We start from the raw sequence: 144,179 nt of genomic DNA on the forward strand, positions 1-144,179 counted from the left end.
GAAATTAGGTGTTTGAGGATGACAACCCCCCAACAGTCCTCAGGGCAAGGGTTGTAAGTTATGCCCTGGGAGCATATTAGGTTTTTATAGAAAGCGTTGTCGTAGAAATTTCAAAAAGGGCTCATTTGATTGGAAATTGAAATGGCTAGTGCCCTTTTTAATAGTCGAAAGTGATTGGAAGGCAACTAACACCCCTTCCACGGCCACCATTTATCCAAACACATCCAATCAAAATTTTGAGATAGCCATTTTGTTAAAAATAGTTGAAACGTCTGGAAATTATATATTTGAGGATGACACTCCCCCAACAGCCCTCAGGGTAAGGGTTGTAAGTTATGCCCTGGGGGCATATAAGGTTTTTATTGAAAGCTTTGTTGTCGAAACTTGAAAAAGGGCTCATTCGATTGGAAATTCTAAGGGCTGGTGCTCTTTTTAATAGTCGAAAGTGATTTGAGGGCAACTAACCCCCCTCTCACGCCCACTTTTTCCCCAAACACATCCAATCAAAGTTTTAGATAGCAATTTTGTTCAACGTAGTTAAAAGTCTTAGAAATTTGGTCTTTGAGGATGATAACCTCTTCAGAGCTCTCAGAGCAAGGGTTGGAAGTTATGCTCTCGGGGAATATCAGGTTTTTCTTATAGAAAGCGTTGTCGTAGAAACTTCAAAAAGGGCTCATTCGACTGGAAATTAGAAGGGCTTGTGCCCTTTTTAATAGTCAAAAGTGATTGGAGGATAACTAACCCCCATCTCAAACCCACCATTTCATCAAACATATCCAATCAAAATAATGAGATAACCATTTTGTTCGACTTAGTTACAAATTCCGGAAATTGAGTTTTTGAGGATGAAACTACCCCCACAGCCCTCAGGTCAAGGGTTGTTAGTTACGCCTTGGGGGGCATATAAGGTTTTATTATAGAAAGCGTTGTCGCAGAAAATTGAAAAAGGAATCATTCGATTGGAATTTGAAACGGCTAGTACCCTTTTGAATAGTCGAAAGTGATTGGAGGGCAAGTAACCTCCCTCTCACGCCCATAGTTTCCCCAAACAAATTTAATCAAAATTTTGAGACAACCATTTTGTTCAACGTAGTTGAGAAGTTCGGAAATTATGTTTTTGAGGATGACAACCCCCTTACAGCCCTCAGGGCAAGGGTTGTAAGTTATGCCCTGGGGTATATAAGATTTTTATAGGAAGCGTTGCCATAGAAACTTCAAAAAGAGCTCATTCGATTGGAAATTGAAAGGGCTAGTGCCTTTTTAAATAGTAAAAAGTAATTGGAGGGCAACTAACCCTCCCTCACGCCCACCTTTTCTCAAAACACATCCAATTAAAATTTTGAGATAGCAATTTTCTCCGACGTAGTTGAAAGTTCTGGAAATTACGTCTTTGAGGATGACATCCCCCCTCCCCCCAGCCCACATGGACAGGGTTGGAAGTTGTGCCCTTGGGGCATATAAGGTTTTTATTAAAAACACTGTCATAGAAGATTCCAAATGGCTCATTTAATTGGAAAGAGAGAGGACTAGTGCCTTTTTTAGTAGTTAAAAGTGATGGGAGAGCAACTAACGCCTCTCTCACGCCCACCATTTCCTCAAATGCATCCAATCAAAATTTTGAGATAGCCGTTTTGTTTAACGTAGTTGAACGTTCTGGAAATTAGGTCTCATTCGATTGGAACATAAATGTTTATAATATATAAATGTTTCTACTTTTATAACTTTAATAAATCAAATAATATTAACATTTTGATTACTAAATATCTGTATATGTATATAAAACTGACAATGCACATTCATTTGTATTTTTTTCATTAAAGTGCAAATTATGTTCTGACCTTGGGAAGGCGTAGGGGTTTTGAGCACAATTTATGTTAATTTATGCTCGTTTTGAGTTTGACTCGGTTATTCATTGTAATTTCTGCTCGTTTTGGGTTTCATTTATTTATCGATGCTGATTTTTGGCAGTTTCACGCTTGGTAGATTATTTGATTTTATTTTTGCTCATTTTTCGGTTTAATGGAGTTCTTTACTTTTCTTTGAAAAACTTACTTTGTGGAGATTTTTTTTTTAATATTAATGTCGTAAAAGGTATCATGAATTAGTTGGGTCATTAGCCGTAACAACGATAGCTAATTATATTTGATGAATCTTGAATAACGGACAAATTGCTAAATCTGTAGTCAAAATTAGTACATCTTCAAAAAGCCAGGCTTTCATTCTGTCCAAAACTTGACACCCTAGTGAGACCTATAAAGAGCTTATAGAGTAAAGAATGAAAAAGTGTGTTTATATAATTTACATGTATATATGCCTGTTTATTCAAAGCTTAATAGTGAACAAATGGCAGCACTTATAGTCATAGTTGGTATATCTATGAGAAACCATGCTTTATTCTATCTAAAAATTGACACCCATAGAAAACTATAAAGTAACTGAAGAGAAAAGCGACAAATGTTCTTACTTGAAAGTGTTTGGTAAATTTTCATGTTTATTTACAAAGACAACTTAAAATTTCACTATAACGCTGATTCAAATTTAGGACGTTTTGTGAAGTTTCTAAAACCCACTATGCATGCGCATATGCTTCGAATTGCGCAATTGCATTGGAGAAAAATAGCGACGCTGAGAGGTGACGTAAAAGTGACGGGTGGACAACGTTCACCACCATGAAGATTAAATTTACTGAATGAATTTTTGGAGACAGAAATTGCAATTATATCTAAAGTTTTAAATAGTTGTATTTATGGGGGGCTGAAACCCCCCCCCCCCCGGAATTTTACCGAATGATAAAACGTACCAAACATACAAAGAAACAAATTTTTGATTTTATTTTTAAATAAATTTGTAAATCTCCCCCCCCCCCCAAAAAAAAAATCATGGATATGGCCTTGCTGCTCAGTCAAGTTATAGGTATAGATTTAGTGGTTAGTCTCTCCAGAAGAAAACAATAAAGTTTTGAAAACTTCTTTAAGAAATTCTAAAATACTAACTTACAGAATTCCTAAAAGTGCATATATATATATATATATATATATATATATATATATATATATATATATATATATATATATATATATATATATATATATATATATATATATATATATATATATATATATATATATATATATATATATATATATATATATATATATATATATATATATATATATATATATATATATATATATATATATATATATATATATATATATATTATCTCTTTAAATGAACAATAACTGTGTATATATTCCCAAAAGACAAGCTCCCTTTTTTTCTTTTTTTTTTTAGCAACATTAACACCTGGTGAAGTACCTGGTAACTTTGACCAGCGATTCTTTGCATTTCAAAAACCAGCTGATTACAATGTAATCTGGCTAGATGATGAAACTGCAATGGAGTATGATTGTACAACAAGCACGCTTGGTGTGGTGAACTACTGTGTGCATCTCATGTCCAGAACCCAATCTATACCACAGGAAAAGCTTGATCTAATGATTGCCTTTGCAGGTAAGGTCAATAACTGATTTATCTTCATGTTATTATCTTCATATTCCTGTTGTGTCAAAGAAAAACTTCAGAGTCTCTGTTGGAAATTGACAATATTGATCAAGACAAAACGCGAAAACTTCCCGGCTAATCGTAAATTTTCATTAGATATATGCAGAAACATTATAGAAAGCACTTTTATCTGTTTTTATGAATACATGAAAGGGTTAAAACCAACAAACCAAGCCCCGCTAGCTCGTATGACAGAGCGTTGGGAAACACGACTCCAGATTTCTTGATGTGAGGGGAGCAAGGCCATTTTTCCCTGATCCTTAGAGAAGAGTAGACTATATGCTACGTTCTTTTTCATCTATTTTATGCTTGTCATCCAACAGACTGCTTGTAACAAAAAATCCCTTGGAAGCTGATATAATGCAAACAGATTTCGTTATTCCAGTATTACGTCTATTCAGCTCTGAATAGCAAAATAGTCCAAAGAATTAACTAAATCTTTAAGGTAATCTGTTACTGAACAGATAATCTTACTGAAGTACTGTTAAATTGAGTTTTTTCAAACGCTAATTTTTAGTCTAAGTCTTTGTCCTTGCGAGAATTTAAGTAAACTGCTTGCCTGTTCGTTTAAATAAAATACTGCTTGTTTAAATAAAATACTACTGCTACTGTTACTTACAACTAATTGTACGACCAAGCCACCTGAGGCCTTAACACGCTCCTCCTCTATTCCAGTCTATTCAAAGCCTCACTCTTTACACCCTCCCAAGAAGTTCCAATTTTCCTTAAATCCTTCTTTACGACCTCCTCCTGCCCCATTCAGGGAAAACCTGCTTTTCGTTTGGCCCTAGATGGCTGCCCGAAAAGGACAATCTTTGGCAGTCTGTCATCCCTCATCCAGAGAATGTGAGAACGTTAGTGATCATCCAAAGAACGTTAGTGAGATGGGTACCCAATATCCGTAGACAAATCCTCCTGAAAAAATCTAACAAATTCTCCTCTGTCTTTCGGAGTATCCAATTTTTGCTCGATTTTAGGTTTTTTTTTTTTATTAACCATGCCTGATTTATGAAATTGGGTTGACAGAATTCACAAAATGCTTCAGAATAAATTTTTATGATACAAACAATATAAAACGACGGGAGAAAATTTTATAAAAACATTCCTAAACCTTGCACTTTAGGAATGAAATAGCAACATGGTGCCATATTGTACCTCCCGGCAGTAATTTACAATTATTGCTATGCCACTCTATGAAGACATTTCTTTGAGCAATCAAACACAACCTTGTGTCACATTTTGTCGTGACGTGGGCGTTGATGCACCCTCGGCAGTGAATCTGCTTTACTTACCAGGTAGCGGCTCCAGTCCTCAGATCTAACACCAACAACAGGTGGAAAATTTAATCTTTGATTCTTAGAATCTAAACGAACTTTTATTTTTTTTCTTCGAAGCGTCGCTACCATTTTGGTTGTTTTTATTTCTTGGTTTTGGATTTTATTGTTTTTATTTTTGATCTTTTAGTTTCCTTTTTGCCTTTTCGTCTTTCTTCGTGAAACGCCAGTTATTATTATATTTTTTTTTGCTATATAATAGATAGCAACATTAATATTTGATTATTATTTGGGACAGCTAAATTGTAATTATAAGAAAATGTATTTACCATTTGCCAGCTTTAAGGGGCCTCCCCCAGGCCACTCAGCGCGTCCCCAGGTGGCGATAGGGGAACGCCCTACAGATATGTAGGGTACCTCTATAGGAGGCACGATCCAAGGGGGGACCTTGTCTCTGGGGGCCCATAATAGAAATTGGGGCACCCTCGCTCGTTGCCATAAATACAGGTGGAGGAGGAAGAAGGCCCCTCAAATGTACACTCAACAAGGCCCACCGGCGTGTCCACACGTCCCATGAGTTACAAACATTCTCCCAGTAATGGGTTAAATTGCATGTTGACGCAGAACACCATCGCGGGAGGATCCTCTATAGGAGAACAACTGCAGCAGGGCGTAAGAACCAGGTCTATGGACAACGGCCTCTGAAAAGGACTGCCTCGACCCTTACGGGGTACCTGCAAGACTGAGGACCTTGCGGGCAACTCTAGTCCCACTCGAGGAGTGGCGCTCCTCGAGGAAATCATAGCCTAGTAAACGACACAGCATTCGCACGGGATTCTGATTAATGTTCGGTGTAGACTTGAGAAGATATGTGATCCCCGTCCTGCACTGGTATCCGGAATAATTGCTTTTTCTGAGGCCAAAATAATTTTAATGTTTTAAAGAACATGAAAACTGGAACTTAGAATGTTACGACGTTAAAAAATGACTATCGTATCGACATTTTGACTGACGAATTCAGACGATTCGAACTGCATTTATTAGGAGTTTTAGTAACTCATATCCCAGGGGTAGGAAACATGAAATTAGGTGATATAGAACTTGCTAACTTAGGTAGGAAGGATGGGGTACATAGACAGGGAGTAGGGCTCATGATGAATAAAGAAGCTGCTAAGTCTTGTTTAGGCTGGGAAGGTATTAATAATAGAATACTAATGGCTTATTTTATGACTAAAAAGTTCAGGGCATCACTTATAGTAGTATATGCCCCATTAGAACCAAGTGACGGAGATACTAGTGACTCAGATGAATTTTACTTACAATTACAGGAGCAAATAAACAGGGTCCCAGGTAGAAATATGATGTTTTTACTAGGAGATTTTAACACCCAGGCCAGTAGAAATAGGGATAGATGACAGTGGCGGATCCAGGGGGCGAGGGGGCGTCCCCCTAGCGCCGTCTAAAGTAGGCTAATTTAGTTAATTAACGCAAGTGTGCGTTAATTAAACTTGATCCTAACGGAAGTTTATCGGATCAACCTATTTTGCGCCCCCCCCCCCCAAAAAAAAAATCCTGGATCCGCCCCTGATAGATGGTATCCTAGCCCAGGTAAATTTGGTGTAGGAAAAGAAAACAGTAATGGCTACAGATTTTTGCAATTTCGTGGGTAAAGCAATCTAGTTATAACCAACACGGTGTTTGGTCATAAAATGTCCAATAAGTTAACATGATATTCACGTGATGGTAAGACAGCTAACCTTATTGATTATGTTATAGTAAACCCAAGACTGGCAGGATCAAGACAAGATACTAGGGTATATGTCAGTGCTATTATTGATGTTAAAAGTAAAGATTACCATCTAGCAGTGTCTAGGGTTAATTTAAAGCTGAAATTTCAGAGGGGTAACTACCTCCCGGGGAGTTATGATGTTGGTAGACTCCAGGATGAGAATTTGAGAGAAGCTTTCCAGTAGCAGTTGAATACTAAACTTAAGAGTTTAAAATTTGCAATGTGGAAGATGGTTGGAATAATTTTAGAAAAATAATTTGTGAAGTTGCTGATTGTGTCTTAGGGAAGAAATTTAGGACTGCAGCTAGGAATATTAGTGAATAAGCTTTATGTTTAATAGAGAGGAGAAGGGGCTTGTACAAGAATTATCTGAGTGATAGATCATATGAAAACAAAAGGAATTTAAAGGAAGTGGAAAAAGCATTAACATATGAACTAAGGATGTGTGAAATGGAAGCCATCGATAAAACTGCTGATGATCTGGAGGATGCAGCTAGGAGGACATGTTAAATTTTGTACTGACATGTTAATAAATTGAGAGGGAGTAGTCAATCCGGACATGTCCCAGTTAAAGATAGGAGCAGGGCCACAATTACGATAAGGAAAGAGTAAAAAAGAGATGGGCAGAACATTTTGAGAATCTACTAAACCGAGATAGAGATGCAGGAAAAGATGTAGAGGAAAATTAAAAAGTTTGTGATACCTTGGATGTGAAGGAAGATTTGTTGAGTTACGAAGAATTAGCGAAAGTACCAAAAGGATTAAAAAATAATAAGGCTCCAGCTGCTGATAGTGTGGAAAATGAGCTTCATAAAGATGGGGGCTCTGAGGTTAGAAATAAGTTACTGAAGATTATAAATATGATTTTTGAAAAAGGGGAAGTGCCTAATGATTTTAAGAAAACCTTAATTAAACCACTGTATAAGAAAGGTGATAAGACTGAATGTGGTAATTATCGAGGCACTAGTCTAGTCTCTATAGGTAGCAAATTACTTAGTAGCATGATACTGTTTAGACTTAGAGATGCTGTAGACAAAGTTTTAAGAGAAGGACAGTGCAGTTTTAGGAAAGATAGAGGATGTGTTGACCAAATTTTCCCTTCTAGGTTAATAATTGAGAAGTGCTTGAGTTGTCAAACACCTTTGGTCCTCAGTTTTATGGATTATGAGGAAGCGTTCGATTCTGTTGACAGAAGAGCTTTAGCAAGGTCTTATCCTACTAGACAAATACATTAAAGTGGTAGTGCTATGTACGAGAATGACACTGCTGCGGTTAAGGTGGGAAATTAGGTTAGCAGCTGGTTTTGTATTAAATCAGGAATTAAGGAGGGTTGTGTCCTATCCCCCCTTATATGGATCATTTTGATGTATTTTGTCTTAAGGAGCACAGGAAAGGCAATGGGAGACCACGGAATCTAATGGGGAGGAAAAACTCTCCTGAACTTAGATTCTGCGAATGATTTAAGCATCCTAGATGAAAGTGTGAGCAAAATGAATGAACTTTTAGAGGATTTGAGAGTTCAGGGTGCTAGAATAGGTTTGAAAACTAGTGTTAAGAAGACCAAGTCACTAAGGCTAGGAATAAGTAAAGATGAAAAAGTGACGTTGGGTAACGAAAAGATTGATCAGGTGAACAGCTTTACTTATCTTGGTAGTATTATTAGTAAAGACGGTGGGAGCAGTGAAGATGTTAAAAGTAGAATAGCCAAGGCTCAAGACAAGGTTTATGAAAAAAGGGAATCTTCAAAAGTTTGTGGAGGAGGTTAGTGTTATCGATTGAACCCCTGTGTTTTCTGAAGAAGAATCCCCAACGAGAACACTTGATAATCTAATGTCTGTTATTCTGCCCATTTATGATAGTGCGTGTCCTACTAAGGCAATGAAAGTGAAGAAACAGGAACCCCGTAAGCCATGGATAACGATTGAAATACTGGAAGAAAGAAAGCTAAGGATTGAGCTTTCTTGGTGTTTTTTTTTCACAATTAAAAAAAGTTTATAAGAATAGGAAGATAAGTCTGCAAACCAAGATTAGAATATTAGAAGCTGCAGAGATGACAGTGGTCAAATATGGCTCTGACGCATTGGCACTCCGAAAAGCGGATGAAGATTTGCTAGATGTTTTCCAGAGAAATTGCCTACGGATTGTTCAGGGTACCCGACTGACTGACCGTATTTCAAACAGTAGGCTGTACGAAAAGTGTGGTTCGACCCCGCTTTCTAGGGCTATAATAAAAGAAAGGTTGAGATGGCTAGGGCACGTTGTGCGGATGAAGGATGACATACTACCGAAGATTGTCCTTTTTGGCCAACCGTCTATGGCTAAACAGAAAGCAGGTCGTCCTCATCTGGCGTGGGAGGACGTCATAAAGAAATATTTAAAGGAAATTGGAATTTCCTGAGAGGGTGTAAAAAGGAAGGCTTTGAACAGATTGGGATGGAGAAGAAGCGTGCGTCGCTGTGTTGGCCTCAGGCGGCTTGGTGCTGCGGTGAGTTGTCAGTAGTAGTAGTAGTCCCTACCATATTTTTCAATTCGAACACCAAAGGTCAGCCCGCTAGACAAGGTAAACTTGAACTGGAGCCAAAAGAGCATCAATAATAACAATAATTAACAAAAAAAGAAAAGTGAAGGCCATTTTAAACTTAAGCTCAGCAGATACAAATACCTGTTAAAATTCAAACTCAAAACGACCAGAAATTACTATTAAAGAATAAATGAAACCCAAAAAAAAAAGAGATTAAATAAACAATCACAGCAAAAAACATACAACAATTAATAATATAAATGAATAAATATATATTAAGGCGAGTGATGCTTAGATTGAATATGAAAATCAAGCTTCAAACAATCATAGAAAAAAACATACAACAAGTAATACTATAAATGAATAAATAGATCTTAAAGCGAGTAATGCCTAGATTGAATATAAAAATCAAGCTTAAAACCTCCTTCTCTCACTGTAAAAGTCTAAAACCTACTGCGTCATTGGCGCTTTACTGAAAACCAATTTTATGACAAATATTCTCTTTTGTACTTAATATTGAAAATAAACTTTAAAATTATAGTAACATTTTAAACTGATGAGCTTTCAGCAATTAATATAATTATACATCAAATATTCAGTTTAATTTATTAGCTCTTTTCAAGTTGTTCAAGACGAATATAATTTCACTACAAACAAGTGTTTGGATACTGCCTCCTTTCCTAACTGTAAATAAAAACCAAAAGCCTACTGCGTCATTGGTCCTTAACTGAAAAAGAATTATATTACAAATATTTTCTTTTCCAGTTATTAGAGCATTGAAAATAAAAATCAAATTATAGTGAAATAAGTTCTTGAACTGATGGATCTTTCAACAATTAATATCATTATACATCAAATATTCAGTTTGATGTTGTTTATACTTTCCAAGACTGTTCAAGACGCATATAGTTTTCAGTAAAGCGCCAATGACGCTGCAGGTTTTAGACTTTTACAGTGAGAGAAGGAGGTGATACCCAAATTCTTGTTTGTGGTGATTTTTCTTCGTTTCAAGCTTCATTTGCACATTCAATTTAAGTTTCATTCGATATAAGATTTATTTATTAATTTACATTTAAATCTATTGTATGATTATTTGCCTAGTTTATTTGTCCCAATTCTGTTCGTCTTAAGTTTTATTAATAATTCAATATGAAAATTTTTTTTTTCTTTGTAAGATGGATTTTCATCTGCAGTCAAATAATTACTTGGTTTAAAATCTATCAATTCATTTATATTATTAATTGTTGTATATTTTTGCTGTGATTATTTATTCAATTTCTGTTCGTTTTGGGTTTCATTTATTCTTTAATAGTAATCTCTGGTCGTTTTGAGTTTGAATTTTAACAGGTATTTGTATCTGCTGAGCTTAAGTTTACAATGACCTTTATTTTTCTTTGGAAAACTTACTTTTCCGGAAGTTTTTTTTTAATTAATTTTTTTCGTTTTTGATTGCAAAAAGCTTTTAAAAACCCCCTATTTCAAAATAAAACTTAAAAAAAAAATCAAATTTTCATCAAAGTATCAAAACTGGTATCAAAGTAACAATATCAAAGTGCAAAAATGGGTTTGTGTCAACCTCGGAGCTTTTATTATCTGATGTTTGAACTATTTTTAACAAAATGGCTATATCAAAATTTTTATCAGATGGGTTTGGCGAAAAAGGGCATGGCGGGGGGGGGGCTAATTAAACTTCGGTCTGTTTTGACTCTTTAAAAGTGAACTAGAACTTTCTTTTTTCAAACAAATGAGCCCTTTCTGAAGTTTATACGAGCATCCCTTCTATAAGAACCATATGTATCCCCAGGGTATAAGTTACAACGCCTGTCCCTGGGAACTGAGGGGATGTGTGGACCCCGGAGTTTTAATATCTGACGGCCGAAGTATTTTCAATAAAATTTCACCTCAAATTTTTATCGGATGGGTTTATCCATCCGATAAACCCAAAGGCGTGGAAGGCGGGGGGGGGGGGCTAGTTGCCCTCCGATATTTTTTCACTCTAAGAAAATGAACTGCAACTTTTAATTTCTTTAAGTATCCCTTTCATAAGTACCACAAACGGTCCCAGGGCACAGCTTACAATGCCTGCCACCCGGGCCCGGGAGGGGGGGGGGTGTCGACACCGGAGTTTTAGTTATCTGACCTTAGAACTATTTTTAAGAAAATGGCTCGATGGGTTTGAGGAAAATAGGGCGGGGAGAGGGGGGCTAGTTCCCTTCCGATCTCTTTTGACTCTTAAAAAGTGAACGAGAACTTTCAATTTCCAATCATACGAACGCTCTCCGAAGCTTAGACGAGCATACCTTCCGTAAGAACCATATATGTCCCAGAGCAATACTTACAACGCCTGCCCCGGGCCCTGGGGGGGGGGTGTCGACACAGGAGTTTTTCTTATCTGACCTTTGAACTATTTTTAACGAAATGGCCAAACGTAAAGGAGTTTTTGTTATATGATCTTTGAATTATTTTTAACAAAATGGCTACCTCAAATTGTTACCAGATGTATTTGGGGAAAAAGGGATGAGGGGGGGGGGGCGAGTTGCCCTCCGATCACTTTTGACCCTTAAAAAGGACACCAGAACTCTCAATTTTCAATCGAATGAGGCCCCTTTGAAGTTTATACGACGACCCCTTCTATATGAAGTGCCTCTGGGAAAAATAAATAAATGGAGTGTTGGGGGAGGCTAGCTGCCCTCCAATCACTTTTGACACTTAAAAAGTGAATTACAACTTTCAATGAGCCCTCTATGAAGTTTATACGAACATCCCTTCCATAACCACATATGCCCCCAGAGAATAACTTAAAACACCTACCCCTGGCCCCTGGGGGCTGTGTCGACACCGGAGGTTTTGTTATCTGAACTTTGAACTATTTTTAACAAAATGTTTATCTCAAAAATTTTAATTGATGCATTTACGGCGTGGAGGGGGGGGGGGCTAGTTGCCCTCCGATCTCTTTTGACTCTTAAAAAGTGAACAAGAACTTTCAATTTCCAATCAAATGAGCCCTCTCCAAAGTTTATACGAGCATCCCTTCCACAAGAACTATATACGCCCCTAGAGCATTACTCATAATGCCTGCCTACGGGCCCTGGGGGGTTGCGTCGACACAGAAACTTTTCTTATCTGACCTTTGAACTATTTTTAATCAAATGGCTATTATAAAAACACAATCGGATGGGTTTGGGGAAATAAGGGTGTGTGTGTGGTGGAGGGGGCTAGTTGCCCTCGGATATCTTTCGACTCTTGAAAATTGAATTAGAACTTTCAATTCCAATCCAATGAGCCCTCTCTGAAGTTTATACGAGAATCCCTTTCATAAGAACCATATACGCCCCCAAAACAACACTTACAACGCCTATCCCCCGGACACTGGGGGTAGTTTTTGTTATCTAATTTTTGTACAATTTCCAAAAATCTGTCTATCTCAAAATTTGTAGCGGATGGGTTTGGGGACAAAAGGGCGTGAGGGGGGGGGGGGGGGCCAGTTGCCCTTAACTCTCTTGACTCTCAAAAAGTGAACTAGAATTTTCAATTTCCAATAATTGATCCCTCTATAAAGGAGCCCTCTTAATGAAGTTTATACGAGCGTCCCTTTCACAAGAACCATACATGCCATTAGGGTATAACTTAGAACGCCTTCTCCTGGGCCCTGGGGGGTTTTCTTAGCCGACCTTTAAACTATTTTTAAAAAAATTTCTATCTCAAAATTTTCATCAGATGGGTTTGGAAAAAGTAGGCGTGGGGGAGGGCTAGCTGCCCTCGGATCTCTTTTGACTATTAAAAGTGAGCTCGAACTTTCAATTTCCAATCAAATGAGCGCTCTCTTAAGTTTATACGAGCATCCCTTTCATAAGAGCCATGTATGCCCCAGGGCATAACTTACAACGTCTGCCCCCGGGCCCTGGGGGGTTGTGATGACACCTGAGTTTTTATTATCTGACCTTTGAGAAATTTTTAACTTAATGGCTATCTCAAAATTTTTATTGGATGCATTTGGGAGAAAGAGGGCGTGGGGGCTAATAGCCCTCCAATCTCTTTTGACTCTAAATAACTGAACTTAGAACTTTCAATTTCAAATCAAATGAACCCTCTCTGAAGTTTTTATGAGCATCACATCAATAAGAACCATATTCCCCCAGGGTGCAACATACGACGCCTGCTCTCGGGCCCTGGGGGAGGGGGCTGTGTCGACCCCGGAGTTTTCGTTATATGGTCTTTGAACTATTTGAAAAAAAGGTTATCTCAAAGTTCTTATCGGATGGGTTTGAGGAAAAAGGGACGTGGGGGAGGCTAGGTGCCCTCCAATCTCTTTTGACTCTTAAAAAGTTAACTAGAACTTTCAATTTCCAATCAAATGAGCCCTCTTTGAAGCTAATACAAGCATCCCTTCCATAAGACCCATATATGCCCCCAGGGCATAACCTACAACGCCTTCCCCCAGGCCCTTGGGGGTTGTGTCGACACCAGAGTTTTTGATATATGATCTTTGAACTATTTTTAACAAAATAGTTATCTCAAAATTTTTATCGGATGCATTTGGGAGAAAATGGTTTGGGGGGGGGGGGAGCTAGTTACCCTCCGATATCTTTTGACACTGAAAAAGTGAACTAGAACTTTCAATTTCCACTCAAATGAGCCCTCTCTGAAGTTTATACAAGCAATCCTTTCACAAGAACCATATATGCCCTTAGAGTATAACTTATAACCCTTGCCCTCAAGACTCTGGGGTGTGTGTCCTGCTCAAACATATAATTTCCAGAATTTTCAACTAAGTTGAACGAAATGGCTATATTAAAATTTCGATTGGATGTGTTTGGGGATATGGTGGGCGTGGAAGGGATGTTAGTTGCCTTCCAATCACTTTCAAATATTAACAAGGGCACTAGCCATTTCAATATCCAATTGAGCAAGCTCCTTTTTAGGTTTCTATAAATACAAAGTCTAAACAAGCAGTACATGCTTATAGACCTGAATTTGGAAACATTCTCTGAGTGCTGTGGGGGGTTGACACCATCTAAGACTTAGATTACAGAACTTTCAGATACGTTTAATAAAATGGCTATCTAAAAGTTTCGATTGGATGTATTTGGGGAAAAGGTGGGCGTGAGAGGGGGGTAAGTTGCCCTCCAATCACTTTCGACTATAAAAAAGGGCACTAGCCCTTTCAATTTCCAATCGAATGAGTCCTTTTTGAAGTTTCTGTGACAAAGCTTTCTATAAAAACCTTATATGCCCCCAGGGTATAACTTACGACCCTTGCCCTGAGGGCTGTGGGGGAGTGTCCTCCTCAAAAAAATAATTTCTATCTGGAAATCAACTACGCTGACCACAATGGCTATCTCAAAATTTTGATTGGATGTGTTTGGGGAACTGGTGGGCGTGGAAGGGGTGTTAGTTGCCTTCCAATCACTTTTGATCCTTAAAAAGAGCACTAGAACTCTCGATTTCCAATCGAAAGAGCCCCTTTGAAGTTTCTACGACAACCCCTTCCATATGAAGTGCCTCCTTTTTGAGTCCTTTTTGAAGTTTTTACGACAACGCTTCCTATAAAAGTTTTACATGCCCCCAGGGGATAAATTGCAACCCGTACGCTTAGGGCTACGGGGGAGTGTCCTCCTCAAAAACATAACTTCTATCTTAAACTCAACTACACTGAACAAAATGGCTATCTAAAAATTTTGATTGGATGTGTTCAAGGAACTGGTGGGTATGGAAGGGGTGTTAGTTGCCTTCCAATCACTTTTGACCCTTAAAAAGGGCACTAGACCTCTCGATTTCCTATCGAATGAGCCCCTTTGAAGTCTCTACGACGACCCCTTCCATATGAAGTGCCTCTGAGAAAAAAATATAATAAATAATAATAAAACATTGGAGCCATATGGCCACACTCACTAGTGTAGTGGGCTTTCTGAACGCTAAGATACACAGTATAGAAGTACTTCCACATATACTCTAGTAAGTCCATGACAGAGCATGGACTCAATTGCTGTTTCACACACCAGTTTTATTGCTATGCAGTTGAACTGTTTCCATCCGCCAGTCGTATGACACTTGATCACGGTGCTTCCTGTTTTTCAAGGTAAATCCTTTCAGTTTCTTAGTATCCACTGTTAGCAGTGCATGAATAGTCTCATTTTTCAACGGCTGAGCGACAACCAAACGAGAAAACTAGTTGAAGTAAAATACATTTTTTATTTCTGATATTTTGGCATATGATCAGCAAGCCATGACACAAAATCAGAAAATATTCTAAGACTAGAGCTTTCGATAGTACCCATGCCTATATAAACTTTGAAGTTACCCATGCTCCGGCTCGCAAGACTCCCCATAACACTACTTCTGTGGCTTGTTTGGATTTTATTGTTTTAGTGGAATTCTAGCTTTTGTGAGAAAACGCGTTCGTCAATACACTGATTACACTTCTAAAGGATCTTCACTAGTCAAATTCCACACGGTTTATCATGATACTGGCATTTTGTTGGAGGCTGCCTAGGAACCTCTTCAATTCCTCCAATTGGCTAAAACAATTCTAGACGATTTTGAGAAATCAGCCTTATCTTCCATATCTCAACTTTTATACGTTTAGAAAGAAAGAAATAAAGGGAAGAGAGAAACAAAAGACATACAGGGAAAGAGAAAGACTTAACAAAAAGACTTAACACGAAGGTTTGCAAAAGGTAGACTTATACTTCGTATACTTCGGTATAGACTAATACACGCAGGAAATAGCTGCTTAATTTTTGTACTTCTGCCGAATGGTGCCACATGGAGCCAAGATTGTGAAAAAATACCAAAAGCTGGTCATTGCGTAACGGATGAAGAAATACGTATCATGAGACTCCTTAGATTATTCTCAATGCGTTTGTTTAGAAACCAGACTGAAATGCCTCTCCTTTTTGCTACAATTAGGGGCTGCGCCACCGTCGCTCACAGAAGAGTGATTTGGTAAGGAGGAAGTGAAACTTGAGACTAGTAAACCAACATTAAATTGCAAATACGTTTCAGATAAAAACATGAGTTAATAAGAGGCCTTTGTGCTCCCCTTGGATGCCACCAAACACCCGGTAAGCTCTTAAAACAAAATATTATAGTTTTAAGCTCTTTATCGAACTCCCAAACTATATTTTCGTACATTACTTATACTATCAAAACGAAAATGAAAAGTGTTCGTCGTATCCCCGAATAAGCTTCAAATTCAAGTGAAAATATTTTTTAACTAGGCAGTTTGTGGTCAAAACTCGTTGTGTAATCTTCGCTTATTAAGAGCACTGGGAAGTGAAGCATTCCAAAGGAAGATCTTAGTCAACTGGTTAACGATTTGTGGCCATGAGTGCTTTTATGGTACCCAGTTTATGCTTCCAAGCCTATCCTCTCTGGAAATAAAACAAAAAGTGCTATTTTTGGAGCCAAATTCGACAAAACGATGGCGTTGTCAAGACAATTTATGCTAAGCATGTAGAGTAGGTTTTAGCTTTCAAATGAACTATTAGACAGCTTTCTATGATGTTTCGGTGTCCTGCTATTGTTGGAGAAATAAAACGAATAAAAAGACACACATCAACGTTCTAAGCTCTTTTTCAAAAATTTCGAAAAATCGTTTTCGTGTCATATTTAAATGGATTTTTCTCATTATGTAGTTTTTAAAACACGTTTTTAGTTTTCACTTACTAAGCAGAGGAGAAGGGGAATATAAAAGACGAGGAGTTGTGGGTTTTGACAATGGAAACTATAATGGTACAATATTTACATTTCCCACCCTTTCAACTCATAAAATAGTGCATGAGATCACGCGAAATTGCCAATAAAAATAAATCAGGATAACTTAGGAGAAAGACAACTTCGCAAATTTTTTTTCAGTGAATCTTTCTTAATTGAACTTATAGTGTCAAGCAACTAAAACAGAAAGAAATAGTATGAAAAATTGCCATTTTTGTAATCAGTTTTTAATTTATGCGTCGAGTTTGTTTAGGAAAGAGCACTAAAAGAAAAATAAGGACGATTAAAAAAAAATTTGCATAGATTAGGATAACTTAGGAGAAAATGAAGCAGACCAAATCCACCATTAGAAGACATGCGACAACAGGCATCACAACGAACCACAAATGAAAACACACAATGAAACACACAAAGAATCACAATGAAAATGATGCACGAAGAAATCTGTAGCTAGAAGACAAGAAACAGCGAGAATCACATTGAATCGCAAACGAAAAGGATGCAATACAAAATCTGCGGTTACAAGACATGCGACAACGAGCATCAATATTTGTGAATATATGTATATATTGTTCCTCAAAAAACTGATCGACAATTTTTTCTGAAAATTGGCACACTAACAGTTTTTGGTTTGAAATGATAATCAAGATTTTGATTATCTTTGGAAAATGCTGTTTGATTATCTTTTGGAAGATTAACTTTAATTTTGGAAAAAAAATTATATGAATGACGTCACATCTGTATGCATTCTTTTCATTCTGTTTGCTTTGTTAGTAGGCTAAACAGCATTGGCGCTGCCAAAGTAAAGAGCGAAATGGACACAACGTATCGTGATCTTAAAATAATAGTGAGATTTTTCTGGGGAAGCAGGGAGGGGGGGGGGGAGACGCCCCGCCCCTGTGTGAATCGTGTTGTTTTACATTGAAATGCCGAAAATATTCTAAGGCTCTAATGAAAATTGTATTTATTCCAAGTCTAAAACAATAACAACTAATTTGAAATGGCTCTTTCCAGAAATACTTGATTTGAGTCATTTAAGATTAAAATCAATGATATTAGCAAGGAGGGAGTAACTGAAAACCAAAATCAGAAGACAGAAGGAAAACACACACAGAACGGAAAGATGCATCTAAGGTGCAGAAATTTCCAACATCCAAATCATTTTAACACTTTTCACGAAATACCTTTTCGTGTTCCACCCCCTTCCTCACCCAAGAAATTGTCTGTTGGAAATTATTTTCACGAAATAAAATCTACTTTAAGGGAAAGATTTGGTCCAACAACCAATGTAATTCAATAAAGTAGGCAAAAGGTCATTTGACCAAACACTTCTTATTTTTACAATAATTCAAATGCCCTCTGTGAGTTTCGACAATCACTAAGTCCACATTAATAAATGCAAAAGAGATTAAAAAAACAACTAATTTTGAACTAATTTTTCTTCCAGAAAGCCTCGACTTAAATCCTGAGGAAATAGAGTACAAGCCTACTGTGCAAGAAGGATGTTGGAATTGACTTGCGACATTAGTTTGAATTTCTGACTTTACATAATTATATTTTTTTTTCAACAATATGAGTCAACAAAGAAAATTGTCTATTTTAAAGAACTAATTGGTTTATTTAAGTAAAATGAAAAGTACCCGACGTTTAGGGAATCTTTAACATAAAGTATGTTAGCTACTGCAGTTGAGCCGAACACTCTTATTAGAAATCCAACATAGTCTGAAAATTAAGGAGATACTTCGAATTTGTAGGAATGTATACATTCAATTACCTATGAACGTTACTAATTGCGGTCAAACTGGATCGATAATTTAAAACGAAAAGGAAAATTAGTTCTCGTGAATTGTAAATACGTTTGAATTGGAGCCCCTGTGAATAAGTACTGACACCTTATTCAGTGTTCAGTGGCTGAAATGATTCTGTTTTTTTTTTTTTTTTTTTTTTTTTTTTTTTTGTTTTTTTTTATATCTGCTGATGACAGCCATTAAATATACGAAATTTTTTTTTAGTTCTACGTTAAGTTTTGTTTTCTCGACAATTTCAGGGATATAAAATTATATCCCGTTTCAGGGATATAAAAAAAAGGAGGCCCGGCTGTTTCCACATCATAATAGGTTGCATAAAGTTGGTCGTCTGGAAATAAAATATAATCTCTGAAAGGAAAAATTTTGAGTAATTGCAATTCGAATTTATAAGTTGCATGGAAAATAACTTCAACTTCCATGTTTAGGAATAGACACGGGAATATCTAGCATTTCAAACGATACTTTTTCTTTGCAGGAAGTGAATGTTTCTTTTGGACAACGGAGATTAGTATAACAAAAAGGAATAATCAAACATAATTCAGAGGCTTTTAAAGCTAAAACAAAAAAATCGAAACTTTACAGATGAATTTCATTTAAAAGAGCTACAAAAATGAAAGAAAGTTACCATCAAACATTGCTAAATTATCGCCTACATTAGCTGTAAGATTATTAATAATAAGGTCTTTAAATACGTCCAGTTCGAGTTCAAAACTGAAGTATGCTATCTACAGAGCTATTGTTAAAAGAAAACTGTTTGGATATCAAGGGCATTGCCCCAGCGCTGCCTGAGTAAAAAGCCCCCTAGGTAAATGAAACGACACAATGTGTTCTGAGGTTATCAAAATAACGTATCTGCAATATCCTGGGTACGGCTAATATGTATCAAGCTAAAACGTTGAAGGGGAGTTAAGGGGAGGGACAGCGCCAGTGAACGCTGAACTATAACTGAGGGAAAGGGTAGAGGTAAATAAAAAAAGACTATGTGGATCCAAATTGTCAAAATACATTTTCACCGGTATCTCAGGAACAGGTCGTGGGGTGGAATTTAAACTTTCGGGTTTAAAATTTCAGAGAAATTGTAGAGTTGACCAATTGATATAGAACTGTCATAAAGTTAATTAAAGATCTTCCTACTTTCTGGAACCATACTGCTGAACTGTGTCATACTCAACCCTAAACATACGTGCAGTAGATATAGAAAGCACAATTACTACAGACAGCAATATGATAAAATTTTTAAAGTAAGCCAAAGAGCCTGTCGGGTGACAGTTGGATAAAAAAAAAGAAAAAAAAGTAGCGTATACTCTATTGTGGGAACCTTAGAAAAAAGTTTGCCTACTTCCCCCAAAGCAAAATTCCAAGTCCCCCCCCCAAAAAAAAATCATGAAATTTTCATCTCGATTCCCTTACAATAGGATAATATAAAACAGGGCATAAATAGCAAATTAAGTATAAATTCGTCACTTTAAACAAAAGCTATTGATCATGTTTAATATCTTTACAATGTATGAAGATTCCCGTTTTTTTTTCAGGCATAGAAACACGTATATTAACTTTAATTATCGAAAACAAACTAATTGTGTGTAAAGGTTCTCAGGAGAAATAAAATAGTGCTTTAGATATTAGCATCATGTAATTCTTTTAGAATAGGAATTGACTAAGACACGTTGCATTCGGACCTTGGACTTTAGTTGAGTGTAGTTGAAGTACAACTTCAAGCGTTGAACTACCGCACTCACAGATATTCTACTCTCTTTGTCCAGAAGCCTAGTTGACTTTTCGGCACTTCTGTCACTGAGGTAAGTCAGCATGTAACCGCACAAGGATGCCGGAAATTCTGCATATGGATTTTAGAATATATCACAAAGGTGCTTTTAGGGTACTTTTAAAAGTAGTCTATTTCAGTTACCCAAAATCTTTGCCTGACAGTCAACGATTGTATTACTGACAAAAAAGCCAGCTTTCAACAAACGGACCTTGTCAGAACAACAGTTGGTTTGACTATAGTTCATTCAAATATAGTCAAGTACCGTAGTTCAAAGTCCGAACGCTCTCTACATTAAATATAAGATGCCAAAGGTTATGCGACATTGTATGGTTGCACAAAATTATAAGCAGAGGGGTCAGTGCGCATTTTGAGGGAGAGATAAAGTAGCTGAGGCCTCGGAAATGGCGTTTCTCGGTCAAAATTGTCTGACTTTCGTGACAGGTCCTTCAGATCAATATGAAGAAAGGGTAGACTATGCCAACACATTTCAGTTCGTTTCAAGAAATATGTTTGGATTAGGTGTGGAACATAAATGCTGAGGGATGACAGCGTTGTCATCTTATTACAGGAATATTTTAAGAAAGAAACTCAAAGATTATAGTCGCATACTCACCTGCAGAGAGGGTGGAAGGATTCGGGGGCACTTTTCCCAGAAAATATTTTTCTGAAAAGTCCCCTAAAACTAAGAAATTAGTGCATGAACTTTTTTTTAGAGATAGCCTTTGAAATCGTCTTTGAAACATATTTATGCGAAAGTTAAACTTTGCCATGAAGAGTTAAAGGGGGAAACCCCTTCATTACGCTCAGGGTAACAAAAGAAATGTTCAGGGCGTGTTCAGCTAAAAGAAGAAAAAAAAAAAAAAAAAAGTTTCAAAAATGAAAGTGAAGAGCAACATCAAAATCTAACAAGAACAGAAATTATAAGAGTCAAATCATAGATATTGATCATCACATCTTGAATATGGCATGCTAAATTTCAGCATAACGGCATTGGTGGAAATGCAGCCTCCCTCACATATAGGACTATTTCTGCTTGTTTGAATCTTAAGCGTCGGTGTTCCTTTAACTTAAAAAAAAAAAAAAAAAAAAAAAATCCCGAGAAAGACGACCTAATGGGTGTTTGTTTGTTAGTTTTTTTTCGCCAAGGGTAACCATATCGAACCCATTGTCGCAGAGTATTAGGGAAGAACTCAAACGGAAGATGTAAACTCAAGCTTTCTCTGTGTACAAGTAGATAATAGCCACAAAAGAGTTTCAATTTCGGCAATTTTGTGCCACACAACTATAATTTTCGTCTGGATAGGGTCAAAATACTTTCGGGCTAAAATTCTGAGACTGTGAGTCGACTAGACCTAGTCAAAAGCTATTTAAAATGCCTCCGGGCTTCAAAGCCAATAATTCCAGACGGAGCACATTATTCCCAAACATAGCATATAGGCAGTCAATACAAAATAAACTGTTATGATAGACAATTATGCTTATATTTCATCTTATTTAGTTGATTCGTTTGAGGACTCTTTGATTTATTATAAATACTGCAGAGTCTATACCCATGATTAGGGAAGGAGGTCAGATGATCTTTCTGTTAACGGTAAATGGGAGAGGGGAGATGAGGAACGAAAAGTACCGTTTCAGACCCCATTTTTTTTTTTTTTTTATGTTCGAGAAAGGCCTTTCATATTCACATGAATCAGGAGAAGCGATTTAATCCTAAATGCCCCTTCATTTGGAGGAGTGTATTTGGGCGAAGCGTGAAATATAGAGGCTGAGGAGATGGCAGATCCGTTCTTATTCTGGTGTAGTATCTTTGGCGTAAATGAAAAGAGTTCTAGAATAAAAAACCCTATTTCTTCCCCTTCCTCACTAGTTGAGATCGAGGAGATCAACAGTCTTAAAGTTCTGAAAACTTCTTGAAAATACCAGATACGAATATCCGAATTAATATCCACAAGCTTAAATTTAGTTAAACCCATCCTCTTTCAAGCATTCCGACATAGCTAGAAACTGAAAACCAGTTACAATATTATCTTCTATAACGAACGGTTGAAGTTGTGATCAATCACTTCAAACCCTTCATCCTCCGGTTTTGTATTTCTGGTGGCTCGAGAAAGATAGATAATAATGAGTTTAACTTTAACAGTAAAATAATTAAAGACAGAACAGAAATCTCGTCGATTTCCAGTCAATTTTTATAAAAGAGAAATAGTCCCAGCATGATGATAGAGATGTCAATCCCTTTTATAGTTCTAATGACTTGGTCGCCGGCAAATTTGACGGTAGTTAAAAAAAAGTTTGACTTTTGAAGAACTGGTACTTGCAAACGTGATAAAAAGTTTTTTGTTGGCTCTGATCTTATTCTCAAGGATGCGAACAACAAACCCTGAAGACCCTTGGTGTCTTTTCTTAAATATTTTTAAATATTGTTATTGCCGTTGTCCCATTGATAAATTTATCCGTTTGTTTCAATATTCTCTAAATAGTTCAAGATCAAAGAGGGATAATGAATTTAATCACATTTTGTTTTATTGTTTTATAGAAATAACAATTTTGTTGCAAAAAAAAACAGTAATTTTCTTACGTTTTTTTTTTATCAATTGAAATTCTCTCGAGACCTTTCTCTTTTTTTAGAGAAAGGCAGAGTATATGAGACAGTTTCCTGTAAAAAGAACAAGGTATTTCCTCCTTCAAAAAAGAAATCACCAATTCTCAAGAATCAGCCCCCCCCCCTTTCTCCTTAAAACTACCCTAATAAAAAAAAGGTATCCATTAACTCCAAAAATAGTACGTCTTTTTGATAATTCCAAATTCTCTCAACCCTTTATAAATAATACTCCCCCCCCATACGAGTACCCCTGAGACACACCTATATAAGCATTCAAGTCTCTACTTAGGAAATACACACACACACACACAGACGACACACACATAGAGACGACAAAAACACAGAGACGACACACACACAGAGACAGTCTCTACTTAGAAAATACAACCTCTAAAACTTCTAAGCCATCCTCCAAAAACCTTCCACATCTAGAATAAGGCGCAGATGTGGAAGTATTCGCCAATGTAATTTCTTAATTTTGAGCTTGATAATATAAAAGTATTATTAGCCTTTCTCAACTTGATACCCAACTGAAGCCCATTTTCATTCCCCTTATCTTCTATATTTAAACCAGTAAGTTGAGTTCTTGTAGGTAAGACCCGCAAATAATCATCTTGGAAAAAAGAGGGGGTGGGATTTTTATAAGTCCACAGCCGTTTGCCCCTCTGGCAATCGATGTTTATTTCTTATAAGAATTTACTGAATTACAGTGAATTTTTTATAAGGTTCAAATTTTGCCACATTCCAAAAGTTTATTGTCGGTGGTTGCTTTCACTTTTTCCCTGACAGACACAAATCTGAGGACAAATAAGGAAACCAAAATTTGTGGATAAGTTGAATTGCGGCTTCGATTTTGTATCAGGGCCCCTGATACTGGCATTTTCTTATTACTGACAAAAATGAACTAAAACTTTACAACAGGTTAAACATTTGGCCTGTCATAACTGTGACCTAGAGGTGATAAGGTCTCCTTCATTCTGCTTTATTTCAGGAAAGCAATTATCATTTTGTTTGTACTTGCAAGCTTATTGGAACGATATTTATTTGGTATCTATATTTAGTATTTTTATTTCATCATATCTAAAATAGACATATTTTTCACGGAAATTCTGTTTTTTTTTCTCATCGTAACTAACAAAAACCAGACCCTTTTTTCTTTTTTTATTTAGATTCAACATAATCAAACAGATAAAGTAAGCTCAAAGAAACAAAAAGGAGATATTTGTTTGCCTTAAAGCAGACTAGCGCAACAACAGCAACAAAAAGAATGTAGCAAAGGAGTTTATTTTTAGCGAAAGGACACAGCTACTTCATCCAAATACAAAAATAATAACAGCATCATACATAACAAAATAGAAAATTTCAATTTTTTTTAATATATCATAGCCAAAACCCCTCGAAAAAACATATCTCGAATACTATGCTTTAAAATTTTAATAGTTTAAAAATATATTGCAATAAAAAGACTAGATATACTTTACTGGAATTAAGATACACAGCGTTATAATCATCAGTTAGAATTCACAACTGAGTTCCGTAATTCTTTTCACTAGTTCATCATTCATGCAATCACGCCTCCACCTGTTAGAATTTTTCAAGAGAGCAAATGTAGCGCAAAATATAAAAATTACATCAATGTACCAAAATATACCAATTCGGTAAGTTAAAGGTGAGGACGTGACATGAGTCAAAGCTTCATTTTCCATGCTGAATCGGATTAACTTACTCAAACCTCATAATGTGAAATAATTTAGAAAATATAGAATATACATCCTTTGACATATTAACGTTATGAATTAAAACAAATTGTATCTTAACTGTCAAAAATGGGCTTATCAACCTGGCGATTATATTAAATTGCGAATCTTGATTGTAATCATCGTAACTTTTATCCAACACTATTCTTCCCATAATCGAGCTACATTTTCTTCGGATAATTTCTGAATAAAAAACGGGGAAAATATTGGTTTCACTTTTTTATACAAGTCCTTTTGGAGAAATAATAAATCAAGTTTTCCAAAAAAAACTGACAATTTTAGAATAAAAAGTTGTTCAGGAATGTTTATACCTTCGTTTTTTTTTTGGTTTTTTAGTAAAAAATACATTTCCATTTTTAATAATTTCCAGGATATAAGTCATAAAATTTAGTGTAAAGATTTGAATTTCGGACGAACTATAGTTTCTGTAGTCCGTAACTATTACAGTAAGTCTCATTTCTCTAGCATAAACTGATTAAAAATAAAAGAAAAACATATTTCTAAAAACAGTTCAGAAAATCGCTCGGTCATCACTTTGATTTTCCACGGTTTCTTGCTAGGCTGTGTTATTTCTTTGGCCAATGGGCAGCAAATAGTCACTGCAAGTTCTTGCGAACTTTCACTTATGAATCTGTTTTTACTATCCCAGTGAGCTTCCAAGCAGTGCGTCATTGGAATTCATTAGATTTGCTATAAAAATTAAGCGAATGGGATTTAAACAAATCACCCAGGTTAAAAAACAAAAAGAAATAAACTTCGTGACAACTCAAAGAAAACAGCTTTTTAATTCTCAGCCCTTTGAAAAGAAACAAATTCGGGTTTGTGGAGTTATCATATCTAAAGTTTGAAAAGGCAAATAGTGGTGTTGCTTTTCGTTTGACAACTAGTGATGAGTAAGATAACCGGTGTAACGAACCGGTGTAAGATAACCGGTGCAACTGGTGCAATAACCAGTTTCACTATGACTTAAATCCGATTTCTTAGTTACTTTACAACAAAACTTGCCCCTTAAACAGTCCAATAATTTATACTAATATCACATAGATTGGATTTTATTACCACGAAGGATCATATCCTAACCAATTGTAAGAAGGAGCAAGATATGCCCTGACTCCATTATAATAGAAGGTGACTATCCCTTTGTAAGCTGTGCGAGGAACTCCAATCTGAAATAAAGAATGATTCTAGTTTATAAGGAGCTTAATTAAAATGCATCTAGTTCAAGATCTTAGTAAAAAAAAAAAAAGATAAAATAAAAATCAACAATAGCCTCGAAACCCAGATATCTTTATCATAAGAATGACCGAATGATCCATACTTCGAACTCTTCGTGTTTTTCAGTAGAACGGGTTAATCTATAGTTGGATGAAAAAAAAAGAAAAAAAAGAGATAAATATATTCTTAAAATGGAAACCTAACATTTACTGTCAAAATATGGAGTTGTCCGATGAAATTTATTACAATCCGACAAACAGTGACATCGATTTGAAGGAGGAGGGGTAGAGTACCTGTGCCATCCCCCCCCAGACTTGTTGTTTCCTAAGCTGTGATAAATCCCTTTTTTGGGGTATTTTCATGTTTAAAAAAAATGCTAGTCTTAGGTATTTTCATTGATAAAACTGAAAAGAAGGATAAACTTGCCCCCCCCCCCCACCTAGATATTAATAAACCCTTTTCGCCCCCACCTAACTTTTCCGTGAATTGACCTCAATATGTACAAGTGTAGTCTTTTATTTTGTAATAGAATGCTTAATAATCTAAATCTTCTTTTTTACGATGAATGGTTAATAGAAAGTTTTTGGTATTAATAAGGAGCTTAAATCTTGTGGTAGAGCCAGGAGACGTTAAATGTTAAGTCGTAGTTCTGAAGAAAAAAGAAAAAGTGTATATCCAAAAGACGGAGGCATTGGGGTGCCACCTCTCATAAAAATCATTTAGCAACCTATTTGCTAATCAGTTTGGAAACCCAAATACAAACATACTCAGTATATAAAACATTAAGCTTTTTATTGGACACCAGGAACCTCTTACTATTAATAATGACCCCTAGCCCCATACCCATTTCATTCTTGTATAATTTTTTGAGAAGCCCATTCCTAAATCCTCCAGGCTCAGTAGATTAAGGATATACGTTACATGCCGTTCACCCAAAAATCTTCCTTGGTCCTTTTTGAGCTCCATGTTAGGGTGAACCAATTTTGTTTTTCAACTTCTGTTTTGTCCTTTATGGTAAAACAAAAACTGTGAAGTCCTTAATAAAGACTTAGCGATATAGATTTCAAGCGGGTTGGGAAACAAGTTTTTCGCCCTTTTTTTCGAGAGACTCGTGCCCACAACCTAAAGTTTTGCGGCACATTAGGGTCTCCTAGTCCCATAGACTTACAGATACAAGTTTCAGCTAATCAGAAACAGAAAGTTGCTTGACATACTTTAAGATGCTTTAAGGCCCTCCACCTCCCCAAAAAAAATTTCTGTTGGACCAGGTAACTATTATTAAAAGTTTAAAACTGATTGGGCAACAATTGTTTTAATGGAGGGTCAGTTGCCCCAACCTAGAAATGTGCTTCTGCATAAAGGTCCCCTTGTTCTAGAAACATATTGATTTAGTTTTCACGCCCTTGGGAAAAAGTCGTTTTGGTCCTTTTTTGAGCCGTGTTCCGGGCGAAACAATTATTGTTTGCATATTGAGATTCACTTGGCTAGGATTTCTTAATGTAAAATACTATTTTTTTTCTTGCATTTTCGCGTAGAAATGCAAATAGTTCAACGCTAGTTCCCAAATTACATTATTAACACTGCTAAACATTTCTCTAAGCGATAAATCGTGTTTTTGAAGATAAAATATCGGTACTGATTATAGAAAAATTACGAGACGACTTTCAAGCTAAGTGTATATCAACATAAAATTAAACGGACAAACAAGTAAAAGAGAATATTCATAATATTATTATATTTACACAAAAGCGAACAAGAGCCGTGACAAAAAGAACAAAGAAAACAAAACAACAGTCGCAAGCACTTATTAGCAAACGCATAAATATGATCCATCCTCAACCCACAAAAAAAGAGCTCTTTGGTTCCGTCCTAGTCGCAGAGATTTCCCCAGCTTTAAAATCTCCTTAGATCCTTCATTCTAATTATTTTTATTACTAGGAATTTCCCCAAAGATTATCTCCTTGATTATACCAATTCTTTACTTTAAACGGGAAGGGTGTGTGAAAGCCTAGGATGGCTGACCCTTATCTTCCATTGCAGTTCCTGCCTGAAGAACCAAGAAAAGAAGATCAGCACCATCTCTTTGAACAATAAAATCTGGTGCTGCATCCTTTATCTTTCGTATTCTTTACCCTCGCCCAAAAAATATGAAAAGTTTTCCCAATACCCATCCCTTCCCCAAACAGGTCAAAAGTAAGAACCAATTTGCCGCCTAGCCTGGTCCATATGCTTCCTTCTTACCTTGCGTGGTAGCCCCTAACCCCTTATGCTTACATAATAGCCCAAATCCTCTCCCACCACTCCTGTCTAAAAATATACCTCTTCCCCATGCCTCTTTGACCTCTTTAAACTTTAACCTTAATTTAGTGAGAACCATGCCTTTTTATTACACCATATCATGTCCACAACTACACCGTCGTTCCATAGCTCACTCAAATCACTGTCGTCCAGTATTCTCTTTATTCTATCTGACGACGAACCATTCTTATTCTCAGGCAAGGTATCTAAACACACTGCTTTCGCAAGATGAAACTTTGGCATCCCTAGTTCTCCCCGAAACATACTCATAAGTATGAGTCCTCCACTTCTCAATAACATCAACTTAATACAGCCCTGAATTACCAAATTACTGACAAATGTTCATCAGGAAGTGAAACTTAAATAAATGTAACGAAATATATATATATATATATATATAAATATATAAATATATATATATATATATATATATATATATATATATATATATATATATATATATATATATATATATATATATATATATATATATATATATATATATATATATATATATATATATATATATATATATATATATATATATATATATATAATATATATATATATATATATATATATATATATATATATATATATATATATATATATAAAATATGGTTTGACTATGCTCAGTGAAATCGAAAGTCATCTTAAAGTTAAGAAAAGCCACCTAAAAGCAGGAAATAGGTAAAAAAAGAATCGAGTGGCGTAGCTATATTTTCATATTTTACGCAGAAACTCCTGCATTATCAACGATCTGCAACCCGATCTATAGCCTCACGGCGTAAAAAATTGCTCTATTTTCGGAAAAGCCTCAACATCATTCGTTGTGCACATTTTTCGTCACGACCAACAATGTACAGTTCTGCATTTTTTTTTTTTTTTTTTTGTTCATCAGTACGTCGATGAAGGAAAAATGCTCTAATTTAATTGACCGTTGAGTCTGAAGTAGTAAGGTCAATAACCAAATAAGATGTCCAAAATTGGCTACCTTGGGCATAAATGCAAGTGAACTATTAATTGACCCAATATTCTCATGAAAATTGTTTGAATAATGATGTAATTAAGCAAGCCTACTTTGTTTTCGATAAGAGTTACTCCCCAGCAAATCCTAAGTTATGAATCAAATTTCCTCAAAAATTTTTCATCAAATTTGGCACAGAGACAACTCAAAATTCCATTAAGTTAATAAGCCAAGCTAAATTAAACACATTAGCAAAATTATCACTAAATAAATTAAGAAATAAACTCACCTTAAAATCTGTCATTAATCCAAATAATCTGCCAATCCTAATAAAGTCAGCTTTTGAGCGATAAAGCAGACGAAGAGATGTTTTATTATTTGAATATTTATTGGAGCGTAAATTTTCTGGTGCAACAGCTGGTGCACTGTCAACTTTATCTTGGAAATCCCTGTCATAGGTCTCCTAGAATTAATTTAGTAATTAAGTTTAAGGTTAAACTCCCTAAATCCATTGTAATGTTAATTTTCCTATGCTATGAAAAGAGATCTAGCTCTCTGACCCGGCATGTCAGCAAAACAAATTTTTGCACAAGGGATCTTTGAAGAAGGATCTAAAATTTGGCCGTTTTGTTTGTTCTGATTTAATTCCCAGGAAATAGAAAAAAAATCTAAAGTGAAACTTGGTAGCTTCTTTTGAAAAAGGTCTGGAGCGTAAAAAAAAGGACAATTTGAAAAAATTAATAGTACCATAAATTAAAAAAATATTTTGAAATTGATTTGCTTATTTGAAAATTCTATTTTTTTTAATTTTATTACTGAAAGAGTCTTTTTACGTTTTCACAATTTAGATTCTTGTATTACGGGTATAAAATCGACGAAGGCGAAATTAATTTCAAATTGTAGCTCTTTTTTTATTTAGTATATTCCAAGCTTTTCAGCATTTTAATCTAAGTCGTGAGTTTTTTATCTATTTATAAAACAGAATTAATTTTTAATTTATTTCTCCTGTTCTACATAACCCCACTATACACCCCCTGGATGGAAACATACCCAAGTAGAGAGGCCTCATGAGCTACGAGGGGGACTCCTAATATGGGCATAGAGTCCCTAGGGGAGATGGATTTTTGAGAAATTGATTGCGTAATCAATTGGGAATTTGGAACACCTGTACTGTCAGTCATTAATCAAATTGTTTCCGGGCAAAGTTTAATAATGTCTGACAGGTGCGACCTCAATTCCCCCTTTCGTGAATCAATAATTCCCCTTAGAAACAACAAATTAATTCCCCTTTCTTGACAGATCAATCAACCAATGACATCATCTGTCAGACATTAAAAATTTTCGCCTAGAGATGATTCTCCAGGAATAGATCCAAGTCATTAATGTCTTTGCCGAGGAAACAATTCTACTGGTCGAACTCCAAAAGATATTAATAAACATTGCCATGGAAACAATTCTCCAAGAAACATCTTAGCGATGAAGTGATTAGCACGCGAAAGGGTATCGTAGTAATTTCAAATGTGAAAGCACAGAGATGTCAAAAACAAAAGGAACTCACCGAAATTATGTTTAGGGGTTATTTGGGTGAAACCGTTTTAGACATTTTAGGGAATTATTTCGGCGAAACAGTTAGAGACATTTTAAAAGATGATTTTAGAAGAGAATTTGAGGGTGAAACTCTGTGGTCGTTATAATACACAAGTTGTATTTGAACAGTGTCGTGAGGTCCTCTACCCCGACCCAAAGGGCACCGATCCCCATACCCCAACCCCGAAGGAAGACCCCAGGCCCCCAAAGGTTCCCCAGTTTCCTACTAATTTCAAATGTGAGGTTAGGTTAGGTTATGTTATGTTATGTAATGTTATGTTATGTAATGTTATGTTATGTTAGGTTATGTTATGTTAAGCTATGTTATGTTATGTTATACTATGTTATGTTATGCTATGTTAGGTTATGTTCTTTTCAAAGGGCATTTCAGAGCAAGTTCACTTTCAGTAGTGTTTGCTTATGGTTTACCTTATCAAAGTTATAATCTTTTGAGCTTTCAAACTTCATTTTGTATTTATGTTATTCAAATTCAAGAGTTGGCATATTTCAGTAGTTTTTGGTAGTGGTGTACCTTGTCACAACTACACTCTCTTTACTGTTCCATTGTTCATTTGAATTTATATTGTTGAAATGCAAGAGTTGGAATATTTCAGTAGTGGTTTGTCGTGGTTTACCATGTCACAGTTACATTCTCATGATTTTTCAAAGTTCATTTTGAATTTCTTTCATTGAAATGCAAGAGTTATAATATTTCAGTAGTGTTTGGTTGTGGTTTACCTTGTCACAGATACATTCTCTTCATTTTTCAAAGTTCAATTTGGATTTCTTACATTGAAATGCAAGAGTTGGAATATTTCAGTAGTGTTTTCGAATGATTTACATTACCAAACTTACATTCTCTTGATTTTTCAAAGATCATTTTGGATTTCTTTCGTTGAAATGCAAGAGTTGGAATATTTCAGTAGTGTTTTGATGTGGTTTACATTGTCATAGTTACATGCTCTTGATTTTTAAAAGTTCATTTTGAATTTCATTCATTGAAATGCAAGATTGGGACTATTTTAGTAGTGTTTTGTTGTAGTTTACCGTTTCACAGTCACAATTTTTGGATTTTTACAATTTCATTTTGAATTTCATTCGTTTAAAAACAAGAGTTATAATAGTTAACTAGTGTTTTGTCGTTGTTTACCTTGTCACAGTTACATTCTTTTGATGTTTCAAAGTTCATTTTGAATTTCTTTCATTGAAATGCAAGAGTTGGATTATTTCAGTAGTGTTTTGTCGTGGTTTACTATGTCAGAGTTACATTCTATTGATTTTTCAAAGTTCATTTTCGATTTCCTTCGTATAAATGCAAGAGTTGGAGTATTTAAGTAGTTGTTTATCTTGGTTTACCTTGTCACAGTTACATTCTCTTGATTTTTCAAAGTTCATTTTGAATTTCTTTTGTTGAAAATCAAGAGTTGGAATATTTCAGGTGTGTTTTGATGTGGTTTACCTTGTCGCAGTTACATTTTCATGATTTTTCAAACTTCATTTTGAATTTCTTCCATTGAAATGCAAGAGTTGGAATACTTTAGTAGTGTTTTGTCTTGGTTTACCTTGTCACAGTTACATTCTCTTGATTTTTCAAAGTTCATTTTGAGTTTCTTTCATTGAAATGCAAGAGCTGGATTATTTCAGTAGTGTTTTGTCATGGTTTACCTTGTCAAAGTTACATTCTCTTGATTTTTCAAAGTTCATTTTGAATTTCTTTTGTTGAAATGCAAGAGTTGGAATATTTCAGTAGTGTTTTGATGTGTTTTACAGTGTCACAGTTACATTCTCTTGATTTTTCAAAGTTCATTTGAATTTCTTTCATTGAAATGCAAGAGTTGGAATATTTCAGTAATGTTTCGTCGTGGTTTATCCTGTCACAGTTACATTCTCTTGATTTTTCAAAGTTCATTTTGGATTTCTTTCGTTGAAATGCAAGAGTTGGAATATTTCAGTTGCGTTTTGTCGTGGTTTACCTTGTCACAGTTCGATTCTCTTGATTTTTCAAAGTTCATTTTGAATTTCTTTCATTGAAATGCAAGAGTGTGATTATTTCAGTGGTGTTTTGTCGTGGTTTACCATGTCACAGTTACATTCCCTTGATTTTTCAAAGTTCTATTTCGATTTCATTCGTTGAAATGCACGAGTTGGAATATTTCAGTAGTGTTTTGTCATGGTTTACCTTATCACAGTTACATTCTCTTAATTTTTCAAAATTCATTTTGAATTTCTATCGTTGAAATGCAAGAGATGGAATATTTCAGCAGTGTTTTACTGTGGTTTACCTTATCACCGTTACATTCTCTTAATTTTTCAAAGTTCATTTGAATTTCTTTTATTAAAAAATGCAAGAGGTGGAATATTTCTGTAGTCTTTTGTCATGGTTTACCTTGTCAGAGTTACATTTTCTTGTTTTTTTCAAAGTTCATTTTGAATTTCTTTCGTTGAAATGCAAGTATTGGATTATTTCAGCAGTGTTTTGTTTTGGTTTACAGTGTCACATTTACATTTTCTTGATTTTTCAAAGTTCATTTCGGTTTTCGTTCATTGAAATGCAAGAGTTGGAATATTTCAGCAGTGTTTTGTAGTGGTTTACCTTGTCACAGTTGCATTCACTTAATTTTTCAAAGTTCATCTTGAATTTCTTTCGTTGAAATGCAAGAGTTGGAATATTTCAGTAGTGTTTTGTCGTGGTTTACCATGTCACAGTTACATTCTCTTGATTTTTGAAAGTTCATTTCGAATTTCTTTCTTGAAATGCAAGAGTGGGATTATTTCAGTAGTGTTTTGGTGTGGTTTACCATGTCACAGTTACATTCCATTGATTTTTCAAAGTTCATTTTGGATTTCTTTCATTGAAATGCAAGAGTTGGAATATTTTAGTAGTGTTTTGGTGTGGTTAACCTTGTCACAGTTACATTCTCTTGATTTTCCAAAGTTCATTTTGAATTTCCTTTATTAAAATGTAAGAGTTGGAATACTTCAGGAGTGTGTTGTCGTGGTTTGCAAGGTCACACTTACATTCTCTTGATTTTCAAAGTTAAATTTGTATATCTTTAATTTAGATGCAAGAGTTGTACTATTTAAGTAGAGTTTTGTAGTGGTCTAACATGTCACAGTTACATTTTCTTTATATTTCATATTATATTTTGGTTTTATTTCATTGAAATGAAAGAGTTGGTATATTTCAGTAGTGTTTTGTCGTGGTTTACCTTATCACAGTTACATTCTCTTGATTTTTCAAAGTTCATTTTGGATTTATCTCGTTGAAATGCCAGAGTTGAATTATTTCAGTAGTGTTTTGTCGTGGTTTACCTTGTCACAGTTACATTCTATTGATTTTTCAAAGTTCATTTTGGATTTCATTCGTTAAAATGCAAGAGTTGGAATATTTCAGTAGTGTTTTGTCATGGTTTACCTTGTCACAGTTACATTCTCTTAATTTTTCAAAGTTCATTTTGAATTTCTTTCGTTGAAAAGCAAGAGTTGGAATATTTCAGTAGTGTTTTGTCGTGGTTCACCTTGTCAAAGTTATATTCTCTTGATTTTTCAAAGTTCATTTTGAATTTCTTTCGTTGAAATGCAAGAGTTGGAATATTTCAGTAATGTTTTGTTGTGGTTTACCTTGTCGCAGTTACATTTTCTTGATTTTTAAAAGTTCATTTGAATTTCTTTCATTGAAATGCAAGAGTTGGAATATTTCAATAGTGTTTTGTTGTGGTTTACCTTGTTACAGTTGCCTTCTCTTGATTTTTCAAAGTTCATGTTGAATTTCTTTACTTGACATGAAAGAGTTTGATTATTTAAGTAGTGATTTGACGTGAGTAACAGTGTAAAACTTTCAATTTATTGATTTTTCAAAGTTCATTCTGAATTTCTTTTGTTGACATTCAAGAGTTGGATTATTACAGTAGTGTTTGGTTGTTCCTTTGGATTTGGAAGTTCCTTTGGAAGTTCCTTTTGGATTTCTTTCATTGAAATGCAAGAGTTGGAATATTTCACTAGTGTTTTCTCGTGGTTTACCTTACCACACTTACATTCTCTTGATTTTTCAAAGATCATTTTGGATTTCTTTCGTTGAAATGCAAGAGTTGGAATATTTCAGTAGTGTTTTACCGTGGTTTACTTTGTCAAAGTTACATTTTCTTAACTTTTCAAAGTTTATTTTCAATTTCTTTCGTTGAAATGCAAGATTTGGAATATTTCAGTAGTGTTTTGTCGTAGTTAACTTTGTCACAGTCATATTCTCTTGATTTTTTCAAAGTTCATTTTGGAATTCTTTCGTTGAAATATGTTTTGTTGGGCTTTACCTTGGCGCAGTTACATTTTCTAGTTTTTTGTTAGGTTAGGTTAGGCTAGATCGAGTTCGGCTAGGTTAGGTTAGGTTAGGTTAGGTTAGCCTACATACGCGCGCGTACGTAGGCTAACCTAACCTAACCTTACCTAACCTAACTTGATCTAGCCTAACCTAACCTAACAAAAATCAAGAAAATGTAACTGTGTCAAGGTAAAGCACAAAAAAACATTTCAACGAAAGAAATCCACAATGAACTTTGAAAAATCAAGAGAATGTAACTGTGACAAAGTAAACCACGACAAAACACTACTGAACTATTCCAACTCTTGCATTTCAACGAAAGAAATCCTAAATAAACTTTGAAAAATTAAGAGAATGTAACTTTGACAAAGTAAACCACGGTAAAACACTACTGAAATATTCCAACTTTTGCATTTCAACGAAAGAAATTCATAATGATCTTTGAAAAATCAAGATAATGTAAGTATGGCAAGTTAAACCACGGGAAAACAATAGTGAAATAATTCAACTCTTGCATTTCAAAAAAAGAAATACAAAATAAACATTGAAAAATCAAGAAAATGTAACTGTGAGCAGGTAAACCGCAAAAAAACATTACTGAAATATTCCACTCTTGCATTTCAACGATAGAAATTCAAAATGCAATTTGAAACATCAAGAAGATGTAACTGTTGCAAGGTAAACCACGACAAATCACTACTGAAATAATCCAACTCTTGCATTTCAATGAAAGAAATTCGAAATGAACTTTGAAAAATCAAGAGAATGTAACTGTGACAAGGTAAACCACAACAAAACACTATTGAAATATTCCAACTCTTGCATTTCAATGAAAGAAATTCAAATGAACTTTGAAAAATCAAGAAAATGTAACTGCGACAAGGTAAACCACAACCAAACACTACTGAAATATTCCAACTCTTGCATTTCAACGAAATAAATTCAAAATTAACTTTGAAAAATCAAGAGAATGTAACTTTGACAAGGTAAACCACGACAAAACACTATTGAAAAATTCCAACTCTTGCTTTTCAACTAAATAAATTCAAAATGAACTTTGAAAAATTAAGATAATGTAACTGTGACAAGGTAAACCATGACAAAACACTACTGAAATATTCCAACTCTTGCATTTCAACGAATGAAATCCAAAATGAACTTTGAAAAATCAATAGAATGTAACTGTGACAAGGTAAACCACGACAAAACACTACTGAAATAATTCAACTCTGGCATATCAACGAGAGAAATCCAAAATGAACTTTGAAAAATCAAGAGAATGTAACTGTGACAAGGTAAACCCCGACAAAACACTACTGAAATATTCCAACTCTTGCATTTCAATGAAAGAAATCCAAAATGAACTTTGAAAAATCAAGAAAATGTAAGTGTGACATGGTAGACCACAACAAAACACTACTGAAATATTCCAACTCGTGAATTACAATGAAATAAATCCTAAATGAACTTTGAAAATCAAGAGAATGTAAGTGTGACAAGGTAAACCACGACAAAACACTACTGAAATATTCCAACTCTTGCATTTCAACGAAGAAAATTCAAAAATGAACTTTGAAAAATCAAGAGAATGTAAGTGTGACAAGGTAAACCACAACAAAACACTACTAAATTATTCCAACTCTTGCATTTCAATGAAAGAAATCCAAAATGAACTTTGAAAAATCAATGGAATGTAACTGTGACATGGTAAACCACACCAAAACACTACTGAAATAATTCCACTCTTGCATTTCAATGAAAGAAATTCGAAATGAACTTTGAAAAATTAAGAGAATGTAACTGTGACAAGGTAAACCACGACAAAACACTACTGAAATATTCCAACTCTTGCATTTCAATGAAAGAAAACCGAAATGAACTTTGAAAAATCAAGAAAATGTAACTGTGACAAGGTAAACCACAACAAAACATTACTGAAATAATCCAACTCTTGCATTTCAACGAAAGAAATTCAAAATGAACTCTGAAAAATCAAGAAAATGTAACTCTGACAAGGTAAACCACGACAAAACGCTACTGAAATATTCCAAATCTTGCATTCCAATAAAATAAATTCAAATGAACTTTGAAAAATTAAGAGAATGTAACGGTGACAAGGTAAACCACATCAAAACGCTACTGAAATATTCCAGCTCTTGCATTTCAACGATATAAATTCAAAATGAATTTTGAAAAATTAAGAGAATGTAACTGTGACAAGGTAAACCATGACAAAACACTACTGAAATATTCCAACTCGTGCATTTCAACGAATGAAATCGAAAATGAACTTTGAAAAATCAAGGGAATGTAACTGTGACATGTTAAACCACGAAAAAACACAACTGAAATAATCCCACTCTTGCATTTCAATGAAAGAAATTCAAAATGAACTTTGAAAAATCAAGAAAATGTAACTGTGACAAGGTAAACCACGACAAAACGCTACTGAAATATTCCAACTCTTGCATTTCAACGAAAGAAATCCAAAATGAACTTTGAAAAATCAAGAGAATGTAACTGTGATAAGGTAAACCACAACAAAACACTACTGAAATATTCCAGCTCTTGCATTTAAATGAAAGAAATTCAAATGAACTTTGAAAAATCAAGAGAATGTAACTGTGACATTGTAAACCACATCAAAACCCTACTTAAATATTCCAACTCTTGCATTTCAATCACAGAAATTCAAAATGGACTTTGAAAAATTAAGAGAATGTAACTTTGACAAGGTAAACCATGACAAAACACTACTGAAATAATCCAAGTCTTGGATTTCAATGAAAGAAACTCAAAATGAACTTTGAAAAATCAAGAGAATGTAACTGTGACAAGGTAAACCAAGACGAAACACTACTAAAGTATTCCAACTCTTGCATTTCAATGGAAGAAATTCAAAATGAAGTTTGAAAAATCATGAAAATGTAACTGTGACAAGGTAAACCACATCCAAACACTACTGAAATATTCCAACTCTTGCTTTTCAACAAAAGAAATTCAAAATGAACTTTGAAAAATCAAGAGAGTTTAACTGTGACAAGGTAAATCAAGACAAACCACTACTTAAATACTCCAACTCTTGTTTTTCAACGAAAGAAATCGAAAATGAACTTTGAAAAATCAATAGAATGTAACTGCGACATGGTAAACCACAACAAAACACTACTGAAATATTCCAAATCTTGCATTTCCACGAAAGAAATTCAAAATAAACTTTCAAAAATCAAGACAGTGTAATTGTGACGAGGTAAACCACGACAAAACACTACAGAAATAATCCAACTCTTGCATTTCAACGAAAGAAATTCAAAATGAAATTTGAAAAATCAAGAGAATTTAACCGTGACACTGTAAACCACATCAAAACACTACTGAAATAATCCCACTCTTGCATTTCAACGAAAGAAATCCAAAATGATCTTTGAAAAATCAAGAGAATGTAAGTGTGGTAAGGTAAACCACGAGAAAACACTACTGAAATATTCCAACTCTTGCATTTCAATGAAAGAAATCCAAAATGAACTTTGAAATCTCAAGAGAATGTAACTGTGACAAGGTAAACCACAACCAAACACTACTGAAATATTCCAACTCTTGCATTTCAACGAAAGAAATTTAAAATGAACTTTGAAATATCATGAAAATGTAACTGTGACAAGGTAAACCACGACAAAACACTACTGAAAGAATCCAACTCTTGCATTTCAATAAAAGAAATTTAAAATGAACTTTGAAAAATCAAGAGAATTTAAATGTGACAAGGTAAACCACGACAAAACACTACTGAAATATTCCAACTCTTGCATTTCAATGAAAGAAATTCAAAATGAACTTTGAAAAATCAAGAAAATGTAACTGTGACAAGGTAAACCACAACAAAACACTACTGAAAGTGAACTTACTCTGAAATACCCTTTGAAAAGAACATAGCATAACATAACATAGCATAACATAACATAACCTAGCCTAACCTGACCTAGCTTAACATAACCAAGCCAAGACTAAGCTTACCAAAACTAACCAAGACATTAATAACCTAACAATCAATTAAATAGACTAAACTAACATAACCTAACCTCATATTTGAAATTAGTAGGAAACTGGGGAACATTTTGGGGCCAGGGGCCTTCCTTTGGGGTTGGGGTTTGGGGAACGGTGCCCTTTGGGTCGGGGTATAGGACCTCACGACACTGTTCAAATACAACTTGTGTATTATAACGACCACAGAGTTTCACCCTCAAATTCTCTTCTAAAATCATCTTTTAAAATCATCTTTTAAAATGTCTCTAACTGTTTCGCCGAAATAATTCCCTAAAATGTCTAAAACAGTTTCACCCAAATAACCCCTAAACGTAATTTCAGTGAGTTCCTTTTGTTTTTGACATCTCTGTGCTTTCACATTTGAAATTACTACGAAACCCTTTCGCGTGCTAATCACTTCATCGCTAAGATGTTTCTTGGAGAATTGTTTCCATGGCAATGTTTATTAATATCTTTTGGAGTTCGACCAGTAGAATTGTTTCAGAGGCAAGTACATTAATGACTTGGATCTATTCCTGGAGAATCGTTTCTAGGCGAAAATTTTTAAGGTCTGACAGATGATGTCATTGGTTGATTGATCTGTCAAGAAAGGGGAATTAATTTGTTGTTTCTAAGGGGAATTATTGATTCGCGAAAGGGGGAATTGAGGTCGCACCTGTCAGACATTATTAAACTTTGCCCGGAAACATTTTGATTAATGACTGACAGCACAGGTGTTCCAAATTCTCAATCGATTACGCAATCAATTTCTCAGAAATCCATCTCCCCTAGGGACTCTATGCCCATATTAGGAGTCCCCCTCATAGCTCATGAGGCCTTTCTACTTACCCAAGGCTAAGACGGGTCAGAAACATTTTTAATTCGAGTTTGACTGTTGAGAGAATCGCATGAGAATGACTAGGAGAAAAAAGATCAACAAAGGATGGCTTAATCTCAAACATGTGTTGTAAGTACATACATTATACGGAATTTATTGTATAAATTATGTTGTATAAAATACATAATTTATTTTATACACTAAATATGCTCTGGGAGCATATTTCCAAGGTGTAGTTTTCACTATTTTGCTAATAAAGCATTCTATTTTCATCATGTTTTTTTTCATTAGGTTAAATAGGTTTGGTTAGGTTAAAATAGGTTTGTTTAGGTTATGTTTAGGTTTAGGTTTGTTTAGGTTACTTCTCGAGTGTGTTTTATATAATAGACAAGTACTAAAAATGGTGTTATTTGTCTTACTTTTTCCTTGCGAACTCAATTTTACATGTTGAGGTGTTTTGGAGACATTTTCCGGAGAAATTTTCACCTGGGTTGGAACTGTCTGGAATGTTTTTCCATTGGAGGGGGGAATATCCGTGAGAAAAATTCTTCATGGTGAAATTATCCATGGAAGCATTTTTCAACTGGAAAGGAAGGATTCTTTTTTGGTTAGATTAAGAATTTTGTATAGTATTTGATCATTATCAGCCTTAGACCTCATAATCTGGGAGGGGGGGGGGGGGCAAGGTATGCCACAGGACTATACAAATATAAAATACAAGCGCTGCCCCCTCCCTGCCCCGACCTATAACCGCCAATGTATTGGATTAAGCTAATGAGGGTACCCATTAATTAAATTAAAAAAAAAAAAATCTTAGGGGAGAAGATAGGAGTAAGGAGTACTCATTTTGCGATGAGCAGCCTGTAATGGAAGGAACTAACCAAAACCTGATCCAAGATTAAATTAGGCTTATATGGGTGGTATGTAACGTGTAGTGTATGGGCAGCAATGTATATAAATAACAAAACGACACAATCATTCTCCTTAACATAATCATACTTGAACTGTCGAAGAGGGAAAACTATAACAGTAGAGTGTGGGGGTGGGATATTGGACCTGAAAAACACAGCGACTCGACCCAATAGTAATCGAAGCTCTAAAAAGCAGAATTTTTATAACAATAGACCCATAAAAAAGTCAATTTTTATGCTTATTCCATATATATAATACTCGTTAAGTTTAATATTATTTGTTTTTCAACTTTTTCCTCAATCTTTTTTTGGTTTTTATCCTAAGGGTCAAGTGCCATTTTTATTGAGGACTCACCTACCAGGTGACAGGAGGACCAGCAGTTCAGTCTGCCTCTGGACAAGAGTGAAGTATATTTACAATTCAGCTGGCCTAGATAAAGAAAATGAATACTTTCATTTCTTTTCAAGAGGAAAATGGTTATCTTCTAGTTTTTTTTCTTATTTTGGCCTCTGGTAGGTTTTTTTTTGGAAGTGGTTGCAAATGTGCTCTACTTTACTACTATGTTATGTAAGAGACTTTTTTTTATTTTTTTAATCGGAATTCCTCTTAAGAGTACCTGATCCCAGTCACAAAAATAACAAATGATGTATGGTGTTATCCCTGAAATAATCAAATAAAATTTGACAAGAACGCAATTGACAACCCTGATTTGAAACAACAGGAGCCAACTAGATTCACTCAAGAACTCAGTTAATTTTTCAGCTCCCCTTTCCCTCTTTTACACATAAATGATTATTGATAATTACATTATTCTAAATAAATTTTGCGCGCCAAAAAGTTTAGCTAGAGTGGTACTCCTTTAAATATGGTTTTCGGAAAAACATAGCATAATTAATTTCTTTTAAAATTGCTTGTTCTCTCACTGCCTGCTTCGATTACTAACTTCCTTTTCGTATTTCAGGTCCTACCTTCCAAGGGAAACTTCTATTGCTAATGAGTCTACAGATGATACGAGGGATTCAGTATCAGATGCAGGACCAGAAGAAAATTCTCGAGGGTGTTGATTTAGGGAACATTCCGAATCTCAGCTGCATAGTGAACCTTCCATTTTTCGTCCAAGAGCTCGCAGAATGTTTACGGCACAAATTTCAATGTAGAGAAGAAAGCCCCGATATCCGCATCGTTCGTGTATATAATGTTGGCTTAAAAATCACACTAGTGACAGAATGTACTGCCTGTAAGTGGAAAAAACTAGTGAAAAATGAACCTGAACCACCCGTGATAAAGATCAAAGATTATTTAACATCTTTTTCCAAAGAAAATCCGAAAGAATCAATTGAATGTTAAACAAATGTGCATGGAGACCTCAATTTGAGGGCTACTTGGGGTGTCATGGGCTCAAGGGGAGGCCACGCAACATTTTGTGAGTTTCTAAGTGTACTAGGTGTGCAAGGCATGTCACAAAATTTATTTTTGAAAACTCAACTTTCTGTAAGGAAAGTATGGATGGATACTTTGACAGATGTTTTACTGGAGAATGGAAAAGAATCCCTACACCGTGCAATTCACAAAGATCGATATGTCGATGATACATACTAGACCAAAGTGGTTTGTGATGGTGGGTGGAACAAATGGAGTAAGGGACATGATTATTCAGCTAAGGGTTGTGTGGCTTTAATCATTGACACTTACACAAAAAAATTGCTGTACGTGGGCATAAAAAATAAATATTGCTATGTTTGTTTTCGGGCAAAAAAAGAGGTAAAAACTCCTTTACAACATGTGTGTCTTATGAATTATGATGGCCCGACAAAGAGTATAGAGATGAATATTCTTACTGAAGGTCTTATAGCGAGCGATGAAATGCATGGACTACAGTACCGTCGTTTTATTTAATACTGAGACTCGAGTTTTTAATACAAAATGAAAAAGAACATCTCAAAAGGTCCTCTAATTGAAAAAGAAGAGTGTGCAAACCATGTTGTGAAAAACTACACTTTGCATCTATATAATCTAGTGAAAATGAAGAAAGATGCACATGTAAAATTCTTTAAAAGAGAGATTATTCAAAGACTTACAAAATACCTTCGTGGGAAAATAAAAAAAAATGTAAGAGGAGTATACAGCCGATAATTTTAAAAGTTTGCTCCACAAAGGCCCCGATCATGTCTTTGGAAATCATATAAAGTGCAATGATACTTGCCCCCAAAAAAGTCAACTACCCAATAGCTTTATAGAGGATCGTTGGTACAACTTGCCAGCACAGGTTCTCCAGGATGTGAGAGATGGGGTTGAGAACATGTGCAAGAAAGCAGATTTCCTCCTTACCTAACAACGAACCTTGCCGAAAATTACATGTCAGTAGCTGCCAAGTTTTGCGGAGGCAAGCAAATTAGCCTAGTAGGTCAAAGCGAGGGTCATATCATGCCCGAATTGGTGGTGCAAGCTTGTCCTACGCACTTGGTCCAAAGTGGCATGCTTATACATGGAAAAAAACATTTAATCACAGTCCAACAAATATAATGAAGAAATTCTGTAGTAAAACCGCAAACCACCGAGCTAAATCCAAGCGAAATCTGATACGGTACTATAGTAATAATGGAGGTAGATTCCAGGCCAAAAGAAAATGCAATCAACAACTCTCTCTGAGTAACTCTGACTATTGACCAAGCTGCAATAGGCCTGATGTGAAAGAAGAGGAGCTAAAAATAGCTATGGTTACATTTGAGGAGTCCTATCTTAAGAGTAGTGACACCGCTTTGAAGGAACTTTACGAGAGAACCAAAGGCCCATCTTCCAATGAAAACTGGATATATGAAAGAAGTAATAGAATAACCAGCACGTACTTTCACAGAATAGCTACACACAAACAATCAACTAAAACTGCGCCAATTGTGAAAGAGATTAGAAGTGGAGGTTGTGGTTACTGCTCAACTGCTATGCTGAAAGGTAGTCGGTTAGAACCTGTTGCTTTAAGAGCATATGAAGAAAACATTGGCGCGGAAATTACGAGGGTGAGGATATTGGTCTTTTGGTTCACTCGACACACCAGTTGATGGAATGATGGAAACGTGAAAAAAAAAGAAAAAACAGACACTGTGCTGGATGTTAATAGAGTCCAAGCAGCCAGGCAGTCAGCTACTTCTTCCAGGAGACTATCTTCTGAGGGGGAGAGGATCCGATTCAGAAAAACTCCGATAAATCTGATGAACTTCGGAAGTTTATTCGCTTTTTTTTTAAGACTAAAAGTGGCATACTAGAGATTTCTGGTAGATTCAAACACTAGCATTTGGGTCACCTATTTTTCTTGTTAATGAATGTTTTACAATTCAAACCTTTGATTTCACTTCTTTGTATTCGAAGTTTCGATTTCAACTTTTTGTAGCATTTTGAAATTCTAAATTTTTTACACACTCAATCAACTCATAATTCTCGATAATACTTTTCTATTTGGAGTTAGAAAAGAACTGAATGTGGCCGTTCAGACCGTTCTTATTAAAGCATATAACAAACAGCAGAGCACACAGAAAGAAACATTCACCTATCTCGCATTTTCACGGAATGTCCAGGATACTTTTTTTTCAAGATGTCATTGCATCGAGCCAGCGGTCATTGAATCTTAGGGGGGGGGGGGGCATCGAATGAAAATTTGATTTCTAACACACTCCTTGAATAAAGAAAGAATTACCCCACAGCAAGGAGCCGTTTTGAATGTTTTGTGCTGCAAAACTAACATTTTTCCTATAACAAGGTCAAAATGGTATCAAGCGAAAATTCTGAGATACCACAATCAGTCTAAAACAATCAAAAATCATTGTACATAAACTCACAGTTCTGAGGACATTCTGCCGTGGAGAAAAGCATTTTATGTCCGGATAAAAATAAGCATTATTACAGCCAACAATTCGAAAGCTTCAACTAGAAAAAACACTTTATTTGAAACTATATTCATTCATGTATATTGCATACCAGCTTGTAAGGAGACGGAAGTCGGTAGATCATTCTGCAGGGGAGTTTGGGGGGGGGAGAGGCCTAAAAAAGGGATTATAAGACCGAAATTTTCAATTTTCCATAAGAAACCCTTCAGAGCAATAAGGAGACGGAAATGGACCATTTACTCGCCTATTGTCCCTTCATGTGAAAGGATATACCCCATTTAAATTAAGGACTAAGTATCAAAGCTGAGGAGGTTGCACCTCTGCTCTTATTGTAAAGATTTTAAGCTCAAAATGGAAAATTATATTAATGTGCTAAACTGAATAGAATACACAAGGTAGGGGACATCACCCAAAGACCCAAAGGTCTAAAAGTTGAAAAAGGACAACCTAAAAGTTCACTTTTTGTCTGTTTGTTCAGCGATGACCGCATGATCAGAATAGTCATAAAACAAGTGCAGAATGTCAATTCAAATGGAGTATAGACTGTTTAAGCAAAAGGTCTCAATAAGCAACTATTTTCGACAATTTTGTACCATGAAGCAACAATTTTGGTTCAATAATGTCCTAAATGTCTTAAAATTATGAGTTATTGATTCGGTTTAAGGCATTAAGAGGCTTCATAAGGTTCAACCAGTTTCCAAGGACATACTCTCACATGATGCTATCTTCCGTTTATACAATAATGTATGGTATAGTCTATAACTTCCCAACTGCAAACAAGTTAAAAGCAAACAGAAATTAAATTAAACAAAAAAAAGTTTCATCATTTGAAAGTAAAGAGCGAAGTTAAAATTTAATTCTAACAGAAATCAGCATTAATGGGAGGAGGCCACCACCCTCAGCCTCCCCTTCTCTCCACAATTTACTCTGAAGTTTAGCAGGCGTATAACTGAAAGCACATTATAATGTAACAAATGTAGTCGGTGAATAACTGTTAAAATGCTTTCAAATAGTTGTAAAAAAAAGTTAAACCTTGACTGTATAAGCGAACACATCTAAAGCAGCACATTCATTCTATAAAATTGTGAGAAAAACAAAATAAAGTGAAGTGTAGACAGCGGGGAAATTGAGGCAGCACTCCCTATCCATATGTAGGGTAATTTCTATGGTTTGTTTTAATTTTTAGCAGCGTTTTTACTTTCATGCAACAAAATTCGGTTTATTTTTCAACATGAAAACGCATTGTACTCGGAAAATACCTTAACTACAGACTGTCGAAATGATATATTGATCAATGAGCCTCGATCTTTTGTTATACATACAGGCAAAATAAAAAGACGCAGCTAGGACACACCTTAAATTTTATTTTAATCAAAATAAAATAAAAATGTAAAAGCTACATGAAAACAAAAAAAAATAGTTTAAAGATACTGCTTTCTGAAAAACAAATTATGAAAAGATTTCGATGCTAGATTTGAGATTCGGGAAAGAAGAAAGAAATAAAGAGAGGAAAAGAGGCCTTAAGATAGATAAGACACTTATTTTGGAAAATTTCTATCACAAATTCACAAACCCCGAAGGGCCGAATTCGAATTGAGTCATAAAAAAAAACAAGAAAAAAAAATCACAAAAAAACTGGCTAACACTGCCAAAGCAACAACAACAGAATGAAAAATTATTCCTTAGTCAAAGTAATAAAATGCAGTGTCAGATTAAGTCAAAAAGGCAAAAAACTGATAAAGCCAAAAAATAACTAGATAATATACACATTTAACATTTTTTTAAAGGGGCATATAAAAAAAGGGAGAACAAAACAAGCGAACAAAATACAAAACTTGGGCAACAACAGTAAGAAATAATTAAAATGGGAAAACTATCGAGATGTTTTGTTGATTTTTTCCGTAATGAAGGGGACAATTGTTTTTTTTATATCTGGAGGTAAAGCAGCGAATGCGGGACAAGATAGGAATGGGTTCAGAAACAACCAGAGGTTGTCATAATCTGGTTGGGGAGTGTCTATTGGGGGCAAAATATTTTCTGTGCGAGGGTTTGCTATTGCATTGTTTGGGCAAAACCGAGAAACGATGAAACCCTCCCGCGCTCAAGTGTTTCCAAACTGGCTTTTTTTTTAGAAGAAAAGAGTATGGAGCCTTAGCTTCTTTAAAAGTTATTCACAGGGCTCTTTTCGGAATGGATTCAACTTTTTCTGATCCTTCGCGGGAGATGCCATGGTGCCAAACCGGACAAGCATATTCAAGACACGGGCGGACAAAGGAAGAATAAATTATAGGCAGCGTGCTAGCGCTGTCTAAGTAAAGAACGATGTGGGCACAATGTGTTTTTTTTTTGTTTTTTTTTCTCCATACCCGGGCACTTCGTATCGAAGGAGATGTCGTAGAAACTTCGAAAAGGGCTCATTCAATTGGAAATTGGAATGGCTAGTGCTCTTTTTAATAGTCGAAAGTGATTCGAGGGCAACTATCCCCCCCCCCAGCCCATCATTCCCAAAAACACATCCAATCAAAATTTTGAGATAGCCATTTTGTTCAGCGTAGTTGATTTCCAGATAGAAAATATTTTTTTTGGAGGACACTCCCCCACAATCCTCGGGGCAAGGGTTTTAAGTTATGCCCTGGGGGCATATAAGGTTTTTATAGAAAGCGTTGTCGTAGAAACTTCAAAACAGGCTCATTCGATTGGAAATTCAAAGGGCTAGTACCCTTTCTAAAAGTCGAAAGTGATTGGTGGGCAAATAGCCCCCCCCCACGCCCATTATTCTCCCAAACACATCCAATCAAAATTTTTAGAAGTTGATTTCCAGATAGAAAATATCTTTTTGAGGAGGACACTCCCCCAAAACCCTCAGGGAAAGAGTTTTAAGTTATGCCCTGGGGGCATATGAGGTTTTTATAGAAGGCGTTGTCGTAGAAAATTCAAAAAAGGCTCATTTGAATGGAAATTCAAAGGGCTAGTGCCCGTTTTAACAGTCGAAAGTCATTGGAGGGCAACTAACCCCCCCCCCCCCCCGCACCCATCATTCCCCCAAACACATTCAATCAAAATTTTGAGATAGCCATTTTGTCCAGCGTGGTTGATTTCCACATAGAAAATATATTTTTGAGGAGGACACTTCCCTACAACCCTCGGGGCAAGGGTTTTAAGTTATGCCCTGGGGGTATATAAGGTTTTTATAGAAGGCGTTGTCGTAGAAACTTCAAGAAAGGATCATTTGATTTAAAATTCAAAGGGCTAGTACCCTTTTCTAACAGTCGAAAGTGATTAGAGGGCAACTAGCCCCCCCCCCCCGCGCCCATCATTCCCCCAAACACATCCAATCAAAATTCTGAGATTGCCATTTTGTTCAGCGTACTTGATTTCCACATAGAAAATATGTTATCGAGGAGGACACTCCCCCACAACCCTCGGGGCAAGGGTTTTCAGTTATACCCTGGGGGAATATAAGGTTTTTATAGAAGGCGTTGTCGTAGAAACTTCAAAACAGGCTCATTCGATTGGAAATTCAAAGTGCTAGTACCCTTTTTAATAGTCGAAAGTGATTGGAGGGTAACTAGACCCCCCCCCCCACGCTCATCATTCCCCCAAACACATCCACTCAAAATTTTTAGATAGCAATTTCGTTCAGCGCAGTTGATTTCCAGATAGAAAATATGTTTTCGATGAGGACAGTCCCCCACAACCCTCGGGCCAGGGGTTTTGTGTTATTCCCTGGGGGTATATTAGGTTTTTATAGAAGGCTTTGTTGTAGAAACTTTAAAACAGGCTCATTCGATTGGAAATTCAAACCGCTAGTACCCTTTTTAATAGTCGAAAGTGATTGGAGGGCAACTAGACCCCTCCCCCACGCCCATCATTCCCCCAAACACATCCAATCAAAATTTTGAGATAGCCATTTTGTTCAGCGTAGTTGATTTTCAGATAGAAAATTTGTTTTTGAGCTGGACACTCCCCCACAACCCTCAGGGCAAGGGTTCTAAGTTATAGCCTGGGGGTATATAAGGTTTTATATGAGGCTTTGTCGCAAAAACTTCAAAACAGGGACACTCGATTGGAAATTCAAAAGGCTAATACCCTTTTTAAATGTCGAAAGTGATTTGAGTGCAACTAGCCCCCCCCCCCTCACGCCCTTCATTCCCCCAAACACATCTAATCAAACATCCAATCAAAATAATAGTCGAAAGTGATTGGAGGGCAACTAGCCCCCTCCCCCACGCCCATCATTCCCCCAAACACATCCAATCAAAATTTTGAGATAGCCATTTTGTTCAGCGTAGCTGATTCCCAGATAGACAATATCTTTTTGAGGAGGACACTCCCCCAAATCCCTCCGGGCAAGGGTTTTAAGTTATGCCCTGGGGGTATATAAGGCTTTTAAAGAAGGCGTTGTCGTAGAAACTTCAAAAAAAACTCATCCTACTGGAAATTCAAAGGGCTCGTTCCCTTTTTAATAATCGAAAGTGACTGGAGGGCAACTAGCCCCCCCAACACCCAGCTTTCCTCCAAACACATCCAATAAAAAGTTTGAAAAAGCCATTTTGTCCAGGGTAGTTGATTTCCAGATAGAAAACATATTTTTAAGGAGGACACGCACCCACAACCCTCAGGGCAAGGATTATAAGTCATGCCCTGGGGGCATATGAGGTTTTTATTGAAATCTTTGTCGTAGAAACTTGAAAAAGCGCTCATTCGATTTAAATTCAAAGGACTAATACCCTTTTTAATAGTCAAAAGTGATTTGAGGGCAACTAACCCCCCTCTCTCGCCGTCCTTTTCCCAAAACGCATCCAATCAAAATTTTTAGATAGCCATTTTATTCTACGTAGTTAAAAGTTTTGGAAATTAGGTCTTTAAGGATGACAACGCCTCCCCCAACAACCCTCAGGGCAGGGGTTGTAAGTTATGCTCTGGGGGCATATAAAGTTTTTATTGAAAGCGTTGTTATAGAAACTTCAAAGGGGCTCATTCAATTGGAAATTGAAACGGCTAGTGCCTTTTTTAATAGTTGAAAGTGATTGGATAGTGACTAATGCCCCTCTCAAGCCCACCAAATTTTCCTAAACACATCCAATAAAAATTTTGCAATATCAATTTTGTTCAACGTAGTTGAACGTTATGGAAATTAGGTCTTTAAGGATGATAAACCCCTCAGAGCCCTCAGGGCAAGGGTTGTAAGTTATGTCCTGGGGGCCTATAAGGTTTATATAGAAAGTTGTTGTACACGATTTATAGAATAGATTTTAGTCTTCCTCAAATCCAATTTTTATATGTTTAAAAAGTAAATGTTGACTTAAGATTAAATTAAAATGCACTGTGATAATGCTAATTCCCAATAAGACATCTCAGCAGTATCCCAAGAACGACTGAGGGTATTATGTTCAAACGTTCGGGGATACTTCTGCTCTTAAAATTTAACCAAATCCAAATAGCGTAAGTGTATCCAAGCTATCAAAGAAACTAAACAGATTTTTTTTGCGAATGGTATCAGGTTTTCCATTTCAGGTCAACTAGAGGAGTTATGAAACTAAATTAAACAGTACTATTTGTGTCCAGATTTTTCAAAGGGTGTATGCTGTTAAAAATTGCTGAAAATTTTTCTCCGGCATACAAATAGCAGGCCAAACTATAAAGTCTTAAAAAACGAAAAGATTTAAAGTATTATTTTCTTTTTCCCTGAAAAGACTATGTCAATATAAAACGAACAGAAATTAATTCAAAAAACTTTTTCCACAAAATAAGTTTTTCAAAGAAAAGTAAAGAACTCCATTAAACAAAAAATGAGCAAAACTAAAATCAAATAATCTACCAAGCGTGAAACTACCACAAATCAGCATTGATAAATAAATGAAACCCAAAACGAACAGAAATTACAATAATTAACCAAGTCAAACTCAAAACGAGCAGTAATTAACATAAGTTGGGCGCAAAACCCCTATGCCTTCCCAAGGCCAGAACAAAATTTCCACTTTACTGAAAAAATACAAATGAAAGTGCATTGTCAGTTTAATATACGTATACTGATATTTAGTAATCAAAATGTTAATATTATTTGATTTATTAAAGTTATAAAAGTAAAAACATTTATATTTTTTCAGTAAAGTGTAAAGTGTCAGTAAGTTTTTCAGTAGGCCATCCATAAATTTCCATCTGTGAGGAAATTCCTTAGCAAAGCGGTTAATCATAAGTTAAACAAGAAGGGGACCTAGGAGAGTACTTTAGGGTACTCCATTATGTACAGGGAGGGGACTGGAATAATAAATCTTGCATATTTACCCTTGCATAACATATATGTATATTATACATCAGATCGAGTGTGTTGGCCTATTTTTTTCTGTCGGTCAATACAGCGCAATACTTCGTGTAGTTTATTTTAAAAAAAGAGGAAATAAAAGAAAAGAAAAACATGATAATGAAAGAATACTACCTTCAACAAGTAAGAGAGATCTAAGGAGCCGAACGCAACAACTTTTTCGTTTAACTTGATATGCTTCAAATGATTCTCGAAAAAGAGACCGCTAAAAAAAAAAATTAAAAAAATTATGCGACACTTATACACTCAAGATCTACAAGATGAAAAAAATCCGCAAAATAAGGACTGTTCTCTACTGTTATTTGATAACCTCAAATCAAAAACTAAGAATTTTTTCCGTTAAGGCACATTCACAATAAGATTTTACTACTACCGAAATTTAGCTAACGCTAGTCTGAACTAATCAGACAGATTTTTCCTAGAATTTTCTGATTGGCTGGAAAGTTTTATCAAAAATTTTGATAGATCAAGTTAGCGTTAGCTAATTCTCGGCATTAGTAACATCTTGTTGTGAATGGACCTTTATAGTTTCTACACAGTTTCTACTTAGAACTTTGTCTTCTATTTGTTTTTTTTTTCAAGAAAAATTCATCGTAAGTTTATACAAAATAGATCCTTGTACTGAGCAAAGAAATAAACAAAACAAAAAATAGTCTTTATTAAACATGATTTTATTCTGTTGCTGAAGTTGTATTTATTAAATATTCATCTACTATATTTATTGCTCATTCTAACCTTTTTTTTCCTTTCTTCTTCTTCAAGCATCTGTCTCGATAAAAAGTAAATCAGAAGATCTAACGAGGTATTTAAAAAGTGATATAAAATTCTAACTACTGCTGAAACGAAATTTTCGGTCACAAATGAGCTATAGGGGGTATGAATCATTGTAAATCTCGATGATCGAGATATTAAATGACATCAAATGATGTCTACTTTACGTAAACAAAGATGTAAGCCTATAAAACTCCTATTTAAAACAGATATACCAGCAAATTCATTGCTTGGTTTAGGGTTTGACCCCTGTGAGCCACCAAGCACCACATTTTGCAAAAATTTGATATAAAAAAAAGTATGGAATCATTTGCTAAAGTGGGATACCGCAAACTATCAATATTATCTATTTCCTTTTGGCGCAATCTTGCAGAATACTCTGCTATACTTTGATCTGAACTGACAGCGAAGCACCTAAGGACCCTGTGGTACGGAGATTTGGATTAGGCGACAAAGAAGGTTAAAACTATGAATGATATATCAACCGAATCAAAACAAACTAAATTATTCCAAATATAGTAAAACTGAGGCAGAAAATTGGGATAGAAAATGGTATAAAATTGATATTGGGCCGTTAAATGGAATTATAATTCAGCCAAAGTCCACAAAAACACGTTTGAACTACTGACCAAAGTAAAAGACAAAGGAGGGAAGGATAGAGATTGCGAAGGTATAGCCAGTGCTAGCTCTATGGGCCATCTTTTGAAAAAGCCAATATTTTCGGCCGATGGATTTTGAAAAGTCTTGACACATGGTTAATAACCTATCATAGGCAGCGCAATAGCGCTGCCTAAGTAAAGAACGATGTTGGCACAATGTATTATTTATTTTATTTTTTTTGTTTCCATTCCCGGGCACTTAGAAATTGGAGTGGCTAGTGCCCTTTTTGATAGTCGAAAGTGATTGGAGGGTGACTAGAACACCCCCCCCCCCCCAAGGCCCATCATTCCCCCAAACACATCCAATCAAAATCTTGAGACAGCCATTTTGTTCAGCGTAGTTGATTTCCAGATAGAAATTACGTTTTTGAGAAGGAAACTCCCCCACAACCCTCGGAGCAAGGGTTTTAAGTTATGCCCTGAGGGCATATAAGAACGTTGTTGGCACAACATATTATTTATTATTTTTTTCCTTTAGAGCAGGGCACTTCGTATCGAAGAAATGTTGTAGAAACTTCGAAAAGGGCTCATTCAATTGGAAATTGAAGTGGCTTGTGCCCTTTCTAATAGTCGAAAGTGATTGGAAGGCAGCTAACGCCCCTTCCAGGCCCACCATTTCCCGAAACCCATCCAACAAAAATTTTGAGATAGCCATTTTGTTCAGCGTAGTTGAATTCCACATAGAAATTATGTTTTTGAGGAGGACACTCCCCCAAAGCCTTCAGGGCAAGGGCATATAAAGTTTTTATAGGTCGTCGAAACTTCAAAAAAGGCTCATTCGATTGGAAAATCAAAGGGCTAGTGCCCTATTTAATAGTCGAAAGTGATTGGAGGGCAACTAACCCCCCTCTCACGCAGACCTTTTCCCAGAACACATCCAATCAAAATTTTGAGCTAGCCTGTTTATTCAACGTAGTTTTAAGTTATGTAAATTAGGTTTTTTAGTAGGACAACCCCCTCACAGTCCTCAGTGCAAAGGCTGTAAGTTATGCCCTCGGGGCATATAATTTTTTTATATAACATGTCGTCAGAGAAACTTCAAAAAGGGTTCATTCGATTAGAAATTGAAATGGCTATTGACCTTTTTAATAGTCGAGAGTAATTGTAAGGCAACTAACACCCCTTTGAAGCCAACCACTTCCCCAAACACATACAATCAAAATTTTGAGATAGCCATTTTGTTCCACGCAGTTTAAAGTTCAGGAAATTATACCTTTGAGCATGACACTCTCCCCACAGTCTTCAGTGCAAGGGTTACAAGTTATGCCCTGGGGGCATATAAGTTTTCATAGAAATCTTTGTCGTAGAAACTTGAAAAAGGGCTCATTCGATTGGAAATTCAAAGGTCTGGTGCCCTTCTTAATAGTCGAAAGTGATTTGAGGGCAACTAACCTCTCTCGCCCATCTTTTCCCAAAACACATCCAATCAAAATTTTAAAGATAGCCATTTTTTTCAGCGTTGTTGATTTCCGGATGGAAATTATGTTTTCGAGGAGGACACTCCCCCATAGCCCTCAGGGCAAGGGTTGTAAGTTATGCCCTGGGGGCATATAAGGTTTTTATAGAACGCGTTGTCGTAGAAACTTCAAAAAGGGCTCATTCGATTGGAAATTGAAATGGCTAGTGCCCTTTTTAATAGTCGAAAGTGATTGGAAGGCAACTAACACCCCTTCCACGCCCACCATTTCCACAAACATATCCAATCAAAATTCTGAGATAGCCATTTTGTTCCACGCAGTTTAAAGTTCAGGAAATTATACCTTTGAGTAGGACACTCCCCCCACAGTCTTCAGGGCAAGGTTTATTATGCCCTGGGGGCATATAAGGTTTTTATTGAAATCTTTGTCCTAGAAACTTGAAAAAGGGCTCATTCGATAGGAAATTCAAAGGGCTAGTGCCCTTTTTCACAGTCGAAAGTGATTTGAGGGCAACTAACCCCCCTCTCACGCCCACCTTTTCCCCAAACACATCCAATCAAAAATTTTAGATGGCCATTTTATTCAACGTACTTGAAAGTTTTGGAAATTAGGTCTTTAAGGATGACAACCAATCCCCCCCCCCAACAACCTTCAGGGCAAGGGTTGTAAGTTATGCCCTGAGAGCATGTAAAGTTTTTATAGAAAGCGATGTTGTAAAAACATCAAAAACGGTTCATTCAATTGAAAATTGAAAGGACTAGTACCCTGTTAATAGTCAGGAGGGATGGAAGAGTAGCTAACCCCCCTCCCACGCTCACTATTTCCCCAAATATATCCAATCAAAATTGTTAGGTATCCATGTTGTCCACCATCGTTGAAAATTCTGGAAGTTGGGCCTTTTAGAATGATAACCCCATTAGTGCCCTCAGTGCAAGTAGAGTAAGTTATGCCCTGGGGTCATATCAGGTTTATATACAAAGTGGCTGCAAAAATCTTTAAAAAGGCTTTTTTGGTAATTAAAATGGCCCTTCTTAATAGTTTAAATCAAGGAGAATGTAATTGACCCCCCTCTTAGACCCAACTTATCCTCAAGCATATCCAATCAAAATTTTTAGATAGCCATTTTGTTCAACGTAGTTAAAGTTTTGGAAATTAGGTCTTTAAGGATGACAACCCCTCCTCCCCCGCAGCCCTCAGGGCAAGTTGTAAGTTATGCCCTGGGGGCGTATAAGGTTTTTATTGAAAGCGTTGTCGTAGAAACTTCAAAAGGGCTCATTCAGTTGGAAATTGAAAGGGCTAGTGCTTTTTTTAATAGCTGAAAGTGATTGGAGAGCGACTAACGCGCCTCTCACGCCCCCCATTTTCCCACACATGCAATCAAAAATTCGAGTATCAATTTTGGTCAACGTAGTTAAAAGTTCTTGAAATTAGGTCTTTTAGGATGATAACCCCCTCAGAGTCCTCAGTGCAAGGGTTGTAAGTTAAGCCCTGGGGGCATATAAAGTTTGTATAGAAAGTTGTTGTAGAAATTTCAAAAAGGGCTCATTTGATTGGAAATTGAAATTGCCCTTTTTAATAGTCGGAAGTGGGTAGAGAGTAATTAACCCCCTCTCACGCCCACCATTTCCCAAGAAACATTCAATCAAAGTTTAAAGATAGCCATTTTGTTCAACGTAGTTGAAAGTTCTGGAAGTTATGTATTTAAGGACGACAAACTCCCCAGAGCCCTAGGGGCAAAGGTTCTAAGTTATGCCCTTGGGGCATATAGGCCTAAGGTTTTTATAGATAAAGTTGTCGTAAAACTTCAAAAGAGGCTTATTCAATTGGAAATTGAGAGGGCTAGTGCCCTTTTTAATAGTCGAAAGTGATTGGAGGGTAACTAACCCCCACGCCCACCATTCCTCCAAACACATCCAATCAAAATTTTCAGATAGCCATTTTGTTCAACGTAGTAGAAAGAACTGAAAATTAGGTCTTTGAGAATGACACCCCCGCAGCCCTCATGGTAAAAGTTTTAATCTATACTCTGGTGGCATATAATATTTTTATGGAAAGGGTTGTAGTAGAAAATTCATAGAGACTCCTTTGACTAGAAACTGAAAGGCTTACTGCAATATTTAATAGTTGACAATGATTGGAGAGTAACTACCGCCCCTCTCAAAAGGGGCGATTGAATGAGCCACCATTTCCCCAAACACATCCAATCAAAATTTTGAGATAACCATTTTGTTTAACGTAGTTGAAAGTTCTGGAAATTCGGTCGTAGAGGATGACAACCACCCTAGAAGCCCTTAGGTTTAGGGTTGTAATTTATGCCCTGGGGGCATATAAGGTGTTTATAGAAAGCGTTGTCGTTTCAAAAAGGGCCCATTCGATTGGAAATCGAAAGACCAGTGCCCTTTTTAATTGTCGAAAGTGAATGGAAGGCTTGACATTTTTATAGTAAAGATCGATCTGGGTACAATGTATTATTTTTTTATTGTTTGTTTAGACCAGGGCACTTCGTATTGAAGGAGTTGTCGTAGGAACTTCGAAAAGGGCTCATTCGATTGAAAATAGAAAGGGCTAATGCCCTTTTTAATAGTTGAAAGTGATTGGAGGGCAACTAGTCCCCCTACCCACCCCACCCTCCAAATTGCCCCATATGTTTAAAAACTAAAAGTTGGCATAATATTAAATAAAAAAGCACTGTGTTAATGCTAATTCCCGATAAGGCATCTCAGTAGTATCCCAAGAACGACTGGGGGTAATATGTTCAAACTTTCGGGGCTACTTCTGCTCTTAAAATTTAACCAATTCAAAATAGCGCAAGTGTATCCAAGCTATCAAAGAAAATAAGCAGATTTTTTTGTGAATGGTATCAAGTTTTCCATTTCAGGTCAACTAAAGGAGGTATGAAACTAAATTAAACACTACTATTTGTGTCCAGATTTTTAAAAGGGTGTATGTTATTAAGAGCTGCTTAAAATTTTTCTCTAGCATACAAATAGCAGGCCAATCTATAAAGTCTTAAATGAAAAGATTTAAAGCATTATTTGCTTTTTCCCTGAAAAGACTATGTCAATATAAAACGAACAGAAATTAATTAAAAAAACTTTTTCCACAAAATAAGTTTTTCAAAAAAAAAACTAAAGAACTCCATTAAACAAAAAATGCTAAAAAAGTAAAAACATTTATATTTTTTTTTAGTAAAGTGCAAATTTTGTTCTGGCCATACAATTAGTTCAGCCAATGTTATTATTGTTTGCACCATCCTATCTTTATTGTTCCTTGATGTGGGGTCCACAGACAAACGCACATGTACGTTTACATACAAAGGTGTGTATATGTTTATGCACAATGCCTAAACTTATCAGCCTACATTAAATTGAAGGTTTGGAGCAAATTTATAACTAAAATTCGTGAAAAGATACAATATTAAGAAAAACTTTATCTATTTTTGATACTCAACATGCAATAGTAAGTAAAAAAAAAAAATCCTTATGATTACAGCTCCACTCTTGACCCCCCCCCCTTCTGCTCCCTACCTAAGGTAGCCTTCAAAAAGATAAGATTTGTCGGTCTTCATGCTCATACTGTAACATATTTTTCGGTTATTTGGCTTCTTCTGGTGTTAATTTTTCGGTTATTTACTTTCTACGGTTTTGGTATTCTAGTTCTTAACTCCGCCTGAAATCTTCTCCAGAAACAACTATTAAAGTGCTTCGTGGTGTTAGGCAGGGAGGTGTTTTATCACCAACCCTGTTAAAAATTTGTATTTCTACTGTTCTGGAGAAGATCTCAGGCACTTATTTTTCTGGTTCTACTGATGTTTCTTACATTGCCTATGCTGATGACATTCTGTTGATTAGTTATGCTAAGTCTGCTCTTTCTGCGATGGTTTCCTTAGTTTCTCAGTCTTTCCTAGATATTGGTCTATCCCTGAATCTTGACAAGTGTGAATTCTTATCTTATAATCTGTCTTCGTCTACTCCTCTGGTATGTAATGAATTTTCTGTATTTTCTGTCTCTTCCTTTCGGTGGCTTGGTATTACTGTCTCTAATTCTCTAGCTCTCTTTCGTAAACAGATTGTTGCTGATTCAGTAAGAAAAATTCAGTTCAGTTATTCAAAAATTGTAGCAAACCGTGGAAAACATAACAGAAGAGTTCTTGGGCGCTTATTCTCGACTTTTTCTGATCATTCTGTGCTTTATTTTTCGGGTGTTCATTCTGTTCTTAAGCTAAAGGATTTAAAAAAGATTAAAGTTACTTATTTCAAATTTTGCAAATTTCTTCTTTCTCTGCCACCTTGGACTAGAAATCGGTATATAGTTAAAAAATTCTATGTTACGGATGTAACTCAAACGCTCGGTGACCTACACAAAATGCTTTTTGGACATGCATTTTGTAAATTTGGCCCTGACCACGGTCTTTTACCGTTCTTTTCATAGTTTAATTTAATTGCTAGTGTTTGTTGAGTTTTTTTTTTTTTCTCTTTTTTATTATTATGTACTCCGCTTGTACTACTTTTTGTTAGTTGTGGGTAATAAATGATTGATTGATTGATTGATTTACAACTTGCTAGTTTCTATTTCCTTTTTCTTTTCTCTCTCTCTCTCGTTTTTTCCTATCTTTTCCCCTTCATTTCTTTCTTTCTTTATCTCTCTGTCTTTTCCAATTCTTTTCCCATCTTTGTCTCTCTCTATCTGTTTATTTTGGTTGCAGTTGTTTTGTTTATTGTTAACTGTATGAGTTTTTTAAAGAATACAAGCTCTCCTTCCGTCCCTCGCGCTTTAGCTGTCTCTTTTTCGCACACTCTTTATCTTATAGGTATTTTAACCCGAATAGACTATTTGACGTTCAGGACGCGCGGTAATTCCCTCCAAAACCTATCATTTATGTAGGTGAATAAAAATGCTTTCATACTTACTTACTAACACCTATTTTTCCGAATGTTTTTGTTCTGGACACTTCTGGCCTTATACAAGCACGTTCTTTACGTTGATTTGGTAGTCTCATCCAGTCATCCCAGAAACTGGAAACAAAAGAATGTGAGGGAATACAAAGTCTGCCTCAATCAAAGTCTATATTAGAAAAAAATACATCTTTGAACAATAATGAGGGCTACAAGGCTGTTGAACAACAATCTGTTGAACAACAAGTAGCGTTCTACGCATTCGGTTTATTGTTGTTTTTTTTTACATATTTCTATGAGAAGCCTGAAATACAAGGGTATTTATACTATACATGCGCAAACCTGGTTAAAAATGACAAAGCCCATTTTGAAGGTTGCCAAAAGGTCAAAACTAATTTTTCTCCTTAGTTTAGGACCATGTAACAAATTTTAAACAGCTAACAAATCAACTATCTTGGCAGCTCGGAATATGCACAAAGTACCTAATACCATTCCTATGTCGAAACTTCTACGCCAAAAATTGGCGTGACATACACCAACTAAAACGGGAAACGTTTCACTGAAAACATTTTTTCGGTTTATTTTTTTCTTCTTATATACACGTTGAAAATATTTCTCTTTAAAACTATTTCAAAATGTGTGCTTTATTCACTTTGAATTTACCATCTTCAATGAAGGATTTACAAATGAAACTTATACAAGAAAAATGTACTTAATTTCCCCTTTTGAAAGATAGTTTCTTATACAAAATATTTCTAATTGATAACACCGAAGTTAACAATACGTACCTCGTTTATACAGAAATTCTAACAGTGTTAAGTTCTACATAGTTACACGCTGACTATTAGCAGAGGAGGGGAACTTTTTGTGAGGGGAAGGGACTAAGAAAAACATTTAAAGCCCAAGGCAGTAGTTTCCGTTTAAACCTTCCTAATTTGCCTTCAGATCAGATTTTAGGGTGGGGGAATTTAGCCTTAAGCCTAACTTCATTTGAAAGAATCTATTTGGACCAATCTTGCAACATGACAGCTCCCAGTGAGTGATAACTCTCCTATTATTGCGAAAATAGCAGGTTTCAATGGAAAATGGTAGTCTTTAAACATTACAAAAAAATTTGTGATATAAAGTTGAATTCCTACGACAGCCTCCATAAAAGGACGATAGCCTCCATAAAGTTAAGGAAAACTTATTTTTGTTGCGTAAAGTAAATGCAACTGAATGACTCTCAAAATATTGTTATAAAAACTAATAAATTAGCATGAAGAGCAGGATATTGGGGGGGGGGGCTACGGCATCCCTCTGGTGTTTCAGATAACTCCGAATATGATAACAGAAAATGAACAGAAACTAAATCAAAAAGTAAGATTTCCCAAACGAAAGAAAGAAGTGCCAATAAAAATTAAATACAATATATGAAAGTATGATGCGGCGATTTGGCGATTCAAAGGGTCTAATGCAAATTTTTAAACTAGACTTAAATTGCACTAATCTCCGGGAGGGGAAGCACTAAAGGAGCCATGGGCCAATCTTATGTCTCAAATAATGAAGATTTAAAATCCTTGCACGATTCCAATTATAACCATGTATACCATGTCTTTCCAAAAAGTTGGCTAGGTAAGGGATTAAAACATAAAAGATGAGTCACTGGCACACTTTGTGCCTCAAACCAAATAGATAAGATATCTATATGGTTTTTAAACATGTGTTTTCCAACACATGTTGACTGCACACTAGAATTAGCCATAAATCCACTTCCCGAAATATCTCGTCGTTCAATTTGTTCTGAAAAACCGCTAAAAACGCTGCTATAAACTTTACGAACGGGAGTTGGTTCCGCAATTTACTAAATCTCTTGGGTTTGAGATACAAAAAAATGATCTAACACCTTCATTATATCTTCTTCGCTGGCTCCTTTATTTTCTCCATGTCTTCATTTGGGATCCTCGAAATCCTCTTGAGACACAACAGTCGTGCTTCTCATGAAAAATGCGATATCTATCGGCTTTGAAAACGGTTAACTCAAAAACTCAATGGTTACAGACCATCACAAATTGATTGGCTGTCTCAGAGTGGATTTTTGGCAGAAACTGATATATTGTAGTAAAAAATGGTAGAATCAATTTGGCCATAATTGATACATCTGAGGCAACGCCACAGCATTGCCTGCAGTAGAGGTCATAAGGCTTCAATTTATTTATTATTATTAATGAAAAAAAAAAAAATCCCAAAAAGAAGTTTTTTACAGAAAAGTAAAGGCCATATTAAACTTAAAATCAGCAGAAAAAAAGATCTATAATACTTCAAACTCAAAACGACCAGAAATAACTATGAAAAAATAAATGAAACCCAAAATGAACCGAAATTAAATAAACATTCATAGCAAACAAACATACAACGGGTACCATATAAATGAATAAATAAATCTTCAAAGAGCAAAACTTAAATTGAATGTGCAAATCAAGCTTAAAACGAACACTTTTGTTTACTATTAAAGAATAAATAAAGAACCAAGAAATTGGCGCTTTACTGACGAATTATATTACAAACATATTCTTTTGTACTTATTACAACATCAAAACTTTTTGACTTAAAACTTTTGCTTAGCAGGGTCGCCACCGTAGAAGGAACTGGTTGACAGCACTCTCAGTCGTCTCCCAGCAGCTCTGTCCAGGGCTAGGGATGAGGCCTCATGTGAGTCGAGGTTGCGGTTGAAGAGGCGGTGATTTATAACATCAGAACATCTGGTGCGCAGCCTCCCTCGAGGACGTTTCCAGTCAATCGAGGGCTTGAAGTCTGATATGAGCCTTTCAGGGGGAGGTGGTGGGAGGTGGAGTACGTGGTTGTACAATCTGAGAGAACGAGCCTCTACGGAGGTGGAGAGGATCGCTAACCTGAAGGTCCACAGGATCTCAGTATTGTGGATCTTGTCATACCATTTGAAGCCTTCAACTCGACGCAGGTGTCTATTTTGGATGGCATCAATCGTTCTTAGCTGTGTCTGGGTTATTGGCCATGTCTCAGAAGAGTACAGCATGATGCTTGAGACTGTGGCGTTATAGATGCGTACTTTAGTAAGGCCACTAATTCTTGGTTTGTGGAAGACGGATCCTAAAAGCCATCCGAACACAGAGTTCTTCTTGGCTGATATAGCTGAGATTTCGGTACTAAGTGCGCCATTTGTTGATGTAACTCATCCAAGATACGTGAACAGCCTTATCAAGTCAACCGCATGGCCGTTTATGGCAACGGTTAAGGGTGATGTCGATGCGGCCTTTTCTATGGGCATGATCTTCGTTTTCTTCCAGTTGATTTGCAGCCCAACTCCGGAGGCAGTGGAGGAGAGCGTCTCGAGTGCAGACTTAAGTTGGTCGAGAATTTCACTAAGGACGGCTACATCGTCGGCAAAGTCAACATCAGACAAAGTCCTCCCGCCGTAACTTATACCAAAAGGGTGAACACGGTGTGTCTCGTTCAAAATGCGGTCAATGACGTAGATAAATAGCTCAGGTGCAGCAGCGCAACCTTGCCGTACACCTTTTTGATCGGGAAGGAAGAAAAAAGCTTCCCGTTATCAAGGACGGCAATTTCTGTGTTGCTGTAGAGTTCTTTAAAGAGGCTGACTATCTTTGTTGGTAGGCCCGCAGCTTTCAAGATTAGCAAAGGGACTGCCTGTCAACAGTGTCAAAGGCAGAACGAAAGTAAATGAAATCTAAGTAAGCTTTCATGTTGAATTCCAGTTTCGTTTCAACGATCTATCTGACCGTATGAATCTGTTCAGCTGTCAGTATTCCTGGCATGAATCAGGCTTGTTGGGGATGGCAAAATGCATGTAAGAAATTTGTTGCATATTTCCGCTGGAGTATTGCAAGGAGCTTTCCAGGAACAGAGAGTAGGAGGATACCAGGGTAGTTGCTGCAATTCGTCTTGCTGCCCTTGAGCTTAAACAATGGCACGATGATTCCTTTTTTCAATCTGACGGTATAACTTCAGTGCGCCAGATTACGCTGAACACCATCTCCAGCCAAAGTATCAATGCAGGGCCGCCCGTAGTAAGTAGCTCTGGAGCGATGCCAGCTGCTTTACTGTTTTTCAGTTTCCTCACTGCCGTTTTAATCCTCTCCGGAGAAAATTTGGCGTCGTTGTAGGCTGGAGTAGCTTCTGCAGCTGCGGCAACACGCCCTGGGGCACTGCAGTTCGGTGGATCTGAATTTAGCAGCCTATTAAAGAGTTTTCCCCTGAGACCCACACATTAAGACTGATCGTATATAATTTCTCCATTTGCTGCTTTCAGGCTTGTGGACGTCATGGCATGGTGGCCAGTCAGCTTGCGCAGGATCTTGAACGTTGCGCCTATGTCGTTCTTTTAGGCAGCTTGCTCAAGCTCAGCGGCCTTACCCGCAATGAAGTCTTTCTTGTCCTTGTGAATCAAGGAGTTGAGTTGTTTGTTGAGCTGTGTGTAGAGTGTCACATCTCCTCGTAATCTCGCTCGCCGTCTATGCTCAATTATTTCAAACGTCTGGTTGCTAATCCAATCTTTCTTCTTTCGCGGCTTCGAGCCGACAACTTCGGTAGCTGCTCTGAGAACATTGTCTTAAAAAGTGGTCCATGCTGACTCGCTATCTGAACACAGCTGGAGAGCCTCGAAGCGGTTAGAAACTTCAACCATATACCGCTCAAGAACCGAGGGATCTTGCTTCAGTCCAGAGGTGTCTATCTTCTAGGTGGATGAGGAGTTACTCTTATTGGCCCTCATCCGGAGTTTTATCCTTGCAGAGACGAGACGATGGTCGGCGTTGCCGAGCTCGGCACCTCTGTATGACCGGCAGTTCTGGGCAGACGAAAGCCAGCGTCGTCAAACAATGATATAGTCAAGCATCTTTTTGTCCTGCCATTAGTGCTGTACTATGTGTGCTTCGCAATGTCTTTTCTCACAAGCAGGGTATATGTGACTGATAGAGCATGGGTGATGCAGCAAATAAGCAGCCGCTCACCATTATCAAACAGTTCGTGGTAACAAACTGTAAGTAAGGAGCGACACGGCTCAATGGTAACCAAAACTCTAAAAAACGGAACTTTGATACCAATAGATACATCAAAAGAATCAAATTTTAGCAAATATATAAGTTTCATCAAGTTTAATCTTACCCAACAAAAGTTACGCGCCTGAGAATATTTGACTGATTTTCGAAAAAGGGGGAAAGACCCCCTAGTTATAGAACCTAAATGCAAATCACACCATCAGATGCAGCGTATCAGAAAACCCTACTGTAGAGGTTTCAAGCTCCTATTTGCAAAAATGTGGAATTTTCCATTTTTTGCCAGAAGAAAGATCACAGATGCGTTTTTATTTGTTTTTTGTTTGTTTTTTTTCTTTTCCCCAGGGGTAATCGTATTGACCCAGTGGTCCTAGAATATCGTAGAAGGGCTCATTGGAACGGAAATTAAAAGTTCTAGTGCCCTTTTTAAGTGACTAAAAAAAAATGGAGGGCAACTAAGCCCCCTCCCACGCTCATTTTTTTCTCAAAGTCACCCAATTGAAATTTTGAGATAGCCATTTTGTTAAGCATAGTCGAAAATCTAATAAATATGTCTTTTAGGATGACTTAATCCCCCAAAGTTCCCAGGGGAAGGGCTGCAATTTATGAACATTGCCAATTGTTTACAAATAGTTTTGGTTATTGGGACGTATACAGACCTTTTCAGGAAGGATTTTTTTCGGGGGGGGGGGGATGGAGGAGCGGGCTACTCGGGAGAATCTTTCCGTGGAGGATGTTTCTTTGGGGTAAGGGACATTTCTATGAAGGGGGCACCGGATTTCCAAGCATTATTTAAAAAACGATCAGAAATTAAATATAAAAAAAACAAGCTTTTTCAACTGAAAGTAAGAAGCAACATTAGAACTTAAAACGAACAGAAATTATTACGTATATGAAGGGGTTCTTCCCCAAGTCAATACCTCGCTCTTTACGTTACAGTTTTTTTTAGTACTTTCAAAAGAGCTATCTATTCTAATTAAACGGCCTTTGTGATTCAGGGGTTTGTGAATTAATTTTTTTTAACTTTTAACGTAAAAGCGTGGTATTGATTAAGGGGAGAACCCCCTCATATACGTAATAACATATACGTAATAAAAAAAAAAAACAATAAAAAAAAACAAGCGATACGGCTCAATAGTAATCGAATCTTTTAAAAATGGAATTTTGTTGTCAATAAATGTGTCAAAAGAATGGGCTTATAATGCTGATTCTAAATATATAAAGTTTTATTAAGTTTAGTATTAATCATCAAAGGCTACGAGCCTGAGAAAATTTACCTGATTTTTCAAAAGGGGGGGAAACATCCCCTACATGTGAAAGAATTTTAATGAAAATCACACCGTCAGATTCAGCGTATCAGAAAACCCTATTACATAGGTTTCAAGCTCATATCTGCAAAAATCTGCAACTTTGTATTTTGGGCCAGAAGAAAAATATACGAGTATAAAAGTTCGTTACGTAAGTTAATTTGTAAATTACGTCAGAACCAAATTTACAGACAGCCATTTAGCAAAATAAAAGTAAAATTTTTAAGCAAATTTTGTTTACTTATTCAATGACGGTGAGTCAAAGTAAAAGCTGCATGAACTAAAAAACGATCAGAAATTAAATGAAAAAAAACAAGTTTTTTAAACTAAAAGTAAGGACCTATATTAAAACTTATAACGAACAGAAAATATTCCGTATATGAAAGGGGTTGTCCCCTCCTCAACGCCTCGCTCTTTACGCTAAAGTTTTTTATTGTTTAAAAAAAAAAGTTGTGAAGATAGAGTCAAACTTAAGCGTAAAGACCGAGGCGTTGAGGAGGGGACAGCCCCTTTCATATACGGAATAATTTCTGTTCGTTTTAAGTTTTAATGTCGCTCCTTACTTTCAGTTTAAAAAACTTGTTTTTTTTAATTTAATCATTCAGAGCGTCAACTGTCACAGGTCCAACAGCAGCATCGTACAGACCAGAGCTGTTAGCCACACCAGTGTTAAAATTTCCTAGGACTAGGAGGTAGTCGTGTGGAGGGCTTCCTGTGCTTGCCGTCTATTCTCGCTCTCATTAGATGTGGTGAGATAGACGTAAATTATAATAGGGCTTTCCGATCGAAATTATTGAGAATAAACAACAAAAGTACGAAGAACAATAGGGAAATCTTTTTGCAAGACAGTGAAGATAATTTGAATGAATATTTCGGCCCTGTGTCAAAGGGCCGTCCTCAGCAAGACAAAAATATATAAATGAAAAAAGACTCACAACAATATGTGACCAATAAAACCAAAAATTAAAAAAATTTTCAAAGCAGTCCCAGCATCCTTACTTCAGCGAAGTCCAACCAGTAGTCCTGGTTGAACATGGGGCACTGCTTTGAAAAAAAAAAAAAATTTATTTTTTACGCCTCGCTCTTTACGCTAAACTTTTTTATTGTTTAAAAAAAATAGAGTTGTGAGAAGATCAGACTTTAGCGTAAAGAGCGAGGCGTTGAGGAGGGGACAGCCCCTTTCATATACGGAATAATTTCGGTTATTTTTAAGTTTTAACGTCGTTCCTTACTTTCAGTTAAAAAAACTTGTTTTTTTATTTAATTTTTGAACGTTTTTGAATTAATGCAGGTTTTGGTTTTGGCTCACCGTACATGAATAATTAAAACAAAATTTGCTTATCAATTTTACTTTTATTTGGTTAAATGGCTTTCTCGAAACTTGTTTAATTTTATTTACCAACGTTTTTATTAGTAATAAATATACGTAACTTACATAGCGAACGTAAGTTATAAAAATATATATATAAATATATATATTCATGTATTTTTAATACTTACATTATGGGGATCGCCCCCTAGTCAATACCTTGCTATTTAAGCTAAATTTCGAATTTTGTTCCAATTCTTTAAAAGTGACCCCTTGTTCACAAAGGCCGTTAATTAGAATAAATAACTCTTTTGAAAGTCTAAAAAATCTTTGGCTTAAAGGGCGAGGTATTGACTAGGGCGTGAACCCCATCATATACGTAATATTTTCTGTTCGCTTTAAGTTTTGATGTTGCTCCTTACTTTCAGTAGAAAAACTAGTTTTTTCTTTTTTTATTTAATTTCTGATTTTTTTTTTAATAATGCTGGGAAAAAGGCACCCCCTTCATAGCAATGTCCCTTCCCCCATGAAAACTTCCTTCATGGAAAAATCCTCCCATATAACCCCCGACCCACCCACCCTTCCACCTACCAGAAAAAATCCCCCCTGAAAACGTCTATATACTTACCAATAACCAATAAGGTGGGCGTGAGAGCGGGGTTAGTTGCCCTCAAATCACTTTCGACTAGAAAAAAGGGCACTAGCCCTTTGAATTTCCAATCGAATGAGCCCTTTTTCAAGTTTCTACGACAAAGATTTCAATAAAAACCTTATATGCCCCCCAGGGCATAACTTATAACCCTTGCCCTGAAGAACTGTGGGGGGAGTGTCCTGCTCAAAGCTATAATTTCCTGAACTTTGAACGTCGTGGGACAAATTAGCTATCTCAAAATTTTTATTGGATGTGTTTTAGGAAATGTTGGGCGTGGAAGGGGTGTTAGTTGCCTTCCAACCACTTTCGACAATTAAAAAGGGCACTAGCCATTTCCATTTCCAATCGAATGAGCCCTTTTTGTAGTTTCTACGACAACGCGTGCTATAAAAACCTTATATGCCCCCAGGGTATAACTTACAACCCTTGCTCCGAGGGTTATGGGGGAGTGTCCTCCTCAAAAACATATTCTCTATCTGGAAATCAACTACGCTGAACAAAATGGCTGTCTCAAAATTTTGATTGATGTGTTGGGGGGAATGATAGGCGTGGGGGGGGGGGGGTTGCCCCCCAATCATTTTCGACTATTAAAAAGGGCACTAGCCCTTTGAATTTCCAATCGAATGAGCCTTTTTTAAAGTTTCTATGACAACGATTTCTATAAAAACCTTATATGCCCCCAGGGCATAACTTACAACCTTTGCCCCGAGGGTTATGGGGGGGTGTCCCCCTCAAACACATATTTTCTATCTGGAAATCAACTATACTGAATAAAATGGCTACCTCAAAATTTTTATTGGATGTGTTTGGGGGAATGATTGGCGTGAGGGGGGGGGCTAGTTGCCCCCCAATCAGTTTCGACTATTAAAAAGGGCACTATCCCTTTGAATTTCCAATCGAATGAGCCTTTTTTTTAAGTTTCTACGACAACGCCTTCTATAAAAACCTTATTTACCCCCAGGGACTTACAACCCTTGCCCTGAAGGCTGTGGGGGAGTGTCCTTTTCAAAAACATAATTTCTATCTGGAAATCAACTGCGCTGAACAAAATAGCTATCTCAAAATTTTGATTGGTTGTGTTCTGGGAAACGGTAGGCTTGTAAGGGGGCAAAAACGCTTTACATACGCTTTCGATTATGAAAAAGTGCACACGCCACTCCGATTTTCGATAGAATAAGCCCTTTTCCAAGTTCTTAGAACAAGTTTTTTAATTTTAAATGCCCTGCTCTAAAGAGAAAAACAAAATAATGATACATTTTGCCAACTTCGTTGTTATATGCCCTGAGGGCATAACTTAAAACCCTTGCCCCCAAGGGTTGTGGGGTACTTTCCTCCTCAAAAACATATTATCTATCTGGAAATCGACTACGCTGAGAAAAAAGGCTATCTAAAAATTTTGATTGAGTGTATTTGGGGCAATGATGGGCGTGGGGGGGGGGGCTAGTTACCCGACCAACAAAGTCTAATTTTAAGAATGGCACTAGCCACTCCAATTTCCAATCGAATGAGCCATTTTCGAAGTTTCTACAACTCCTTCGATACGAAGTGCCCGGGTATGGGAAAAAAAAAATACATTGTGCCCACATCGTTCTTTACTTAGGCAGCGCTATCACGCTGCCTATGAAAACAGCTATCTAATGCTTCTATAGTGCAACAGTTGAAGCAGCAGCTTGCGTAAGGCAGTGGGGCCTTTGAGTCCATGCCTCCCATGATAATGTTAATATTTATACGATATACTTCACCAATTTTATATTCTGTGTTATTCACGTATCTTTAAAATCTTTCAAATTTGATCAAACCCCCCCCCCCCAAAAAAAAAAAACATTATACGTAAGTGACTGCGTTGCCGGTAAATATGCAAACATTTGAAAATACAGATCAGATCGAAAATACATATGAATATTTAAATAGACCGATTTTCACAAAGCAGGAAAATTATTTCACCTACGGTTGAAAAAAATATAAAGACTACAAAAGTTCTAGGGTGATATAAATCGAATAAGACACAAGCCGAAGCTTCCAGTCACTTACGAACTAGGCCATTTGCTATCAAGTTCATTCCATATGGTTCGTGTCATCATCCATCCTAAACCAGGGAAAAAATCACTTCTATAGAGTGCATCTGGGTTCCTTTCATCAATCAATCCAGGCTTGCCGTTGTCATTCCATGCAGAAACACACCACAGTGTAGGGTCTTTGGCCAATATTTGATAAGTAGATGAAAAATAACTAAAGAAATCTCGAGATACTTCAAGGTCGTCTAAAACATAGAAATATGCTGTTTATGATACATCGAATTATGAAAAATAATTTTCAATTCTACTAATTAACAATGAAGATAGGAATGTTACGTTTTCCAATAGCCATCATTATTAAATGCATATTCTAGAAAAACGATTATTAAAGAAGAATAGCATGTTACAATATAAAAATATAGGATGTCTACGCCAAGATGACCTAGTTTGAGTTGCACAGCCACTACGCGGCTTCCAGGTAAGGTAAACGAATCAAATCATTACCCTTGCACGTAACCATCAAGATACGACGGTTATAACAGAGTGGAGATAGTTATTGTGTTTTGGCATTTGTTTGTCCTCATCAAACGGGTTCTTAAAAAATAACTAATTACGAAAGCGACACGGTGAAACCTATTTCTAGACGTACTTTTATCAAAATATAACAAAAAAAAAACAACGAGATATCTTGATCTTCCACTGAGTGCTGAAGACGGAAAGACAGGAGTAAAGACTCATTCTTTGAAACTTTCCTAACTCTGCAATTTAAAACAATAAAATCACTTAAAGAAACTTGTAATGGTGAAACAGCTCTTCTTTCGTTGTTTAATAGACATCAAGGGTCATCAACACTACAGGCAAATAATGGATTGTAATTCACAAATGGGGAACGAAAGAGAAACCATTTTTTTTTTTCTTGCTTTAGAAATTGTAATTTCCAACTACCCGTAATGACAGCTCGTCTGCTGAGAGCGGTTCTACCGAATAGAACAGTTTTGTCGAAACTGAGTTACAAACGCTATCTTGGGTAAAAAAAAATTCTCTTTCGAATGGTCTAATTGACATTGCAGTAAGGCGCCCCTATCTACCTATATTTTGCAATTCTACTTTGCCGAATCGCATATTCTTTAAAGCGGTTTTGCCGAATCACATACGCTTTGTCCGTTTTGCCGGAAGTTACTGATTTGCTGAACGCAGCCTTGGAGAAGAAAAAGCGGATCTTTCTTATCTTGGTGATCAAGATATTAGTCATGAGGCCCCAGAGATTGACAATTCCACAGAAGGAAATGAGTGTACAGAAATACAAAATAATGCATCCGAAAAAGGCAGAAACCAAGGCAGAATAATAAGGAAAAGTTGGTGAAAAATCGGATAAACAGTGCAGTAAACTCTGGGAATTTTTATGTGAACCCTGTTACCAAAAAAAGGAACATGGAAAGAAGAAGGAAGTGAAACCCTTTAATTGCCCTCATTCGTGTCCTTTCAGATGTATTGAGCATCTCTCAGAGACTGAGCGTCAAACTGCGTTTAAGAGCTTTCGGACATTGTCAAAAGATTGCAAAGGATGCACTATTCGAAAACAGCAAAAGCTTTACCTAAAAAAGGAACAAATAAAGAGAGGCTCGGCGGAAGCATATATTCGACTATTACCTGTCAGTTCATAATAAAACTGCGGAGGTCTGCAAAGTATTTTTTTGCTACCCTAGACATCAATTATAAGCGGATACATTATGGCCATAAGGTTTCAAGTGGCGGAGTACCTCCTGTTAGTGTTCCAAAGAATCCTATGAATAAAAGTATCTCCAAAACGAACAAAAAGTTTCTTAACTCTTCACTCAATATAAGAAAATGCATTCATTTTATGAAATTAAGTGTGTGGAAGTGGAAGTTGGCAAGCTCTCATGGAAAACATATACAGAAAAATTTTCAATTGTAAATTTAATCTTGCATTTCATGTCCCTAAAACTGACAGATGTGATGTTTGTGAAGAAAAAGAGGTGGCTGCAAAAATGGCACTGGATTATCTGAGGAGGTCAAAAGCTCTCTTGCAAAACATTTGAAAAGAAAACTAGAAAGCAAAGAAGAAAGAGATAAAGACAGGGCTTCGGATGATCCCATATTGTGTTTTGATCTAGAAAACGTTTTTTTTTGCCAAAAAGGGATTTCTCCTCCTTTTTTTACTAGAGGATGATCACTTGCTTTAACTTAACTGCTATTCTTACCTTTCGCAGACAGACAGGAGAGCTAATCAAAAAAAGTTTACTGTCGTTTGTGGTCAGAATGTCTTGCTGGTAGAAGTGGAAATGATATTTCCAGTGGTCTTTGTGCTATCCTTGATAAGGATTTTACTAGCTATCGTTCCATACGAAAGTTGGTTACATGGTCAGATTTATGTGTGCCTCAAAATTGCAATCAAACAATGAGCTACACGATGCAAGACATCCGGAGGAAGCATTCGCACGTCCAGAGTATAACAATGAAGTATTCTGAGCCTGGTCACAATCCAAAATTCAGTCACAATCCACTGAGAGGTATTCGAAGCACAAGGGAGTCTATTCGCTACTAGACTAGACAAAAAAGCTTTTGATTTTTTAGCCCCATGATCCGTTTGTTATTATTCAAATGACCAAGCAGAAGTTTTTTTATTACGCCAAAACGTCAAAGTTCTATAAGTATAACAGTGCCATTTTCAGACGTGAAGTTACTACAGATTAAGCAAAGACTAAGCAAAAGGGTTTTCTATAAAACTTCGTTTACGGAAACTACTCCTTCTGTAGCGCTGAGTGCACCAGAGGCTAGTCCTAAGAGGCCATTGCCCAATGTGTCAGCAGGGAGTGGTGTGGAAAGATTGTTGCCTCCTGTACCTTCTAGCACAGTGGTTCAGTTGTCAATAGCCAAAATAAAAGACGCAGAATCGCTTTACCGTTTCATGCCAAAAGTAGATGTAGTATATGAAAAAATCTTATCAGAACTTGTAACAGAGCTGAGGTACCTGTTACTTCAGCTGAAATAACAGATTGTCCCGAAGCAGCCACTGCCTCCGAAGGTTAAAACTTGAAATTCCAAGAAGCTTCTCGCTAAGTGAGACCTCCCGCTGATCTTTTGCTACATTTTATTGTAAAACTCCAAGTTAATTGTCGAAATTAAATTTGTCTATCAGATGGAATACGTTTTGCCGAAATTCGTATTTCTAATTCACGCTGAGCTAAATCCGTTTTGCCATATCTTACCTATGATCCTGAATTTTCAGGCGGTTTTGCCGAAGCTGATATTCATTCCGTTTTATTTCAACAATATGTAAATAAGCCCAACAATATGTGCAATGTTTCTTCTTGATTTTAAAACAAAAATCAGCGCTCAAGCTAGAGCCGATTCTGAGATACAAAGCCAAAATTTTCAAGCTCGTTTTTCCTTGAATTTGGGAAAAACAGATTTGGCAAAACCGCTTTCAGCAGACGAGCTGTAATCGATGGAACTATTTTTGTTCATCACTTTTCATAAATAGTTTTGACTTTTTCAAATCTAATAAGAATTATTAGCAAGGGTTATCAGACTCATTAGAATCACCTCGTTTTTTTCACTTCTTTACCGTCAGCGATTATACTAAAGCATTTGTGAAACTTTACGGATTTTTCGTTCATAGCCAAGTTTTTTATGTCCCAGAATAGCCTTAAATAAAAATAGGAAAGATGAAACATCACAAAACAAAGACATTGCAAAATCCTACAATAAAGTATACAAAATAAAAGTCATCCAATACTATCAGACATTGGCTTCATAACATTTTGCAACATTTTAATTAGTTGATCGTAAGTTATTTCATTAACTTTACTTTTTCAAATAAGCTGTGACCAAAGGAAGTGTTGAGGTTTTCACATTTTCAATTCATAAGCACAACACCAAATTTCCCAAGAATTTCAACTTAAAAAAAAACCATGTATCTTCAAATTCCTGACTGACTAAAAATTGTCAAAATTTGTTTTCTGAAATATTGAAAAGTTGGATCTCAAAATTTGGGGTAAACAAGTGAAAATGATGATGTACGAAATAATTGTATCCCAAGGCAGAAACTTCATGGTTTTTTTCTCACTCACAGTCCCAAGTAGTAGCGGTCACGACTACTCGCAATCGCAAGTAGTCACAGACGCATGCACATGTAGTTGCAGTATCATTGACAAAAGCTCGTAGTTGTATTCAGAGGCGACCCTATAGCGTTGCCTATAGTAAAGGCCATACGACTCCAATGTTTTATTATTATTTTTTCTTTTTTTTCCAGAGGCACTTCATATGGAAGGGGTCGTGGTACAAATTTCAAAGGAGGCTCATTCGATTGGAAATCGAGAGTTCTAGTGCCCTTTTTAATATTCGAAAGTGATTGGAGGGCAACTCGCCCCCCCCCCCACCCCATCATTCCCCCAAACACATCCAAAAAAAATTTTGGAATAGCCATTTTGTTCAGCGTAGTCGATTTCCACATTGAAAATATAATTTGTTGAGGACACTCCCCCACAACCCTCAGGGCAAGGGTTTTAAGTTATGCCCTGGGGGCATATAAAGTTTTTTATAGAAGGTGTTGTCGTAGAACCTTCAGAACAGGCTCATTCGATTGGAAATTCAAAGGACTACTGTCCTTTTTAATAGACGAAAGTGATTGGAGGGCAACTAGCCCCCCCCCTCCCACACCCATCATTCCCCCCAAAACATCCAATCAAAGTTTTGAGATAGCCATTTTGTTCAGCATTGTTGATTTTCAGATAGAAAATAAATTTTTGAGGAGGAAAATCCCCCACAACCCTCAGGGCCAGGGTTTTAAGTTATGCCCTGGGGGAATATAAGGTTTTTATAGAAAGCGTTGTCTTAGAAACGTCAAAAAAGGCTCATTAGATTGGAAATTCAAAGGGATAGTGCCCTTTTTAAAAGTCTAAAGTGAGTGGAGGGCAACTAGCCCCCCCCCACGCCCATCATTTATCTAGACACATCCAATCAAAATTTATAGATAGCCATTTTGTTCAGCGTAGTTGCTTTCCAGATAGAAAATATGTTTTTGAGGAGGACACTCCCACACAACCCTCAGGGCAAGGGTTTTAAGTTATGCCCTGGGGGCATATAAGGTTTTTATAGAAGGAGTTGTCATACAAACTTAAAAAAAAGGCTCACTCGATAGGAAATTCAAAGGGCTACTGCCCTTTTTAATAGTCGAAAGTTATTGGATGGCAACTAACCCCCCTCTCAGGCCCACCTTTTCCCCAAACACATCCAATCAAAATTCTGAGATAGCCATTTTATTAAACGTAGTTTTAAGTTCTGGCAATTAGGTCTTTGAGGATGACAACTCCCCCACAGCCCTCAGGGCAAGGGTTGTAAGTTTTGCCCTTGGGGCATATAAGGTTTTGTATTGACAACGTCAACTTCAGAAAGGGCTCATTCGATTGGAAATCTAAATGGCTAGTTCCCTTTTTAATAGTCGAAACTGATTCTAAGGCAACTGACACCCCTTTCACGCCAACCATTTCCCCAAACACATCGAATCACAATTTTGATACAGCCATTTTGTTCAACATAGTTGAAAGTTCTGGAAATTATATGTTCGAGCAGAACACCCCCCCCCCCCAAGTCTTCAGGGGCTAGGGTTATAAGTTATGCCCTGGGAGCATAAATGTTTCTTATGGAAGGAATGCTCGTATAAACTTCGGAGAGGGCTCATTTGATTGGAAATTGTAAGTTCTAGTTCACTTTTGAGCGTCAAAAGATATTGAAGGGTAACCAGCTTGCCCCCCCCCCCCAACCCTTTTTTCCAAATGCATCCAATAAAAATTTTAAGATAGCTAATTTGTTAAAAATAGGTCGAAGATCATATAACAAAAATTCCAATGTCAACACAACCCACCAGGGCCCGGGGGCAGAAGTTGTAAGTTATGCCCTGGGGGCTTATATGGGTCTTGTGGAAGGGATGCTCGTATTAACTTCAAAGAGGGATCATTTGATTGGAATTGAAAGTTCTAGTTCATTTTTTAAGAGTAAAAAAAGATTGGAGGGCACCTAGCCCCCCCCCCCTCCACACCCTTTTTTCTTCAAACCCATCTGATAAGAACTTTGAGATAGCTTTTTTTTAAAATAGTTCAAAGACCATATAATGAAAACACAGGGGTCGACACATCCCTCCAGGGCCCGAGGGCAGGTGTTGTAAGTTATGCCCTGGGGCAATATATGGTTCTGATTGAAGGGATACTCGTAAAAAATTCAGAGATGGCTAATTTGATTGTAAATTGAAAGTTCTAGTTCAGTTTTTTAGAGTCAAAAGAGATTGGAGGGCAACTAGCCCCCCCTCACGCCTCTTTTTCCCCAAATGCATCCAATAAAAGTTTGAGATAGCCATTATGTTAAAAAATACTCAAAAGTCAGATAACAAAAACTCAGGTGTCGTCACAGCCCCCCAGGGCCCGGGGGCAGGTGTTGTAAGTTATGCACTGGGGCATATATGGTTCTTATGAAAGAGATGCTTGTATAAACTTCAGAGAGAGCCCATTTGATTTGAAATTGAAAGTTCGAGCTCACTTTTAATAGTAAAAAGAGATCCGAGGGCAACTAGCCCCCCCCCCCCCCGCGAGCCTTCTTTTTCCAAAGCCATCTGATGAAAATTTTGATATAAACATTTTGTTAAAAATAGTTCAAAGGTCGGACGAGAAAAAATCCGGTGTCAATACAACCCCCCAGGGCCCAAGGGAAGGTGTTTTAAGTTATGCCCTAAGGGCATGTATGGTTCTTATGAAAGGGATGCTCATATAAATTTCATAGAGGACTCATTCGATTGGAAATTGAAAGTTCTAGTTCAGTTTTTAAGAGTCAAGAGAGTTAAGGGCAACTAGCCCCAGACCCGTCTCCCTTTTTCCCCTAACCCATCCGCTACAAATTTTGAGATAGCCAGTTTTTGGAAATTGTTCAAAAACTAGATAACAAAAACTCCCCCCAGGGCCCGGGTATAGGCGTTGTAAGTATTGTCCTGGGGTTCATATGGTTCTTATGAAAGGGATGCTCGTATAAACTTCAGAGAGGGCTCATTTTATTGGAAATTGAAAGTTCAAATATCCGAGGGCAACTAACACCCCCTCCCACACACACACCCTTTTTTCCCCAAGCCCATCCAAACTTTTTTTTATAATAGCCATTTCATTAAAAATAGTTCAAAGGTCAGATAAGAAAAATTACTGTGTCGACACTCCCCCCCCCCCCAGGCCCGGAGGCAGGCGTTATGAGTAATGCTCTAGGGGCATATACAGTTCTTATGGAAGGGATGCTCGTATAAACTTCGGAGAGGGCAAATTTGATCGTAAATTGAAAGTTCTTGTTCAATTTTTAAGAGTCAAAAGAGACCGGGGGCAACTAGCCCCCCCCCCCTCCATGCCCTAAATGTATCAGATAAAAATTTTGAGGTAGCCATTTTGTTAAAAAAAAAAAGTTCAAAGGTCAGATAACGAAAACTCCGGGGTCGACATATGCTGTACAAACGTAACATTTGAAATACAATTCGCTTTACACCTAATCAATTATTGGTTAGAATAATTGTACATACTAGTTAATCATAACTTATACCTGGGGGGCATATATAGCTGTTTTGAAAGGAATTCTCGTATAAACTTCAGAGAGGGCTCATTTAATTGGAAATTGGAAGTTCTAGTTCAGTTTTTAAGAGCAAAAGGGATCGAACGGCAACTAGCCCCTCCCTCACGCCATTTTCCCCCCAAATACATCAGATAAAAATTTTGAGGTAGCCATTTTGTAAAAAAAAAAATCAAGCATCAGGTAACAAAACTCCGGGGTCGACACAGGTTGTACAAACGTAATATGTGTAATATAATTCGTTTCATAACTAATTAATCATTTGAAAAAAATTAGTTATGAAATGAAGAGCATTGACCTATGGCAATCTGTTCAGAAAATATTGAAAAAGTAGTCAATGAAAAACATTCACGCCAAACCTTATTTCGTTTCAGACGGATGGATAAACCCATCCGATAAAAATTTGAGGTGACCATTTTGTTAAAAATAGTTCGACCACCAGATATTAAAACTCCAGGATCGACACAACCCCCAGGGCTCAGAGACAGGCGTTGTAAGTTATACCCTGGGGATATATATGGTTCTTATAGAAGGGATACTCGTATAAACTTCAGAGAGGGCTCATTTGATTGAAAATAGAAAGTTCTAGTTCACTTTTAAAGAGTCAAAAGAGACCGAAGTTTAATTAGTCCCCACACGCCCTTTTTCCCCAAACCCATCCGATAAAAATTTTGAGATAGCAATTTTGTTAAAAATAGTTCAAACATCAGATAAAGTATTTTCAAAAGCTTGAAATTTTTTGCAATCAAAAATGAACAAAAATTAATTAAAAAAAAAATTCGAAAAATAAGTTTTTCAAAGAATAGTAAAGGCCTTTTTAAACTTAAGCTCAACAGATACAAATACCTTTTAAAATTCAAACTCAAAACGACCAAAAATTACTATTAAAGAATAAATGAAACCCAAAACGAACAGAAATTAAACAAACAATCATAGCATAAACATACAACAAGTAATAATATAAATGAACAAATAGATCTTAAAGCGAGTAATGCTTAGATTAAATATGAAAATCAAGCTTAAAACGAAAAAAAAATCCTATTGAAGTATATATAAAACCTAAAACGAACAGAAATTAAATAAATTATTAATAAATAAAATAGATAAACAGCAAAGCGCCAACGACGCAGTAGGTTTTAGACTTTTACAGTGAGAGAAAGAGGTCATACCCAAAATCTTGTTTGTAGTGATTTTTGTTCGTTTCAAGCCTGATTTGAATATTCAATTTAAGTTTCACTCGTTTTAAGATTTATTTATTAATTTACATTAATATCAATTGTATGGTTGTTTGCATTGACTGTTTATTTAATTTCTGTTCGTTTTAACTTTGATTTATACTTCAATAGGAAATTTTTTTTTCGTTTTAAGCTTGATTTTCATATTCAATCTAAGCATTACTCGCTTTAAGATCTATTAATTCATCTATATTATTACTTGTTGTATATTTTTGCTATAATTGTTTATTTAATTTCTGTTCGTTTTGGGTTTCATTTATTCTTTAATAGTAATTTCTGGTCGTTTTGAGTTTGAATTTTAAAAGGTCATTTTCCTATTGAGCTGTATCTGCTGAGCTTAAGTTTAAAATGGCCTTTACTTTTCTTTGAAAAACTTATTTTCCCGAAAATTTTTTTTTTTAATTAATCATAAGAAATACCAGTCACAAGTAGTAGTAGCAGTAATAGCAGCAGCAATAGTAGTAGTACTAGTAGTTCCAATTTCTAGTGGTAACCTACTATACACATAGTGTTTTTTGGTTAGTACAACATCCCCTTCAACATGCCCAGAAAGTTTCAACTTAATATTATCAGCCTATCCCAGATATATATCAGATACATAGAAAACACTTTTGCATGCAGACAATGATCCGCGAAGCACACGTACTGATTCCCTGATTCTCTGCCTTCGGCCAGGAGTGATCTGAACGGTTGCAGACATCCAACGCTTCCTGTATTTTCCCCTAGATTTCTCGATGTACCCATTCGGAGCTGGTTTGACTCTGGCTGAGCTTACAGAGTCACACCGATGATTCCCATTCCAAAACAAAAAATAATCATTTGGTTTCACCCAAAAGATTGCTGATACACCCTTTTGATAAAGATTGCTGATGCATACATAGTATGTTTTCATTTAGTTCAACATTCTCCTCGACATTTTCTGAAAATTTCGCATTAATACCCTAAGCCTTTTTGGAGACCCAGGATGTCATCCCCGGAGGCATAGTTATTTGACCTTCAGACTATTAAAAAAAAAATTATTTTCTCAAAATTTGGTCAGATTCCTTTGGGGGGAGGGGGAGGGGCAGCTAAAAATGCGCAACACTTTGACCCTTAACGGAACAAAAAATTTCAATTTCCAATCAAATGAGCCCCCCCCCCCTTCCGAAGTTCCTAAGACCACCCCTTTTATGTGAAGTGGCCCAGGGGAAAAAATACATTGAATGCTTATGGCTCTTTACTACATGCAATGCTAGAGCCTCTGTTTTTATTTTCAATTTTCAAACCCTTTTTTTGTTTTTGTTGTTTTTTTTATTTTTTTTGCTTTATTTTCTCTCTAAAATTCTGTAAACTTTACACTCAAAAAAAAAGCGGCAGAAGTATATGGAGAGGGTATCAATAGACCGAGACACCAATATGACAAGCGATTTGAACGGGGTTTGAGTTAAATTATGCTTAAAACCTAAATACTGAAAAATATTTTCTCGGCTGTTTTTTTTTCTAAGTACACGCTACTTAGAGGTAGCTCTCCATATATTTTTATTTATGTCATTTTACAGCAATTTTAAAGATGAAGTGGCTGTAATACTTTACTCGCTAAAAAAGAAAAACAAAAAGGAAAAAAAAATATTGCGACTTCTGGTTCAAATCAGCTCAAATAGCAAAAAAGAGGGATAATGGGGCACAAACCTTCAACAATTATGACAGCCTTGTATTTTTGTTCATTAAAAATGTAGCTTAAGCCCCATTTGTAGTGACGAGAAATCTTGTAGTATCCTTTAAAATTCTTTTCTGACATTGGAACTTGAACATCACTTAAATCAGGATGCTGCAAAAATAAACTAACAGCTAATCATGAAGCATATACACTTAAAGAGATGGAACATACTAAAAACGAACAAATAAAAAAAGCCCATCTATTGATGGGGAAGTTGATCTAGGCATTGCAAAACGTCTGTTTTCATGTGAAAAACCTCTATGCAATAATAATGTTACGATAAAAAAGCGCAAGAACATAAAACAACCATTTAATGGGATAATTGGTTACAACAGCGTAGTCTTCTTACAAGACAACTGGTATTACATCTTCCTTGGCAAACCAGAGCCTGGCATTTATTCCAACAAAAGTTCAGATCCAGTTTCCGAAGAGCCCCTTCAATTGAACCATAGGTCCAATAAACGATCAGCAAGTACGACAATTAATCGGGTCACTAATTTTCAGTTTATTAATCTGCTCAATTTCATTCAAATATTTGGGTGAGTTTATCATAATTCAATGTTAGATTAAAAACTGGCACAAGAATTCAAACACAATGTGCCCATCCATTCAGTACCCTATTAAGGAGTAAATTTGATAAACTACAATCAAAACATGTAATGTCTATGATTAAGACACATTAAGAGGTATGTTTATCTTTTATCTATTTTTATTCTTCATCTATATTTATTCTTTATCTCGTGTCTTTATTCTTTATATAACAAGATATAAGTGGCATTGAGAAAATATTCTTAACCAGCCCATCCGTTTTCTTATTCCACCTTTTGAATGTTCTAAAACATCTTGAATGTTATATAAAAGCTTTTGAATATTTCTTAACCTTTCACAAATTTTAACACGCAGCGATATTATGACAATCTTACCAAATTATGGCTTAATCTTACCTATATTTTTGATTACCAGTAAAAAACACATAATAATAAAAATAAATCCGTGGTTAACAACGAAATTAAATCAGAAAGGAAATTAAACACAGGAATGGTCATGGTAACTCTCATTAACTCTTTTTTAGACTCTCTTTAGACTAGCCTATCGCGTTCAGTTTTAACTAACATTTGCGAAAGACGGCCATAGTTTTCAATCGCGTCAATTAGGTCTATTACACCTTTAAAGTAGTTTGAGAGATGCTTCAAAATACCCGAGAAACTTCAAGAAAGATATGGCAACTAACATTTAAGAGAGCTTTGAGCCATCTAATAAATATATATGTATGAAAATGATCAAATACAATTCGTAATTTTATATTTTCAAGGCTTATTGCTAGAGAAGAAAATGAAATGTCATATTTCCATAGTTCATTTACGTTTGAAGAATCAAATATTCTTCTTCAACAAACTACTGTCAGTGAAAGTTCAAATGAACAAAAGATGCACAGCATAATTAGCCTATGCTTGACAGCTGTTTTACCTTGATATGTATAATTTCATCTTTATACCGCTGTAAAACTTCGGCAGTTTCAACATGCCCACAATCTTGACTAACAATTATGGGATGCTTTTCCTTGTCTGGACGATACTTCAGCAACAAATCAATAGCTCTTTGAACAGATGGACGGTTGCAGGAAAACAACAGAACAGGCAGTACATCATCCTGTAACGTCCTTTCTCCCTTTTCTAAAAATACATCTTCACCTACCGAGTTATCTGAAATGTAGACAAAATCTGACAGAGTTAAATACAATATTAAGACCAAAATTTCAAACAATTTGTTACAATACGAAAAAATAAATATCAAAATAAAGAAATGAAAATTAAATTTCTAGGAGGCGCAATGCTCATCGTAACGTCAAAAGACGTAATAAACATTAGACACGTATTACAAAAATGAGCTATTTTACAAAAGGTCTTTATTTGACCTAATCGTTTATTTTTAATGGAATGGTATTTTTAGAACAAAAAAATGGTTTATTGACAAGAGTAACATTTTATTTTATACCAGTATTGCCGTGATATCCCCTTTTACAGTCTTTATGAAGCAAATCAGAAAAATACTGGCGCGAGACACACAATCAAACTATTTTATTTGCCTTACATATACAAGCGCAAGGAGATCTGACTTGTAGAGGCAGAGGTATCGGAAGAATTTCCATGAGCTATAGAGCCCTAAGAAGGTACATATTTGGGACAACTTTTCTCGGTGAAGGGGTCCTCCCAGATAACCTTAGTAGGGGTAGGTTTCCTCATTCTCCACCCTTCAAGTGTAAGTCTAAAATTTACCTAATATTATGGTACCAATTGCGGTGTGACTACAGAGACTTCGTTGCTTTTCTTTAATTAGCCCCTAGACTAGCCATGTTAATGACATGAGCTCACGGCAAATAGTATCAATCAAGGGCCTTGGATGAACACCATGTAGATGCAAATGCTTATATTAGTTGCTTATACACTCATCTGCATATATTAGATGGTATATTATATAATATATTAGTTTAGATTTAACTTTGCAGTCGTGAAGTTCAGAGACCGCTCAAAGAGTATAGGAAACTGATATAAGTGCAAACTGAAGCTGGTCTCGGAAACTGGAGCTGACCAAACTAAAGCTGGAATAAAGGAAAACATCAACAGCATTTAGTCTTCATTCAGTCGTTGGACAGTTAACATCTTAAATAAAAAGCACATCTCACGGATAACCTGTTTACCTGTGATAAACCTGGACAAGGAGCCTATTGTTTTTTGCATGGACTGAAAGAAGTATGTTAAGCTAATATCTGATTACACAAGTAATGAATGACCTGGAAAAAACTTTAACTGTATTTTGAAGATTGTGGTTGTGCAATCATTCTGTTAATATAGTTAATGAAGTGGGCTAGTAGTGGCCAGTGAAATGAATGAATAAATAATAACAAAATGTCACAGTAAATATAAAAATATAAAGAACTTTTGAACCGTGTGGCATATATTGATTGAAGATTGCCTTTTTTTGGAAATTTATTTTGCCGTAATCGTCCATTAGAATGGGGAGAAAGAGAAATGATCATAAAGTAAAAACTGATGGTGGTAATGAGAGTGGTGATAAATCAAATGAAAGTCTAACATCAACCCCAAAAACTCTAAGAGAGAAGAAAAAGCCCTCGCCATAAGATTCTATTCAGGATTTGAGTGGCGAATGCTTACGACAGGAATGTGAGAAAACAAATGCAGAAAATATCGTAAGAATTTTGGAGCTGTAGGAAACCTTACAATCAGACGTAAAAGAAATTAGAGAGTCCCTTCATAGTATGAAGACTGATGTGCAAAATATACAAAAAACTGTTCGTGAATTGGGAGAAAGATGCACGCGTGTGGAAGGTGATGCAAGAGAAACAAATAATCGGGTAGACAATTTGAAGTCTAAGATGTAAAATCAGGATAAACTCGTAAACGATTTATTTGCCCACGTTACATCATTAAAAAATCAGTCTCTTATGTTCCAGCATACGGAAAGAAAAAAAAAACAACATATTGTTCTGGAATGTGAGGACTGATTCATTGTTAGATGCGAAAAATACCATTAAAAGAGTGCTGAATGAGGGATGGAAATGGAAGTGAAGGATATTCCACCATTTTCAGTGATACAAGAAGCGAGTAGCTTTATAAAAATCAAAGTTAGTGATTAAAAGGACCGATGCGGGATATTGAAAAATGCAAACAAATTAAGAGGAAAGGACTTGCAGTTTGGAAAACCAGTTTTATTAGTGATGATGTTAGTAGAAAGGTGCGCCAAATTAGAAAGAAATTGGTGGTGAAAAGAAAATATTTGATGGAGAGAGGTGTTGAGTGCTGGATACCACCCGTGGTACCGCCGATTCTTTCTATTAAATCTGCAGGTAACGTTGAAAAGGTTGAATGGTTCAAAGCGTTAAAAATGTAAACAGTGGTTTTGAGCTAGTTATTTATAGTGTTTGGAAATTATTTTTTTTAGAGTATATATGAAAAGTTATTAATTATGAAGGTTATTAAATTTTGGTTTGCTTATAAATGAAGTTGTGAGCCATATTAAGCCCACTGAATTTTTATTTTGGGAGTTGATATGCGTATACATATCGACCGGTTTGTTTATTTGTTTTGTTTAATTTTTGTTACTTATGTCCGCTTTGACAGAATATATTTTGTTATTTTTTTTGTATTTATCTAGGTCTAGATATATGTTTAGTAGATAATGATTTTTTTCGCCACCGCCACCCTCTACCGTCACATACATTAACTTTTATTGATGATGGTTAGAGATATCGTTTTACCTCCTGGGAACAGCAATGTCCTGCAGCTTGAAAGTCGAAGGGTTGATTTTTCCAGCTAGTTTAATGTAAGGATAAATATAAATTTAGATATTAATGCTACTGAGATTTTCACAAATGAACCATCAAGGTATATTTTTAAAAAAGAGGCGCTACCATTGCATTGTGATAGGGGCCATTTTGGCCTTAACATTTTTCATTCGAATTGTCAGGGATTGAATTCTGCGCATAATTTTTTATCGGAATTAATAAATACTAATGTCTTTCAGGAAATCGCTTTAACTGAAACGTGGTTAAATGATAATAACTCGCAATTACTACATGTCCCTGGTTATAATTTATATGTAAGGAATCGAGAGTATTACCGACGTGGAGGCCTAGCAGCTTATATTCAGGCTGATTAAAAGGTTTCAATAAGAGAAGATCTTACAATATATAGAGAGAAAGTTTGCGAGTGTTTTGTTCTACATATTACTAGAGAGAATTTGAACTTTTGTATTGTTGTAGTATATAGACCTCCACAGAACCTGCTTCAAGACTTTATGGACCTATTTGAAGAACAATGAAACTTCCGATTAACTCTATGCCATGTTTTATTATGGAGGATTTTAATATTGACCTTATAGATCAGTCATCTGCTAGCGCTGAATTTATTAATAGAAGTTTATCTAACCGGTTTCATCCTTGTATAAATATCCCTACAAGAATTACGGGAACATCAGCTAAGCTTCTGGATAACATCCTTTCTAATGTACCCATGAGTCTTCCCAGGGTCCTTATCAACGATGTATCTGACCACTTTGGAGTTTCAGCCAGCTTTAGAACTATCACGAAGGTGGTTAAAGGCAAAAAATCAAGGATTCCAGTGATCAGTAAAAATGCGATGGTAAAACTTAAAAATGATATAGAAAAGGTGGATTGGTACGATGTTTTAGGCAAAGTTCAGGACGCTAATTAAAAGTTTGTATTATTTTATGAAAAGTTGCAGAGTTTGATAAGTCAAGCAGTCATATTGAAACCGTTTAATAGAAAGCACTCAAGTAAAAAACCTTGGATTAGTCCTGTGATCTTGAAGCAAATAAATGTAAGAGATAAATTGTTTAGAGCTCAAATAATTAATCCGACACAAGAAAATAAGCAATTATTTAAAATTTATCGAAATAGGTTGAATACAATTTTAAGAAATGAAAAAAAGAAATATTTTGAGAAAAAGTTTAAGGAGGTCGAAGGATGACCTAAGAAAACCTTGGGACTAATAAAAGAAGTGATTGGATTAAAAATAAATAGTGTACCTGATTAATTAGTTAGTGTAATGGGAAAGACTTTGAATTCTGAAAAGGACATATGCAATGAATTTCAGAGTTATTTTTCGAATATTGGTCTGAATCTAGCTATGTCAGTTGTACCTGATAGTGGTGATCCAACGTTCGGGTCTTACTGAGGGACCCGATTGATGTATCTCTTCACCTTAGACTTCTAACAGTTGATGAAATTAAAAACATTATTTATGGGTTGCGTAGTAATTCATCTGGTAGCGATCATACTACTCTAAAAACACTTAAATGTATTTTTCTTGTTATAACTGAAGTTTTATGTGGGTTAATTAATGAGTGTTTTCGTCAAGGAAAATTCCCAGACCGTTTTAAAGTTGCCCGTATAACCCCATTTCATACGAATGGTATTCAAAATGACCCAGGAAACTATAGACCGATATCTGTTTTCCCCATCATTTTCCGTGTTTTAGAGAAGTGTTTTAGTATTAGAACGATGAGTTTTTTGGAGGATCATACGTTACTGGTAGAGACACAATTTAGGTTCCGTAGAAAAAGGACAACGGAACAGGCGATGATTTGTTTCACAACTATTATTATGGAGGTATTAAATAAAGGTTTTAAAATAGGTGCTATATTTTTAGATCTGATGAAAGCTTTCGACACTGTGGATCATGAACTTCTACTTAAGAATTGTGAGGTGTATGGTTTGAGGGGTAAATTATTAAATTTTTTAAGAAGTTTTTTAAGCAATCTTTATCAGTATGTCCCACTGTATGATTCTTCTTCCGAAAGAAAGTGTAGCAAAGTAGGTGTTCTGCAAGGATCACTTCTCGGTCCTATATTGTTCTTGATATTTAATAAAGATTTACCAAATTGTCTAAATAATTTTTCCTATGGAATAAATTAAGTGAAGGTAAACTCGACTAATAAAACAGTTTCACACTTTGCTGATGACACAACAGCCATTAGCACAGCTAAGACAGCGGAGCTGCTGCAGATTTCCATGAAGTAATCAGTTAATAGAATTATAGCATGGCTGAGGGTAAATAAATTAATTATTAACATGGCTAAGTCTAACTTTGTTATTTTCTCGCGATCATCAAACTTTTACCCATGGATCGAGGAATTAGATATGCCCAATGGCGTTATAAACGGACTGCGTCTTTTAAATACCTTGGGATTGTAATAGATGAAACTTTATCTTTTAAGGAACATGTAACTTTAACTAGCAAAATTCTGGCAAGAAATCTCGGTATAATGAAGAAACTCCAACATTGTTTTCCCAAGTCTGTCCTTCACCATCTTTATTTTTCTTCAATACACCCACATATACTTTATTGTTCGAGTATTTGGCTCTCTACTTTTTCTTCTATCCTAAAACCAATAAGAGTTCTACAAAATCATGCCGTAAGAATTTTAGCCGGTATATCTCCATGTATGTCTGTTCGAGAAATTTACCCAACTTTAAAAATTTTGCCGGCTGCAGGCCTTCGTGAATTCTATATATTGTGGTTTATTTTTGGACTGCAGCAGGATGTTCAGCCTCGTTGTTTTGGTGATTTATTGTCCATTAGGTCTACTGTTCATTCTCATGATACAAGGGGTAGCGCGGACTTCTGTGTACCTAGAGGTATATCTTCCCGTTCATGTTTTTCTGTTTTTTATAGAGGTACACGGAAATTGAATAGTTTGAATAGTGATATTAAGACTATTGGTGACCCCAATATTTTTAGAAAAATCATTAAGGAACTGCTTTTTGCTGAATATGAGTTTGGATTGATTGATTGATTTATTTATTGTGGGGGTTTTGTTGATATGATGTTCCCAGAGGAAGTATAATATATGATATTATTTTGTGTTTATTGTTTAGTGTGATGGCATTAATGGTATCGGTGGCAAAGGGTTCTTTGTTTTAAGGATTTTGTTTTCTCTACCTCCCCCACAAACAAGCTTTGCTTTTTAGGGGAGGAAGTAATAATTTTTTGTTGATATGTTTTTTTCTCAATAAATCTTTCTTTCTTTATTTCTTTCTTTTGCCGTTACGCAATAAGGCCGTTTAGCAATTTGCAAGAATACCTAGACAGAAGCATATATTATGTCCACTCATTACGTTAAAAAATAAGCAATTTGGTCTTAAAAAACATATAAGTTCATAATATTTGCCTTATAAATATTTAGAGTGAGTCACGGAATTTTATTTGAACATCAAGTGAAGCAACTCAATTTGCTAAATTGGAAAAACATTTGCATCTAGCGATCGTTTACATCCATGATAGCGATTTTGAGCTTGGATACAACATATTCAATATTAATCCTACCAGTTCTGGTGGAAATAAAACACTATCTGTGAAATTGGCAATAAGTATTCATTTTTTTATCATTATTATTAATTAGAACTGTCATACTATAATCTTAATGACCAACTGATTTTTAATCATTTAGAACCATCCACTAAATATTAGCTGAATGGTCATAAATGGAAAGAGGCAAAGTTGATCTATGTCCGAAGAGGGAAGGGGATGTCTTAAGGTGTGTGGGTTTATAGGTGCCATCCTTTGTTAAGGAAATTCACATGAGCAGTATTTATTTACCAGGTCAATAATTTCGGAATGTCCCCTAGATAATCCCTAAATTATCTTGAGTAAGGGAAGGTGCAACATGTCTATATGTGCGAAGTTGGGGGTTTTGGAATAGGCACGGGTACGAGGGCCTCACTTCTGAAACTGTACATTAAAAAACCTTGGATGAGTCTGTTTGTGAAATTAAATAAAACAAAAACCAACACGTTTTTCAATCAACGGTCCTTGTGTTTCAGCAGTCGTTCTTAAAGAACTGGGACAAAAAATTCAAAGTTCATCACAAAGAGTGAAGGGTTGAGGAGGGGGCAGCCCCTCTCATATACACAATAATTTCTGTTCGTTTCAAATTTCAATGTTGCTCCTTACTTTCCGTTGATTTTTTTTTTTTTTATTTAATTTCTGATTGTTTTTCAAATTCTGCCCAAGCCCAAGAAAGATATGATGTGGGGTACCGGCCCCATAAACCCGCGATTTCTTGCTGACAAATCGTATATATCCATACTAGGTTGTTATCAAGGCCGTAACCAGGATTTTGTTTCAGAGGGGGGTTTTACTCAAAGATTTTTTTTTGGGGGGGGGGGGTTACCCGAAAAACCTCAAAAATACATAAAAAATTTGTTTATATCCATTTTTGTTACGTTTCAGGAGGGGCTCGAACCCCACCCCCCTACCCCCCCTCCTGAATACGGCCTTGGTTGTTATCCAGTGTTTTTTCACTGTGAAAAAACAGTGAATAAGGAAAACACTGATTAAAAAAACGTCGAACAAAAAAAAAGTGAATAAAAAAACAGTGAATGAAGCGAAAAAATACCAGTGAATAGAAAAAACAGTGAATGAAACAAAAAACAGTGAATAAGAAAAAGGTGAATAAAAAAAAACATGGGAGAGAATGATTCAAACATAAAAAAAAGGAATTCCAACTGTTTAATAAGCTTCTTCCTTGCGATACACAGCTTAATCAATCCACACTCCAACCACCAACACAAAAATCCACCGGCCCTTTTCCATAATAACTACCACAAGCAACTCACCGCAGCACCAACTAGCCTGGCACAGGTACGCACGCTCCTCCATCCCGATCTATTTAAAGCCTCCCCCTTTACATCCTCCCACGAAGTTCCCATTTCCCTTAAATGTTTCCTTACGACATCCTTCCACCCCAACCGACGAGGACTTGCTTTTCGTTTATATCTAGACGGTTGTCGAGAGCTAAATAGCTGAAGCACATAATAATATGATAATATACCTGATAATATAATAATAATATAATAATAAATATATAGTATAATAATATAACTGATACACTCCATAATAACTGATGTACAATCATGCTTGGTAATAAACCTCAATATATAAAAAAGTATAATAATAATAATAATATATTGAAAACCCGTCGTATACAATAAATGTACAATGACAGAGTATACAAAAATGCAAAAAGAGGAAACAAAAAGAAAACATACTAAAGAATAACAACAAAAGCAACAACTTCTCAAATAGTATACAAAATAGTACGAAAAGAAGAAACAGGAAGATAACATACTCAAAAATTACAACAGAAACAACAACTTCTTCTAAAATAGCAACAAGGACAACAACTTCTGAAAGGCGAAAAAAAAAAAAAAAAAAAAAAAAAAAAAAAAAAAAAAACGTGCTTTAGAATTGCTGGTTTTGTTTTTTTTCCGGCTAATAAGTGTCTCTACAGCTAGATTTGTGTCCGCTAGGTTGTAGCGCCCAATCAGAAAACATTTTTTGTCCATGGTGGCAATTTTAGTAGGTACTTGACAAAACGGAAAAACAAAGAGCGGATTTTAGACTTTTCACGGTTTGCCAAGAGTTTCCAGAAAAGGGTCACATATAATATATGTGGCAGAGTGATAGCGTTCAAAATACTTGCCAGTAGTGGACGGTTAAATCTCAGTGTGGATTTAACGATCAAGGCATAGGAGCTGGAAATTCGCCGTTCAAGATGTGAGATCAGGAGGGAGCGGTATGCTGTAATGAGGTACCTATTGGCAACCCCAAATATACTATTTTATCAACTGGTTTTACTGAGCAATCGCCTAGTGTGACATTAGTAGGAGGGTCTTTCTTCCAATTGTAAAGCAAGACTTCCGACTTTGGGAGTTAAATCTCAGACCGACTTTCTCGTAATTGGACTGCAGACATGAGAATATTTCTGAAAGGCGGTTAAGCGTCCGGCTGAGATTCAGCGTGTCATCAGTAGAGCATACTAGGGAGATATCAATGGAACTGAGAATGCATGATAAAGAACAGCTGTCTTGAGGCTCAATAATGTAGTTGTTGAAGAAATTGGGGGATAAAACTTCCCCCTGACGGGCACCTTTACGGAATGGTATCAAAGCTGACCGTGGGGCTGGCGGAAGGCCTTTATCGTGAGGGAGCTCGAGTCGCACGTGAAGGCGACAGTAAAGGCCCGAATGATATTTGAGTTCACTCCTCTTTTAGCTGAGTTTAACAACATAAGCGCATGAATCAATGAATCAAACGCTCTCTGCAGGTCTAAGCCACCGATCGCTAGGCTTTCTCCTGATTTGTGTGCATCCAGGAGTGCATATGCAAAGACATGGTGCGCTTCAGCACAACCAATACCGCGTTGGAAACCGAATTGTCTTGGTGGACTGCAACACAGTTTCTCAAACTCATCTACGAATAAAAGTTCAATTAACTTTCAAAGAGAAGTAGCAATCGTGATTGGACGGAAAGAGGAGCATTGCCTGGTAATTTTTCCTTTTTCAGGAACTGGCGTAAGATCTCCAATTGAGAAAGTGGTTGGGACAATATCCTGAATGAGGATAATCTGCATCAGGAGAGTTAGTTGACTAATGAGAGCGGGCCCACAACTTTTTGGATGGAGTGCACTAATCCCATCAATTCCGAAAAATTGTTTAGGTTTGAGGTTAGATATGGCATTGCATACAACGCCCTCTGCTAAAATATTATCACCCTGAAGACAACTATTTAAGATGTCTTCCAACTCAGCTTTGTATCATTCGTTGAGGGCTGGGTCAGGAGGCAAAAATTCTGACCCATAGTACGTGTACCATTCAGAATCAGGGATAACAGATGCGGACAAACATTCATCGCTTTTAGAGGACAGAAAACGCCAAAGGAGAAGGATTAATTTTGGCCCATGTAGATTCGATATCAATCATCTTTTTTCTGTGAGCTTTTAGCTCCTTCGCGAATTTTCTTTTTGTGAGCAGGCGGATTGAATTGACTACCCCCGAACGGGGTCGTCCACAAGCAATCCAAAGTTGAAGCCAAAATTTAAAATTAGAATGGATATCCACTAACTCTGGATTTTCACACCAGCCAGGAAGTGTAGGATGACGGGGTCTACTTAGAGGGACGGCAGCACAGCGAAGGGCATGGCCAATTTCTGCGCAATAAATATCGACTGATAGTTGTGTTTCCTCCTTTGAAAGAGCAGTTAATCTAGAGAGAAGATGGAAAGGAATACGGATCTTACTAATGACTCTGGCGGCTTCTTCTTAAAATAAAACAAGGTTAATTTTACGCCAATCACAGCGAGACCTAGGATGGGTTTTCGAAGTTGTTTGCGTTTGTGTATCTGAGCTGTGGCAAAGAATCTCAGCTGAGAACTGTATTGGTAAGTAATCATATAGCTGCAAATCAGGCACAACCTTGATAGGCGAAATCCTGAGATTTGCAGACGCAACTACGTGATCGAGATCCGATGTAGACATTGAAGTGTGTACGTGTGTAAAATTTAAATCTTTACACTTCAGATCAAACTGGTCTCCAAAAATACCAAGCAATAGCGTAGAATGTAAAGACCTAGATAAGAGCAGTTCATTAAAACCGCAATTGAAGCCACCAACTTGCATTGAATGATTAAGGATCTAATAGGGTTAATACACTGGCCGAATTCATCACTAAAAAAAGTATAAGCACGCTCCGAATACTCATCATGGTAATTTGTATGCAAATATACATTAATAAAAACACAGCCCTCAACACGAATCGCTAGAAAATTATCATTGACTTCAAATACACTAGATCTTAGAGTCGAACGAACGAAAGTGGCAATACCACCGGAGGGTCGCCCTTTTCCACTTAGCTGCTTCGCTGAAACTAAATAAACCGACACTCCGCATTGTTCAGTCTTTGTACTATTCGGGATTAGATTTTTTAGTCCTTCACAGTTTATATCCTCAGCTACATTTCGAAGCCCAGCTATGTGCAGGGGTTCTCGAACAGTAATTTTGAGATCGGGCTTGGAAGATTTTCGCTGCTGCAGCTTTCGACCTGACCACAAGCTTCCATTCGTTTGCAGACTTGTGAAGTTCGCTAATGTCATTTGCATTTTCACAGAAACTGTCTATGAAAGCTTTCCGGTCATTTGGGCCATTGAGTTCCTTGGGGGGATTTTTCAAGACAACAGAATAGGAAGGATCTTTGGGCTTAGACATTTCAGGTGCAATACGACTGCTTGTGAAAATACTGACGGCTGGAGTGGACTGGGTAGCTAAAAAACTATCAAGCTTCCGAGAGAGTTCATTTACTTTGGCAGTAACTGTTGCATTCACCACATCTCCGATGACCGGAACCGAGCAGGGGTTAAAGATGACAAATTTTGGCATGCTGACATTATTTTTTGCAGCTGCTACTAGAAGTTTGCACATTTCAATGATATTGTCTTCATCTTTAGAGTAGGTCACAAGACGATTCGTAATATTCAACTCAGTATGAAGGATTCCCTTTGCCTTTATAACATCTTCATGTGTATAGACAGCAACACACGCTTTTATGATACAGTCCAATTTTATTCCGTCTGTAAGTGCTCTCGTAACACAATTCAATAACGGATTCAAAATAATTTTTTCACTTTCAGCCATCGTAGGTCGAAGCTTAATCAAACCTCAATGTAAAGTCGCAAAACAAAGAATTACCCGTAAAGGGGGGCTTTTTTAAGTCCCCGCCACTTTCCAATAAACGCCTTCTAATTATCCAAATGAAATAATTCAATCGAAATGAAATAGTCCCAATAGTTCAATCACACAGCCTGACAGTCAACATAACCAAAAACCGGTTTTTTCAACAGATAATTCTCTCAGAAAATAAGAGGTGTTAACTGCATGAATGCTTGACCTTGACTGTATGTGTTCCTTGTGCCTTTTAGGGCAAATTTTGAGTCTTACTTCATCGGCCAAATGTAAAAAAAATTAAATAAAGAATTAAATTCTGGCAGATAAAAACTTCTGTTTTATTTATTTATATAAAAAGATTGTCTTGAAGCACATAGAAACAGATGGGAGAAATGATCGAAACACAAAAATAAAAAAATTAGGACATCCACAAAATTTGTAATATCAGTTCCTTGTGACACCTGAGATTGAACCTGGAAACCTTGAATCAGGATTCTCAGCTTCATCCGCTTAGCTGTCACAAGGTCTTTGAATGTGTGTTTTTTTTAAGAAGCTGTCCACAAACTTTTCATACAAAATTCATAATTGATACTTTTGATTTTTTTTTTTATGGAGGGTTGACGGGGCTTCGAAACAATGACTGTGGATATATAAAAGATTCCATAACTGACATATAGGTATTACTGACACGGTATTCCACCTGTTGACTATAAGCGGCCAAGCCTAATAGGCTTAGGTTCTACTTGTTCGCCACCTGTGAGTCCTAGCAAATTCAGCCCCAGATTTCGCATACGAGTCCAGTGGACATGGTTCGTCACGCGTCAACCCAAAATCAATCCAATCTTTCATCCCTTAGTTCTATGACTATCTACCTTAGTTCTGCCCTAGGAATGACGTATGGTTATTCCTAGGCTGTTTTCTGATTCTTGCTGATAAATCATACATATCAATAATAGTAGAAGAATTGTTACCGTCCGGCTTTTTCAATCCCTGCATAAAAATTTAAATGTTGAATTGTAGTTGAAATTTGGGGCAAAATTTCAACACTAAGTCAAAATTTTGATGAACAGTATTTTTGCTGAACAAGTGTTTAATAGTATTTTTAGTACAGAAGTTAGGGTGGAGAGAAAGAGGCATTACGGTCTATATGGATGGGAATTCTCCCTGACTTTTGATCTTCTACGCGACTGAAACCATCGCGATCTCTACAAAAAGGTTCTCTGAAATTTAAATGCGCTGTAAACATAAGTTTGAATATATTACTGCATTGTATGAAAAAACAATGAATGTAACATTGTATGAAAAATGAAAAATATTACCATTTAAAATCGCTGAAAAAAAAACTCCTGGTGGCACTTCCCTCCAGGAGATTTCCTGGCAAGGTTCATCATGCCCCACCTCGACTTTTCCACCTCTGGTTCGGTAGGCATCTAAATACAGTATTTTGTGCTACATAGACGAAGAATATCGCAATGGAAGGGGTACTATTACCCCCCCCCCTCCCCCTAGCCCCAATAATAAAAGCATAGACTAAAAATATTCTCGAGAATAAAGAGGGATTAGATATTAACTTCTAGCACCTCCCCTTCCCCAAAACTCATTCTATGTTTATCTGAAGGCTCAATGACTGTTAGAATAATTAGGCATTAAAATACACTCATAGATGCATCTGCCCCCCCCCCCCAACTACCTACAAAATGGCCTATCGCCCCTCCTTCACAATGGTTAATGCACACTTACACATCACTGTGTATAATTTTAGGAAATAAGAATCAAATTAGTTTAGCTAAATGAAGCTTTAGAATAAATGCCAGAAACATTTGTCCGCAACAAGAAGGGAGATATTACCCCGCAGGACCCACATTCAGGTTTAGTCAAAATCAAGGGAGATGAGAGATTAAATCCTACCCCCTACCCCCCTACCCCCTCCCCCCTCCCCTCACACACACACACACCATTTTCTGCATTTACATGAAGAATCATGGAGAACCAAACAATTTGGGCACTGAAATAAGCATTTTTAGGCATCTGTCCTTACCACCCACCCACAAAATGACCCACCACCCCTTCTTCATAATAGCAGATGCGCAATGATGCATCAATAACAATTGTATAGACTACATCACTTTTCAGGAACGAATGCGCCACATTCAGCATTACTTCCTCTGCAACTGGGAAGCTCAATACATACTTTTTGATATTTTCAAACCAATTGGCTATCTTAGAATTTTCAATAGATACCAATTTGGTTCTCTGTGGTGCCACAAGATGGCAAAAAGCCCCACTTTCCTGTGGCACAATCTTTTTGGTATCTTAACTTGGGCCCAAAAACTTTTAATTTCCGTTTGAATGAGTTCTCTCCCGATCTTCTAGGACCATTGGTTGGATACGATCACCCCTGGAAAAAAACGCATACATGACCTTTCTTCTGGAAAAAAAATATGCAAAATTTAAAATTTTTGCAGGAAGGAGTTTGAAAACTCCACAATATGGTTCCCTAATACGGTAAATCTAATGGTGTAATTTTCATTAAGATTACTTGAGTTGCTGGTGGTGTCTACCCCTTTCTCGAAAATCAGGCAAATTTTCTCAGGCTCTTAGCTTTTGATGGATAACATTAACTTTGATCAAACTTATATATTTGGAATCAGCATAAAAAGCCAATTCTTTCGGTACATTAATCGTTATTAAAATCTTTTTTTTAGATTTTTGCTTACTATTGGCCCGAGCTACTCCATACTTACAGTTCATTACCTAAGAACTGGTTGATACACTTACTGTACTCTGATATTGCAATATCAGCTTCAGATTTGTAACCAGCAGGCTCACAGACCCTCAAACACAATTTTCGGAGAAAATCCTACAATATTCGTGACATATGCGCTTAAAGCATTTGAATTGTAATTTGACTGTCGATTGTTCCGACTAAAACTCGCTATGGCGTGCTATAGGACTGCAGAGGTATATAGGGTGATAAAGTGACATTATGCCCCCCCCCCTATTAACGAATCTCTACTCTTAAACAGGGCACTAGAACTTTTAATCTACAATTGAATATGCCCAACCCTCAACAGCCATTAAACACATAAAATAGTACTTACTTCCAACTAGTTTTTCCAGTTGCTCAATTAGATTTAGTTCAACCCTATTTTGCTCATTCAAATTTTTTTCCAATTGTTTTATTCGTTCATCAAGTTCAAGTTTCTGCTGAAAGAAAAATAATGAATTCTTTGTTGAAAACTGTTAAAATAAACTACAATACTAAGTCCTCGGTACAACTAAGCGCAAAAAAAAAATTAAATGAATGCATAGAGCAACATTAAAACTTAAGTTAAACAGAAGTTATACTTCCATGGGCGTAGGCAGCATTAGGCAGCATATTGTCTAGGGGGGGAGTGGGGGGGGGGAAGTCGATAGTGTGATGAGTTTTATCAACTGCTTTTTCCAAACCATCTGCTTTTCCAGCCATATGTAATGTAAATTTGAAGGTCTAGGGGGGGGGGGGTAGCTGCCCCCCTGCCCCCCCTCCCTACGCCCATGTATACTTCCTTCACAACCTGCTCATCTACTATTCTTCGTGCTAACGTCTGATAATGCTTTACTGAAAGCATTTTAGAGTGTAACAAACCTAGCCAGTTGTAATTACAGGTTTTTCAAACAACTTATTAGTTTGTCATTCATAATGTTTGATCTGAAAATTACACCACCGAGTTAGAACAAATTCTGACTTGTCAGTCAATATCAACACACGCTAGAGCGGGGTTGTGTCTACCTTATTTATTGTACATTATCAAATTTAAACAACGAGTAAAAACTAAATTCTGTTTTAGTTTTCAAAAACGTGCCAAAGAATTCCATGAAATATTAGAAATGCTTTGTAGTGATAATGTTTTCATTCTGAAACTATTTACGAGCGATATGAGCAACTTAAAATGAAAATGAACTAGCAGAAAATGAGCAACGTTCGAAATGTCCAATAACCTCAGAAACAGAACAGACCGTGCAAAAACTGTTTGTTCAAAAAAGCGAATAACTATTCGAGAGCTTAACGAAGAACGCAGCGTCTCGTATGGGTCCACACAACGCATTTTAACAGATGATTTGCAAAAGAGGCGAGTGAGAGCAAAATTTGCACCCAGGGAGATGAAAAGAAGAAAAATCGTGTCTCATTCGTATTTGGTCAGACAAAGTGCTAATGTCGGTCCAGATCCGCTTTTTCAGTTTTAGCACCATGTGTGACCTGGTTCTTGAAACTGTAACTACAAAAACTTGTTGATACCATTCTTACCATTGAGAGGACTGCAACAGACCAGCTGAAGACCCTTCCCTAAGAATTTTTCCAATAAGGATCGCAGTAACAAATTCAAAGTCCGGATAAGTACATTGCTAGCCAAAGACAGTACATTGGAGGAGACTGTATCCAGTTCCATGTCGGCTTATTACTTTGTTCATGATAGAATTATTCACTGTATCGTTTCTCATTAAACCTTGGCTGTTTAGAGACAGATGCACCATCACACCCCCGAAAGGTCTCCGAAACTGGAAGGTTAATTAACAGGTTTCCTCACAGTTTTCAATTAATTACAAAATCACAATTCATACTCGAAACCATTTTTGTCCTATTCGGATCAAAATTTTGTTTTGAAAAAAAAAGATGGTTAGATGAACTTAAAAGCGAGTTATGCTATGTGCAAGTTCAATGGGGTTTATTATCAATCTAAAAACTAAAGTACACATAATAACAATGCTCGGTCCATTCCTGGGCGCCGAGAACCTCCATAGCTACCTTTTAAACATAATACGCAGCGTGGTCACTGCTCCTACTCTCAGAAATAGCCTTACGTCTCATTTTTTCCAGCATAACTACCAATTATCCTCCTACCCTTTGCCCCAGGGGAAACCGCCTCATCATTATACCAAAAGAAAATAGAATCCTAACTTAATTTTTATCTCTTTATATTTAATACATTACATAATTTATTTTTTTTACCATTATTTAACTAATCTTTTCCAATGCTACTCTTCTTTTAAATGACGCGAGGGAGCTCCTACCTCTCAGTTCCTCGGGGAACAAGTTCTTTGACCTTGCACAAGTTATATTCGTAGCAAATCCGATCGTATAGTCGGGGTGAAGGGCATTTGCAGGTTTGAGGATGATCGGGTATTTACATTATGCTGGTCCGAGATTGGTCGAAATAATGTTTTAAATGCAGACGGGAGTTCACCAGCTAGAATCTTGACCACAAAGGTCAAGCATGACTGATGATACAGCAATTCCATTGATAAATAGTCATTATTTTTTACAATTAATTCCAAAGATCGTTTATGAATTGAATTGACCTTCATCGGGTGAGATTTAAAAGTCGATCGCCAGATCATTGCACAGTATTGTAAATGGGGTTTGATATGAGCGTTGTATAGCAGTACTAGTGCTTCCTGTGGCAAAGTGTTCTTTAGTTTCTTTATCATTCCAAGATTCCGAGATATCTTCAGCTCTACTGCTTGAATGTGATAAAGGAATGACAGGTTCTCATCAAGCAGGACTCCCAGGTATTTTGCAAAATGCTTTTTTGGCCAACTGATCAAACTTCTGGGCATTTCCATACCACACACCTCCGGATTAGTAGTTGGTGCGGCATGGGAACTAGAGCTAAGCACGATTGTATCCTATCTCAGTTTTCATAGATTATTTTGATGCAGTTTGTCCTAATAAACACTGCAAATGCCATGGGGGAACATGATATAAAATGGGAATCTAAAACTCATCTTAACTTGAATTGAACAGGAGGTTTGAGCGTCCTAGATAAAGATCTTGGCGAAAATGAATGTATTTTTGAAGGTTTTGATAGGTCAAACTACAAGAACAGGTTTGAAAATTAATGCTAAGAAGACTAAGGCGCTCAGACTAGAAATAAACAAGGATGAAGAGATTATGTTCGGAAATAAGAAAACCAATCAATTGGACAGCTTCACTCACCTGGGTAGTATTATTAATAAACACAGTGGATGTAATGAAGACGTAGAAAGTAGAATAGCCAAGGCACAGGATGTTTTTTGCGATTGAAAAAAGGTTGGAAGCAGAGGAGGATAACTCGGCGGACTGAGATTAAAATATTGGAGGCAACAGTAATTACAGCAGCCAACTATAGCTTTAAAACGTGGGCGCTTCGAAAGACTGAGGGATATTTGTTAAATATTTTCCAGATGATTTGTCTAAGGATATTTTTAGGTACTATTTTGACTGACTTCACACCAAGCAGAAAATGTGATATGATCTTGCTTTCTAAGGCTATTATGAAAGAAAAGTTAGGATGGCTAGGCACCTTTTATTGATAAAGGATGACATATTGCCTAAAATTGCGGTTTTTGGCTATTCACTTACTTGACTTACGGCTCTTGCCAGGGGTTCGGCATAGAGAACTATGAGACCAGGCACCTCCAGGTTAACCTATCGCTTGCCAGGCTCACGGCTATTTCTGCTGGGATATTGATTTGGGCGAGATGTTCGTTGGTTTTTTCTTTCCACCTAGTGAGGGAGGGGAAGGGCGTCCTTTGGTCACTTCTGTCCGTGCAGGGTGGGGTCAACCCATGATGGGGCGTCATGTGGCATGCAAAGAAGGCAGCCATACGAGCAACCAGTGGGCTGGGCGAGCTGCGTCGAGAAACGAGTTTGCAAAGTACGTGAGAGGCGGGTATGGCTGCTAACAAATTCAGTCCAGTGAAGACTCTCGATTCTTTGAAGATCTTTGGTCTGAGCAACATCGACGGTGTGGAGGTCATGTTTTGCGGCTGGCCACGTCTCCGCTCTATAGAGTACCACGGTGCTGACTGACGCACTATAAATGCGGATTTTAGTATCGCGGCTTATATCTGGTTTTTGCTAAATGCTATTCAACCTCCCAAAAAATTGCTGACGCTTTGGCTATTCGAGATGTAAGCTGTTTTGTGATCGAACCATCAATCGACAAAGTGCATACCATACCAGGTAAGTGGAGTCTTCAACCGCATCTATTGGGTTGCTCCTGATGGCGACTTTCTTTACAGTAGAGAGAGATGTAGGGGGCTCGATGGGCATAACTTTGGTTTTCTGCCAGTTGATCCACAGAACAACTTTAAATCCTGGTAGGACAAAAGCTCCGGATAGTAATGCCCTCCCCCCCCCCCCACTCTGGTAAAATTTTCTGGTGATGCACTTGGAACGAAGCTGTCTTACCATGAGCAGTTTGATCGATAACTCTCTGAACTTTCGTTTCTCCGCAAATGAGCTCAGAAGTTTCCATCATTACAAGGTGTTTCTAGTTCTGTCGTTAAATCTTGTTTTCTGTGAAAGAGTCAATTACAAAGCTTCCGGCTCGATTTATATTGCAAAATCAGAACCATGTTATATTCGTGGCAACTTCCGAGTCGTTCTGCAATGGAGGCAAGACATGGAAACGAAAGTCTAACAGGATACATTTTTTTATGGCAACAAATGCCATATATGTTTCTCCAGATGCAAAACTTAAACAGAGCAATTGGACCAGTCGGTGGATCAAGAGAGGAGCTACCTAATATCTGAGGTACAACCCTTCTGGTAAAATTCTTTCAAGGCCATGGGCCTTTTTTTTACAATACAAAAATCATTCACTCCAATAAACTTGTCGATTAAGTGGCCAGTTGGACTTCAAGCAACTTCGAAAGAGATTTGCTACTGAATTAAGGACCCGTTAAAGGAAAACTATTATGCTTTTCAAGTGGCTATAAATGGTTATTCTCGTCTTGAAAACCTAGGTCTTCAAAGTCAAATCTCTAGAGTGATGGAATTGGAGTCCAGAAGGGTGTATATTTTTTTTTCAATGTACTATTAGTTAGTGCTCTTAAAATTAGATCTTACAAATTTAGGGGCTTCATTAATGACTTAAATATAGGGAGGTAATTGAGGCTATATTTTTAAACCATTTTTAGGGTACAACTGTTGATTACGAACTCAAATTTAGGGACTCAATTTAGATTAGACTTTTAAAATAGTTATTTTTTGGAAAGATCCTGGAAGAATGAGAACTGGAAAGATAGAAATAAATCAACCTATGCTTAAAATTTAGTTATTATCAAGAAAAATTTCGCAATACTACCCGCAGTCTTTATGGGCTATGGACCCAAATGAAAGTTAAAACAGCATAAAAAGTTATGTGTCATAACAAAGTTATTGCATTATACCATGATAGTCTGTTATATTACTGAAATAAATTATGCATGAATGTTTGCATGAACCCAAAATTTCAATAGACAAGCCCCTGAGATTTGAAAATAAGAATGGCAACTTTGATTCTGCTTAGGCCCTCCATATCTTTGAAAATCCTGATCATTTAGTTCTTTTTGAAGAGGGAACTTTAATATCTAATGTAAATGGCCTACTGCAATCTTTTAAAGAGGCAATTGAGATCAAAAAATATATTAACAGAAATTTTGCTATAAATAGAGCCACAGGAGATATTTCCTTAAGCCCAATTTATAGTATCTTAAAATTAAAAGACTCAACTAATATTTTTGCCCAGTCTAATTTAAGACATCCTGTCCGCATATCTGAAAATCGAGGTTGCAGGCAGGCAAAATCTATTGCAAAGCAAAGAATACTTATCTAATCCAATTGGTGAATTGAATTTCATTTTTTTTTCTTGCCGGTTTTTTGATTCAGTATCTTTTCCCTTCTTGTAGAGTTCACTTCAAAAGGTTAGATTTTGTTTTTGTTTGTCATGAGCACTGAGGACGACTTACTGAGTCGGCTTTACTTCCTGGCTGAAGGGCCACGAAACGGAAATCAGCACCGCCGGTTTGGACCTTAAGGGTCTAGTGCCGTCATACTTACTTACTGAGGACGACCGAACAGAGGTCCCTGTCGAAATATATTTGATTCTTTGCATCTTTATATTTTGCTACTGGCTGACAAAATCCGCGTTTTTTTTTACCTATTTTATTTTATTTTTCGTTTATTATATCCTCTCTTTTCTTCGTTTCATATGCTATATTACTGAATAAAGTAAAGTCCCTTCTGTTGAAATTAAATGTCAAATGAAATAAATAAATGAAAGAATTTTCTAATAATGCATGCAATAAAAACCTTGAGAGCTCACCTCCCATATTTCGTCCTGAAACTCGTGCTTTTCATTCTTCCTCCATATAGAATAAAGAGAGATCATCCAAACACAAATACACATAAATCCAAAACTAATGGTTGCATTCCTTCTCATGTTTTCATTAAGACAAAATATCAAAATTTCAAAACGACAATGGCATCACCTGAAAAAAAGCTATCCAAAATATACAAAATAAAAAGCTAAATATCTTCACTTGAAGCTGATTTGGGTTAGGTTATTAGTTGTAATTAAATAAAAAAAACAAGTTTTTTTAACTGAAAGTAAGGAACGACTTTAAAAATTAAACCGAACATAATTTATTCCTTTTTTGTTGGGGGTGGGCCCCTCCTACACGCATCGATATTTCCTATAAAGTTTTTTTATTTTTTAAAAAATTTGTTTTGTTAGAAAGTAAAACTTTAGCTTAAAGAGCGAGGCGTTGAGGAGGGGACAGCCCCCTTCATATACGGAATAATTTCTGTTCGTTTTAAGTTTTAACGCCGTTCCTTACTTTCAGTTAAAAAAACTTGTTTTTTTTATTTAATTTTTGAACGTTTTTGAATTAATGCAGGTTATGATTTTGGCTCACCGTACATGAATAATTAAAACAAAATTTGCATATTATATTTGGTTAAATGGCTTTCTCGAAACTTGTTTAATTTTATTTACGAACGTTTTTATCAGTAATAAATATACGTAACTTAGAATTAACTTACGTAACGAACTTCTATATTCATAAATTTTTAACACGTATATTAGGGGGTTCGCCGCCTAGTCAATACCCTGCTCTTTAAACTATAGTTCGAATTTTTTTTCCAGTTCTTTAAAAATGACTTCTTAATCATAATCAGTTGATCAGTTGAAAAACTTGTTTTTTTTTATTTAATTTCTGATCTTTTTCTTTAATAATGCTGGGAAATCCGGCACCCCCTTCATAGCAATGTCCCTTCCCCCATGAAAACTTCCTTCATGGAAAGATCCTTCCATATAGCCCCCAACCCTCTCCTTCCCCCACCTACCAGAAAAAATCTCCTCTGAAAAAGTCTGTATACTTCCCAACAACCAATACTATATGTTAACATTGAGTAAAGTTCATAACTTTCAGCCCTCCCCCTGGGGACTTTGGGGGATCAAGTCATCCTAAAAGACATTTTTATCATATTTTCGACCATGCTGAACAAAATGGCTATCTCAAAATTTTGATCGGGTGACTTTGGGAAAAAAATGAGCGTGGGAGGGGGCCTAGTCGCCCTCCATTTTTTTTTGTCACTTAAAAAGGGCACTAGAACTTTTAATTTCCGTTCCAATGAGCCCTCCCATGATATTCTAGGACCACTGGGTCGATACGATCACCCCTGGGAAAAAAAAACAAAACAAACAAACAAACAAATAAACACGCATCCGTGATGTTTCTTCTGGCAAAAAATGGAAAATTCCACATTTTTGTAGATAAGAGCTTGAAACCTCTACAGTAGGGTTCTATTATACGCTGAATATGATGGTGTGATTTTCATTAAGGTTCTATAACTTTTAGGGGGTCTTTCTCCCTTTTTTCGAAAATCAGCCAAATTTTCTCAGGCACGTAACTTTTGATGGGTAAAATTAAACTTAATGAAACTTATATATTTGAAATCAGAATTAAAATCTGATTCTTTTGATGTATCTATTGGTATCAAAATCCCGTTTTTTAGAGTTTCGGTTACCATTGAGCCGGGTCGCTCCTTACTTACAGTTTGTTACCACAAACTGTTTGATAGGAGATAATTCTCAGGGACTTGATACAACAATGAAACCCAGCTGATTTTCCTATAGTGCGCAGGATATGAAACAATCACTTGTTGGGCTGTCTAAAAAACAATGGACACAACAACCTGAGTCTACACCCTCTATAAATCTAGAGAGAAAAAATATAGCTTGGAATCTGCATTAAGTCCTAGAAAAAACCTTGTATAGTCCTAAGGTCTAGAAAAGGAGAACTCAACCAAGCTTATTTCTTTTTTTTTCAAAGTTGACAAAGATTGTCTTTACAAAATTTTCCAAGCCAAAAAAGTAGGCAAGGGGAAGAAGTAGGAAATAGAATACCTCTCCTTTAGATAAAATTTGGGCCTAAGATAATTTGTTCAGCATTTTTTCCTTTTTTTTTGATAGCAGGGCATTGAAACATCATGAGAGTTGTTTCTAAGTTTGATTAAAAGCTAAATGTCATAACTAATTAGTTTTAAATAAGTTTTTAACTTATATCATAGTGTAAAATCTAAAATAAGTTACCTTTTAATGTTCTATTAAGGGCTCAAAAGTGAATTTGGCCTACATGCAATTATTTTATTTGGAAAAAGCATAAATAAAGGCATTAGGTAATGTATTCACTTGCTTCCCAGCTAAATTATATGACAAAGCATGAATTTACTGGCTGTTATGGTATAAGTCAAAAATTAAGGCTATTGAGAAGGAAACATTGGAGCAGTTGTGCTATGTAGTATTTATTTAGTACTTTAGTATTCATTTATTTAGTTACTAGATGTGCTTATGCTTATATTGTAATTGCTTATTCCTTGCTTGTGCATGTGATAATATTATTTGCTTATGTTTGCTTGTTTTGTTGGTGCTTGGGTCTGAACATCTTGCCTCCAGTTTCTGCGTGGTGTCAGAATGAATGGAGTCATGCCACCATCAATAAACTGTGAGACAGACAATCTTGAAATAGAATGGACAAAGTTTGAAGAGCATTCAAGACTGGCACTTTTTGGCACACTAGCTGTAAAAAAAAAGATAAAATACAGTGTGCTTACATCCTAATTGGATTGGTGAAAAGGGTAGATATTTATAAGACCCTAGAATTTCAAGAAAATGAGAAGGACAAAGCAGAGCCATGTCTAAAAAATTAAGAGACCATTGTGCACCAAAAAAAAAACAAAGTGTTTGCAAAATATGTATTTCAAAACAGAAATCAGCAAGAAGGAGAGACATTAGATAGCTATAACCTATATTACAGATATAAAACTATTAGCAAAGCCATGCAAATACAGAGAAAGCAAAGAAATGATCAGAGACAAAATTTTGTGTGGTATTTTGAACTCCAAAATACATGAAAAACTCCTTGCTGAAAGAGATTCCTTAAGATATATGAAACGACCCAAGCCTAACTGAAAACATTTGTGAAAAATCTGATGAAAACCAAATACAAATTAAACAAGAAATAAATGCAATCACAAGAATAAATTTCAAAACAAGTGAAACCAGCTCACCAGGAAACTGATTGCATGAACAAAAAAAAATAGGAACAGCAACTGCTTCAATTGTGTACAAAATTTTACAAAAGGACATATGAACATAAGCCCAGCAAAAGATCAAACATGCGCAAAGTGCAAAAAGTTCAATCACTTTGATAAGTTTTTCATAGTAAAACAATGAATCCAATCACTACAGCAGACACTCCCACAAGCAATGAAGAAAACTTATTATATGAAATAACCAAAGAAGGAAATAGAGATGAAATTTTTCCTACACTATTACTAAATGCACAGATAAGCCTTGAATTGAAACTTGACACGGGAGTGCAAGTTAACATCATACCCTGCCATGCCTTGCTAAAAATGAATCCAGTGCCACAGATTCAACCAACTACACAAAACCTCACAAGTTACAATGGATCAAGAATCTCAACCACTGGTACCTGCTCCCTATTGTGTAATGAAGTCCAAATGTACAAATTTTATGTAATAGAAGATAATTCTGTACCTATTCTAGAGTTGCTGACTTTGAAAGAAATGAACCTAATCAAAATGATTCTGAACATAAAAAAAAAACACCATTGATAAGCTACTAAACAAAGCTACTAAACAAGATTTATTCAATGAAATTGTAAGGATGGAAGGTATCTGTGAAGTATTCCTTAAAGATGGGGCTATACCAACAGTACACCCAGCAAGAAAAGTCCCAATCGCTATGATATACAAACTAAAAGAAGAACTAGAAAGACTTGAACAGCATAATATCATACAAAAGGTTGCTCAACTAACAGAATGGGTAAATTCAATGGTAATGGTTGAAAAAAAAGATGGAAATGTAAGACTGTGAATAAATCCAGTTGACTTGAATAATACAAAGACCTCACTACCCCATACCTACTTTTGATGATGTGATAGGTGATCTCTCAGGTGCTACCATCTTTTCTAAGCTTGATGCCACCTCTGGATATTGGCCAATTGTTTTATCAGAAAAAGCTTTATATCTTACAACATTTAGTACCATCTATGGACAATACAGATGGAAAAGATATCCTTTTGGCCTCATATCCTCTTGGGATGAGTTCCAGAAAAAAATGGAAGAGATTGTTGAGGGTCTAGAAGGAGTAAAAATATTAGTAGACAACATCCTTCTTTATGCCCATACCCCTGAAGATCACTGTAAGAGACTAGAACTATTATTAGAAAGAGCTAGACAAAAATGAATATGTTTTAACAAAAACAAATGTGAATTTGCAGTTAATTATGTGTGCTATATTGGACACATAATCAGCAACACTGGAATTCATCCTGACCCCCCAAAAAAATGAGCTATTACTGAAATGCCATCACCCTCAACCAAAGAAGAATTACAAACCCTGCTCAGAATGCTAAACTTTCTTTCAAGATATATACTCAATCTTGCTACAAAAAATTGACCTTTGAGAGACCTACTAAAAGATGAAATAAGCTTGAAAGAAATTAAACAGACTATCATATCAAACCTTGCATACTTAAATAAAACCAGTGATATAATCCAGTTGGAAGTTGATGCCTCTAAACATGGACAAGGGGCAAGAATCTCATCTGGTGGAAATATATTTGGGTATGCTTCAAGGTCTCTATACAAATCAGAACAAAATTATTCACAACTCAAGACAGAACTGTTTGCAATTGTGTTTGGAGTCAAACATTTTCACCATTACATCTATGGCCAGAGGATAGATGTCATCATTGATCACAGACCACTTGAAAATATTCTAACCAAGCCTCTACACAAAGCAACTACAAAATATCATACAGCAAAACCCCCTACCTCCATTACAAATAGGTACAGAAGTGAGCATTCAAAAGACTCCTGATGCAAGGTGGACTAAGCGGAGAGTTGTTGATGTTAGCCATTCACCTAGATCATACCTTATAAAGAATGAAGATGGTTCAATTACCCAATGTAACAGAATCAATCTGTCAAAATGTTGGAAAATTCCCATCAATCAAATACAGACAACCTAAGTGGCAATGTGGATAATACAACTACACATAATAATGCTGCATACAATAAACACAAAGAAAATGGCATCCCAACAGCTTCTATCCCTACCACTACAAATATCAGAACTTGTTCAGGATGACTAGTCATCAAACCCCAAAGAATTGATATGTAAAACCAAAACAGATCTTTAATTTTTGCAAAAGAAAGAAGATGAAGCAGTCATGCTATGTAGAATTATTTAGTAGGCTACTATAGTATTTAATTATTTAGTTACTAGACATGTTTATGCTTATATTATAATTTCTTATTCCTTGCTTGTGCATGCAATATTATTATTTGCTTATGCTTGCTTATTATGTAGGTGCTTGCATCAAAATAAATTGGTCATCTGAACATCTTGCTTCCAATTTCTTCAAACATGTTAAGAAAACAATTCATAATATGCAGAAAACCATATTTAACACATTTGCAGGGCATTTCCCCAATAGATAGCCTAACCCCAGCCCCTATTTTGCAAATATATAGCCCAAATTATATATTTTCTATGCACTTTACTATGTTTCACTCTTGTTTCAACCTGTGTAGCCTACACATAAATTCAACCAACACTGACAGAATCAAAAAATGTAAAAACTAATGGGAAATATATAATTTGGGCTATATATTTGTATATTAGAGGGGAGTATAAAGTGCAGTAGAACTGTCTTCAAAATGTGGCAATTACAATTTTTAAATATATTATAAAACAAGAATTGTTTTCTTGACTTGTTTCCTCCTTAATAGCCCAAATTCTAGTTAAATTCTAGTCCAAATTCTTTTTTGCAGTTCATATTATTGACTTAAGAATAAAGTAAACATACCACTCAATGCTTTTTTTGTGCTCTTTCAAATATAATGATCATTTTTGCCACAAATGGATTTTATCCCCACCCCTATATATACCAATTCAGGGTATATATTTGCACATTGAGGGGGGGGGCTGGGGTAAAATTTATTTCAGATGCAAATGAGAGATAATTTTAAACTTTACCCCCAACCCCTAATGTGCAAATATATACCCTGAATTGGTATACATAGGGGTAGGGGTGAAATTCATTTGCAGCAAAAATGATTTTTAAATTTGGAAAGAGCACAAAAATAGGCATCAAGTGGTATGTTTACTAGCACTTTAGGGGGGGGGGGGCTGGGTAAAATCTATTTCTGATGCAAATGAGAGGTAATTTTAAACTTTACCCTCACCCCTTAATGTGCAAATATATAGGCTACCCTGAATCAGTATATATAAGGCAAGGGGTGAAATTCATTTGCAGCAAAAATGATTATTATATTTGGAAATAGCACAAAAACAAGCATCAAGTGGTATGTTTACTTTATTTGTAAGTCAATAATATGAACTACATAAAAATTTACCAAAATTACTTCAGCCTATGCCTATACTTAGCTAGTCTTTTCCTATCTTAGAATCCAGATTAAATCCAGAAACCACCTTGTCAGAACCTGCTGTCTATTGAAAATTAACTCTTGTCAAAACTTGATTTTTTAAGCTAATCTAGGTAGGAGACAAATAAGTTTTCTAGGTCCAAATTTGGATTAATTTTTGGCAGTTCATATTATTGACTTATAAATAAAGTAAACATACCACTTGATGCCCTTTTTTATGCTGCTTCCAAATATAACAATCTTTTTTTGTCAGAAATAAATTTTACCACCACCCCTATATATACCAATTCAGGATATATATTTGCACATTAGAGGGGTGGGGTTGAAGTTTATTTCTGATGCAAATTGGAGGTAACTTTAAACTTCACTCTCCCCCCCCCCGCGTATGTAAAAATATATACCCTGAATTGGTATATATAGGAGTGGGGGTAAAATTCATCTCCCAAAAAAATGATTAGCCTATTATTTATGTAAAGAGCATAAAAAAGGCATTGAGTAGTCTGTTCACTTTATTTGTATGTCAATAATAGGAACTGCCAAAAATTTACCCAAATTTGAGCTACCTATAACTTTAATTTACTTTCTGAAGCTTTGTTCACCAAGCTTGCTTTGCAAAGACAAAAAGAAACCACAATACCTAGGCTATTAGGGCTAGTTCAGCCTAATTGGTAGTTACAGAAGGGAAAATTTACCTTCTTTCAGATACCTGTGTATATTCCACCGAGATATTTCGGACAAATTATATAAGCAATTGCAGAGAAAAATACGCACGGCTTTCGTCCTCTGTAATGTAAGCAATTAGGCCAGTCATCTATTAAATTGCATGTTTCTTGTTTTTAAAACTTTGCCCCGTTCTTCAGCATCTGTTCTTGAGAAGCAAAACTGCAGGATAGATGACTGTGCTGAACCGAAAGTAAAGTGGATTGGCTTTGGATCATCACTTGATGTAAGAGTGTAAAATGATCTATGACAGCTCCGCTAAAAACAAATAAAAATTATCATCAACTTTACATTCTAACGCATGCAGTTTGATGGGCTTGCTTAGACGAAATGGAATCAGGTAAAGAATTTCAGTACAGATTTGGCAAAGAAGCCATTTTTAGTTTGCCCATTGAACTTCTTTTATTGTTCTGCTCTCTTATCCAGCAATAGCCAGACTTTAATTACTGACCTCCAGGTTCAATTCATATTAGTATGGACTCTAAAGGATCCAAGAGAAAAAGGACAGTTACCATGACCAGTTCGTAGAAGGGAATACTGTATCTTCTTTCGAGGAAGATACGTCAAAAGTCTTTATCGCTGACATAAGTTGAAGCCCTTTCCAAAGAAATACTGCTGCCGCTAGCTCCTGAGAAAGCCAAGAATTGCATATTGAAAGTCTGTCTACATTCTTATTCCTAAAGCAAGTCTCTTCACTGCTATATAAAATCAATTAAACCAGGATGCTTCAGAAAAACGAGATTAACAAAATATCTGAAAGGAAAGCCTTCGGGATGTCAAGAGATAACTCTATATTACTTCTACAAGGCCTACATTTGCTGTTAGATACATCACTACCTCGTGATTTACGGTATTTGCTCGAAGAGAGAACTTAATCACACTAGAGGCACCATAATGCTTCATTAAACAAGTTGCTCCATTTTTTGTCAGAGCTGCTTCATATGGAAAGCGCTGTTGTAGAAACTTTGGAGGTGGTTCTTTTGAATGGATATTGAAAATTTCAAGACCCTTTTGAAGATTCAGAATTAATTGGAGGCAATCAGTCCCAATAATAGTTACTTCACTATATTTCACCATACCAAATTATTTCACTATACAATTTGCTCTTTTTTTGTCAGAGCCGCTTCATATGGAAAGCGCTGTCGTAGAAACTTTGGAGGTGGTTCTTTTGAATGGATATTGAAAATTTCAAGACCCTTTTGAAGCTTCAGAAGTAATTGGAGGGCAATCACTCCCAACTGCACTTACTTCACTATATTTCACCATACCAAATTACTTCACTATACAATTTGCTCTTTTGTTGTCAGATCCGCTTCATATGGAAAGCGTTGTCATAGAAACTTCGGAGGTGGTACTTTTGAATGGATGTTGAAAATTCCAAAACCGTTTTGAAGATTCAGACTTTATTGTCCCACATAAATATATACTTTTTAGCTGCCCTTCCCCGACGGACATCCTAATAAAATCTTGAGATATAGATTTTGCTGAAAAGAGTCTTGAAGCATCCATTAAAAACTATTTATCCAGGGATGACAAAACCCCAACAGCCCTGGGGCAGGGGCTATAAGTTTCTTAATTTGCCTCTTTTTTATATTTAGGGCTTGCCATTGGGAAAAAGAGGGCATATTTAATTTTGGGTTTCTAAAAAGGCTTAGGGTATTAAGGTCTAACTTTCTGAAAATTAATTTCTGAAAACACAGTTTTCGTAATGAAAGTAAAGAGCGAAGTTAAAATTCATAAAAAACAACAAACACTACTTTGTAGGGTATGCAACATATTTTTAAAAAACTGTTACCATTAGATTCCCTAGTTTGTGCTATTTCCGAATAACATGGTCAATTTTCTTGCTAAGTGACCTCTCCAAGATGGTTGCAGACATATTCCTAGGAACATATTAAATTAAAAAAAAAAAAAAGTTTTTTCAACTGAAAGTCAGGAGCAATACTAGAACTTAATACGAACAGAAATTCTTAAGTATATGAAGGGGTTTCCCCCTTCTTAATACCTCACTGTTTAGGCTAAAGTTTTTTTTAGAACTTTTAAAAAATCTTAATAAACAAATTAAAGGTCCCTTGTGTTCTATCGTTAAATAATTGGAGCCAAAAGTCACACTTTAGCGTGAAGAGCGAGGTATTGAGGAGAGGGAAAACCCCCTCATATATGTAATAATTTCTGTTTCGTTTTAAGTTTAATGTTGCTCCTTACTTTCAGTTGAAAAAACTGTTTCTTTATTTAATTTTTGACGGTTTTTTAAACATTCCCAGGAAATCCAGCTTCTTCTCAATGAAAAATCCCTTCCCGCATGAAAAAATCCTCCATGAAAAGATCCTCCCACTTTCCCCCCCCCCCCCCTCCAAAAAAGTATCTGTATACTTCCCAATAGCCAATATTATATGCAAGCTATGGGTAAAGTTAATAGCTTCTAATCCTTCCCCCGGGGGATCTGGGGGTCAAATCATCCTCAAAGACATAGCTATTATGGCTTTCGACTATGCTAAACAAAAAGATTGTCTCAAAATTTTGATTGATAGAATTTTGAAAAAATGGACGTGGTAGGGGGGCTAGCTGCCGTCCAACCTTTTCGGTTTCTTAAAAAGGGCACTAGAACTTTTGATTTGCAAACAAAATGAGTTCCTCCCAATCTTCTAGGATAACTGGTTTGATACGATCTCCCTTAGAAAAAAAACACACATCCGTGATCTTTCTTCTGGTAAAAACTACAAATTCCACATTTTTGTATATAGGTGCTTGAAAGCTTTACACTAAGGTTCTCTGATATACTGAATATGATGGTTTATTTTTCATTAAGATCATTTGATGTTTTGGGGGTGTTTCTCCCTTTTTCAAAAATTGGACAAATTTTCCCAGGCTCGTAACTTTTAATGGGTAACATTAAACTTTATGAATTTTATGTATGCTGAATAAGCATAGAAATTTGATTCTTTTGATGCCTTCATTGTTACCAAGACTCTGTTTCTTAGAGCTTTAGTTATTATTGAGCCACATCACTCCTTATTTACACTTCGTTACCACGAACTGTTTGATAAAAACTGACAGAAGACACCACAACAATGAAATTTTTTCTTTTAAATATGCAGCATATTTCTATTTCCTTCAACATGTTTCTTTCCATTGCTATCAAATTTAAAATCATAGTAAATAATATTCGCAATTCTATTGTTCTCACTCAGGTGAAATCAAATTTCACCAAGTCTAAACGGCAAAGCCCATTTAATAAAAACCCTGTGACCTATAACAAGATCTGCTGCAGGAAAAATGCTATTAGTGCTACATCTAGGACCATCAGGGGGAGGGGTGGGTCCGGTGCATTTTCAGAAAAGCAGCCATTACATATGGAACGACCATAAAACTTATAATCTAATGGTTCTACTTTTATCTTAAAGGATGTTTTCTTAGAAGAAACCAAGCAAAAAATATTTAGTGGTTGATCCTAACCACCAGGGGAGCTCACACGTACCTATTTGCTATAGTCTGTCTGAAACACAAATTAATCGAGATTGCACACTATCTTTACGGTTGATAACAGACAGTATGCTCGTCTCCTTTGGCCTTTTAATCCAATAAAAAACGAACTACCTTTTTTGTATTGCGCGTTTTCTCTGTCATGCTTGAGGGTTCTCTGGATCTTATTGAAATTCTTAAAATTTAATTTTATAATTAAAGTTAATGCTCCGTTAAATCCGTACAATAATGTGAAATTTTTATGGATATGTTACATAACTGAAGGACTTACAAACCATGGAGATTATCTCGGCACCCTTTTTACGCTTCCCTGCCTTTCAACTCCAGAACTGGCACTTTATGGTGGCATTATCAAGACGAATTTACGATTAGAACAATGATATGATTACGAAATTTGAATTGACCCTTTAAATTTTTTTGTACAACTTTGCAGTTGCATGCTATTTCTGATAATCGGCAGACAATTTAGAAAACCAAAATGGGACCAGGGAGCTTGAGTGCGCAGGATGGGCTATTTCAAACCTCAGATTCATGGTTTTAAACCATTGAGTATTACAAAGGTATCTTATCTGTTTTTCAGCCTTCCCACTTTGGAAATGGCGGCCAAAGTACAATTTTGGATGTCACATAGCATTTTAAATTGGAGTTATCAAGCCGAATATATATTAAGCACTCAGATATAAAAATTAGGTTTCAAATGAGCCCTTAAACAGCTCTCTCTAATATTCAAGTGTGGTAGACAAAAAAAGGTGACACATTAGTGCTTCTCAGTGGTTCGATGTTTTCCTTGTTGTTTATAAGATACATAGAATATTTATTTCAAAAAGATTACTATCACAAGCCCACAAAGGGCCGAATTCGGACTTCGGAGTCGACAATATAAATGGTTGCACTAAAACTGGCAAAAATGCAAAAAACAACAACGAAATAGAAAAATCACAATGAATAATCATTTAACAGTCAATAATTAAAACTGTAAAAAGTCAATTAAAAAGTTAAAAAGATAAAAACTGGTCCAACTAAACAAACTAAACTTACACAAATACGAATCAGAAAAAGAACTAGAACGGACATAAGAAAAAGGAAGGGGGGGGGGGGAATAAGCGAATATACACAAAAAAGAGCGATACATAAATGCATATAAATTAAAAGGGACACTAAGAAAGTGTCAATAATTCAACTACAGTAAGTCAATATAAGAGTTAAAAAAATAAAAACTGGTCAAGAAGGGGGGGGAGGGGAAAAAAATAAATAAATACCCCCCCCCCCCCAAAAAAAAAAGAACGAAAAATTAAATATATAAAAATTAAAGGGGGAACTGAAAAAAGGGGGAACAAGCAAATGAGTGCAAGAACATGGGCAGCACCATCAGCTAATAAACAAAAAAGAGGGAAAAAAATAAAAACTATTGGGACATTTTATTCATTTTTCTGTAATAAAGGGGACAAAAGTTCTTTCGTATCTCGAAGTAACGCAGCGAATGGGGGAAAAAACAGGAGTGGGCTCAGTAACAGCTCGAGGCGGCCGTAATCTGGACGGGGAATCACGTTTGGGGAAAATACTTGCCGTCCAAGGGTTTGCTATGGCATTTTTTGCAGAACGGAGTCACAAATTATTTCTTAGTCTCCCAAGGGTCTCTAGTTTTGAAATATTTAACAAATGCAAATATGGTATCTTGCCCTCTTTAAAAATATTTCTTTGAGCTCTCTTTTGGACATTTTCAATTTTTGTGTTGCGTCATTTGAGAGGCCAAGGTGCCACACAGGACAAGCATTCTCTAATATGGGACGCATAAAAGAAATGTATACTTGTAGTAAATGTGATTGGGGGCAACTAAATTTATTTAAAAGTTTAAGGAGGGAAAGCGAGGAGTTTGCTTGTCGTAGGATATTATTTATATGGGCATCCCATTTCAAATTGGAAGAAATTGTAACACCAAGGAGGTTAAGAGGTTTGACAGAGGTTTCAGGAGGAATAGGAGAAAGAAAAAGGGGAGGGGATTTAAGGAAACTTACTGAGACTATTGCGGATTAAGAAGGGTTAACTGTCATGTCAGGGGAAGAGGCCTCACAGGCAATATCTTGGAGTATGCCCATTGGGCTGCTAAACATGTTTGTATGACATATATCTAAAACTGTCAAGTCATCGACAAATTTCCACCTATTGTCATAAAGGGTTGAAAGGCTGTTAATCATAAGAGAAAAAAGGAGAGTGCCTAGAATAGTCCCCTGAGGTTTAAGGTGAGGAGGGGATATACTTCTCCTAAGTTTTTTTACCATGGGATATGATGCACTTTTGTTTACATCTGACGCCACTTTCAAGGATTTGCAGCCTCTTTTTCGAAATTCATATAAATTTATTTTAGTAATAATGATTTTACTACAAAGATTGATGAAAATAATAGTTAGTAGTGGTAACATTGTGGAGGCGGAGGGAACATAAGGCTGTAATGATTATGCTCTAAACCTCAAAAGATCCAGTGGATGATCTACATAATTTTGTCAGGACACGATTATAATATATTCGACCTTCACTGAATAACAGGAATGATCAGTTATTATAATACTTAATATTCAGTAAAAGGGACAAATAACAACGAAGACAACACTGCTTTCCCATCATAAACAATAAGTAGAACAACAGGGAAATTTTTGTTATACAAGACAGTGGAACGCAACTTTAAATGAATATTTCGACCCTATATCCAAGGTCCGTCTTCAGCAAAACAAACGAAGAGAATAAAAAACAATATAAAAGAAACTTACATAAAAATTCAATCATTAAAATTGAAAGGTTTTTTAAAAAAATATTTTAAAACAGCCCTAATATCATTACTTTAAGGAAGTTCAACCAGGACTGGTACTCCAAACGAAGTGGACAGAGAACAATTCATTCAAATGGAATTAAAATACTTACAGACAAGCTTTTAAAGCTAATCTAGCCTTCTTGGCAGCCAGTCTAGATGGTCTATTCGTAACAGGTTGAGTGGAATTATTTACTGGTTTTTTAATATAACTAGTTAAATCATTTCTAATTAAATTTGTGTATAGGGCATTAAGCGAATATTCCCCCAAATCTCTATTTAAAGAAATTTTACTATTTATTTTGATTTTAGTTTCAATTGCCTTTCGAACAACCTGTTTTATGCCTATATCATTGCTAATAAGGAAAGTTTCTTCAAAAAGCATTTTATGGCTAGGGTCATCATAGATATGACTGCTTAAAGCAGAATCAAAAGAAATATTTGTACTATTAGAATTTAAAGCTTTAGTTACGTCAACTTTGTGTTGTTGTAGACGTTTTTCTAAATTTTGATGGGTTCTACCAACATAAAAATGGTCACAGTCACATGGTATTTGATAAACCCCTCTTTGGCGAGTAACTGGGATTATCTTTACCAGAATTTAAGAAATTCATGATTTTAAAATTATTTGTAAATAAGACATCAAATTATTTTGTGTGCAAACTTTTTTTAAACTTGTAGTGACTTTTGGAATATATGGATGGTAAATTATATTTGAGGGCTTGACGGGAACTTCACATTGCAAAAGACCCTTAATTTTACGGGAGTGTCTTGCGAATCTTTGGCTAATTGTATTGTTAACAAAGACAATAGGATAACCGTTTCCAAAAAGTATGTCTCTAATAAAATTTAGTTCATCTGTTATGTAAGATTCAGAGCAAATGTTTAGGGCACGATCGACAAGAGATGTAACAACACCTCTTTTAACTTGGGGGGGGGTGATTGGATATAAAATGTAGATATCAGTTATTTTGTGTGGGTTTTCTGTAAATTTGAAAATCCAGTTTATCAATGTCACGAATAATTAAAACATCCAGAAACGGTAATTTATTTGCATTTTCAATTTCTAAGGTAAATTGTAAATTTCGGTCATATGTATTAAGGTGATCTAGAAAGCCCCTAAGTTCATTTTCCCCATAATTCCAGAGCGTTATTACATCATCCATATAAGGCCCCCAATAGACAGGTTTTAAAAAACATGGCTTTAAGGCCCAATTTTAAAAGTATTCTACATAAATGTTCGCTAACAACCCGGATAAAGGTGCCCCATGGGGAGGCCCTGTATTTGTTGATAAAAAGAATTACGGAACTGAAAATACATTGCATACTTATTACAAATTTTAACTAGGGACATTAAAACCTCGCAATCTATTTCTGTTGTTTAATCTTCAATTAAATGATATTTTTCTTCTATTTTGTTTTTTAATAACTGCTCAGATATTGCTACATCAATATTTGTGTACATAGAAACTATGTCAAAACTACTTACTATTGTATTTTCTGAAATGCTTGCACTTTTAAGTTTTTCTACTAAATCTACCGATTTACATATGTACGATTTTTGGGAATAAAGTAACGGTTTGAAGGCTGTACATAACCAATTTTCCAATATTGGAAGCAGGGGCTTTCGTGCATGCTACAATTGGCCTTAAGGAAATACCTTGCTTGTGTAATTTCGGTAAACCGTAAAACTTTGGGCAAAAGCTACCTCGGGGGAGAAATTTATTATACAATGGTGGAGTGATTTTTCCATTTTGTTTTAGATTCTTTAATTCGGTAATAATTTTATTTGCAAACTTATCAGTATGGTCGTGAGTCATGGAAGTAAATGCATTTGTGTCATTTAAGTGTGAATAAATTTTATTGTCGTAATCTCAGGTATCCATGACTACAAGTGAATTTCCCTTGTCTGCTTTAGTTATTATAATTGAAGGGTCTTTGCAAGGATTAAACAAAATTTTCATGTCTTGCGAAATTTCTGGTGTCAAATTAGTATGAGATGTAACTTTTTTTTGGCTGCAGTAAAGTGTAATAATAAAATTAGACCTCACTTCATCTGTTTTAGAAATGGATGTGTAGTGTTTGTGCAAAAAGATTCTAAGGAGGAAACTATATCTGCCACAGGAATTTGTTTTGGTGGAAAAGAGAATTTTGGACCTTTTTCAAGAGTTTGGATTTCCTTAGGTTCAAGACCTCTAGAGGAGAGATTAACGATAGCGGGTCCAGGAGTAAACCTCGGGGCATAAACACGATGATTCATCGAAGATTCATACCTCAGACATTCCAATTTCTTATAAAGACGTTCTCTAGACAAACGAAAATTGTGACTAAATAAATTCCTTTCCAATCGTACAACCTGAGAATAATCAACCGTGGACAGATTTTCACACACAAAATTTTCAAGAGATTTTCTTTCTGAGGAAATAATATGTCGTGTTTGTTTTTTTTGCTTGATAATGTGGACTAGAGTTTTTAAATGTAACGTGTGCGCGAATTGCGCTTATTTCCGGGTATTTAAATGAAAATTATATCTTAAGGACTTAGGAATAAGATTTTCATTTCTACAAGATTCTGAAAATTTTTGTTGATTGATAATATTAGCGTGCTTTTTGCCTAAACTAATAAAATAAAAGACATCATAAGTCAACTACTCCCCATAAGCTAGACGCAAATAGCAACAAAGACCACACTGCCTTTCCATCATAAACAATAAGTAGAACAACAGGAAAATTTTTATACAAGACAGTGGAACGCAACTTTAAATGAATATTTTGACCCTATATCCAAGGGCCTTCTTCAGCAAAACAAACGAAGAGAATAAAAAAAATATAAAAGAAACTTACTTTAAAATTCAATCATTAAAACTGAAAGGTTTTTTTTTAAAAATGTGTTAAAACAGCCCTAATATCATTACTTTAAGGAAGTTCAACCAGGACTGGTACTGCAAACAAAGTGGACACAGAAAAATTCATTCAAATAGAATTAAAATACTTACAGACATGCTTTTAAAGCTAATCTCGCCTTCGTGGCAGCCAGTCTAGATGGTCTATTTGTAACAGGTTGAGTGGAGTTATTTAATGGTTTTTTAATATAATTAGTTAAATCATTTTTAATTAAATTTGTGTATAGGGCATTAAGCGAATATTCCCCCAAGTCCCTATTTAAAGAAATATTACTATTTATTTTGATTTTAATTTCAATTGCCTCTCGAACAACCTGTTCTATGCCTAAATCATTGCTAATAAGGCAAGGATAATTTCTTAAACCACACTGGCCTGACATCACATAAAGAAATAAAAACGAGCAAAAATTGGGTTTTTATAGGCCAAATGAAAATACTGAAAAAACAAAGCGAATATTTCAAGAGGACAAACGCCTCTCTTCTTCAGCGCGAAACGAAATAATGTACCCAAGTAAAGTGCCGAATAAAAAAAAAAAAAAAAAAACGCGGAAAGTCAATGTGAAAAGAACCAAAAAACCAAAAAATTAAAAGATGAATAAAATTCAATAAAAGCCAAAAATTAAAAGAATTAAAACCAAATACCTAACAACCATAAAAGCGAGTTATTCGCCAATATTCGTAATTTGCAAAAAATCCAAAAAAATATGAACTGTCATCAACAGATACTAGGAAACAACTGACAAAGAAAAGAAATCAATTCATTCACTCAAAAAACAAAGCGAAGTATCCATTAATTAAGTTGGAGAATTATGTCATTTGATTTCGGATTTTAATTAATGCATTTCTTGTTGACACCCTTTGAGACCTAAGGGGTTGTTCACGTGTTTTATTAGATGACTGGGAAAGTGGTTCAAGGTTTATTTCAGGGATTACTAAAGTATCGGCTTCTCTTTTGAGAAAACCAAAATATGACTCGTTTATTCTTAAATCACCGGAATCTCTGTTTAAAGCTAGACCTAAATGTTGGTATTTATAAATTTCAACAGCTTCCCTGTAGTGCTGGACAATACCTTTGTCATGCAAAATAAGGCTAGCTTGATTAAACAAAATAGTATGGTCTGGTTTTTCAAAACCAGACCATAATACACTTAAAAAGCGGAAAAAACCAGAAAATTTTGACTCTGCCCTTGCAGAGCACATTTTTGAAAAACCAGACCATACTATTTTGTTTAATCAAGCTAGCCTTATTTCGCATGACAAAGGTATTGTCCAGCACTACAGGGAAGCTGTTGAAATTTATAAATACCAACATTTAGGTCTAGCTTTAAACAGAGATTCCGGTGATTTAAGAATAAACGAGTCATATTTCGGTTTTCTCAAAAGAGAAGCCGATACTTTAGTAATACCTGAAATAAACGTTGAACCACTTTCCCAGTCATCTAATGCAACACGTGAACAACCCCTTAGGTCTCAAAGGGTGTCTGCAAGAAATGCATTAATTAAAATCCGAAATCAAATGATATAGTTCTCCAACTTATTTAATTGCTGGTTCGCTTTTTTTTGAGTGAATTAATTGTTTCCTTTTCTTTTTCAGTTGTTCGCTAGTATCCGTCAATGGCATTTCATATTTTTTTGGATTTTGTGCAAATCGCGGATATTGGCGAATAACTCGCTTTTATGGTTGTTAGGTATTTGGTTTTAATTGTTTTAATTTTTGGCTTTTATTGAATTTTATTCATCTTTTAAGTTTTTGGTTTTTTCTTTTTTTTTTTGGTTCTTTTCACATTGACTTTCTGCGTTTTTTTTTGTTTATTTTTCTTCGGCACTTTCCTTGGATACATTATTTCGTTCCGTGCTGAAGAAGAGAGGCGTTTGTCTTCTTGAAATATTCGCTTTGTTTTTACAGTATTTTCATTTGGCCTATAAAAACCCCATTTCTGCTCGTTTTTCTTTCTTTATGTGATGTCAGGACAATGTGGTTTAAGAAATTATACTTGCCTTATTAGCAATGATTTAGGCATAAAACAGGTTGTTCGAGAGGCAATTGAAATAAAATCAAAATAAATAGTAATATTTCTTTAAATAGAGATTTGGGGGAAAATTCGCTTAATGCCCTATAGGCCTACACAAAATTTAATTAAAAATGATTTAACTAATTATATTAAAAAACCAGTCAATAATTCCAGTCAACCTGTTACGAATAAATCATCTAGACTGGCTGCCAAGAAGGCGAGATTAGCTTTAAAAGCTTGTCTGTAAGTATTTTAATTCCATCTGAATGAATTGTTCTCTGTCCACTTTGTTTGCAGTACCAGTCCTGGTTGAACTTCCTTGAAGTAATGATATTAGGGCTGTTTTAAAACATTTTTAAAAAAACCTTTCAGTTTTAATGATTGAATTTTAATGTAAGTTTCTTTTATATTGTTATTTATTCTCTGCGTTTGTTTTGCTGAGGACGGCCCTTGGATATAGGGTCGAAATATTCATTTAAAGTTGCGTTCCACTGTCTTGTATAAAAATTTCCCTGTTGTTCTACTCATTGTTTATGATGAAAAGGCAGTGTGGTCTTCGTTGCTATTTACGTCTAACTTATGGGGAGCATTTGACCTATGATATCTTTTATTTTATTAGTTTAGGCAAAAAACACGCTAATTTTAAAAATCAACAAAAATCTTTAGAATCTTGCATAATTGAAAATCTTATTCCTAAGTATTTAATATATAATTTTCATTTGAATCCCCGGAAATACGCGAATTTCGCCAAAAATTAAAATTAAAAAATTATCTTCAAATTTTTAACGCACAAAAAAAAAAAACGACATATTATTTCCTCAGTACGAAAATCTCTTGAAAAAATTTTATGCGAAAATCTGTCCACGGTTGATTATTCTCAGGTTGTACGATTGGAAAAGAATTTATTTAGTCACGATTTCCGTTTGTCTAGAGAACGTCTTTATAAGAAATTGGAATGTCTGAGGTATGAATCTTCGATGAATCATCGTGTATATACCCCAAGGTTTACTCCTGGACCCACTCTCGTTAATCTCTCCTCTAGAGCTCTTGAACCTAAGAAAATCCAAACTCTTGAAAAAGGTCCAAAATTCTCTTTTCCACCAAAACAAGTTCCTGTGGCAGATATTGTTTCCTCCTTAGAATCTTCTTAGCACAAACACTATACATCCATTTCTAAAACATATGAAGTGAGGTCTAATTTTATTAATACACTTTACGGCAGCCAAAAAAAAGTTACATCTCATACTAATTTGACACCAGAAATTTCGCAAGAAATGAAAATTTTGTATAATCTTCGCAAAGACCCTTCAATTATAATAACTAAAGCAGACATAGGAAATTCACTTGTAGTCATGGATTACAAATATTTCCTTTGATTCTGCTTTAAGCAGTCACATATATGAGTAACCCTAGTCATAAAATGCTTTTTGAAGAAACTTGCCTTATTAGCAATGATTTAGGCATAAAACAGGTTTTTCGAGAGGCAATTGAAATTAAAATCAAAATAAATAGTAATATTTCTTTAAATCGTACAACCTGAGAATAATCAACCGTGGACAGATTTTTACACAAAAATTTTCAAGAGATTTTCTTTCTGAGGAAATACTATGTCGTTTTTGTTTTTTGTCCTTAATAATTTGGACTAGAGTTTTTAAATGTAATGTGTGCGCGAATTGCGCTTCTTTCCGGGTATTTAAAAGCAATTTATATCTTAAACACTTAGGAATAAGATTTTCATTTCTACAAGATTCTACTTTTGTTGATTGATATCATTAGCAGGTTTTTTGCCTAAACTAATAAAATAAAAGATATCATAAGTCAACTGCTCCCTATAAGCTGTCATTAAAACTGAAAGGTTTTTTTAAAAAATATTTTAAAACAGCCCTAATATCATTACTTCAAGGAAGTTCAACCAGGACTGGTAGTCCAAACGAAGTGGACAGAGAACAATTCATTCAAATAGAATTAAAATACTTACAGACAAGCTTTTAAAGCTAATCTAGCCTTCTTGGCAGCCAGCCTAGATGGTCTATTCGTAACAGGTTGAGTGGAGTTATTTACTGGTTTTTTAATATAATTAGTTAAATCATTTTTAATTAAATTTGTGTGTAGGGCATTAAGCGAATATTCCCCCAAATCTTTATTTAAAGAAATGTTACTATTTATTTTGATTTTAATTTCAATTGCCTCTCGAACAATCTGTTTTATGCCTAAATCATTGCTAATAAGGCAAGTTTCTTCAAAAAGCATTTTATGACTAGGGTTACTCATATATGTGACTGCTTAAAGCAGAATCAAAGGAAATATTTGTACTATTAGAATTTAAAGCTTTAGTTATGTCATCATTGTGTTGTTGTAGGCGTTTTTCTAAATTTGGATGGGTTCTACCAACATAAAAACGGCCACATTCAGATGGTATTTTATAAACCCTTCTCTGACGAGTAACTGGGTTTATATCTTTACCAGAGTTGAGGAAACTCATGATTTTAAAATCATTTGTAAATATAACATAAAAAATATTTTGTGGTCAAACTTTTTTTAAACTAGTAATGACCTTTGGAATTATATAGAAGGTAAATTTTATTTGAGGGCTTGACGGGAACTTCTCATTGCAAAAGACCCTTAATTTTACGGGAATGCCTTGCCAATCTTTGGCTAATTGTATTGTTAATAAAGACAATAGGATAACCGTTTCCAAAACGTATGTCTCTAATAAAATTTTGTTCATCTGTGATGTAAGATTCAGAGCAAATGTTTAAGGCTCATTCACTGAATTAGCCTTTGAACTGTGAGGACGCAAATTGAATTTAACTTTGAATTTAATTGGTTTGTAAAAAGTGTATTTGTTAGACAGTGAAGATATTGCGAAACATTGAATTGGCTTGGGATTATACACCTTGGATTACGTCATTTAATTATGACAAAAAAAGAAAATAGGCCAAAGACAATGAATCAAGCTCTGATTGAGTAGTAGTTCAGGTGCCTTTACCGCTTGTCCTGAGGAGTAGAATGAAATGCAAATATTTGATTAGTTGAATTTTGCAAACGCTACAGAGTATTCCTGAAAGTTGGTTGTGATTCCTGATGTATTCAAACGCTGTTGGAAGTCGTCGGTACAGGAGATAGGGGTGTTAGCCGTGCCCAAATTAACGGTGGCTTAGCGAACTGCACGTCCGCATCGACGTGGATAAATTATATGTGCCAAATAGGTAAGAGAGATTACATATTTTATTTTATTTGCACTTGCTATGGGGCGAAAAAGGAAGATTGCTAAAACTGTCCAAGTAGGATCCCAGTCTGTTGAGAACAGTTTGTTGAATCCGACCGTTTCATCTTAAGGGAATAACGATGTCGCTTCACTGAAGACCCTGGCGGATGATTTTGCTAAGATGCTAACAATAATTACTGAAAATGGTAAAAACTAGACTCTAGAAACGATCTTATGAAAAAGTTAGAAAATCGTATGGTACCAGTGAAAATACACAGTCGGAACTAAAATCAGAAGTTAATACTCCGAATTCGCGTGTTACACAGCTTGAATCTGATGTTCTAAACTTAAGAAATCAAATGTCAATTATTGCTAGTGCAACGAAAAAGTATGAAACTGGGAGTGCAGATCTGTCTCGTCGGCTTATGGCATCTGAGTATCGACATACAGAGACGAATATTATCGTTTGGAATGCTCCCTACGAAAATACCACCCAAGCCGAAACGTGTTTTGACCAGTTGTGTTTGGAGGGTCTAGGTCTGTCCATGGTTCCGAGGTTTCGAGTTGTTGGTAATGTCCGTAAGGAGCAACAGTATTTTAAAGTTGATGTTGGTTCTCGAGATGCGAAGGTCAGTGTGCTTAAGAACGGAAAGAAATTAAAAGGTAAAGTTATTGGACACCATAGAAATATATCTGTTAGCGATGATGCACCAATATCAGTTCGTGAAGCTCGAAGGAAGTTTTATGTAAAGAAATCTAGATTAAATGCTATAGGAGTTTCATCATGGGTTTCCAATACATTTCGACCATATATACAGATCGACCGTGGTGGTGTGGCGGCAAAATTTGGTTACGATGAGCCTATCCCTGAGTTATGTGACCAATAGATGGTTATATCATGAATGGTGAATTAAGATTTTGTTAAGATATGTCTTTTTTTGTTTTTTTTTTGTTTTGTTTTTGTTTTGTATATGTGTTTATGGAAAAAAAATGAAAAGTTGTTCTTTTTTTATCATTTATTTAGTTTTTGTTAGAATTTAGAATGGGTAAGTGGTAGACACAGGTAGAGCATTGTGTTTTCTTCAATTATAATTCTCTGGAATTCAGTAATGGATACAGTAAGCCTGTATTGTGACAGGCTAGTGTTAGTGACAATTTTTTCACTTTTTTTGTATTCGTTTGTTTATTTATACTATTTTGTTAATATGTTTCTTATTATTTTTAGGTTATATTGTGTTTTTTTTTCGAGCTTCAATTACGTTGGAAACGGGACCACCGACCCTCCGAGTTATAGTAAGTTATTCAGTTGGTTAGGTTTGGTTGCAACTACCCTCCTTTTCTTTTTATATATATATTTATTTATAAAAAATGGTAATTGTTCGTAATGATCGTTTGGATTGGCTTGAGAATAATCCATTGAGTGTTTCGAATTTAGGATTAGGGATACTTCACAGGGATTTTGATATGGGGGTTAATGATGTTTTTCCGAAGGTTAATTATAAGTGCCCAGTTGATTTACATACTAGACTGGCACCGGATAAACTTGGCATTTTTTATTTGAATTGTCAGGGGTTAAATAGTACATTGGATTATTTGTCGGAGCTGTGTATGCTATCTGATTTTCATATTCTTGCACTTACTGAAACATGGTTAATGAATAATAATTCTGGACTATTGGATATTTTAAATTATAATATGTATGTTAAGAACCGTACTCACCATCAGCATGGAGGACTTGCCCTGTATATTAGAACTGATTTGAATGTCAAGGTTAGGGATGATTTGTCTGTTAATAAAGAGATGATTTTTGAGTGTTTTGTTACGGAGGTTGATAAGAATGGTGACCCATTTTTTATTGCTGTTTGTTACCGCCCCCTTTCAGCTAATGTAGATTGTTTTTTAGAATTATTAGAGCAACAAATGGACCTTCTAACTCGTAAGAACATGCCGTGTTTTGTGTGTGGAGATTTTAACATTGATTTGAAATTGTTAGCATCTAATTTAAAAGCCCGGAATTTTTTGAATTTAATGTTAGGCTATGGGATGCATCCTGCTGTAAATATTTGTACTAGAGTGACGGAGTCATCTTCATCTCTAATTGATAATGTATTTTTGAATGTTCCCCATGATTCGTCAAGTGTTGTGTTAAATGATGTTTCGGATCACTTTGGTTTGGCAATATTAGTTCCGGGTATATTTAAGAATATTAATATTAATTGTAATGCTCGCCCTAAGCTTAAGAAATTATTAGTTGATTCAAATACTATTTCAAGATTTAAGCTTAGGATAGAACAGTTAGACTTTACAAGAAATTTTTACAAGAAGAATTAGATTTAAATTTGAAGTTTGAGCTTTGGTATGGTAAGATTAAGGATACGTTTTTGGAATGTTGCGAAGTGTCAGGAATACAGAAGAGAAGGGTGTCTCCGAATAAACCTTGGATTACAAAGAGTTTGTTACAGTCAATTAATAGAAGACGTTTTTTATATAAGTTGTCAACAAGGAGCAATGATCCTCATGATAAAGTAATATATAGAGTTTATAATAGTAGGTTAAATGCTGCACTCCGACTGGCTAAGGTAGAATATTATAAGGTTAAATTTAAAAAAGTTGAGGGTAACCCGAGTAAGACTTGGAAATTGATTAAGTCGGTGACTTGCCCTGGTAGCGTCTTGATCCGCCCAGATAATATGGGAATGAATACTAATGTTGCAGATGAGATGTGTAATCACTTCGCTACTATTGGACAGCGTGTGTCATCATCGGTGCCAGTATTTGATCAAGATGGAGATTTTCGTCAGTTCCTACCTGAAGATTGTGATGTGTCTGCGTACCTTAAATCTGTAACTATTGATGAATTATTTGATGTTATAAATAATATGAAAAATGGTGCAGCAGGAGGCGATTTTATTTCGTTGAAGGTTTTGAAGTCGATATTACCTGTTATATCTAGTCATTTTTTAGGAATGGTAAACAATTGTTTAAAAGCTAGAATATTTCCCGATTGTCTAAAGTGCGCGAATGTTATCTCGATATTTAAAGGAGGGGATAAGAATTGTTTTAGTGATTATAGACCGATTTCTTTACTGCCATTTATTTCTAGAGTGTTTGAAAAGTTGATTCATAGTAGGATGGTAAGTTTTTTCGAGAAAAGACAATTTTTAGTTCTAGTCAGTTTGGGTTTAGGAGACATCATTCTACAGAGCATGGAGTTTTGTTTTTAAAAACTTTTATTAATGATGCTTTAGACAAGGGTCTGAAGATAGCTTCGATATTTTTGGATATTACTAAAGCATTTCACTCTATTGATCATGATATACTAGTTCAAAGGCTATATAGTAGTGGTATACGTGGTGATTTTTTAAATGTGATAGTTAGTTTTCTTAGTGGAAGGACTCAGTGTGTCGTGATGGATGGAGTTACATCTAAAATTGAATATATTTCGATTGGAGTACCCCAGGGTTCCGTTTTGGGCCCTTTATTGTTTTTGGTTTATATTAATGACCTTCGTAGAGCTTCAAGTAATGTGTCTTGTTCTTTAGACCTTGATACTTACGGTACTAAAGGAATTCTATCATGTTTTTCTGATGATGCCCATTTCACTGTAGCTGCTAGAACTGAAAATGAGTTGATGACTATATTGAAACAAGGTATTTCTTCAATTGAAAAGTGGATGCGAGTAAATAAATTGAAACTGAATCATAATAAGTCGAATTTTTGATTTATGGTAGAATTACTGGACATTATCCATGGATTAATAGTATAGAAGTAGGGCACCATACTATTGTAAGATCTACTAGTACTAGATACCTTGGTGTTATAATTGATGAAAGCCTTAGTTTTAAAGACCATATTGCATCTGTTAACTACAAATTGTCTCGTAATATTGGTATTATGCGTAAACTTAGGTATCTTTTTCCGTGTGAAATTCTGAGAATGTTGTATTTTTCTATGGTTCACCCATATCTCATTTACTGCTGTATGGTTTGGTCGAAAACATTCGTAACTCACCTCCATCCGCTCTGCGTAACACAGAATATGGCAATTAGAGTTCTTTATGGTAATCAAATTGACCTATCTGTATCGGTGAGGCATCTTTACCGTGAGTAGAAAATTCTACCGTTAGCAGGAATATGTGTATTCTATAATGCTTTGTTTATGTTTAAATATTTAGCTTCGGTGTTACCATCATGTTTTTCGGGAATGTTTAGTCTTGCGTCTAGTATTCACGATAATTTGACACGATCTTCTCAGTTGGTGAGAAGACCAGCTATGGTCACGTCTAGGTCTGGGTTTTCAATTCGCCATGTTGTTCCGTTAGTTTGGGAGAGTTCGCCAGAGGATTTGAGGAATGTTGGGGGTTTGCAGGATTTTCGTAAGTCGCTAAAGAACCATTGTTTTGATGTGTATATTTTGAATGGATTATTCCACGCCACTTAAGTTTTGTTTTAGAGGAGGGTTTAGTTGCAGCTGAATATGATTATAATTATTATATTTTTGTTGGGTGTTGTTTGGAGGTTCGTTGGTTTTCGGGTCCGGTAAGTTGAGCTCTAATTATGTTTTTTTTTTTTTTTTTCTCTCTATTTTTTTTGGTTTCTTGGTTTTTTGATTTATTATGAGGGTTTTCTCCCGCACAAGCATTGCTTAAGGGAAAAGATGATGTATATATTTTTTTTTTAAATAAACCCATTTTTACTTAAGGCTAATTGTAGTATGTACGAAAGCCCCTGCTTCCAATATTGGAAAGTGGTTTAGTACAGCCTTCAAACCGTTACTTCATTCCCAAAAATCGTACATATGTAATTCGGTAGATTTAGTGGAAAAACTTAAAATGCAAGCATTTCAGAAAATAAAATAGTAAGTAGTTTTGACATAGTTTCTATGTACACAAATATTGATGTACCAATATCTGAGCAGTTATTAAAAAATAAAATAGAATAAACTTATCATTTAATTGAAGATTCAACAACAGGAATAGATTGTGAGGTTTTAATGTCCTAGTCAATATTTGTAATAAGTATTCAATGTATTTTCAGTTCCGTAATTCTTTTTAACAACAAAAAAATGGTCTCCTTCTGGGAGCACCGCTATCTGTGTTATTAGAACACCTTGAAAATTGGGCCTTAAATTCATATTTTTTAAAACATGTCTATTGGGGGCGTTATATGGATGATGTAATATCGCTGTGGAATTATGGGGAAAATGAACTTAGGGGCTTTCTAGATCACCTTAATTAAGGGAATACCTTGCTTGTGTAATTTCAGTAAACCGTAAAACTTTGGGCAAAAGCTACCTCGGGGGAGAAATTTATTATACAATTGTGGGGTGATTTTGCCATTTTGTTTTAGATTCTTTAATTCGTTTATAATTTTATTCGGAAACTTATCAGTATGGTCGTGAGTCATGGAAGTATATATATTTGTGTCATTTAAGTGTGAATAAACTTTATTGTCGCAATCTAAGGTATCCATGACTACAAGTAAATTTCCCTTGTCTGCTTTTGTTATTATAATTGAATGGCCTTTGCGAAGATTAGACGAATTTTTCATGTCGTGCGAAATTTCTGGCGTCAAATTAGTATGAGACGTAACTTTTTTTTGGCTGTCGTAAAGTGTGTTAATAAAACAAGACCTCACTTCATCTGGGTTAGAAATGGATGTGTAGTGTTTGTGCAAAGAATATTCTAAGAAGGAAACAATATCTGTCATAGGAACTTATTTTGGTGTAAAAGAAAATTTGTACCTTCTTCAAGAGTTTGAAATTCCTAAGGTTTAAGGGCTTTAGAGGAGAGATTAACAATAGCGGGTCCAGGAGTAAACCTCGGGGCATAAACACGATGATTCATCGAAGATTCATACCTCAGACATTCCAATTTCTTATAAAGACGTTCTCTAGACAAACGAAAATCGTGACTAATTAAATTATTTTTCAGTCGTGCCAATTGAGAATGATCAAACGTGTACTGGCTTTCGCATAAAAATTTTTCATTAGCTTTTGTTATCTCTGATATACTATGTCGTTTTTGTTTTTTTTCCACAATAAAGTGGACTAGTGTTTTTAAATGTTATATGCGCACGAAATTTGCGTCTTTCCGGGGCTTTTAAAGCCCATTATATATTAAATACTGAGGGGTGAGATTTTCAATTCTACAAGATTCTAAAAACTTTTGTTGATTAATAGTATTTGCATGTTTTTTGCCTAAACTAATAAAATAATAGATATCATAAGTCAACTGCTCCCCATAAGCTAGACGCAAATAGCGACGAAGACCACACTGCCTTTCCATCATAACATTGAGTAGAACAACAGGGAAATTTTTATACAAGACAGTGGAACGCAACTTTAAATGAATCCTATATCCAAGGGCCGTCCTCAGCAAAACAAACGAAGAGAATAAAAAACAATATAAAAGAAACTTACATTAAAATTCAATCATTAAAACTGAAAGGTTTTTTTTTTTTAAATGTTTTAAAACAGCCCTAATATCATTACTTCAAGGAAGTTCAACCAGGACTGGTACTCCAAACAAAGTGGACAGAGAACAATTCATTCAAATGGAATTAAAATACTTACAGACAAGCTTTTAAAGCTAATCTAGCCTTCTTGGCAGCCAGCCTAGATGGTCTATTCGTAACAGGTTGAGTGGAGTTATTTAATGGTTTTTTAATATAATTAGTTAAATCATTTTTAATTAAATTTGTGTATAGGGCATTAAGCGAATATTCCCCCAAATCTCTATTTAAAGAAATATTACTATTTATTTTGATTTTAATTTCAATTGCCTCTCGAACAACATGTTTTATGTCTAAATCATTGCTAATTAGGCAAGTTTCTTCAAAAAGCATTTTAGGACTAGGGTTATCATATATGTGACTGCTTAAAGCAGAATCATAGGAAATATTTGTACTATTAGAATTTAAAGCTTTAGTTATGTCTTCTTTGTGTTGTTTTAGGCGTTTTTCTAAATTTTGATGGGTTCTACCAACATAAAAATGGGCACAGTCACAAGGTATTTGATAAACCCCTCTTCGGCGAGTAACAGGGGGTCTATCTGTAGAGGTGACCCTAAAGCTCCGACGAGAACACCCTGCTGCCACCTATAATCTTTTTTACATAATTCATGGATGGTTATGTGTATTGGTCGATTTATTTGATGTTTTATGGATTTTTCAGTGAGAATGAAAAAACAGGAATTTTGTCACATTTATGTCTGTTTTTCATGGATGGTTATGTGTGTGGATCAATTTATTTGATGTTTTTATGGTTTTTGTCAGTGAGAATTTGAAAAACAGGAATTTTCTCACATTTATGGATGGTTTTATGGATTTTGTCAGTGAGAAAGGAAAAACAGGAACTTTGTCACTCCCTTCTTGTTGTTGTTCGATGCAGGTGTTATGAGTTTCCAAGGTAACAGTTAGATCACACGTTTCCTTCTCATCCAATCAGAGGACTTTGTTTACATAACAATTTGACCTTGAGATGAAATGAGTGAACAAGTTGAGTTAGAAATATCCTTTTATTGCAACTGTTCTATTTGTAAGGGACATTTTCATGATTTTGAGTATTCACACGAACCTACTGAATGTTTAGACAGCATAGAGGCAGAGACAGATGAGAAGAATCTGGAGGAAACGAGAAGAAAAATTATATGTGACATGGAGAGAAATCTATACCGATTGCAAGTAAGCTCAGATAAAAGAAGGATTGATATGATAGAAAAGGAAGATCAAAAGAAGAGACTGGTAAAAGAGGGCTTTCTCTATAGTGTAAAAGACAGCAGTGAAAACCCAAAGAAAAATGTGTATAGTGCAAGATATAACTCGGATTATTATGATGATTATGCTATAAGAGAAGAGAAAAAGTGGGCCTTTAAGAGGCAACATAAGAGGTCATTCTACGAAAAGGATTTTAAACAACGGAAACCATGGTGGAAGAGTTCTCATATATGATTTACCGTTAAATCTAATTATTAATATGTATAATGAGTTTTATATTGTAATCATACAATAAATTTGTTTGTATTATTTTAATTTTCATATACTCGATATATATAGTGAGGATACAAGCAGAGACTTCTGTACATGAATAGTTCAGTTTGATTAAATCACCCCATAGAGTACTATCAGTCCATAACCAAGTCTTCTATCAAAGATAACAAAAAATAATTCATTCTTTCTAATCTTTATTCTCTTGAAATATCGATATTTATAACAGTTTTTAAATAAACTACATCTGGTTCAATTATCAGAATATCTATGCTTCATCCTCCACTAGCACTATGTCTACCAGAGGGGGTGGTATACATTCAACCTCCGGATTAAGTAATTGAACACCATCTTCATCATTTATTGATATATCAATCAATGGGGTGAGCCAGTATTCAAATAAATCGCCGCGTACTCCTATTGTAGGCAAACTAGGAGCCAACCGCTCGTCATCCTCTATGCAAAGACGACCTGAAGGCCCCCGCCGTACCAGATCTTCCGACGTATATGAAAGACCATCTTCAGTATAATGTACCTCTAGCACATCATCAGTCCCTTCGAAGGATGTACTAGTACAAAGAAGGACCTCCTCATCAAGTGAGAGATCCCAACCAAGCCATAAATCCTAAAATATCGATAGCGCTATGATCAAAAACTAGAGTTTCCTGCGGAAAACCTATAATAGTTCAGATTTTACGGGGATAGTTTATTTTCGAACCAATACATCTACCAAAGGTTCAACACCTGAGTTAAACTAAGAGGTTTCAACTTCAGGAAAAAATTACATTTGGACAACATTTGACAATTTGCTAAATTTAGAGTTTTGTTTAGTTTCAAAAATGTTTTCTGTCATTCATCATCTTTTAATAATTCACAAATAATACTCAAGAAAACCACTTCCCACGGTTTATTGATTTTAAATTATTAAGAAGGATATTATTTCTTTGAAATATAAATTTTACGTTTTTAATTTTGATGCTTTTGATAATTATCTTGTCCTTTTGGCGTAAATTGCAGCTGAAGGCTTATCACAAAATCACAGTTTCAAGTTTTTTCATATACTAAAATTGAAGGAAGCTAGAAAATGTAAAAAATTATTTTTACCCGAATATTCGTCAGAGCCCAACCTAACTACGATCTGAAAACAATAATATATCTTATAGTTGGACAAATTTTTTTAAATATCTCTTTTCTGACATCATTTGGAACTTGCAAATTATTATAAGTAGTAACTAATTACTTAATTTTTAATGAACTTATAATTAATTGAACCAACAATCCAAATTTTTTGATACCACAACTATAAATGGCAAACGAAAAAGAATATAAAAAACTACAACATTTTAAAAGTACAGAGTTTGGCTCATGAAATTGAATAGAACAACGGATCTATGACAAATAGCTTCAGAATCAAAATCTAACCGAGTCAAATAAAGGTCCATCCGGTATTTTTGGTTATTCACCCCCCCCCCACCAAACAAGCAGTGCAGTTAAAACCTACTTAGAATCTATACTTAGACCGTGAAACTAGAAGAAACTAAATTTTCTGTAAAGTTATGTCTAATGATAGACTTATTAGAGTGACAGAAACTTTTTTTTTCCACAACCCACAAGAGGATATTTTCCAAGTAAAAAGTAAAGAGCTGCTACACTAAATCAAAGATGAACAGAAATAATGTCGAATAATTTGTCAAACGTAAACCTATATCCAATGATATATTTAATTGAGTGACAAAAACTTTTTCCACAAGAGGTTATTTTTCAATTAAAAGTAAAGAGCTGCTACACTAAATCAAAGATGAACAGAAATAATGTCGAATAATTGTTCAAACGTAAACTTATGCATAATGATATATTTAATAGAGTAGTAAGTCTAGCTTTGAAAAGCGTGCTAGAACATCTAGAAAGAAGGTATCATATCTAAAAATTAGTTTTTTTTATTACTATAGCAAATAAAATTATACCTAATAAAAAAAAAAAAAAAAAAAAAAAAAAAAAAAAAACTCGATAGGAAAGCGGCCAGCGGGCTTTAAACAATAAACAAATTTTAATAATTTCCACAACCTATTTTAAAACATATTTTACTGCTTCCACGCAATTAATCTCTTCAATTTTGTAAAGTTTGACTCCTGGTAAAATATGATGTGTGCCCATTGCGGGCAAATATATCCATTAACAAAAAAATACGCATGTGTCTACACAAAGAGACAGTTTTATTCTTATGGATATGATTCAATACTCACTACAAATCAAATGGGCTCTTAGTCTCCTTTCAAATGAATAGGAGTTCAGCTTCTGAGCGATAAAAAAATTATTTTTATATAATTGGTAAGTGCTCGTATTGCCTAGGCAATTACTTGAGGTTATACAGCGGGTAGCTAAACCCAGTATTCCTCAAGAGCCCCTCCCGCCCCCCGGCTCCCAAAGAGCCCCCAGACCCCAAAGACTCCCCGGGCTCCCAAAGGCCCTTCCCCTGTCCCCAAAGGCCCACCGGGACTCCCAAAGGACCAATCGGCGCTCAAGGGCCCCCCCAGACCCCAAAAGGCCCGACCCGAGCCCCCCAAAGGCCCTCCCCCGGTCCCCAAAGGTCCCCCGAACCCCCAAAGGCCCTCCCCTGATCCACAAAGGCTCCTCAGGCTCCCAAAGGGCCCCCAAACCCCCAAAGGTCCTTCCCCGATCTCCAAAGGCCCCCCGGGCTCCCAAAGGCTCTCGAACCCTCAAAGACCCCCCTGTGCCCCCAAAGCCCCCCTAGCCCCTCCATTTCTCCCACCAAAGAGGATGCGCTAAGGTTTATTCTTTTTCATATCGGTTGACGGATAGACTATCTGGCATTACAAAGAAGGGGGTAGAAAGAGCTCTGTCTTATAAGGTGCAATCGTTTATTATAACTGGTAAATATTACTAATAAGGATCCTTTCATTTTGGAGATAACGCGAACAAGCCGAATAGTCTTACAACCCAAGCCATGTAAGCCCGTGGCTACCAACCGATACAGATTGTCTTTTCTACAGTATTTTGTGACTCATTTTAGTAAATAAGTGACAAAGAAGAGTGATTATTTAAATTATATTGTCTCTTAATTTATCTTTTAATTTAATTCCTGTTATTTGGAATAATAAACTCGTATCATATCACAACGTATCAAATATAACAAATAAAACTTAAGCAGAAATTGCTATATTTTTCTTATTCATCTTTATATTAAGCGATACTCGATTACAGGTTCTTAGCAACTATTGAATAGAAAGAATATAAAGCCGAGGTATTTTCTAATCATATTAACTCTACTAGTAAGAAGGTTAATACGGATATATACGCAGAGACATGAATGGGGGGGGGGGATATTGAAAAGATAGATTGACTGAATTCTGCTTGAAAATTAGCTTTTTGGTATTTTAATCGAAAAAATTCTAATTGCCCATTGCCCCCCTAAGTTTTAAGAAATATATCTGACCCTCCATTCTAACTGTTCATGATTTGATACCACTGCTTATACGTAAATCAACACAAGACGAAATTTAATCAGGAATCTTCAAGCTATGGAATCCATAAGACAATTATTAAACCAAGTAATACAGGTCCGTAAAGATTTTAAACAGTAAGTATTTAAAAATATGAATGATCATTGCGAGCAACACTATTAATAAAAAAAAGATGCATAAAATGTAGTATAAGATAAGTGCTGATAATTTCAAACACCAGCTTAGGAAAAGAGGTGAAAGAAATATAAGAACGTCAATGGAGTCAGTAAATAGTGATGCCTTTATCATATTAGGGCAAAGGACAAGCGTGTGCATGTGTGTTGACCTGTGCAGCTTAGTGTTGCCCTTGGAGCTGTAATAAGTTGTATTTATAAAGGTCTACAAAAGAAGTAGGCCTATGTCCAATCTCCCCTTTGAAAAATATAGAACTCTTTTGACACTCCTGGTTATTGGTGAACAGTTCTGGATAATCACTTTATATACTGAAATCAGTCGAAGTTTTGTAGCATAGGTCCATAGCCTCTCACGTAAGTCATTATGATCATTGGTAAAATTATGATAACAGCTAATGTGGTCTATTTGTCTGTGGTGCACAAAGAAATTACTCAACACAATTAAAACATGCATTCGTTTAGGTTCCTATTTATATTTTTTACTAAGGAAGCTTCAACTAATTTGTTATTTCCGAGAACTCTGATGAGGAGGCCATATAAAGCAAAAGGGTTACAAGTATATTAAAAGGTAATGAGTGTTTGCTAATGAAGAATTTACTGTCGTTGGGGCTCAAATTCACAAGGACTTAGTGATATCTTCCTTGTTCCTAGGAATTTCAAAGTATAATGGTTAATATCAGTGATGCACACAGAGAGGAGGGGGCCTCAAGGCCCAGACCCCCCCCCCTCCCCAGAATCCTATTTTTTCTGAATTTTCGGGTACTTTTTATTCAAACTATCCAATAGATTTTTTATTCCCTTCCCCGAAAAGAAACATTTTACATATGTGTCTCATCTTTTTTATACTGGGTCCAGTCTTTAGGTCTACTTTAACCTGTAGCACACATATTAATGGTACAATTCAGTAGCTTCACAACCGTTATCAATCAATACAGATCGTTAACTATTAAAAGTTCATAACTGCAAAAATTCCAAATAACATTAATGATTATGGATGGCCGAGCTAAGATAGTCCTTAACCATTGCATAGTTATAATTAAAAAGGAAGCATATAAAAAAGCATCAAGCCCTTAAAATACTTTTCTGTAAGAAGCAAATGAACGGAAAGCATAGAGACATCACTTGCAGCGTGCAAATTTGTCATTCCCCAATGATCAAGAGGTCTCTTCCTAATTGGAGCATGACGGTCAGCATACCTGTCCCATGACCCATGTAAATCATAGGTCACGTACTAGCTACCACAGACCCAGAAGGGGCTGAATTCACATTTTAGAGACAAAAAGCGCACACAAAAAAGCAAATATAATAGCAATTTAAAATCCCCCCCCCAAACTCAAATTTCTGGGGGGGGACATATTTTCATTATATTTTGAATATTTTACTTTGGAAAACACACCGAAAAGCCAGATTAAGAGCTAGATTTGTGAGTTTTTCACTGAAAATTCCTTTTTCTTGCCAAACCTTGACCCCTCTAATTAAAGGATATGAATTAGAACCATGGGAACGTAATTTCGTCGTATTTTGCGTATTTCCGTTGGAAAAACACTGAAAAGCCATATTAAGAGCTATATTTTTGAGTTTTTCACTGAAAATTCCCTTTTTTTTTTGCCAAGCCTTGACCTCCCTAATTGAAGGATACGAATTAGAACCATGGGAACGTGATTTCATCATATTTTGCATTTTTTCTAACTTTTGTGTTTTCGCAATAGAATGGCTCAATTGTGAGTTTTTCACTGACAATTCCTTTTTAGCCATGCCTTTATAATCAATGGAACATAGTTCTTTGTATTTTACATATTTTTGATTGGAAAACACACCGAAAGGTCATATTATTTCAACTTACATCAAACGTTAGAGGGCTTACATTTGAAGAACTATCCATTATTTGTATATATTCTTCTATATTTCAGACTATACTGTTTTCAAAAACTTCAAAACCCCGAAATATACTCGCTTAACGGTTAACTATTCGCGAAAATCGTACTAGGTCACGCTATTAGAACAATAATTACCTCTCTATCTATCGTTCACAGGGAACAGATTCAAACAATACTTCCTACATCATTTGGTTTAATTACGACAAACGTGGCATGTCCAATACAGATTAAAACCAGAAAAGACCAGAAACACATAAAAATAAGAAAAAAGGGAATCGCAACCAATCACATGTCGAGGCTTAATATTCTCAAGGTTTTAGCTTTTGACGGATAACACTAAACCTAAGGAAATTTATGTATTTAGAATCAACGTATAAAGCCAATCATTTTCATGGATATATAATAAACTATAATTTAGTTTTTTAGAGTTATTGTTATTTTCGGACCAGTTGCACTTTACTTTCACCTTGTTTCCCAAAAACTGTTTAAAATTAGGGTTTTTTAGGTGTTTTTCGTTTTTGCTTTATTTTCCGACTTGATAGGAATTCTGCAACAGGATGCTCGTTGAAATTTCTTAATGACTAAAGATTATTTTAACAAGAAATGACTGAAAAGTGTTTTGGGGGGGAGATGGGTTGATTGGTAGAGGGATTTCTTAGGATAGTTATAGTGGAGGACGATGTGATCGCGAAAAACCCGTGTGGATGAGTTGAAATAAAAATATTAACAAGAAATGGCTGAAAATTGTTTTGGGGGAGATGGGTTGATTGGCAGAGGGATTTATTAGCGAAGCTATAGCGGAGGGTAAGTTGCTAGTGAAAAATCCAAGCTAATTGGACTTAAATTATTTCAAGAGATACACGTTAGCACTCTAAAGAGAAATTTGAGTCTTTCAGAGAACTTTCGGGAATGGGTCTACAGGCTAATCAGTTCATGATAAAAAGGTGACCCCCCCTCCCCCCCCCACCTTCGGTCCAAGGTGACTGAAAGCCTGATACGGATGTGACCCTCACCGCCAAGGTCAGGTTAGGTTAGATTAGGTTAGCTCACCTAACATTTCTAGGTTAACTTACATCAGGCTAAGTGGCGCGCCACTTAACTTGATGTAAGTTAGCCTAGAAATGTTAGATGGGCTCATTTCACCTTTTTATCATGAACTGATTAGCCTGTAGACCCATTCCCGAAAGTTCTCTGAAAGGCTCAAATTTCTCTTTAGAGTGCTAACGTGTATCTCTTGAAATAATTTAAGTCCAATTAGCTTGGATTTTTCACTAGCAACTTACCCTCCGCTATAGCTTCGCTAATAAATCCCTCTGCCAATCAACCCATCTCCCTCAAAACAATTTTCAGCCATTTAATGTTAATATTTTTATTTCAACTCATCCACACGGGATTTTCGCTATCACATCGTCCTCAACGATAACTATCCTCATCAATCCTTCTACCAATCAACCCATCTCCCCCCCAAAACACTTTTCAGTCATTTCTTGTTAAAATAATCTTTAGTCATTAAGAAATTTCAACGAGCATCCTGTTGCAGAATTCCTATCAAGTCGAACAATAAAACCTAAAATTATGTATTTAAGGATGACAACACCTAAAAAACCCTAATTTTAAACAGTTTTTGGGAAACAAGGTGAAAGTAAAGTGCAACTGGTCCGAAAGTAACCATAACTCTAAAAAACTAAATTTTAGTAATTATATATCCATGAAAATGATTGGCTTTATACGTCGATTCTAAATACATAAATATCCTTAGGTTTAGTGTTATCCGTCAAAAGCTAAAACCTTGAAAATATTAAGCCTCGACATGTGATTGGTTGCGATTCCCTTTTTTCTTATTTTTATGTGTTTCTGGTCTTTTCTGGTTTTAATCTGTATTGAACACGCCCCGTTTGTCGTAATTAAACCAAATGATGTAGGAAGTATTGTTTGAATCTGTTTCCCCGTGAACGATAGATAGTGAGGTAATTATTGTTCTAATAGCGTGACCTAGTATCATTTTCGCGAATAGTTAACCGTTAAGTGAGTATATTTCGGGGTTTTGAAGTTTTTGAAAACAGTATAGTCTGAAATATAGAAGAATATATACAAATAATGGATAGTTCTTCAAATGTAAGCCCTCTAACGTTTGATGTAAGTTGAAATAATATGACCTTTCGGTGTGTTTTCCAATCAAAAATATGTAAAATACAAAGAACTATGTTCCATTGATTATAAAGGCATGGCTAAAAAGGAATTGTCAGTGAAAAACTCACAATTGAGCCATTCTATTGCGAAAACACACAAAAGTTAGAAAAAATGCAAAATACGATGAAATCACGTTCCCATGGTTCTAATTCGTATCCTTTAATTAGGGAGGTCAAGGCTTGGCAAAAAAAGGGAATTGACAGTGAAAAACTCACAAATATAGCACTCAATATGGCTTTTCAGTGTTTTTCCAACAAAAATACGCAATATACGATAAAAATACGTTCCCAGGGTTCTAATTCATATCCTTTAATTAGGGAGGTCAAGGTTTGGCAAAAAAAAGGGATTTTCAGTGAAAAACTCAAAAATATATCTCTTAATATTGCTTTTCGGTGTGTTTTCCAAAGGAAAATATTCAAAATACAATGAAAATATGTCCCCCCCCCCCAGAAATTTGAGTTTGGGGGGGGGGGAGATTTTAAATTGCTATTATATTTGCTTTTTTTGTGTGCGCTTTTTTTCTCTAAAATGTGAATTCAGCCCCTTCTGGGTCTGTGGTAGCTAGTACGTGACCTATGATTTACATGGGTCATGGGACAGGTATGCTGACCGTCATGCTCCAATTAGGAAGAGACCCTTTGATCAATAGGGAATGACCAAATTGCATGCTGTAAGTGATGTCTCTATGATTTCCGTTCATTTGCTTCTTACAGAAAAGTATTTTAAGGGCTTGATGCTTTTTTATATACTTCATTTTCAATTATAACTATGCAATGGTTAAGGACTATATTAGCTTGGACATCCATAATCATTAATGTTATTTGGAATTTTTGCATCTATGAACTTTTAAAAGTTGACGATCTTTCTGTATTGATTGATAATGTTTGTAAAGCTACTGAATTGTACCATTAATGTGCAAGCTACAGGTTAAAGTAAACCTAAAGAGTGGACCCAGTATAAAAAAATATGAGACCCATATGTAAAATGTTTCTTTTCGGGGAAGGGAATAAAAAATCTATTGGATAGTTTGAATAAAAAGTACCCGAAAATTCAGAAAAAATAGGATTCTGGGGGGGGGGGGTCTGGGCCTTGAGGCCCCCTCCACTCTGTGTGCATCACTGATATTAACCATTATACTTCGAAATTCATAGGAACAAGGAAGATATCACTGAGTCCTTGTGAATTTGAGCCCCTACGACAGTAAATTCTTCATTAGCAAACACTCATTACCTTTTAATATACTTGTAACCCTTTTGCTTTATATGGCCTCCTCATCAGAGTTCTCAGAAATAACAAATTAGTTGAAGCTTCCTTAGTAAAAAATATAAATAGGAACCTAGACGAATGCATGTTTTTAATTGTGTTGTGTAATTTCTTTGTGCAACACAGACAAATATATCACATTAGCTGTTATCATAATTTCACCAATGATCATAATGACTTACGTCAGAGGCTATGGACCTATGCTACAAAACTTCGACTGATTTCAGTATATAAAGTGATTATCCAGAACTGTTCACCAATAACCAGGAGTGTCAATAGAGTTCTATATTTTTCAAAGGGGAGATTGGATATAGGCCTACTTCTTTTGTAGAATTTTATAAATACAACTAATGACAGCTCCAAGGGAAACATCAAGCTGCAAAGGGCAATACAAATGCACACGTTTGTCCTTTGCCCTCATATGATAAAAGTATCGCTATTTACTGACTCCATTGACATTCATATATTTCTTTAAACTCCTTTCCTACACTGGGTGTTTGAAATTATCAGCGCTTATCTTACACTACATTTTCTGCATCTTTTTTTTTTTTATTAATAGTGTTGTTCGCAATGATCATTCAGCTTTTTAAAGACTTACTGTTTAAAATCTTTAAAGCCCTGTATTACTTGGTTTAATAATTGTCTTATGGATTCCATAGCTTGAAGCTTCCTGATTAGATTTCGTCTTGTTTTGATTTACGTATCAGCAGTGGTATCAATTCATGAAAATTTAGAAGGGAGGGTCAGATATATTTCATAAAACTTATGGGGGGCAATGGACAATTAGAATTTTTTCGATGACTATACCAAAAAGCTATTTTTCAAGCAGAATGCAGTCAATAAGTCTTTTCAAAATCCCCCTCCCCCCATTAATGTCTCTGTGTATATATACTTATTAACATTCTTACTAGTAGATTAAATATGATTAGAAAATACCTCGGCTTTATATTCTTTCTATTCAATAGCTGCTAAGAACCTGTAATCGAGTATCGCTTCAATACGAAGATGAATAAGAAAAATATAACAATTTCTGCTTAAGCGTTATTAGTGATATTCGATACGGTGCGATACGATACGAATTTATTATGTCAAATAACAGGAATTAAATTAACAGTTAAATTAAGAGACAATATAATTTAAATAATCACTCTTCTTTGTCACTTATTTACTAAAATGAGACTCAAAATACTGTAGAAAAGACAATCTGTATCGGTTGGTAGCCACGGGCTTACATGGCTTAGGTTGTAAGACTATTTGTCTTGTTCGCGTTATCTCCAAAATGAAAGGATCCTGATTAGTAATATTGACCGGTTATAATAAACGATTGCACCTTATAAGACAGAGGTCTGTCTACCCCCTTCTTTGTAATTCCAAATAATCTATCCGTCAAACGACATGAAAAAAAGAATAAACCTTAGCGCATCCTCTTTGGTGGGAGAAATGGAGGGGCTCGGGGGGCCTTTGGGGGCATGGGGGGGGGTCTTTGAGGGTTCGAGAGCCTTTGGGAGCCCGGGGGGCCTTTGGAGATCGGGGAAGGGCCTTTGGGGGTTTGGGGGCCCTTTGGGAGCCTGGGGGGCATTTGTGGATCAGGGGAGGGCCTTTGGGGGTTCGGGGGACCTTTGGGGACCGGGGGAGGGTCTTTGGGGGTGTAGTGGACCTTTGGGGACCGGGGGAGGGCCTTTGGGGGGCTCGGGTAGGGCCTTTTGGGGTCTGGGGGGCCCTTGAGTGCCGATTGGTCCTTTGGGAGTCCCGGTGGACCTTTGGGGACAGAGGAAGGGCCTTTGGGAGCCCGGGGAGTGTTTGGGGTTTGGGGGCTCTTTGGGAGCCTGGGGAGAGGGGGGGGCTCTTGAGGAATACTGGGTTTAGCTACCCGCTGTATAACCTCAAGTAATTGCCTAGGCAATACGAGCACTTACCAATTATATCAAATAATTTTTTTATCGCTCAGAAGCTGAACTCCTATTCATTTGAAAGGAGACTAAGAGCCCATTTGATTTGTAGTGAGTATTGAATCATATCCATAAGAGTAAAACTGTCTCTTTGTGTAGACACATGTGTATTTTTTTGTTAAGGGATATATTTGCCCGCAATGGGCACACATCATATTTTACCAGGAGTCAAACTTTACAAAATTGAATAGATTAATTGCGTGGAAGCAGCAAAATATTTTGTACAAAAGGATGTGGAAATTATTCAAAGTTTTTTATGGGTTAAAGCCCGCTGGACGCTTGCCTATCGAGTTTTTTTTTTTTGTTTTTTTTTTTTTTTTTTTTTTTTTTATTATTCATAATTTTGTTTTCTATATTAATAAAAAATACTAATTTTTAGATATGATTCCTTATTTCTAGATGTTCTAGCACGCTTTTCAAAGCTAGACTTACTACTCTATTAAATATATCATTATGCATAAGTTTACGTTTGAACAATTATTCGACATTATTTCTGTTCATCTTTGATTTAGTGTAGCAGCTCTTTACTTTTAATTGAAAAATAACCTCTTGTGGAAAAAGTTTTTGTCACTCAATTAAATATATCATTGGATATAGGTTTACGTTTGACAAATTATTCGACATTATTTCTGTTCATCTTTGATTTAGTGTAGCAGCTCTTTACTTTTTACTTGAAAAATATCCTCTTGTGGGTTGTGGAAAAAAAAGTTTCTGTCACTCTAATAAGTCTATCGTTAGACATAACTTTACAGAAAATTTAGTTTCTTCTAGTTTCAAGGTCTAAGTATAGATTCTAAGTAGGTTTTAACTGCATTGCTTGTTTGGTGGGGGGGGGTGAATAACCAAAAAGACCGGATGGACCTTTATTTTACTCGGTTATATTTTGATTCTGAAGCTATTTGTCATAGATCCGTTGTTCTATTCAATTTCATGAGCCAAACTCTGTACTTTTAAAATGCTGTAGTTTTTCATATTCTTTTTCGTATGCCATTTATAGTTGTGGTATCAAAAAATTTGAATTTTTGGTTAAATTAATTATAAGTTCGATAAAAATTAAGTAATTAGTTACTACTTATAATAATTTGCTAGTTAAAAATTATGTCAGGAAGGAGATATTTAAAAAAATTTGTTCAACTATAAGTTATATTTTTGTTTTCAGATCGTAGTTAGGTTGGGCTCTGAAGAATATTCGGGTAAAAAGAATTTTTCACATTTTCTAGCTTCCTTCAATTTTGGTATATGAAAAAACTTGAAACTGTGATTTTGCGATAAGCCTTCAGCTGCAATTTACACCAAAAGAAGAAGATAATTATCAAAAGCATGAAAATTAAAAATGTAAAATGTATATTTCAAAGAAATAATATCCTTCTTAATAATTTAAAATCAATACACCGTGGGAAGTGGTTTTCTTTAGTATTATTTGTGAATGATTAAAAGATGATGAGTGACAGAAAACATTTTTGAAACTAAGCAAAAATCTAAATTTAGTAAATTGTCAAATTTTGTCAAAATGTAATTTTTTTTTGAAGTTGAAACCTCTTAGTTTAACTCAGGTG

General features: G+C 35.7%; 2 protein-coding genes across 7 annotated transcripts in view; one reads left to right on the forward strand and one right to left on the reverse strand.

The window, feature by feature from the left end:
• Positions 1-18,471, forward strand: part of LOC148952215 (apolipoprotein D-like) — a 48,703-nt gene extending 30,232 nt beyond the window's left edge. The window contains exons 4-5 of the mRNA XM_089089663.1: positions 3,295-3,513; positions 18,312-18,471. Of these exons, the coding sequence (XP_088945789.1) occupies positions 3,295-3,513; positions 18,312-18,379 (287 nt within the window). The 3' untranslated portion in view covers positions 18,380-18,471. The remainder of the gene's footprint in view (positions 1-3,294; positions 3,514-18,311) is intronic.
• A 5,843-nt stretch (positions 18,472-24,314) lies between these two features.
• Mgat1 (alpha-1,3-mannosyl-glycoprotein 2-beta-N-acetylglucosaminyltransferase) lies at positions 24,315-109,423 on the reverse strand. 6 transcript variants are annotated; one of them, XM_089089665.1, is made up of 10 exons: positions 109,348-109,423; positions 101,917-102,082; positions 95,908-96,013; positions 81,235-81,488; positions 79,740-79,878; positions 69,236-69,464; positions 58,916-59,020; positions 51,272-51,362; positions 29,569-29,742; positions 24,315-25,965 (listed from the first exon to the last, which is right to left on the reverse strand). In XM_089089665.1, exons 2-10 carry the CDS (start codon positions 102,031-102,033, stop codon positions 25,855-25,857), a joined length of 1,326 nt encoding a protein of 441 aa, XP_088945791.1. In that variant the 5' UTR covers positions 102,034-102,082; positions 109,348-109,423; the 3' UTR covers positions 24,315-25,854. The 6 variants fall into 6 exon arrangements, with proteins under 6 accessions (XP_088945791.1, XP_088945795.1, XP_088945793.1 ...); XM_089089669.1 differs by having other exon boundaries at positions 81,235-81,470; positions 95,908-96,010; positions 109,269-109,406; XM_089089667.1 differs by having other exon boundaries at positions 95,908-96,010; positions 109,269-109,406.
• Positions 109,424-144,179: the final 34,756 nt, after the last annotated feature.

Source organism: Artemia sp. Qi Xiang Cuo, chromosome 5 (genome assembly GCF_049724085.1).
Source record: "Artemia sp. Qi Xiang Cuo chromosome 5, ASM4972408v1, whole genome shotgun sequence".
Classification (NCBI taxonomy): domain Eukaryota; kingdom Metazoa; phylum Arthropoda; class Branchiopoda; order Anostraca; family Artemiidae; genus Artemia; species Artemia sp. Qi Xiang Cuo.

Coding starts and splice junctions, on each gene's coding strand:
- Mgat1 (XM_089089665.1), bottom strand. CDS start 102,033: ATGAGAAGGAATGCAACCATTAGTTTTGGATTTATGTGTATTTGTGTT. Junction 79,879..81,234: donor ATGAAATTATACATATCAAG/GTAAAACAGCTG, acceptor TTATTTTTGCAG/CATCCTGATTTAAGTGATGT. Junction 69,465..79,739: donor GGCTGTCATAATTGTTGAAG/GTTTGTGCCCCA, acceptor TCTATGTTTTAG/ACGACCTTGAAGTATCTCGA.